Below are 144179 nucleotides of genomic sequence, written 5' to 3'. Positions count from 1 at the left end.
TTCGTGGCCCGGGGGTTGGGAACCGCTGCTCTAAGCGACTGGCTGAGTAACGGGCAGAACAATTACATTCTCTTCCACTAGAGGGCAGTACAACTACCTGCTCTAATTAAAAGGGTTGCCAACTGCGAGTAAAACAGAAGAAGACGAAGAAGGAAATTACATAAAAGTCATGCTGTGAGTAAGACAACAAATATTTGGGGGAAAAAAGTAGTCAACGTGACCTGGGTCCTGGAGAAAGATTCTGAACCAGATGAAGGCCGTAGCATGAGTAGTGATCAGAAGAAAGCAAGAAAGGTATACTAGGGACAAACTGAACCAATTCTGGTGTGTGGGGAAAAACTATCAATATGCTTTTTGTGACATTTTTGTTTGGTGGTGTGCTGTATGATTTTTCTAATGTGAAATGTGGTTGGGATACACTGTCTTAGAGAACACTATGTCACTGTTTCCCAAGTTAAGCCGCAGAATGGATACAACTGTGAATGTTTTTGTGCTCTACAAGGGTACTTATTAAGAACATGTTTGAAAGGGAATGCAACGCAAAGAGGAGCTGAGCTGTGACAAACTGATGGGTACCCTGGCCTGGGGACGAAGGGCAATTGTGTTTGGACTGAGGAAACTTTACTGAGTTTTAGTTTCATGGAGGCACAAGTGATCATATTGGGATGAGGGTAAACTGTTAAGTTATTAGCCAAGGATAGCAGCTGAGTGTAGCAAGCTGCATTCTGGTGATCTACAGGTAGCAGGTAGCTGCACCACCTGTATCTTCATCAACCTTCAGTCAAAGCTTACATACTTCTAACTTTTGGCCTAAATAACATTTAAATTGGTGTGTTATCAGAAAAATATTATATAAATATATTTTAAAAAAAATACCCCATACAGTTGTCATGAGGGGAAATCGGCTATAGATACCAAACCATGTGTAAGTAATTGTAGGCATACTTATTTCTACCGTAAAGTTGTGCAATTTACTTTGAGCTCTGTGAGGGCCAGAGACAGTCTTATATGTTGGCCATTCAAAGAATTGTAGCTTTTATAATTTCTACATTGGCTTCACTTTTCAGACACTTGGCTATAGCGACAGTATTAGCTGGGAGGTATTAAAAAGCTCTTCAGAGCTGAGGGGAACTGGAAATTCAGTGTTCCTCATAATGACCTCATCCACAGCACAGGAGTAAATGTATTTACTTTCCATCACTGATAAAGATGTGTGCTAATCCTGGGGATCAAATAAGCAATCATATCACCAAAGTTTATTGGGTTTTCAGTGGCTCAAATAAGCCACACAAAGCACAACAGGAAATTTGAAAGTGTCCCCATAATCCCTTTATTTTCCGTTGGCCTGAATAGCAAACATAATGTGGCTAACTCCAGTAATATAAATTTAATTGCTGCTATTAGTGTCACAATGAGGCTGTTGAAGGTTTGTGTATAAAATTGTCAGGGTTGGAGGTTTTTTTTTCTCTTGATTGGTTGGGCTTTGTTGGATGTCTCTGTTTGACAAAAAACTCGTCATCACATCTACTCTTTCTGAAATCAGACACTTTCCAAGTGCAAGATGAGACCAGAACTCTGCATCCGTCATTCACATCCAAATATAGTTTATACAAGTACTCCGTAATAAGAAAGAGTACCCTACCAGTGTTGCCTCTGGCATTTCAACGCAGATCAAAGAGCTGCATGGCAGAAATGTCAGTGTTTACTAAATATTTCATCTTTTCAACGTGACCACTGAATAGTGGGGTAAAATCTCGCAGGACTAAAATATATGACCAAATTAGCTGTTCAATTACCATATCAAAAGTGTCTGCAGTTTCACAGCTCACTTGGGTGGGGTTGGAAAACCATACAAAAAACAAATATCTGTGTTGTTTCTTTGTGAATTATCTACGGTATTATTATGCAGTGATGATATGAACTGAAACCCAGTTGTCAACACTTCAACTGCAACAAATAACACTATAAAAATTGTGAATGAAATATTTATTTTCTTGCATTTTGACTTTATTAGAAAGAGGCATTTGAATCAGCGAGAGACTGGAAAGGTTTTATAGTACTTTAAACTTTAAGGTGAGGAGATTTGGGGGCACATTAGTGCCGTTGTTAACACTCTCACTTCACAGCAAGAAGGCTCTGAGTTCAAACATGCTTTTTGGGTGAAGCCTTTCTTACTGTGGATTCCTCCAAGTACTCCAGCTTCCTTCCACAGTCCAAAAACATGGATGTTAGGTTAATTGTCTGTCGCTGAGAAACTAGTTACCTGGGTTTAGTGAATATGTGAATATGGCACAAATTGTTTTAAGACCTCTCTCTTTCCCTATCTTTCCCTTATTCTGATTGGCTGCCTATAACAAACAGAATGTTTGAACACCAGAAGGTTGGTATGTCTGAGAGGACCATGATAAGGAAATGAGCGCTTTCATTGATGTAATAAAGAGCCAAGAGTGGCCTGATAACTAAGCTTTTTTAATTTTAGCCATGTTTAATATAAAGATAATCTAATCTTTCTTAGACCTACCTCTTGTTTGGGGTACATTTTTAATTTCTTGGGATTAGTTTTACCTAATTACATCATTTTTACATACATAAAAAAACTCACATGGCAACAACAGGTTCATGTTATAGCATAACACAGTAAAGCTGCGTATTATGAAAGTTACAACATATGAAAATAGCATGAATTATAATTAGCGGCAGCAAAGCCACAATGTGATGTGCTTCTCTTGCACTATATGAGGACGCGTGGTCTCAGGAGGAAAAGAAAATTCATATTTATTTCACACATTCTTAAGAGTTCGTTAGGATGACAATGTTTCTGTTTGATCCAGCTTGAACTTCTTGAACTTCACAAACTCACTGTTCTGATTGTTGAGTCACTAAAACATAATAAATGGAAAATACTTGATGGTCAGTTCAACACAGAACTTGATAGATCTTTTACTGAAAATGAATCTGTTCAGTGATGTGTGGCCATATAGTGAAAGCTTACTAAATACTTAGTATGTGGGGTCAATTACTTATTTACAATATTTATTAAGTTCCGGAAACATTTAAGCCACAGAATTAATTTCTAAAAGTCATGCTGGCTGAGTGGTGCTCAAAACGGCAACTGTCTTATACAACGCTTCTCGCAAATCTCATCAGAAGGATATTGATTTAATAAATCCACATATTGTCATTGAGAATCTCATGGGTACATAATGGCACAATTTTAGGTCTACTGAAGCAATTATCTGTGCAAAGCTCTTATTGGATATGGCAGCAATGACTTCAGAGTTAAACTTCAAAGTCACAGCTGGAGCTACCACATATTGAACAAGTCCTCCAACTAAACGATCATATCAGTTATTGACTCCTACTGTCGGACACGACTTAAGTCAGGATTCAGATGAACTTATGCAGTCGTGCTACATCTAATTAACATCTAAGTAAGTTTATGTAAATATAACATGGTCAGCTCAACAGCCTATCTCTCAAAATTCTACCAGCGTGCATGTTGCAGCTGGTTTACTTAAAGGAAAAGGTTAGTGAGAACATGCACAGGACCTCCAGACCAGTTCCGAACCATGACAGGTTACGTTGATAGTGAATGGGTACCTTTAGGCCATGAAAGAGCTTGCACAAATGACCTGTGGGGGTTGTTTTCTTGTGAAGGACAGTCATCTTATCAAATATTTGCTTAATTATACATTTGGTAGACACAGAGCACTATTACTTTTCATTTGGTACTTTTTTCTACCAGTATTCAAACCATTAGTTTCCACCTACTCCCTAGTGAAAGGTCTGGCTATGTAGGAGTTAACTCAATAAGATCACTTTGATCATTTGACTAAAAAAGGTTTGAGAGCAATAAAACTGAAAAATAAGCTGTAACAGACTGAACTGAAAGCAACTGTATTGTTGGGAGATATGTAATTACTCATGGGTTGGTCACAGTCCATGAGTCCACAGACATTGTTAAACTGAAGACTTTTCATATACTGTAAATAGCTCTATCTATGAGATGATTTTAAGACATGCACAGTGTCTTCCCCATTCAAGATCTGGCATGTTTTTCTTCAATCAAAAACACTTGGATATTGCATTTGACTTTCCAGGTAAACACACCTTACCATATGTGTGTACAGAGTTTCAAACCTGTCGTTGATTGCTGACATGTTGTGGAGGCAGAGGGCTCGCTAAAGCTTTGTGGTCTAGGCACAGGCTGTCAGAGCGCAGAGCTGACCTTACATCAGGGAAACCTGCAGAGAACGTCAAGCAGCCTCAGCAGCGCTCTTTTCAAGAACTAGGTACTAGCCGGGAGGCTGGGGGAGTCTATTTTTGTTTATCTTTCATGTCAGGAACCACCCAGGGATACGACTGAGCCTAGTTGTTGTTAATTGCACACACCACCTCAGTTAAGCTTTAATTACTTTACTGTGAGGCTCATTGTGCTGGATTGTCACGTCATCTTTCAGGGAAGTGTTGGATCCAAAGACATGCTAATGATCTCATATGGTTAAAAAAAAAAAGGGGACCGTGGTACTCTACACAGCCTCATGAATAAATGCTAATCGGTCTGGTTGTGACTCAAACGGAGGGCAATTCAGGTGCAAGAAACTGTAACCATGGGAGCAACTTTAGTAAACAATGTCCACTCTTATACGTTATTTCTTAAAACTAAGCAAAGCAAACCTTTAGGTACCGGACTCAAAAAATTGAGGAAATACTGATCATAACAAACAAAGGAGTGGGTGACCCAGGAGGAAACAAAGTCCTGATATTTTATTTGTTTCTGTTATGGCTGGTACCACATGTAAAACATCAGGATACAACCACAAGTTATTTAACACCAAATGCGCCACACACACCGAACACGCTACAAGAACAAATGCCGGTAATAATGTTAGCCACTTACATAGGTTACGTCACAGCAAGTCTAAATCAGGCGTAAGGACATTAGTGTCACTGTAGCCTGACTCCTATACCATCCATTAACAGAGTGCCATTTATGGCAGTCTTTGCATGTCTGTGAGTATCCCTCTTAAATACCCTCTGTTCTCCAAAGACCAGACCATCTCAGACTCCATAATCCTGTTTATTGCATGTATGAGCATGTCCCCGCCAGGCACCAGAGCGAGTCCGATCTCTTTGATTGTCCATACAAGTCTTTCAGTGAAAAAGCAATTTCGTTTTTTGATGTGCAGGAATATAAAAAATGAGAAATATTAAGTTTTGATTAAAAGAGAATGAATTATGATTCAGGGCATGAGTGGCAGTGAGCAGAACAGGATTATGAGAAATTTGATTTTATGTGTATTTAATGTTGCTTACTTCATTTTTTAGGTGTCCAAACATTAATGTTAATAAGTATGGGCAGTGCAGGTCTACCTTAAGTTATATTACACATAACTTAATTTATGGACATCTATGGTTTGATTTCTTTGCATATGTGGACTGGATGGGTTCTTACCAACACCAGGTGAGAATTTCATGTCAACAGAACCTTTAGAAATAAATCTACTTAGAAAATTTGTGATGCGTTCAATATTTATTTTACCCGAAATAAACACTGTCTAAATGGCATACAACAACAGTGACGCAAGAAAGTCCAGTCATACCCTGTACTCACGACTTGGCCCATTTTTAACCCTTAGAGACATGGAGCCCTCAGCATGAGAGAAAAAAACCCAGTACAATGACGTAGTTTTGTGCTGCTCCACACACCTTTTAAAGCACCTTTCACCTGCCAATTTATCCTCTGGTTTTCTGCTCTTGGGCTGTTAACACACACAGCTCAGTGATGCACTTGGGGAAACAGAGAGGAGAGGGGATTAATAAGATCTGGAGCCTGGTGTTGACCTCAAGCTAGGGATTCAGAACATGTGAAATGAGAAAGGAAGCCCCCCGCTCGTGGGTGGAAGCAGCGCTGCAAGAGCAGGAAACAGGAAAATATTCAGACTCAAAACAAAATTCTTTTTTTAAGATTTGTAATATTACATTGCCCCCAGACTATGTCAACAGTTAACCAACAAAAATCTGAAACGTCTTTTTCCTTTTACCACTGAGCCTTCTGTTTACACTAAAGATGAATACTCAAAACAACACAAACCTTTAGACTGTGTGTCCTCAGGGGCACCCATAGTGTTGCACTTTCTTGCACTAAACGTGATGGAAGCATCAGAATAAAAAGTAATGTTCAAATGCAACTTATGTTTTCTCCTCTGAATGCATGGCGTTAAACTATGCTGCTCCTTTTCGTCCTGGTCAACTGAGAACCTGTTTGAATCTTGTCCAACTTAGTGATCCATGAGAGAGCTGAGAAGAGGAAAAGGTATGGAGGTAAGGATAGTGGATAGGTGTGTAATTCTACAGTCCACTTGTTCCACTTTTCCCAGTTATTGTCTGTGTAACTGAAGCTTTAGTGTAGCTAGGAGGATTTGTATTCATCTGTCCTGGGTGTTATGGTCACTAGTAATTCATTTCTGTCTGCCTTCTATGAGCCAATCATTTCTGTTCCATGTGCTCTTCATCATTCATGTCATTTTGCATATCAGACTCTTCATTCATGCCTGGCTCTCCCTGACCAGTTAAAGATCTTCGTTCAAGTCTCCACCTGCTTCATCTGTGCCAACACCAGACTCCAGAGTGTCTTGTCCTACTTCCTGCAACTCTGCTATGGAGCTTCATCAGAGTTGCAAAAATAACAAATAGTTTATTACTTAAACTCTTACTTCAGTAAATTGTGATCAGTTCTTTCAAATCATCTCTCTTTACTGAAATATTGTCAATAATTCTTGCACCGGATTGGCATGAAGTCTAGAAGTTCAAAATTCAGTCACAGGGGGCTAGAGCTTATCCAGCTGCCATAGGATGAGAGGCAGGTTACACCCTGGACAGGTCGTCAGGTTGTCAATTAGCTAACACAGAGAGAAAGACAACAATTTGTACTCATATTCATACCTATGAGCAGTTTAGCATCAGCAGTTAACCTAAGGCCACTAACTACATGTCTTTGGATTGTGGGAGGAAGGTGGAATACTTAGAAGGAAGTCCCACAGACACGGGGAGAACGTGCAAATTCCACACATGCTCCAGCTAGATAGTGGATTTGAACACGGGGCCTAAAAAAATCAGGAGGATCTAGCTCAACTAATTTAGAAACAACTTTGCAGCTAGCTGCTGTCGTTAACTGTGCTGGCTTCATTTCTTATTTCCAACATTTTGCAAAAAACCCATGTAAGGGGTTTGTCCAATCAGGTGTTTGCACAGTGTGGGGAGCGGGCTTGTCAATCATCCATCCTGCACTCTCAGTGCTGGGAAGTGGGACATTCCCTCATGTGGTAACACCCCGTGAACACACTTCAAACTGAGTTACTGAGTTTCAGGGGAGATCCTTTTGAATCATGTTCAAGATCTCTTTGCTTGACTCCAAAACATTTTAAGCTCAATAGAATTGCAGGCAGTGATATTTCATGGCTCAATATATTGCTGGGCTTAGTTGTCATCTTGGTAATAGTTATGAGAGGAACAAAACAAAAAGGATATGGAAATATAGCTTTAGACAACCTGGAACTGAAGGACTGATAGCAGTTATGCAGAATGCCAACAAGAAGTCATCCACTGACATTTTGTTGAATAAACAGCATTGAAATAGAACAGACAGCGTCCTAGTGTGCAGGAGATTAAGGACTGTGCGTGTGTTCACTCTCGTTGTAGATATAAATCTTTACACAAGAACAAAAAATCATTAGTGTGTTCCTCTTGAGATGTAGACTTAGTCACCCTGTTTCACACTCTGTCACAACTTTTTGGCAGACTCACTGGGATTGTCTCTTTGCTGTTGGAAAAATAACGTGGACATCTTGATGTAACTCATCTTACTTCACACATTTGTTTAACCTCGGCTAAACCTCCTGCTCCCTTCCCACATCTTTAGCTCTCTTTGTAGTGGCTCAGCCACCCTGCTGCCTCTCTCCTCTCGCTGGCATGATGGCTGTTTTTCTCCGTGCCCCCTCCTCAACCTCCAGATGCCACAACAAGAAAGAGACAGCTGCTCGCGTGTGTACAAAAGATGGAAACTATCCTAACGCACCATAAATCAACTCTTCAGGCCATTTTGTGGAACACGCAGTGTTTTGGGGACACTTTATCAAGCACGCTTTCTTTTTTGTTCACGTCTTCATTGAGTTTGCAGTTCATTCACATCATTTGAGCATTCATAATGTTGCTGACAACTGCATTGTGTGAGCCGAAGCTAAATTTAGAGTGTTAATTAACCAAGCGCTCACTCCTGCTCTGGTTGTTCTTGCAGTTTGATTTGTTTGTGTCACCCAGAGCAGACGCCTGCCTCATACTCTGCCAGTGATCTCGTGGTATTAAATATCTGGAAGTCTGTAATGTAAATGTATCCAATAATGTGCATAGATTATTCTTGTCATATGCAGACTAAGTATCGCTGATTAAATTTACGACAAATTTTCACAGTCTTCCCACTTTTATGAACTAAAGATGTTTATTTTTGTTCTTTTAATGTGGCATGCTGATTAATTGTTGCCTAGCAACTCTGTTTCCTAGCTATCCTTTGTCCCATCACAGTTTGTCAGCTAGCCCTAACCCAACCAAAATACCAGTGCCACAGTTTGATATTTGTTGAACTTGTGTAAATATTTGTGTTGATGGAAAAAAAGTGTGGCATGAATTCATCCAAGGCAGCCGGACCACAGTCCCAGTCTCAGCCTCACACACAGTGGTGGACGGATCGGCACCTTTGCCTCACAGTGAGATTGCTCTGGGTTCAAAACCTCCTGATTTGCTGAGACCTTTCTGCGTGGTTTGCATGTGATTTCTCTCAAGTTTCCTCCCCAATCCAAAGACATACACATTAACTTAAATTGCTGATTGTAATTTGGTCCTAGGTTTGAATGACAGAGCTCTGTGATGGACTGGTAACCTGTCATCATCACAGCTTGGATAGATTCCAGCACCCAGCTACCCTGAAAAGTGGAAGAAAATGGATGGATGGATCTTTAAGAATTATTTTTATATTCTAATCCACTCAGAAACCGTATCATGTTAATATTACTGTTATTAATTTGTATGAACTGAACTTGAACTTTTCATTTGACTGATGGGTTGTCAAGGTAAATATTATTTTTTGGGTTAATGTTTAGGGAGTTTCACCGGAAGTTGAAATAATCACTTCTTTTTAGATCGATTAACTTACTGTTGATATTCTCATGCCGCAGTACAGTAACCCTGCACAGCTAATTCAAACCAGCATGCAGCTGGCTTTATGTTGCTGCGGGTCAGACAATGGAGAGAATCAGTCCATATGCACTATATGATGGGCAGTGCTTCTACTCTGTGGTTATTAAATTAATTATGAGATGCCATTTCCTTTTGCTCTTTAATTATTTTTCAGTAATACTCTCACTGTTTCTCCATTTCTGCTCTCAGGACTACAATAAGCTACAACATGATCTCTGTTTCTCGCAGGAGATACCAAACAGACAGAGCAAAGTCTGTCTCCATCTCTGTGTGCATGTTTGCAGCATCTGTTCCATCACTGCTGGTTTACTGGTTGATGAATAAACAAACAGTTACCAGATTTGTCTTGGCTATGTAATATAGACAACAAATCCAGTAAGCCCTGAGACATTTGAATCGTCTGTCAACACTGTATTGTTGTGGAGTTCGTTTATTAAACATCTTGTCTATAGACTGTACCACAATGCACCGATTACACCATCATTTAACAGCTCTCATGAAAGGAATCATCACTCTTCAGCCTTTTTCATCTCTGATAAAATATTCTGACAGCATAGGAGGTGATTTGTGGCTTCTCGCCGGAGCTAAACTTAGAGCTGTCATGACGCCATTGATGTCTCTGATTGTGCCCAATATCCTACTACGGTGTTTGGTTACTGTATATTTTTAAACCGGGCACTCAACCTGCAACATTTGAAATCTTTTGTAAAGAACTTTCTTTTTTTCCATGACAGGTTTAAAGAAGCAGATCAGCAGCTTGCGCTTGTGATGGAAAATTCCTCAGTGGAAAACAGTTGTGGAGCTGTGACGTAGAAAGCAACTTCACCCGCGAGGAGGAGCACTGCGCCTCATACAGACTGAGACGCATTAAATCATGCATTTCTCAACTTGTGATGAGTCACATGTACATCGCACTATGGGAAGTTTAAACTTAAATTCAGAGGATCCAGACTTCATTAGGATTTTGGTTGATCTGATCATAAGTGGACATCCTAAATAAATTACCACCAGGGTGCATCTAAGAACTTAAACCAATCATGGAGATGTGAATTCATTTCATTTCAGTTTTATCCATATAGCTCCAGTTCACAACAACAGCTGTCATGTAATGTGATGAAAACCCCAATAATCAGGAAATCACCTTTTACTCTAGCAACATTTGATAAAAGTAGGAAGGAAGAACTCCCTTTCAACAGGAAGAGACCTCTCAGAACCACGCTCAGAGAGGGGCAGCCATGTGCCATGACACGCGTCATAACCTAACAGGAAACACATCATGAAATATAATACATGGCTTTTGTTTTCTCTCAGAACTGATACAAATTAGATGAACTGGGAATGTCTGGCAACAGACTGGCATAACCCTCTAACTTTTCAGTGAAGATGGGATAATTTTAAACTGGAAGCCTACTGTATGTATATTATTTATGTGCACAGTTGATGTTTTATTTATGGACTACACTGGTGTGAGATTTGCTGCCCTCAGGAGATTTAGGGGTTTCACTGTTCTGGCAGTTTTGTCCTGTTAATAGATGTTCATTAAAATCCAGTTGCTCTGTCTTGAAGTGTTTTTGCTTTTTGCACTCAACAAGCACAATTAAAATGTATTCAGTCATTCGATGCTATTGTTTCTGTGGACCTTTAAAGCATTTTGGCCAAAAATACTAATTAGTGTCAGGTTCCCACTGTAGATTAATTTACATTTCTCCCCACACACAGATAAGCTGTGGTCTCTCTAATGAGGCTTGTCTAGTTCTGGAGGAGGAGAAAGAAAAGGAAGTACAGGTGGCAGCTCTCTAATTATGTCCCAAGTGGATGACTACATTACCCAGGTACCCCAGGCCTGTGACAGGTGTGGGTGGATGGGAGATGCACAATCAGTGGGTTGAATGACAATCTTAATGATTCATTTTCTCAGTTATTTCATTAGGGAAGGGCGTGGGCCATTGCTTCTCCTCTGTTAATTGCAACAGAAATTTTTATCACTTTGTGCTTTTGTCTTCTCTGCAGAGCTGAAACAAAAATCATTGGGAAGCAGTCTTTTTTTATATAATTTATACTGGTATTGAGTTATCCAGTATCTGCGTGGGTAGGCTGTGAAATGGCTCTAATATCACTTCAGGTCCATCCGACAGCTGACTGGCATTGTTAGCTGTTGTTTAGTCTCACCTGTGAAGAAAGTGCTCACTGCAATGCTTTGTGTGAACTATTTGTGATTTGAATCAACATCTGGACCCACAACAGAGATGGAAACGCTAACTAGAACATACACCTTTGAAGGCTGTGGGAGGGAAACAACATAGTGTAAAGTAGGTGTTAAAAAAAATCCACTAACAAAAAGTAACAGAGTCAGTGCTGAAGTTTCCTTGCTTGTGGAATAAAAACTTAAGAGCACAGTTTGTCCTCTCATATGCTTAATGATGCACAGACACAGATGGTTACTCGTTGTGTGCTTGTGTCCAGCATAATATTATTCCCTAAAGGCTACTAAGCCACCAATTTACTGGAATCTTATTTTAAAAAATCAAATTTTGTTTATTTTATATATGCTGGATAGTAATAATGTAGCATACTGTAGGAGTAGATTTTTATTTAATTAATTAATAACTTCTCAAATGTATCTATATCGGTTGTGCATTGGTCCAATGTGGAGCCTGCAGACCATCGTCTACATTTGGAGGCCACTTACCTCACCATCATCAACAATTGTCCCTTGTTGGGCTTACAATCTAAATAGATACATTTTACAATAAAACATACATTTTCATAAAACCAAATTACATCATAAATACAATCACAGTTACTCGACAATAATTTTAAATAAAATTAAAATCATTAGTTAAAATGACTACATCTTTGATTTCCCTTTAACAACACTTCAATGTAAAAGATCTAATGTCTGTAATCATTTTGATATCGGTTGGAAGTGTGTTCCACAGATGGCAAGCCTTTATAGAAAAAGCTGACTGACCGAATGTAGATCTGCGATATAATATCTTGCAGTTGCCGTTCACCTTACTCCTAGTAATACGAATACTAACTTGTCTCTGGATGTATCTATTGAGACACTCTGGGGCCATCCTATATATACATTTAAAAACTAATTTAAGAAAACACAGATGATTAAAACTCTTAAAACTAAGTTTATATTTCTTTAAAACGTGACAGTGATGCCACCGAACAGATTTTTTATCCATTATTTTTAAAGATTGATTATATAAGGATACCACAGGCTGAATTGTAGATGGTGCTGCTTGGGTCCAAACTGTCATACAATATGAAAAATGAGAAAATATCAGAATGCATAAATAACTGAGCTACTGAAGTGGGTATATAGTGCCGAATTAACTTAAAACAATTCAGATTAGCCTTGACCGTCTTAGAGATCTTCTTTACATGCTTGTCAAATTTAAGATGTGAATCTAAGATTATTCCTAAAAACTTAAAATCTTTGACCTCCTTTATTTCTTCGTTCCCTAGGTTGATTTTAAAATTATCAGATGAACTTTGTTTCCTAATCGAAAAACACATAGAAACAGGGTTTTTTTTTAGTTCAATACAAGATGATGTTGTTCCAGCCATTTTTGGACATCATTTAGATGTATCGTTAAGGTGTCTGCTGCTTCACCAGGTGACTTAGCTGGTACGTGTATAACTGCATCATCTGCATAAAGTTGGCAGTTAGCTTTTGGACAACTGGCAGGCAAGTCATTTATAAACAAACTAAATAGCAATGGGCCAAGAACAGATCCTTGGGGAATACCAATTCTGTTTTCCAACATAGACGACTTGTCTTTATCAACCCTCACACACTGTTCTCTTTTGTGAAGATAGGACTCAAACCAATCAACTGCTTGCTTTGAAAAGTCAAATTTTATCAACTTGGAAAGAAGTATGTCATGGCTGACAGTGTCAAAAGCCTTTTTTAGGTCAAGGAACACTGCACCCACAACATTACCATTATCCAAATTACACTTAATATTTTCAACAAAATAGCAATTTGCCAATTCTGTGGAAAATTTTGGTCTGAAACCAAACTGCATTGGATGAAGCAGTTGATTAGTCTCTAAATAATCAATTAACTGTGCTGCCACAACCTTCTCAAGCACCTTCGAAAGAACAGGGAGAATGAAAATTGGACGATAATTACATATCAAATCACGCTCGCCTCCTTTAAAGACTGGAGTAACTACAGCCCTTTTCCAGTCATTTGGGAACGTCCTATTTCTTATCGATAAATTTATAAGATGTGTTAATGGTTTTGTCAATAAAACTCTCTATTTTTTAATAAAACAAGTATCCAAGCCATAAATATCCTTTGCCCTAGAATCTGATAATTTCTTAACCCCTGGAGGGTCTTGGGTCGATTTGTGGCTATTTTCAAATTTTGATTACCTGCCATTTGCACAGTGTTGAATGGACTATAGCCAAATTCTCCAAAAAAAAGTTTGATATGATTTTATTTCAAAATTCAAGTCTGACTTCCTTCAATTAGCTTCAGTGGCTAAGCTACAGACAAACTTACACTATTGTGCTTAGTGGTCGATTTGTGCCCCATTGAAACCCATTATAAACGCTATTTTTCACTGCAGGATTTATACCGTTAACATCTGGGTGATGGCTTAGGTTTCGTTTTTGTTTTGGAGAAGAGGCCTTAGAATTGTAATTTTTTTATTTGTCCACCGGGTGGCGCCCTTGCTCCACATTTGACCCCGGGCTGGAAAACAGCGGGCTGCTTAAACAGACCTGCGGGAAATGAAGCCTCATTTCCGGCGTGCAGCAGCGGCTTCGCCCGCTGATCGGGCGGGACCATTTTTTGGTCCCTAGGACCGTTAGAGGGTGCTTTTTTTTTTTTAGTCAACAGGAAATAACGTATTTGTTGTCACGTGGTATCGGGCGTGTGTGCTGGAAAAACGGGTCCCCGGTGATCGTGCCCCGGTAATCGTAGCGAGCTACCCCGGCAAAATGCACTTATTTCGGCCTAGAGGAGGAGCATTTGCCGCCTGGAGACCATTTTCTGGTCCTGAAAAAAAAAAAAAAAGGCGATCGAAATGAATGTTGGTGCCAATCTTTAGTCCATCTAAAGGCCTAATTATAATAACAATTGAATATTACCTCAAATGTTTTTTTTGGAAAATATTCAAGTTTTTTGTTTTTTGGGGCAAAAAAAGCAGTGCGCTCATGTGACGAAACCGGGATATAAAGGGTTAAAATCCGCGAAATGTAATTAAAACTTGACATGAATATTTCAAGGAGAAGTAGGTCTAAAAGATTGGCTAATTTAAAGTGGAATAAAATATTAATATATAAATTTTTTATAGCACTTTTTTGGGCGTGGTCGATTTGTGGCTCTAAGCCCGATAGTGTATGCATTTTTCTAGGACCCTAACCTCTGTGATCTCTGCTTCATTAACCTCTTGAATAAAAAATGAGCTATTTTTAATAGTTACAACTGGAGAGCTGAAATTTTGCATTAGTTCTTCTACAGATTGTATAAAATATTTGTTAAATTCGTATGCCATGGAACCCTTGTCGATAATAATTGTGCCATTTATATTGACTTGCTCAATTTCCTTCCTGCTAGATGATCTGTTAATTAAATCGTTTAAATGCTTCCAGAGGGAGACATTATGACCTTTAGCATTTTCTATAATGTGAGTGTAATATAAAGCCTTAGCTTTACACAATTCCATACTTTATTTCTTAAGCCTCTATAGATCATATAATCCATATTACCTTTAGTAGTTAAGGCTCTTTTTAAAGCCAAATCTCATTTTTTCATAAGTTTATGTATTTCACTATTTAACCATGGTAGATTTAGATATTACTTCAGTCAAAGAGCTAGTCATGGAATTGCAACACAACTCCAAATCATCTATTTTTATAAGATGATCCCAGTTGCAATTTGCAAGCTCCTGTTCAAACTTTACAATTTCAGACTTCAGGGAATAAATGTCTTTACGTGGTCAGGGCTATTTGTACTATAAGACTGCAATCGTTTTTTAGTCAATTTCCTAACAGTTGAAATCATATTATGATCAGACAGACCAGTTAATAAATTATATGTTTTTGTTATCTGATCTATTATGTTAGTGAATACCATATCAATTAGAGTTCTACTATTTTTGGTGACTCTTGTGGGTCCTTTAATTATTTGCTTAAATTGAAATTTTGGCATAATAATTTTTAATTTTTGGTTATTAGTTTTATCCAGCCAGTTGATGTTAAAGTCACCATAAAATATTGTTTCTCTACAACAATTCAATTATTTTACTGCATCTTGTAACTGATCATAAAATGAGATACTATGTGATGGTGGGTTATATAGGACAACAATATTAAAACACATTTGTGGGGAAAGAATCACCTGTAAAGCTAAACATTCAAGAGGAGTATTCATTTGTATTTGTATTTCACCTCTAACTTTATGTGAACACTCCTGTCACTCCTTTTCCTCTTGAGTCCCACATTTCAACCAATCACTGTTCAACTTACACACATTGTCATCAACATCGCGTTACGTGCTGTTGGTGTTTTTAGAGGACTGCACACAAGCATGTCTAAATAGGTTGTGCAGCAAAACTCCTTTGCTTTGAGTAGCCAAATACTGGACACAAATGCAGTGCGATGAATCCTCCAATAAGCTTTCAAATCCATCAGGATTACATCCTGTCCACTTTTCAGGCACATGCCTGCATGTAGCAGGTATCATTGCTACAGAGAAACAGAAACTGCAGCTACCTGTAAGAATCTGATAAAGGTGAAGCTTTTGATTTTGCTTGTTTTTACTGTGGCTGAAGGGCTCTTATTGTATTTTAACCTTTAAAGGTAATGCAGTAATGAGTATAATGAGTTGTCATTTCTAGAAAATGTTATCTCCCATGTTTTGTGACCTCGCCATCCCTGATGTGAAGCTGCATCTTTTGCTGTGTCAAACAGAAGAGAGGTGCAGCTTGACCATAAATCATAACCACAACAGCTCCATAATTATCACCAATTCTGTCAATGTTCTTGTTCAAAAAGACAAAAAACTGCTTGGGTGAATCTTGTAATACTCTGCATTAGAGCCCAACTGATATGGGATGTTTAAGACCAATACCGACATTTGGTGATTTTTAAAAAGCCGATATGAGCCAATATTTTTTCTTTCCGCCAAACAAAGCAAACATTAGTTATGTGTAGTTATTTATAAGTCCTTACTCAGATAACAAAAACAAACTTCTATTGTTGTTACAAAAAGTTGCAGATCACTTGTTTCCAGTTTGCTTGACTGTGCTCTCATCAGCTGGATGTTGTGTTTGTGGCATTCCAACTACATGTTGCCAGCAGGGAGGTTACACAGTGCCCTCTGGTGGACAAACTATGAAACATCATACAACACCTATAATCTTCACTTTTTTCATTTAAATGAAATGTTTTTGCCAATACCGATATATCGATAAATAGCTAATATTGGCTGATATATCAGTCGAACTGTACTTCGCACTAACATGTGTGGTCCTGTCTACATTTTACAGTGTCCAAACATCTATTTGATGAACCTTACATCGTTTTTATTGCCTCGTTTTTGGGTTTCCTCTCTCTTAATAGGCTCACATTCTTCCTTTAGTGTAAAATGTTGAGACTACAAGGTGAAAAGGCTGGCTGGAAAAAAAAAATTAGGGACTCGGGGTTCACCTCAGCCTGTTTGTATCACAGTGTATGATACAGAATTTGAGGCTGTTTTTAGTAGAAAGACTATTAGTGCCCCAACTGGGACAGTGGCTGGCAAATCAAATTGCCCAATATACGTTTCCTATTGCTTTATTACTGTTGTACTAATTACACTGAACCATGATATTGTTCAAGGTTCATATCCTGGGCAATGCAACTCCTTGTCTCTACAAATTTCTGCCTTGAGCAAGACAATGAATCATTAGTAACCAAGGGCTAGAAAAGCCTACTTTAATGATGCTTAATTAATGACACATATAATTTGACACTAACTTCACAGCAAGATGTATTTGTGGACACATTTATATGTTTATTTTTTCCTCACAATAGTGCACCGCAGAAGATGACAGTGCATCTTAACAGCTCTCAAATGCCAGCCATGATCACTAAAAATCTACCAACAAGCTCCTATTTCCTTAACATGACATTTTACTCCCTTTCACAAACAGTGCAAAAACAAATTTCAGTTCAAGCCTAAATGCCAAACTGGGTAATACTCCTTGGATAATGCCAACTTTGAGTTTATTTTTCCTGTATTGGACTGTAATCTCTCTATTTTTCCCTCATTCCCTCAACCCTGGACTCTCCCCTTGTTTGAGTAAACAGTTGTCGTCATTTTGAAACGGTCACTGGAGCAGGCCGAAGCTTTCTTGGCAGTGATTTGTGTGGAGGGAGTCAGGTCCCATCTGTTCCCTGTCCACGGGGGATGTTGGGCCAGCCAACCAGTCTCCACCACCACAACCCTCCTCCCTCCCATCTCCACTCCTCCTTAACACCCAGAGAGAGGATAATGAGAACAGGGAGAGGGCACACCACACATCACAGGGCAGCGATTGTGTCTGAGCTCCCACTTCGTCACGTCTCGTCCACTCACCCGTCAGATAAAGTCAGGGCCTCAGCTGGTCGCATGCGATTGGAGCTTAACGGGCATTCTTCAAATGCAGATGAGCTGCTTGACGCATGTCCCGGTGACTGGTGCTGTTGATGGCTTTGACTGTTGATTCGTGCTCTTTAGTAACATACGGTGTTTTCAAAAACATTCACTGCAGCCTTGAACCACCTTTCATGCCTGGCTGTGGTGTAAGTGAGAACACAAATCTAATAACAGAACAAATTTAACATTAAGGTTTTTATGTAGATTTCTGTACTAAGGAGCTGAAAGGATCCATTGAGCATGTGTAAGATAATTTAATCTGCCTACTCAATCCTGCTAACCATGTTAGCACTTCCTCCTGGCACACGTGCTAGACGCCTGGTCCTGTTTCCCCACACATTGTCCTGAGTATGGGGAAGAAATTACTGACTGTATAAGAGAGTGGTGGTTCCTATCCTTTTCCTGTTTTCTCCTACGCCGTGTGTCCATTCTGTAGATATCAATAAAGTTGAGGTGATTGTTCATTTTTAAAAATCTTTTTTTATTGTTCTTCAACATCCAGCCACTTCTACCAAAGAGGAGTGATGATAAACAGAGTAAGACCTCAGTCACACAGAACTGGACACAGTCAGTGATTCCTTGGCAACCTCTGGTCATTATTTAAAAATTTGGACTCCCTGACTGGTCAGCAGGTGGTTGCTGAATGTCACTAGCTAAAGCTGGTCCCAAAAAGGGCTGCACCAAAAAGCTTGTGGTTTATGCTTTGGTCACTAACATATTTCCACAGTTCCCATAGTTTGCAGGGACAAAACCAACTTGTAAGCAAACACTTGCAAACTACTAGCTAGTAAAACTTGAAAAAAGCGCAACACGAATCCAAAGACAGAGAATGTTTGCCATTGTCTTCTGTGCAAACTATGGGCAACCTCTCTGTGACGACCAAAGCCATCACAAAGAGGTTTTCATCTCTTTGTGACCAACTTCCCCAAGCAACTGTGAGTAACCTCCAGCAACCAGGAATTACAGAAGGATCACATACACATTGATTAGTAAACCTGATATTCTTATAGTACATAGTTACCTTTATAGCGTCTGTGGTACCTCCCTGTATAAACTGCTTCTCATCTCTGTCATATCTTCCTTCCGGCATAATAAAGTGAAATCTTTAGCATGTCAGTGTTCAAGCTTCTTTGTGTTATGTAGCCAAAATTTCGACAAATATAAAGCATGAGTTGAATAAAAACAAGGATATCTCTGGTTCAGCTGCACTAATTTGTTGTTGTTGTTTTTAACTCAATTTTAGCTGTAAAAATAAAACAAAAATTACCTGTGCCATTAGATTCAATGGAGAGTGGGTAAGAGAGTATGCCTTTTCCAGGAATTTGGATGAACTTTAGTGAGGCAGCTCTGTGTCTCTTTGTCCCCAGACTGTTTTTATGCTGTATCTTTATCCCTTTCCAAAACACGGCTTGAGACATTTAGTTGGATTATTAAATGAGGACAGGAATCTGGCAAAAGATAATGCACTCTCAATTTTAATCTTTTTGTTATCTTCATCCACTTTTTCAGAGACATTTAATCAGAGCCACACTACCAAACTCTCTTCTCTATAAATGTTCATTTTTTTGTTCTCTGTAATAGAGAATCAGTCGTTTCTCACCTGGGAGTAGCTTGGCCGAGCCTTTCTGTAAACACTGTGTGAACTGTGACTAAGAGGGCAGCGTGATTTGTGTTAAGCCCCTCCCAAATGACGTCTTCCTTTACCTCCCCGCACCTCCAAGCACCGTGCAGCTCAGACAAATGTTAATTCTTTATTCAGAGTTGGACAGAGCATTAAGTCATTTATTTCAGCTCTCATTGTCTGGCACAGACGGAGCCCGTGGTGATCCAAGCAGAGACCGGCGGCTTAAAATTTCACGACTTGACAGTGTGACCAGATGTTCCTGTGACTGTCTCACATTTGTGGTGTAACAGATGAGCTCTGGCACGACACTCTGCTGGCCAGAAGATGCTGAGTCTCACTCGGGGACACACCCACATACTCGCATGCAGAGGAAAACTCCTGATGGGCTCTGAATGTCTGAAAATGAAATTCTCTTCACCTCACCCTTCACACTTAATGAACCAGGATTTGCATGTGTGAATAAAAATGCCTTCCTCTCATATTCTCACTAATATTTTATTCTCATTGCTTTCACTCTCGACATGATTAGTGTCGTATACAAAAAAGGCAGATTGTTTGCCGTCCGGTAATCAAAAGAAACAAAGGGAACAATAGAGAGAAAACATGCTGCTTGAGGGCAGACTGGAATTATGGTGCATGCAAAATGAACATTGGGAACTTTCATTAGGATGTTGATTCAAATAGAAAATGGACTTAGGTCAGCCTAGCAACATGACTCACCAAAATATGGAAGAAAACTGAAAGCAGGATTTGAGTTTTAAATTCCACTTCAGAAACAGTGTAGCTCAAATATTCAGACTTCACACGATAAGTAAGATAATCTCTTTTAACACCTCCTGTGATATCAATTCATCCATTTGTCCTGACAAAGTCAACACCAACTGTCTAACTAACACTTCCTGGAACGCTTTGTTTAATTCTCATCTAAGACTCTTTTTTTTTTGAGAGGGAGAGAGAAGCTGTCAAGGAAAAGGTGGACAATCTGTCACGGATTCAGCTTCATCTCAGTTGGGTTTCTGCTAATTAATTGTGCCTGCCAGTGGTATTACAGTATCTCCTTTCATTCTAGGAGTAGTCCTCCCACTTTCCTGATGTTACACCAAAGTCGAAGTGGACACAGAAATATTGCCGCTCTGCAGCCATCTTGGCAAATGCTGTTAACCATTTATCTCTGGTTAACAAGCTAAAACCTCTTTGGGTCCTCCTTTTGACTTCACACATTTACTGCTATAGAACTCTTAGTTTAAATGACGTTTGATTTGTTTGGGTTCATTTTTTAAAAAAAAGAAAGAAAAGTCCTGCTACTGCCTGTACACTGATGACCACTTTATTAGGTACACATGTTCAACTTGTTTTAATCAGCCAATCATATAGAGGCAACTCAGTGCACTTAGTTTTGCAGACATGATCAAGGTGAGCTGCTGAAGTTTAAACTGAGCATCAGATCGGGGAAAAAAGTGATTTTAAGCGACTCTGATTGTGGCATGTTTGTCTGAGTATTTTAGAAACTGATCTACTGATTCACTGGGTTTCTACCTCACTACTATCTCTGGGGTTTACAGAGAATGATCAGAAAAAGGCGAAAAAGCCTTGTTGATGTTAGAGGTCAGATAAAGGTCAGACGGCTTCAAGCTGATAGGAGGGAAAGGGTAATTAAACAACTTGTTAAAACCAAGGTGTGCTGAACAGCATCTCTGAATGAACATGTCGATCGTTGAAGCAGCCGGCCTTCTGGGTGACACTTTTGTGAGCCAAGAACAGGAAACTGAAGCTATAATTCACACAGTCTCACCAAAACTGACTAACAGCACAGTGGCTAAAGGTTCCCTGGTCTCATGAGTTTAGAATATTTACTATGATATTTAGACGGTAATGTCAGAATTTAGTATAAACAACATGAAGCATGAATCATTCTGTTTTGTATCAACAGTTCAGGCTCGTGGTGATGTAATAGTGTGCTGGGTATTTTCTTGGCACACTGTGTGCCCCTTAGTACCACCCGAGCGTTGTTTAAAAACAACAGCCTACCTGAGTGTTGTTGCTGACCACGCCTTTCCCTTTATGACCACAGTGTATCCATCTTCTGATGGCTGCTTCCACCAGGATAACCCATCATGTCACAAAGGTCAGATCATCTCAAATTGGTTTCTTGAACATGACAGTGTAAATGGTTTTCACAGTTACCGCATTTCAATTCAACGGAGCATCTTTGGGATGTAGTGTACGTGAAGCACGGTTCAGCACTGTGAATGTGTTTCACAAAACAGCATCACTTTTATCTGGAGTAACGAGTTACTCCATGTAAATTACAGCTTTAATAGAAATGTCTGTCTCTTATGAGAGAAGTTCATGTATCCAGGTTAGTGTGAAAAGGGTGTAAAAATATTTTTCTGCTGGTGCAAGTGCTCGCGCTCAGGGTTAATTAATTCACACTCATTCATTTTTCACCCCTACCTCCCACGAGTTTTCACACACACACACCTGCATATGCTTACACGCCTACTCCCCTACACACATACAGCAAAGGATATAAACAAGCTGCGAGGTGATAGGGATAGCACACACACACACACAGGAAAAACGGAGGAGCGAAGCTTTGAGTCACTCTCCACCTCCACTCTCTCTGTGTCCTGCTGTTCCTTCTTACCTGATGGGGACGCCCGACTGTTTGATGTGTGCGACAGTGGTATCGGGAACACCACACCCTGCGGTTCTGATCTGGTCTAATCATGGAGCCACCGCCGCGCTCTCCCGCCAATCCACATCCTGTCACCTGCAGGGGTAAAAGGTCAGTGCAGGTAACATCACAGCCCTCAAGGCAGGTAACTCACGATTATTTGTACCTTCACAAACAAACAAACATGGCTGCAAGGACACTCCGCCCACATGTTTCAAATCCACACCTTCACACAGGGTTAGAAATCATGTGCCTTTAGGGGCCTTTAAAGACACAGAAAAGGTGCTTCTTAAGTTTTGGAAGCACATTTACAGATGGAAACTGAAGTTAAGGGTGAAGACTGATGCAGAAAGTAATAGTTAGAGATGTAATACATGGGAAAACAAGATCCATCGTAAGGAATTGTTTAAAAGGTTAACCAGTCAGGTACTTCTCACCATAATACCCCTACATCAAGTATTTTATTCAAAAGCAGAAATTAGATAGTCTTTTTCCTAGTCTTTCTTTTTCCTAAAAACACACTTACCCTGCTTTTGTCTCCTGTCTTTCTGTGATATGCAGTGCAATCACTTGTTATTTTACTCCATTGTCCTTTGGTGTCACTATAAATATCTCCATAATCAGAGTTAATAGCACAATTGTTGGACTGCATAAAGAGGGGCAATTTTTTTTAAATTCACTTTTTTGCTGTTGTTACTTAATAAATGAAATAAAGTGTCTTTTTCTAGCCTCCACCCTCCATAACAAAAGAAATCTCTCTGACACCCATAGTAGAGTGATGCAGAGAATAATAGGAGAGTGTTACGCTGCTACAATAACACCTCTTCTTTCTTATATGTTCAAGTGAAAAGAGATATTAAAAAAAAGGTTTGAAAGTTTGTTCGGTCGAAGTGAATGAATTAAAGACAGCAATGCACTAGTGCCATTCAATCCTTCTTTTAAGAGGATGAGCACATTCAGAGTGAGGATTGTAAAATGTTCTGGAGACAGCTGGGTGACAGGACAGACAAGATAACCCAGTGTGTCTGAAGGTATTGATGCGGCTGAAGCTGTATCCAAGGAAATGGCGTGAGAGCCTTAATTCACAGCACCTATTCACAGGATACGAGTTATAAGAGCTGGAGAAAATGAGATATTTCAATTTGTCTGCAATCACAGCAACCATTCACATATCTATAGTGCTGTGAAAAAGTATTTACTCTGCTTCTGATTTTTTAGATTTTTAATTTTAGACAAAAAAAAAAATACAAAATGTACTTTTTTTTAAAATGGCCTGGATTTATATAGCGCTTTTCTAGTCTCTAAGGACCCCAAAGTGCTTTACACAAACAGTCATCCACCCATTCACACACTGGTGATGGCAAGCTACATTGGAGCTACAGCCACCCTGGGGCATGCTGACAGAGGCAAGGCCGCCAGACACAGGCGCCACCGGGCCCTCTGACCACCACCAGTAGGCAAGAGACTGTCCAAGCCGGGGCTCGAACCGGCAACCTTCCGATTACAAGGCGAACTCCCAACTCTTGAGCCACGATCGCCCCTAAAGGCTGTTGATGAACTTGTGAAGTAATTTTGATTGGCCTGTCACTCCTGAGAAGGTTCATAACAGATCCAAGTTGCAGTTAACTGAAATAAAAAAATATATTTTGGGAGAAAAAAGTAATAACTGACTGACAATCACCCCTAAAACGGCTTAAAATAAAATAAGATATATTTTGTCCTAATAGTTTTTATTGGGACTTTGGATGTCTATATGAAACAGAGAGAATTTCACTATTCTGAAGGTTTTCAATTTCCACCCAATTTCTAATAACAAAAAAACAATAAAAAGTAAACCAAAATTAAACATTAAATAAACACTAAACGCTAAACTGAAATGAGCACAACCACCGTAGAAAGTAACTGAAGTTGCTGTGATAACCCTCATCAGTTTTTCTTGGTACAGTAGGTCACATGATTCAGAGGAGAGAAGAGGACAGACTGGGAGATACCAGCTGGCTAGACCTCCTCAGCTACATCCTTGGGTCATGTGAGAAACTACCTGGATAAACTAAAGAGGGTCATCACACTGAGCTAAAACTAAAAATTAATTTAGAATACCTATTATGCACAGCAACACTTCTAAGTAAAACTATAAGTAAAAAACAGCCCTTGGAGTGAGCATAATATGCAGTATCTCCTTTGACTCATAAACCTCATCTTATTATTGGAATTTATAACATAATAAATGCAAAATGTGCGAAAACATACGTGTGTAATGTGTTTTATAGCCATCAAACAGCCGAGCTTATCGATGTCTTTTTGATCTTTTCCACCGCCCTCCTCTTACCATGAACTGTCTGTCAAAAATCAATTAATTTGTCAGAGGTTATTGGCCTGTCAGTGCATGGCATTTTAATAAAGCTGAAGGGCTTTGATAAGACGCTGCTTTAATTGTCAGCAAGCAAGTGATAAGGCTGCCTTTATTTATTTCCTCCTTTTATATCGTCTCCTACAATGGAAGATTCTCCAGTGCAGATTTAACAGTGTATTAAATACAACTATAGGCCTCGTGAAATTGTATGAAGAGTTTTCAGGGAGTGCTTTCATTTTAAACTCTCCTCTGGCTTTTAGAAAAAGACAGCGGCATCCCAACGCTGGGTCTTCCCCTCATACGTGTCATCTCTGTCATGCTGGTATTCTGAGCTGACACGTCTCCTTCCCATCAAAACGACACGTCTGGCCCTCCTGGAGCTGTAGTCAAATGTCACCTAGACCCCCTCACCGAGTGATGCCAGCTCTGTGTCAGGTTACACCTCCAGACATTGAAGCATTTGAGTGTCATTCTTTTGTCGCTGCCCACTGCGATGACTGTGGGTAACTCTTATCCCTTTTGGAAAAATGTACAAGAAAAAATGGTTATCAAAGTGCAAACAGCTTCTGGTGATGTATTTGTGTGAATAAGTATCAGAACATTTATGTGGTGTTTTGGGCAACTTTTAAAAATCTTTGTTGATCATCACATTCTGCCGTGGTAATCACGATGGTAATCAGAAGATAACACGTGATTGGATTTGTTTTGGGATGTTGTTATATAGTCCTGCCATATCCAGAGTTAATATAGTATACATAGTACCATATAAACCTCCATTTCTCCTCCTCCATGTACTCTAACCAACATGAAAAGCTTCAAGGGGAACAGAGAACGCACACAAATCTGTGTAGGCACAATACCTACCTGAACAGGTGTGCCACAAAAACCCACAAGCCTTTAATTACTTTAAAGGTACAGTCAGTCCTTATACACAGAATAGTGTGACCAGGCACATAGAAGAGAAGTCTTAGATGTGTGATTTAAAATCATGACTTCAGACTCAAAATATGAAGGATGGTACCCATGTTTTATAGTTAGAGAACAGGTCCTATTCACCAGAGAAAGGAAATATGAAGGAAAGAGACAACATGACCCTCCAGACAGCTGACAAGAGCCGAAAAAACAACAACAGCTGGTTATAAGCTAACATTATGCCAGCAGCCGACAGCAGCAAAAACAGCAGTGTTTACCGGCAGTAAAATGTAGCATATCCTCAACAACTCACCACAGTATGTCTGTCATCAGTCGGAATCGAGTTACTCTGACTCACTAGCTCATGTCTGACTACTTTCACAAAGTTTTATAGCCTTTACCAGAGTAAATAAGGGTGGACGCTTCTCTTCCAGCATTAATAGGTAAGCAGTAGCCTGACAGACTTTTCACAGATAGGGAAAAACTCAGGGGAGGATCCAGATCTGGCCCAAACAGTAGTAGGAGCAGATCTGACTGTGATACAGAGGACTGCGCTGCATTGTCATTGGTAGGGGACTCACATCACATCACAAGGCACTCCCACTGCAAAGCATACCCTGTTTTAATTTACTTTTGACTCTAATAGGTTCCATAATTTAGGTTTATATGGTTTATATGATGTGATATTCAGTAAGAGACGAAGCTAGACCACTATTGCAAATGTCAAGAAGTTAAGAACCTTCTGCACTGGCTTCACTTTTATTACCCAACAAAAAGAAGTTTTCCAGTATCTATCCACCCATCCACACATTCATCCATTTATCTATCTATCAGTTTCTTCCTCTTAACCATGTCAGGGTTGTGGGGTCTGGAGACTTACATAGCGAGTTGGTACAGTGGTCGCCTCACAGGAAGAAGGCCCGAGGGCCTTTCCTTTGCTGCTTGCTTTCTCCCTTATATCCAAAGATATGCATGTCAAGTTACTGTAACTAGGTATTCTAAAATGGCCATAGTTATGAACGTGAGTGCGAGCAAGAGTGTAAAACAATAACCCTGAGAATTTCAAAATGTATTATTCAGCACGTGTCACAATGGTTAGGACTATTACCTCATAGCAAAAGGGTTCATGGTTTCTGATCAGCTGGGACGTTTCATTGGAGAGTTTGTAGGTTCTCCCAGTGCCTGCATGGGTTCCTTCTGGGTACTCTTACTTCAAACTCTAAGTACATGCTTATTTGCCGGTTTTTGTGTGCTGTCCCTGTAGATCCATAACTTTGCATCCAGTCCAGAGCCCTGTGTCAGCTGGGATAGGCTCCAGCATCCCATGAGCCTGAACTGGATGGATGGATGGATATTTAAATATAATAAAAAGGATAAAAAGAACATCTGTCTCTTGTGAGTCATCAACTCTATGGAAATACATTTCTCCATCTCCACTTTGACTGAGTTTAGCAAGAGAAAATAACTTTAGAGTTCTTCTCTAAAACTGTGTAAAATCTATTGCATTCCCTATTGAATTAATGTGTCCTGTTGATGCCTTTTAACCTCTGTAATGGCCATAATCCATATTTCCATCATAAATACAGTATGAAAGAGGTGCTTGCACCTGTAGAGTATTGTTAACTAATTTCTGGTTCTTTGTGTCCTAATAGTTTCAGATCATTATTCAGTTTAAATGTCTTAACAGCTTTCATAGCATCAGTTTCAGTGGCAACAAACATCAGCTTGATTTTAATAGAAGGAGCAATAAGAAACGAGCACTGTTCCAAAAAACAAGTAAAGAGTTACAGGTTTCAGGCTGATGTTGCTGTTTTACTGTGATTGTCGTTATCAAAGGGATACCCTCGAAACGTTATGAAATACTTTCCAGAAATAACCACTTAGCAGCCAGGATCAAACATCACCCACACGCTTTCCCATGGGTGCAGCTATTCTGAGAGCACTTTCTTCTTTTCTTTCCAACTTCGCATCAGCCCCAGCACAGTTCAGAAGAGGATTTGTCATTTCCTGCTGCCGTCCACGTTAGTCCTTTCTCTAAAGCGTTAGTGAAATAGTCCACATGAAAACCTCTTGCATTCTAATTGATGACTCGAGCAAAAATGGTAAATACCTCTTGGTAAAAATATATACAAATGCCTCAGTGTTTCATTCCCCTCTGCACTGTGTTGCTTTTTACACCTACAGAGACTTGATTGAGTAGTTCTCAGACTGGCCTTGACAGGTTAAGTAGGGCACGAGACGCTGCTCTCTGCAGGTCCCCGACTGCTGCTAACTCACATTATCAGATAAATCTGTTTGAGGGCTTTCTTTTAAAGGCCGATAAGTCATGTTATCATGCACACCCTTCTCTCGCTAAAGTCTGATCTTGATCAATATGAAACATCGTGGAGATCTTCAGATTTTGCTGTAGGCTCTGCACAGATTTCATCCAAACTATTTTTTTCTCCACATTTAAATTGACTCTGGCATGTTTGCTTTTTGTACACCACATTTTGTAGTTCATGATAATTCAACACATTATGAAATCCCACGCAGCGCTGTCGGCTGTGGTGTTTCCTCTGGGCTAACTAATCATTTTCTCATTTGATGCGGGAGCCTCTTGTCTTGTTCAGACATCTTTTGGATAAAAACAAACAAACTAGAGTAATGGGCTGAGCTTCCCTTTTTAAAGCACCAAAGAAGATACAAAATTGACAATTAAAATCCTCTACATGGAATTTAGATACTTTCCAGACTTTCTGCCACTGGAAGAAAAAGCTTCTATTGGTCCTGTTTATTGTGGGTATTAAAAAGGCTCTATTCAAAAGTATTCAGCAACCATTTAACCCCTGAACCATGACATAATTGCCTTTTTAAAAATGAAGTGTTTATTGAACCTGACGAAAATAATATACTGCTCATTAAGGACACTGCACATAATTCAATCTCAGTATCACAAGTAGACTATAATGTAAAGGAAAACCACTACACCGTGACATGGCATACTGATTTTTTGTCTACCTTATATGAAAATTAAAAGTGTAATTAGGTAAATGTAATAATTTTATTTGATTTTATTTATTTACTTATTTGTTTTGTTATTTGAAAATTTTCTTGACTTATGGGTGAATCTCTTCAGGCAGCCACCTAGGGGCTTGTTAAATTAGATTTCTATTTGAGTAGAGTGAACTCTATGTCATGTTGAAAAAAACAAGTTTGAGATTATTTGAGCTTTGACACATGGTACGTTATCCAGTTGGAAGTAGCCATCAGAAGATCAGTACACTGGGGTCATAAAGGGATGGACATGGTCAGCAATCACACTCAGGTAGGCTTGAAGGTTGGTCAGTTGGTACCCAAAGGGGCCCAGAACTTGCAAGGAAAACATCATCTTTACCTTGATACTGAATGGCAGAATGGATTCATGCTTTCAAGCTGTTTACTCCAAATTCTGACCCAACATCTGAATGTTGCCAGAAATAAATATTTCAATCTTTTCAATCTTATCTTGTCCAGTTTTGGTGAGCCCCCTCTTCTGCATACCTTGGTTGTAACCAGTGATTATTTTAGTTGCTGTTGCCTTCTTATCAACTTGAGGCAGTCTTTCCAATCTTCTGTTGTTCAGTGTTGGTGGGCCAATGGGAATCATAGCCTCAGTTTCATGTTCTTATTTGGGAGGAGTGGTGTTGTATGATGTTGTAGCCCATCTGCTTCAAGGGTAACCATGTCTGTTCAGACATGCTCTTCTGCATAACTTGTTTGTAGCAAGTGGTTATTTGAGTTATGGTTGCCTTCCTATGAGCTTGAAGCAATCTGGCCATTCTTCTTTGACCTCTGACATCAACATCCACAAAACATTTGTATGCTCGGTTTTACCTTTGGCAGGTCATCTTCGCCATGTCTGCATGCTGATATACACTGAGCTGCTGCCATGTGATTAGCTGATTAGATGTTTTCATTAACGAGGGGTACAACAGGTGTTCCTAATAAAGTGTCTGGTGAGTATATTTCAAATAAAATGCACCTTGTCTTAAAACACAAACATATTAATGTGAGCCTGACCTTAATATGCTGGTAAATGAGATCTCCGATCCATGGGAAGATTAAAAATTAGTATAAAGGTAATCAGTGAAGTTCCTAACAAACTTTCAGTGGCTGATGGAGGAATTAGTTAAACATTAATGCAGATCCCCATTAATGGGGTGAACAAATTCCCCATCCCATTAGCTTGCACAAACAGGTTTAGACTTTGCTGTCTGGAAAATCAAAGAGAGACAGGTGTTGGAGGTGTGTGTGTGTGTCTGTGTGCACTTTCTAGGCAGTTGTTCCTGTTGGACGAGACTTTATTTAAGGAAAGAGTAAATGCCAATGTGGCCCAAAAGGTGTCTAATTAAGGCCCTGACTGGCTGCAAAGAGAGCATATTGGTCAAACCATTATATCATCACCTTTCACTTGATCCCCCCTTTGGTGTGAGAGCAAGACTGGAATGATTACCAAAAGGTTATGGATGAGTCCTTGAGGAAATACCCCACCATGTTCATCATCAACCATGTATCGACCGAGTTTGTCCAAAGATGGGAGGCTTCAGCATGTCCGTGAAAAACCTGAAATCTCGGATCAAACTAGTTACAATCTGTTAGAATATTATAGTTATGATGCTGAGATGTTTTTCAGTCTTATTTGCTTAAGGAAAATAGTCAAACTTTTATATTTTATGTGCATTCAAACACACACACACACACACACACACACACACACACACACACACATGCTATAAGTATTTTAATAAACTGGTATTTGTATAAAAGTATATAAGGTCCAGCTGGCCTAAGTATTTCTCTGTCTGTTCAGCTAATAAATACACTTCCATACAGAACAAGCAGGTTATTTGCATTTGAAAGTAACCAGAGATGGGCAGTAACGCGTAATCCGATTACTTTTTTCAAGTAACGAGTAAAGTAAGGGATTACTATTGCAAAATCGGTAATTAGATTACCGTTACTTTCCCGTAAGCACGCTGCGTTCCTGCGTTACTAAACCCGTGATTTTTTTTTTGCGAGAATGTCTCATGACAGTGACATAAGCGAGTGCAACATTCGTGGCAACAGCTGTGTGCAGATCAACAATGGATAATATATCGAGTGCGGAGAGAGTATGAGCGTGCAGCGTTTAAAGCGTGGAAGTACTGACCTTATTTTGAGTTTGATTCCATAAAAAGTGACAAAATAATTAGCGTCCGTTGTGCGTGGGAAGAAAACGTCTTTTTACAGCGAAAAAAATCCCTAAACTTCCAAGCAAGCACCGAGTGCGCTACCATGTAATGGGAAATTCACAGAGAAACACAGATTCTTCCACTGACCGCCGCGGCACACCTGCACCAGGGTAAACCTCCGCCTACCGCAGTCCTGCTTTACAGGTGAAAATAGAGCAACAGGACCGCTAGTCTTTGATTTTATTTATTTTCTGCTGTGTTTTACTTGCATCTATTTGAAAGACTGAGTGTAAACACAAAAAATATTTTATTTTATGTGCTGGAATGTGCAGAAAATAGGTTTAAATGTTAAACAAATTTCTTCCAGTCAGAGAATGTTGCATATAATTTAATGTTTGCTTGATGCATAAAGTTAAAAGATGAAAACTAATAAAACAAGTTAAAAAAAGAGACTTTTCCATTTGATTACATTTTGTATAATGGATTATGCAGAAAAAGTAGAATTGATCTATCGCTTTATCACCTCTTCAGGTTGTAAATCGTGTTTTTAAAAAGTAACTAAGTAATTAATTACTTTGGAAAATAAGTAAGCAGTAAAGTAACTGGATTACTTTTGGGGGAAGTAATCAGTAATTAGTTACTGATTACTTTTTTCAAGTAACTTGACCAACACTGAAAGTAACACATTTAAATGACTACATATCATTTACACATTATGAACAGTGTACTGGCCATTGCCAGGAGTGGTCACGGTGCGCTTTGTGGTTTCAGATCTCAGCACAAGAGGAATTTGTAAGCTTATTAGAATGAAAATGAACTCAATTAGGTGATATTTGATATTAAACATGTTTCGTGTAATGAGGAGCAAAGCCACCGAGCAGATTCAGCTCCTGCTTATTCATGATAGCCTGGATTCGAGCCAGCTCCTGTCTGACTCATTTAATTATTTTTGTAAACTATTTAGCACAAATCAAGTCATTCATTAACGTGGCTTTGATTGTCGAGAACTCCCGAGGATCAGTTTGCTGAATGTAAATTATTTACTGAGTCATAACAGCTGCGTGTTACCATCTGGCGTAGAGTCATTATGTTTCCAGTATAAACTGCTGCTGGCATTTGAAAAAAAAAATACCCTGTGTGTTGCTCTTATAGAACAATGAAGCCGATCCAGGTGATTTTTTTTTTTACAGACCCGTCATCTGTGTGTGAGTTGTTGCACGGAGGCATGGTTTTTACAGCTGTGAAGGAAATGTGACTTCTATAAAAATATATCCCAAACAGTAGGAAATTCATTTGTTAGAGTAGTTCAACACAGACTATGTGAAAATACAATACAATGTAACAGTGATAAAGTAAATAGCTAAATGAGGTAAAGAGTCATTTAAAATCAAAACTATAAAGTAAATAAGTATGAATTTAAGTAAAAGTAAAATAAAAAGGCCTGTAAAAGTCTAAGAACATCCTTACTGCATTCATAGGAATTAAGAGTGTAAGTAGCAGCTAGGTGCTGATAATCAGATGAACTTGATAAACTAATTGATCACCAGCGAGCGTGAGCAGCTTTATAAAGGCAAAAACTTTGGCAGTTTGGTGGCCTGGAGCATTCAGGTGTGTATTAACACAAAGACACAATCTTCCCAGAAGTGGATGTTCCTGCAAATTCACCTGAGGCTCAGACTGAGCTCTTAAATCTTAAATTTCATTAAGGGTCGGCAAAAGAAAACCTCTTGTCTCTAAAAGAGGACACGTCAGCATCGTGTAAGTTTTGCAAGACTTCGGAAATACTTCTGAAACAACAGCATATCAGCACAAAAATCTCAACTAACAGCATGAAGGTGCTGCAGTGGCCCAGTCAAAGTCCAGACTTTAACCTGACTAAAATACTGTGGATAATATTAAGAGAGCTGTGCATAAATGAATGTCCACAAACATTAATGAACTCAGGTAAAGAAGACTGGACCACAGCTCCTCCACAATGACATGAGGGACTGATAAAGTCGTACAGAAACCGCTGCTTCATGTTATTGCTTTTAAAGGTGGTACTACACACCATGGATCATGGTGTGAACTTGGCTTTTCCTGTGAAAAATTCCTTTTTCACATGACTGTGATGTCATGACTGAATCATAGAATCACTCTGCAGCCACGACTTTCTAAATTCAAATACACGCTAATACTAACAGCAGCAACACATGTCCGTATCCCCACAGACACAACCACAATGGCAGACATAATCTGTGCACCAAACATATCAATAGCCAATGCTCCACCCAGTACAGGGATTATTGATCTGATCAGATGCATGGCCTATAGTGAAAGTTTTCACAGTTTTAGAAAAAACATGTTTATGTTGTTGTCTGTTCTCAATCATCCAGGTCATTGTAGTCTAAGGAGCTTGGAAAGAAAAGCATCTGGACTTGTTTAAGTTGCTTGAAGATGTTTCACCTCTCATCCGAGGTTTATGTTGTTGGAAATATGATATAATTGGCAAGATTTAACTTCTTGTTATGACAGCTTGACCTTCATTGTGATGCATTTACAATATTAACAGTAGTTTTGGCAACGCTGACTGTCAACAGCAATTTGAAAACAAATAGTAACCCATCTGTTTGTGAACTTTGTAAATTTAGAGTAACATCATACAGTTCCTCCTCTTTTGAGGTGTACAGCACTTTGCTAAAATTTTGATGTTGTAATTTCAGATGCATGACTTTCACTTTTCTAGTATTACCCCATCTTTATTTTATTTTCAGAGCTCCCTTTTTTAACATGTAAATATAACTTTTCCTGTATCCTTTTGCCCTCCCTTGTCCCTCTCATGCTTAACCCTGCTATGGTCGTCAGTTTCTACGCAAGTCCCTCCTCTCAGAGCTCCAGAGCCCTGGAGAGCGAATGCTGAACTGACGGCATGTCATCGCTGTCCCATATCAATGACTCACTGAGGCCCGTGTGCCCCGGCCTGTCACCGGCCTGTCGCTCTCTCTTGTGGACCGGGTGGCAGCGTGATGTCTAACCACCTCACTGTTGTTAACACCAGCTTAAAGGAAAAAAAAAAACACACCTCACCTGAGAAAGTTTGACCTTGAAAATATCTGTGTCTTTCCTGATGTCACTTTGAGCATCCTTTCACCACAAGCCTTCACCAAATACAATGTGTTCATGCCAATATGACCTCCAAGCCCGAGTGACTAATTGCAAAAGTCCAAGAGGTGGATTTCCCTAAACTGCTGGAAGCAATGTTACATCATTAGAGGAAACTAATTATAACAGATCTGCAAGCTGTCAGGAATAAAGGAATAAGGAGGCAAGTGAAAAATGTAAGTAAGCCAAATTAAGAAAAGCTTTATGTGTTTTGGCAGATACTGCAGGGCATCTGGACCCCAAAACAAAATATTTGAAATGGTAATTCATGTTAATAGAACACACAAAAGAGGCTGTGGGAGGCTGTGCAGTGATGGAAATTTTCACAACATAGAGTGAACATTCATAGTACTCCAATGTAATTAAGTAATGGTAAAGAATTAAATGACAGAAAAAAAAACAGTTTTTCACCATCTGCTATAGAAATTTAGATTTTCCACAATTTACAAAGCAGCAACAATTTAATTTAATGTAACCTTTTGCATTAGCTTTAAGATCCTTCACATATTATTGGATGCTGTTATATGTCTGATACTCAAAACGTGAGTAATAGGTGTAACTCACTGTTTGTTGTGTTCAAGTTTACACAAGTACATTTACTTCTTGCCATTATTGCTTTTTCATGGATATCAAAGAGAGTAAAATAACAGTACTGTGCAAAAGTCTTTAGCTACCCATCATTTATTTATGTCTTGCTTCTGAGGAACCAGACTGTCTTTAACTTTCTGAAAGTGGTCTGAAGCAAAGGTTTGTTAGGCCACTTAACAGTGACCTGTGGAAGTATGAAAAAGGCACCAAACTCAAGGGATGGACCAGTGTTGTGCCCATAACAGATAACAGAGGAGAATTAGTATCTTCAGGTATTGTGTTACAAACAGCCAATCACAAAAACATATAATTTTGTTCCATTTCTTTATTTGAATGTATGAAAAACACAAAAGATAACACAGAACAAAACCAGCATTACTAACTGTAATGTTTCTATAGTCAATGTTCTTTCTCAAATGTTCTTTTTAAGTTTTTAAACTCTCACTCCAAAAACTAAAACTACTGATTTATGAACATGTTAACCTTAGACCTCGGAACTGTTAGATTTTAGACGAGAAACACACACTTTAATAAAAACACAGAATGAACCCCTCATTGGTTTGTCCACTGTTGTTCTGAAATCTCAAAACTGCAAGTGCTTTGCAGCTAAAGAGGTGGGACCCAAGGACACTATGCACACCCATGTATAGCTTGTCAGTCATGCTGTATTTAAGGAGACCAGAAACTAGCAATTATGATTAAAAGTGCATTAGGTAAATGTTTACTAAGGTAACAAAAAAAAAGTGAAATGTAAAAGCAATTTCACATAAACCTCTGCTGTGTTAGTGAAGTCGCCCCCTGCTGGTGAATAGTAATGTAGGTTTAAGGCTGATTTGGTTTCACCCAGAAGCTACATCGACTTCTTTGAACTCAGACTATGATTCTGTATAAACCTCTTGTCTTGGATTTAATTAATTTAAAAGGAATGAAGAATTGTGTTAAACTTCAGAGGATCATTCATTCTTCAGTTCTGAAATCGACACACTGTGCCAATGAGCACATTAAGTACACCCTAGGAATCTATTGCAATTCAATACAACAGCTTTGAAATAAATTTTTACTTTACAAATGTCACAGTACGGCTGTGTGCAGGCAAAAGTAGGACCCAAACGCAAACTCACGGAGACGAAACGTAAACTCAAAAACACAGCTTTAATGCTGGCATAAAGTGAAACACAAAAAACAGTACTGAACTTAAACTGGGGAGACTAAAGCACGGGGAGAAATCACACAGCTATGAGGGAGGACGCAACACTGACAAAGAGAAACATGGGGCTTAAATACACTGAGGGATAACGAGGGGGAATGAGCCACAGGAGGAGAGCACAGCTGAGAGTAATTGAGCAGGACGAGGCAAGGGAAGCAAAACTAGAAACATTAACATAGAACAGACTGTGAAAGTAAAACAGGAAACACACTGACGGAACTCAAGACATGTGGACTTAACAGACTGGGGGAGACAGAACATAGGGATCTGAAACATGGAACAGAAAGGCACAGTAGATCAACATGAACATAACGCCACAGGGGAAGAGTAAAACTGAACACGATGAACACAGAAACACCAGACCTCTTCACAATAAAACAGGAAACATAATGAGACGTAGACATGACAACCCAAACTTCACAATGTAAGACACAGACATGAAACACATGAAAAGCAGGGGAGATTTACCATAGTTGGAAACACGAGGGGGAAATAATAAGAACTAGAAACACTTAAGCATGATAACAAATGAACTTAGGAACCTGAAGGGCTTACATAAACTAAAACATCAAAATGAACTAAAACTCAAAACACTGGGTCATAAGACCCAGGATCGTGACAACAAAGCTGTAATATTCCGTTTTTGTTGACGCCGCTGGACGTTTATTACTTGACGTCATAGTTAAAAGGTGTTGTACTAGACACAATTATACTGAGATGTGTTTCTAATTTATTTTCGTCTTTATTTATGCTCATGAAAGGAGCAGATCAGAAAAGCCTGATCATTGTAGTCATCATAAAAGTTATCTTTATGGCGGAGCAGTTGCATTGGATAGCATAAAAGACTATCTCAGCAGTGTTGTTAGCTATTCATTGCTATTCAAGATACACACTACATTGCATCTCACTAAATTCACTGTGGAGTATTCATCATCCCTTGGCATTATAAATGGCAATAGTTACAGTTTTTTTTTTCTTCAAGTCTTTTTAAAGATGAGAGTAGTGTGTCCTCAGCTATTCTCCTGGGTGGAGATGTTTTTATTGGTGATAACTTTAACACAGATTAAAGAGATATTTCTAAACTCCTGAACATTTTGATTGTTGTAAAATGTAGGATTATGATTAATTAACGTACCCGTGGCTTTAATGTAGGAATATGAATAGCTGTCTAACTTACTTTAATAAAACAGGATAGCAATTAATGATTTAAGCACAGGTGTAGAATTCAGAGTAGATGAATGGGGCATGCAATAAAACCATGAAAGAAGCAAAGAGGCATATTTAGAAAAACTGCAATCATTTTACACAGGGAGGAAACAGTGTCTCAAAAGCTATCTTCGTTTTACTCAATGAATCTTTTTTTCCCCTCAAAATATCAAAATATAATTATGAATTCAGATTTCATGATTTCAACTGAAGCCCTGTCTCTCTCACACACACACTTCTGCGCACTTGGGACTTCTGCTTATTGCTTTATGTAAAGACATTTTAAAAAAGACAAAAGTACACTCAATGGTACACCAGTTCAAATTCTTGTTGATGAAAGTAACTAATCAGCCAATTATAAGTCAGGAACTACACGTAGTTAAGCATGTCATCATGATTAAGATGCCCTGCTGAAGTTCAAACTGAACAACAGAATGGGAAAGAAAGGTGATTTAAGTGACTTGAATGTGGCATGGCTGTTGGTTCCAGATGTTCTGGTCTGAGTATTTCAGAAGCAATTATAGGTATACTATAGTTTTCACACATAACCATCTCTATAGTTTACAGAGAATGGACTGTAATTAGCATTTAGAGGTCAGAGGAGGATGGCCAGGCTGTCTCAAGTTGATAGTAAGGCAACAGCAACTTGAATAATTACTGGTTACAACCAAGGTACGTAGAAGAGAGGGTGTCTGCCAAAACAGGACAGCACAAAATTGAAAAAGCATTGGCTGATCTATTCAGTCTCAGTTTCAGCTGTAACATTCAGATGGTTGGGCCAGAATCTGACCTCAACAACATGAAAGCATGGATCCATCCTGCATTATAGCAACAGTTCAGGAAGGTGGTAGAGGTGTACTAGTGTGGGGGATGTTTTCTTGGAAAACTTTGGGCATTGTTTCACAGTGACAGCCTACCCAAGTATTACTGGTGATCATGTCTGTCCCTTTATGACCACAGTGTACCCCATCTTCTGATGGCTGCTTCGAGCAGGATAACACCATGTCACAAAGCTCAAAGCATCTAAAACTGGTTTCTTGAATATGATAATGAGTTCACTGTACTCAAATGGCTTCTACAGTCACCAGATATGGTGAAACTGGATATCCACATCATGAATGTGGGGCTGAAAAATGTGCACCAACTATGTGATGTTGCATGCCATATGGGCCAATGAGTGTATACTTAAAAATAAGGCATGCATCGTAACACAGGAAAAAGCTGTTTTGTTTGCTGTACATTTTTGTCCAGTGTGGTTTTAAGTCTCCTTTGAACAAATAAAAAACTCATTTAGCCCTACTGTACTTCTATTTTATCATTTTCCAAGCAGTCAGTTCAATAACCGAGAGCCCAAGTCAATACTCAACAAAGGTTAGCCATCATAGTCTCTTCCATAGAGCTCCGATCCATACCTCTGTATGACTAGCCTGTTTAAACACTCGGCCTACTGCTGGCTTTGTTTGTGCAACGGTTTATTGAACTGAAGTTATTTTTATGTCCCCAAAAGTTATTCACTCCACCTTTGATGCATAGGCTGACTATAACACATTTATAAATGTTTTGTTATGATTATAATGTGTTTTGATCTCAAACTACATATCACTCTTTTCTTATTTAAATCTCGCCCGTGTTTCTCTGTGCCTATGTATTCCTTGATGGTCAAGGTAAAAAGAAATAGAGGCTGTTGTTTCTGTGTCGTAGAGGTGGGACTTTAGGCAGCTGCAGACACACCAGTTGGACTGTGATTGATGGAAGCTCCTCTAAAGGACTGGGAAGCTGGCTCTCACCGGCAGCAATCTGCCAGCACTGCAGCCTCATCAACACAGACCCACATCCTACACTCACGAATTTACTGTTTCCCAAACTCCCAGTGCCACAGAGATAGTCGTCATTATTTCTCTTGATACCCTGTTAATATTTCATGGGTATTACGACTGAAGCAATTTTTTCTCTCATCTTCTTCTGCTCTATTTATAATCCTCATAAAAAATACTCCAGGTGTGTTCTCTCCTGGGTTTTCCCCAGCCACATGCACGGAAATCTGTTTCCAGCAATGTCAAGGCAGTGGGCAGGGCCAAAGGATACCACTCATCCTTATGTGTTCAAAGCTCTCTGCATGATTCACTTACACTTACTGAAGTGTGCAAGATGGCCTGCATGACTGGTCCTGTTACATGAGGAGGAAAAGAATGATATTTATCCACCTATCCCTCTTGCAGCCACTTTTTCAACTGCTTATCCAACTAGGGTCACAGAGGTGTTGAAGCCTGCATCAGCTGGCTTTGGGCAAGAAGCAGGGTGTGGGGTCTAGTGCTTGAAAGACTGAACAATTCTGCAGAATTATTCTTTGCATTTCTTAATTAGATGAAAAACTGGTAACTTTTTTCCTCAGAGTCTAAATCTACCCCAGTTGGTACTAATGGCACTAAAGTGTGCCAAGAAAACATTCCCCACGTTTCTTCCTCGAGTTACACCAACAACAATATCCCAAACTGTTAACACAAGACAGAATGGATGCATGTTTTCATGTTGTTTACACTAAACTCTGACTCTAAGAGACAAATGGTACAGCAGAAATTAAACTTATTAGAGAAGCCGATATTTTTCTGATCTTCTGTTGTTCAATTAAGTTAGTTAACTGTGATTTATCATATTTTCTTGGAAAGCCAAGTTCAGTTTCACTTGATACAGTCAGGTCTGATTACTGGCAGACCAGTTGAATCACTTAAATAGACCCTATCTGACCGTTCTACACAAATGTAGAAAACTTGGAGCAGTGGTGAACCAGAGCACATCGACAACTCATCCAGGTCTCAAAAGAACCCAGAACAACATTAAAGAACCGCAGGCTTCACATGTCTCAGTTAAGGTCAGAGTTCATGATTCAACAATAAGAAAGAGACTGGGCAAAAATGGAATCCGTGGGAGAGTTCAAGGAGAAAGCCACTGCTGACCAAAAAGAACTGAAAGGCTCGTCTCACATTTGCCAAAAACATCTTGATGATCCCCAAAACTCTGTGGACTGACAAGAAAAAGGTTTAACTTGTTGGAAGGTTTGAGTCTTGTTACTTTTGGCATAAAACTAGCACATCATTTCAGAAAATGGACATCATACCAACAGTAAAATATGGTGGTAGTGTGATGATGTGGGGCTGTTTTTCTGCCTCAGGACCTGAAAGACTCGCTGTGGTGAACGGAACCATGAATTCCACCGTCGACCAAAACATCCTGAAGGAGAATGTCCTTCCTTTTGGTCATGACCTCGAGCTGAAGCACACTTGGGTTCTGCAGCAGGACAATGACCTGTCCACACCAGCAAACCCACCTTTGAAATGCTTAAGAAAAACAGAATGAAAACTTTGGAGTGGCCTAGTCGATGTCCTGACCTGAATCCGATTGAGATGCTGTGGCATGACATTAAAAAGGTCATGCCACAGCTTAACCTCCAATGTGGCTAGATTACAACAATTCTGCAAAGATGACACTTGATTACAGTTGTGCTGCTAAGGGTTGCCCAATCAGTCATTAGGCTTATGGACAATCACTTTGTGAAGGTTTGGACCTTAATTTAGAAACTGCATTTGGTGTTTACTTGTGTTATCTTTATCTAATATTTTAATTTGTTTGATAATCGGAAACATTTAAGTGTGACAATGTTTGTCACACAGTTGGATAGTTTTACTTTTGTAAGGAGCACAGCTTTTTTATTATTTAGCTACGCAGCAAGACTTTGTACAGTCAGCAACAATTCAGTTCAGTCCAGTTATCTGCTGAAATGTTGCATTCATTTATCTGGTTTTCTTCCCTCTGCCTTCTACAAACACAACAAAGGTAGAAGGATCTTAATGCAAAATGTGGCAAGTTGAAGAGACGAATGGTCTGCGTCATGTTACTACCACTGCTGACCTTTGCTCAGTGGAGTTTGCTGATTGGTATTCTGCTGGTGAAACTGATAACATGCCTCCCTTCTTCCAGAAAATACAGAAGATTCACAAACCAACCAGGCATGGAGATCTACATGCACAAATTCTGATTTATGACTCAGTATATAAAGACTGCATATACTATATTTTCAATAACCAGTTCACTTCAATCAATAAAAGGTAATAATAATAATATATAATGGTGAACCACAGTGAGTAATTCAGTTTCACTGTGCAACATTTTATGTGTGACCTATCTGAACTCTCATAAATAAACAATTAAATTTGTTTTGGCTGGACTCGGAATGAATTTCTTTGTGATTTTTGACACTTTATCAGAGTTAATTAGTGGTGTCACAAACAGACAGTATCATTTCCAACTTGCAGACTTAATTGCCATATTGACACACCAAAGTTGCTTTGAAGACAGCAACTGAATCCAAGACTTCTTCCTATCTTCAAAGGAATGATTTCAAAGACAACAAGATTGCAACTTCACTGAACGCTGTTGCAATAACTTTGGTCGCACTACAGTCTCCAACCATTGTTGTTGCCGAATGTGACTGTTCAAGGGTGAAATTTCAAATACTGATACAGGGGTACTGTACACTGTGTGAGACACAACATGAAACATGAAACAAAACACTATCCTGATCCAGATTTAACAGGGAAATACTGCCACACTCAATTAATGGGGTACTGCACTTGTTTAAATCTATACTGTGCATCTTTAAGTTACTCCATTCCTTTCGTTAGTGTTAATTCAGCAGAGAAGTTCCACTTCGCTTTCTAACAAATCATTATTTTAGCACAAAGACTCTCTAGAACATTGAGCTTTACAATCAAACAATGTCTACTTCATCTGTTTTCACCCGCACAATGAGTCTCGACTATCGTCTGTATTAAACAGCTGCCGTTGGCATCGCAATGATTTGAACATCCTCCCACAGAGTTACAAAAGTCCATAATTTTGTTTACTCCTCTCACAGTGCAGTTCCCTGCAGCAGTTTATCCGGTCTGCTGCAACATGACCCATCGCTGACACAGAAATAACATTTCAGAAATCCCAAAAAGTAGATTCTGTTCATCTGAAATCTACTTTTTGGGATTTCCTTACCTGGATGACTGAGCATGCACCACGAAAAAATTTAAGAAAAGCTTCTGAATAAAATATCAAGATATGTAAAGCAATCCTTAGTGAAAGTTGTCTCAAATGAACCTTGCTTCCATGAGCCAGTGCGAGTCTCCTAGTGTAGTGTGTTATGAAGTTTATAAATCGAAAAGAAGGACTAAAACAGCGGGAGGGGGGTAAGAAAAGAGAGCTGTCATGAATCTTTCTGCTCAACAAAGCCAAAAGATTTGTAAATCTGGCAAAGAGTGATTTCCTGCCTGCTGCCATCCACCTGTCAGCCATTTTGACACCTAAATTGTTAATATCCCTCCTTTTTTCTCCTTCAGTGACTGTTTTGGACTCGTTCCTCATGTCCGGATATTCAAACATTCCTTTTTTTTTTCTTCACCTTTCCATTGACTCACTGACACATGCTGCTTGCTGACAGACAGATCTTCACATGTGAGACATGAGGTATCCTGTGAATGAATATGGATGGAGTCGTCCATCCGTCCATCTGCCATTAGCCTTCACTGACACGGAGTGCTGACAGGGCTCGGAGAGCAGCTGAACAGAATCTTAAAATGAACTCGATGTGAATGAGGCTCTAATGTTTTCTCAAAAAAGAAAAACACACAAAAAAACAAAACAAGGACTAATGCAGTCAGAACAGTTGCAGGCACATTTACAGTATACACCAGGAGTGAGTACAACCCGGTGCAACGTCATGATTGAGACCTGGTATAATTCTGAGCTGACAGTGGAATATTTCTTCTGATAAACAATCAAAAACAAACACTTTTAAAAAGATATTTAAAACAGAGGTTCAGAGGAAGAAACTTAATGCAATAAAAGTAAGATCGCCTGTCAATTCCAGTAAGTGTGAATACCTACACATGGCTCAAAAATAGTCTGTAAAGTCCGTGGGCTGTCTTAATACAGGGCCCCTGGGCTGCATGTCTGTGTCGTGGCTTCTGCATTGAAAGTAATTGCCAAAGGAAATAGAAAAATGTGATTTTGAGACTTCATAAAGATGAAAAAGCATTGAGGAAGACTTGTGGCCAACTAAAAATCAGTGGAAACTGTAATCAGGAGGTATAGAACAAGCATAGTGGCACCAATCAGAGCTGCAGTGGCTATTCTCCACCTCGGAGCACTCGCACAATCGAGCTCATAAACAGACGGGGTGAGTGCTTCAAACCAACACGCGGGTTATCACTCTGCTTGCTTTTTGGTACAAAACCCAGAAAGATTAGGCCTGTGAGGTCAACATGACTGATGACCATAACCTTAACGTCGTCATGGGTCGAGGTTTTTATTGACCTAACATGTTAGGTTTTCTTTGGACTTTGTTTTCTGTTTCTTTCTTAGGTTGTTTATGGTATCTTCTGTTGCAGTTACTACTGTATTTATCATATTACTTCTTTCAGTTTGCCCTGCCTTCTGGTTTTTCCCCACGTATGAGTTTAATCTTTCTGCCTCAGACTCTGAATTTGGAGTCCTCCATTTTTACTAACCTTGACAAACGCTTTGCTATCAGAAAATGTCATATTTGTTTTGTAGCGGTGTTAATTTCATTGACTAATGACTTTAGTCATAGTTCAACTGCCTTTTTTTATGAAAACAAGACAACAAAAACTTTTACGAATGAATAAAAATGAGATGCAAATATTCTGGAAAGATGAGATCCAATCAGAACTAATTAACGATGTCTTGAAAGGCGGGACAAGTTTTGAAGTGATCCAATCAGACGTAATCTCCTCATGCAGCAAGGTTAGACACACACATTTGTTCTCCTCCTGAGAAACGGTACACCTGGCTAAATGATGTTTTAGTCAAAAGACTAAATAATCTAACGGTCTTTCTCCAAAGCATAGAGTTAGGGTGGGGTTTCATCACAGGGTTAAACTCACAGTACACAAAAAGAAGCTCCCTTTTTTTTGTTGTTGTTTTGGTCAGATGGAGCAATTAGATGCTGTGTTACGCCGCTCCATTAGAGCAGCTGTGGGTGGGGGATGACATTTACACTTAGCACCATGAATGTCTGCTGATATACCAAAATACAGGCTGAGAAAATGACTCAGAGATTCCAGAAGCTCGGCCGAAGAGGAAAATTCCAGCATGATAATGATCCACAGCACACGGCCAAAATCTCCCAAGAGCTTCTAAAGACGGCAAAAAGAAAACTATGAGGTGGACAAAGATGTTGCCTGACTAAAATTCAGCAGAAACTTTTAGGGTATTTTAAAGTGGAACAACGGAAAGAAGTCCCTCCTCCACTGACATCAAAGCACTGTCAATGAATTGCAGTAACACTTTTGCACTGCGGACAACTCTACAGTAAGCAACTAGCTGTCCAAAGGTTGGAGGGAAATCTGGTACATCAGTGCATTCTAATTTTGAGCTTTGCCGTGTTTACGTTTAAATAAAATTACTTTGCTATTCTTTTATTAATATCAAAAGGACACCAAACATATTTTGACAGCATGGCATTCCCAAAAATAGTTCCCTTAACCAGGCTGTAACCATCCTGGCATTTGTTTTTGCATATTTGCTGCAGACGACCTCCTAACTGCCACCTGCTGAGAAGCAAATAAAGCAACATCCAGGTTGTGTTCCTGGAATTAAAAATAACCTTGTTCTGCCATGCCTGGTTACTATGATAATTCAACATGCTGACCCCACGGGCATGTCACAAACACTCACAAGACACAATTAAAAAAGGCAAAGGTTTTGCAGCAACCTGTAAGAGGAAAGGAGACTTTATACACACACATTGAATTTAAAGGGAAAATCTGTTTGGTTATTTCACCCCTTTTTGTTCCACTTGTGTATTGTGTTAAACAGAAGTTTTGGGTGGTTGTTCAGGATAAAAGTGTGAAATCTTGGAGCAAAAGCATGTTCTTGTAAAATTACAAGCTCCACAGCGTGCCTGGATTTAGCTCTGAAACATGCTCCTCTTTCCTTCTCCTTTCTTCATATGTATATTTAATAGCAGCCGGATATATCCTGTCCCCCTGGGTGGCTTTCAAACACTTCATAAAGTACATGTTACGGTAAATCAGATTAGTCTGCATCCTCATAAATATATTTAAGAAATTCAACGAAACAGTTGTTTTGATTGCTTTCATCTCAAATTTAGAGATAAATGAATCCTTTGAGGAAATGAAATTATCATTTGAATGTGTATCAGAGAGGAAATCAAAGCTCACTACGCCGCCTGCATGAGGAACTGCATGAATAAAAAATCATTTGTGTAGTTTAATATCACCATCTCGCTGATTAGTGCCGAGAAGTCAGAGGATATCAAATAAGTGCCCACAATGAAGTAAGTAACAAAAGGAATATCTGCACAAAGAACATGAGAAAAGAGCCCATTCAGTTGAAAAATATCAAGTAGTCGTATCTCTTTGGACCACAGAGCTTTTCTTCAGAAATGTACCGAGATACTTGTGTTGCTTCCATGAATATCAAGAGTATGTGATAATAAATTTATACCTTGGGAATTGTTTCCGTGTCTCCATACTATTCTTCGTATTTCACATTCTCTCTGATGATGCTGACGAAAGTGCTGCTGCTTGTTGGCATCAAATGTTTAGAAGTATGAGCTTTATGAGTGTGTCTAGCAACGCAAGCACAGAGGACGGGGCTGTGGGACTGAGACAGACGAGGAAAGCAGCACCTCTTAGGAAATAATTATCTCTGTCATCCCCCCGCAGCCTCCTGTGGGACAGCTAGCTGTGATGACTGCCAGTTTGCTGCCCGTCTGTCTCTAAACCAAAGACTTTGTTTTTTCCCTCTGTGCGAGGAGTTGTTGACAAAGCTTCTATTTAGAGCAACATTTTTCCTCAACTCTGTCAAAGCAAGGGCTACATGGGAAACGGGTTGCGGTTGATGGTGTGGGACAGCTTGCACACTGGAGAGACTGCAGAAAATGATTTAATACAGCACTTACATTGAGTAAAGTGTATGTTGAAATCAAAAGGTTTCAGTAATAATGGAGACTAAGAGTATCTAATAGTGTTTTAGAGCTGCACAAGCGCTTTCAGGTAGATGTAGCCTTCATGATATCACCCACTGCTTTTGGGCAATCATTTAAATAAGTCAGAAGTTGGAAATTCCGAGTTCCCAGTTGGAATTTCTTTTCTAGAGCACCCTCTCATCTTGGATTTCCCTATTGGACAGTCAGAGTAGACCAACATGCCCCGAGTCAGCAATCCCAGATGGAAGAACTCAGTTAGTAGTACAAATTGTTGAAGTTGTACTACTAATTGAGTTCTTATGTAAACTCTAATGTAAAGAGTAGTAAAACTGTAAAACTGTTTAATTTGTACTACCGTGCACTGAACAGGCTCTCTCCATGAATGTGTATTTTAAAGTGCTAAAACATAAGTATTTTGCTGTATTGCTGATAATACCTTACAATAGCCTGTTGGTTGTCATTTTTGTGCCCCGTCTTCTCTCCCTTTCCTCAGTTCTCATGTCTCCCATCAGCACAGCCCAGGGGTCACCACCAGTCCTCATTGAAGCTTTGCCCAAACCACAGAAACCTAAATCTATCTCTATTCCATCCATCATTCTCCTTCAAGAAACATTGTCAAGGATATGGTCCCTGCCAGTGAAAGCTTGTCTATAGGATGTGGTAAAAAATAATGGTGGTCAAGCCACAATATCCTCTTATACTGTATTTCTATGCATGTTCACAGCAAAATATAAAGAAATGAGGGGTGGCTTGAGATGTTTACACAGTGTGTAGCTGCTAGTCATTATTAATTAAACCTTAATAGCAATATCCAGGTGGATATTTAAAAAAAAAAGGACCATCCTTAGAGTTGTTATAAAGGAGAAAATGACCCACAGAGGCCAAAATTGTAATTTGCACCAGGCTGTAAATATGTTTTTTAATGGTTCAAAGTTAGGCATTTAAACATGGGGATCTATAGGGACTGTTTTGCTATTTGAAATCAGTCCCCAGTGGTTATTAAAGGAACTGTAGTTTTAGCACCTCTGCCTTGATATGTGTTTTAAGGAGTATTCTAAGGATCGGGATGCATATCGAACACTGATGCCAAATCAGATCAATAATTAGTCTGTGGAAGTCAGGAAGTCGAAAGGAATTTAACTAATGAGTCACCAGTTTATCGACAGTCTTAATATTTTTTTCCTAATTCAACCAGAGTGTAAATTATAGCAAAGAAACACAGTAAAAGATTATTTTGGACCATAACAAATCAAAACCGGTAAATGTCATTTAAAGGTAAAGTTTCATTTTAAAGGTCATCCATACTAATGCAGTATTGTCTCAATAGTGCTTTTAGTAGAAAAAGAAAAAAATCATAATTAACAGAAAACCAAACATTTTAATTCTCCTATTCTGATACAAAGGTACTCGAGCAGTAGCTGTTGTTGTTACTAGCCGAACCAATACATGATTCAATACTACTGTCATTACTATTACTACTACTACTGTGTCTATAAGTACTGTTTAGTACATTATTACACAAATTCCCACAAAGCAACAATGGCGAGCGGCGAGGTCATAGTCAATTTGCTGTAAAGCTCCAGTGTGTTATCCTCAGACTTTTCAAATGGGCTACCAATACAGCAAAACATATCAGCAGACTGGGGTTGTTTTTGAGGATTTGAAACAAAAACTTTCTTTTTTTTCCCTTGGCTTTAATAGAGGAACAGGAGAAGCTGGAGGAAGAAGGGGTGACAAGGTCTTTGTTCTGGTGCTTCATCTTGAGTTTGACAGGACACGCTCATTTCACCGGCGCCTGTAAGAGAGATGATGACTGTGGTGACTTCATTCAGCAGCACATGGCAGGCTTTTAGAGACCGACTGCATCCAGGATGACAGCTTCTATTCAAAAAGCAAGTAATGAGAGAAGGTAAAGGGAGGAAACAACAGATGTCTTAGACAGTGACAGTGTGATACAGTAAAGGTACACTTCAGTCAGCTTCATTTATCATCTGTTCATCTATATTTTCTTTTGCTTTACGTCTTTGCACTTTCCTTCAGTGGTTATAAGTAAAAAGAACACCAAAGACCACTTAAACCCTTTACAAATAAAGTAAAATGTGTGTGAGTCTTGATCAGACTGAAGGATGATGCGTCACACACTCTTTGTGTTTGTGACATGCCTGATTGTGAGAGCTGATGGCAGGTTTCATCTATGTTGGCTGTTTAAAATAAAGAGAAATCCTTGGAGACCTGAATTACACTATTGAGTAGCTCTTCACCTTCAACCTCACAAAACTCATTTATGTTAATGTTTCACTTTACTTTAGTTTAAGGAGTAATCCTTGTATTACATAGATATATTCATAACTTTTATAAAACCTCATTTCTCAAGAAGAGCTGATGTACAAGTGCAACACCTTGTTGAGTTAAAATATGACATTTAAATGCTTTATGCAGGTTATACAATAACCTCTTTCCCATTACCATTTAAAAAAAAACTATCTCAATAAACTTTAATGCAGATATCTAGTGGTCAGTTGTAGCTCATAAAGTTTGGATACTATCGGGAGTACCTTCAGGAGAAAGGCGAAAGTCACCCAGCCTGCAGTACAGACGGACAGATGAATGATGTGGTTCAATGTTCTACTCATTAAAATACTTTTGACCTTTAAAGGCAGCTTGTGTAGGGGAGAGCTGTGTGCCATGATTTATGAATTCTGAACACATTTTAATGACCATTAAATCCCTGTGATTTTTACTTTGCACAATAATCGGCTAACACAACAAAAAACACTTTTCAGCTTGTCTTTTCATTTTGAAACTGGGGGTTTTGGAGCGCTTGAATGTAACTGTACCTATCTCTAAAGTGCTTTGTGTTATAGGCTTGACAAAAATGTGATGTGGTAGTCAACACAAAAAGGCCCAGACATTTTTCATAGTGTGTTTTCTAAAAAAAATGCATTTATTTATCACAGTTCATGGACTACATACTAAACTTTAGGGATAGAAACACAGTATCGATCCTGTTGCACTAACATCGATCTGATACCAATATCAAAGTTGGTATTGAAACGATCGATATTTGGATCGATCCGCCAACCTCTACTGTCAACAGGTCAGCAAACAGTGTTAAGAAAAAAGAAAACAGTATGTCAGCATGTTCTCAATTCAAGTTTTAAAAAATGCTTAGTTTAAGACACACAAAGGTGGTAACAGAAAATTTACATCTTTCAACAGTGGCAGGAGTTATGAGTCATATTAATATGGACCTTCTGGTTACATGTGCACCATGTTTAATGTTAAACAGCTTTACTTATTTTGAGTAACACCTTAAAACAGTCCCTAAAACTGTAGTTCCTCCAATGACCACAAGAGACTGGCTCTAAAACACACAGAGTTTAAAAGATGGCTGCAGCCACGCTTTGATTTGTAAAGTCCCGTCATTGAGCTTTGAGCTGTGGGATTTTCATGTTGCCATCTTAGGGATTTGAAACCAGGTATGACAAGTGAGCGGTTAATCTGACTGTGAAACTGCATGGTCATTGGTAAACAAGTTATTATCTAATGAGCAGATCTGGGATAATCTTCCTTTGTCATGCTTAAAATGACCAAAATGTGCAAAATGTTTAAGTTAATTGGTTAATATTTTTTGACTAAGACCTGAAAGTCATGAGCAAAGAGGGAAACGGGGCTGTTTTTTACATAGATTTCTATAGGACCAGAGCAGGGTGTCGAACTCCAGACCTCGAGGGCCAGTGTCCTGCAGGATTTAGATCTCACTCTGGGTCAACAAACCTGAATCAAATGATTAGTTCATTACCAGGCTTCTGGAGAACTTCGAGACATGTTAAGGAGGTCATTTAGCCATTTAAATCAGCTGTGTTGGAGCAAGGATGCATCTAACCTGTAGGACACTGGCCCTCGAGGCCTGGCGTTCCCCCAGGGTGGATGTGAAAACAATGCAGGGTCAAAGCATTTCGATGCTGACATCACTTTTCAGATCTGAAAGCTAATTCTATGTTTTCTATCTGTTCATGCACCAAAAGTAAGTCAGTTCCCATATAATCCCACGTTGTACAAAACCTTAAATGCCCAACTTTACAAGGTAAATAGGCACTTTAACAACGTAATATAAAAACTGGCTTTGGTCACTATAGTTAATGGCTACCATACTTGGCAATACTCAACATGTACCTGCACCATCGATTCATCCCATCTTCAAAATCAGCACTTCACCCTCTTATTCAAATATGCAAATATCCGAACATGCTCACTTCTATTACTCACTTCAATCTATTAAAATGTTAAGATCCACAAAACAGGACTTCACAAATAAATGGATGATGCCACTGTGACATACAGTGTAAGGAATACACTAATGTGCCCGTGTGTGTTATAGACTCAAAGGTAGAGAACTTGACAAGGTGATGTATACGTAATCCTGCAGAAGACACGGTCTGGCTTCATTAGCTGTGATGTGCACGCTGCTGCAGTGGCCATAACTCATCCTGATCTGTCTCAAAGACAGCGGCGTTCATCCAAATGCAGACACCAACAAACTCATTAGAGAGTCAACAGGAAAAGGCAGGTTAGCTGGTTAGAAGTGTGACATGGGACGAGTTCATCTTTCATTGAAAAATGAGGAAGGATTCAGCGACAAATGATCCAATGATAGAACCGGTTGCCGTTGACAGGGCAAAAGGCAGAGTGAAGGAGACATCAGTGGCTTGTTCGTGTGAAAAACTTTAAAGGATAAGCAACCCAGCATGCATTCACTATGAAAGTGTTTCTTCTTTGAAATTCAGCTCAAAACAGCATAAAATAAGTAAAAATAGAAATACTTTGATCATCCTTAAGACGCACAATGTGCCAAACATTACTAAAAAGGCAAATAAAAAAAACAAAAGTGTTGTTTATCTGATTGCAGCGTGGGAAGCTGGGTTCAAAACAGCTGCACTGAAAAGCACTTTCATCTCTCCAGCTGCCTCATCAGACTTGTGTTTCGCTACCTTAAAAATGCACACAGACCAAAAAAAAGAAATCAAAGGTCCCACATGCATGACGAGCACAGATCAAAAGAAACTGGTAGAGAAACATTTTGGCGCTGAATCACCGTTAAATACAAACTAAATTACTGATCTAACAGGTGTCAGAGGTCAGTCACAGGCTCACAGTGGAGGGACACCGGTCAGGAGGTCAGGTTTTCCCAGGTGAATCGAACCCTTGTGCTTGTTTTTCTTTGGCTGTGCAGTCATCCTCAGCTTCTGCTTTTTCATCTACAGGTGTCAAATTGAAATAGCTAACGTGCTGGAATTTGAGCACTTCATTGCCCCAGCTGGTCCATCCTGGTTGAAGACTTCTTGCAAACAGCTCCAAGCACTTGGCGTCAGCTCCAATGTATGGCTTCAGTACCTCTGTGAAGGGAAAGCAATGAGGGAGAGTTATTATTGCATATTATAAGGCTTTCGGTGTCTGCCCTGTTATTTACAGTCCTCACTGTGCAAACTGGAAAATACTCCTTTCATATTTCACCTGGAGATCTAACAAACCTGAAGTTTCACACCTATGATGTGAAACCTAAACTAAACAATCTCGCCTACCAGCCTACATATCTCTGCTATAGTATGTACAGCATCACAATTACATGTGGCCAAAATTACAAAAGACAACACACAACTTTAATGTCAGCTGAAATACGTCAAAACACACTCACATGGCAACTTCTACCACTTCCAAACAATAGGGTAGTGTTGTATTTGCTGAGAGGCTACAGCCTCCCGAACAGAGCTTTCTCAAAGGTGAACTCTGACCTACGAATGCGTAAAGCCAGTCTGAGATCGTAGTAGGAAATGCATGTTTGAAAGCATCCATTGTATGGGACTGAGGAGAAGTGAGGGGAAAGTGGAGATGTGGCGATACCGCTTTATCCCTCAACATGAAATACTGTGCGTAAGTGTTGAGCCATCCCTCATTTCTTTAGATTTTTCTAGGAAAACGGGAAAAAAGTATATAAAGTAAAACAGTGTACAGTTTGAACCAGTTTAAAAGTCTTGAACACAGCATGACCTCTGTCAGATAAACTTTCTTGTAATTTGTAGCTAGTCTTCAAGAATAATTCTCCAGGTTTCTTTGAAGGACATTCAAATCTCTTCTTTGGATCTTGGCTGCCTTTTGTTCCATTCAAAATCCAACATTACTTGTCTTTGTTCATAGTTCCATCAATTTTGACAAGATCAGCAACACCACTGTTTGAAACGCAGCTCTCTCCTGATCTCCTCCTTACAATGACTTAATCCAAATATTTCAAATGCGGATTCATCGCTGAAACCTGTTGCCACTGAATTTCATCCCAGTTTTTGCGTAATTATCTTTACAGGTTTTCTTATATACCTCTCTTACAACAAGCCAGTATGTCAGCACACACATGCCTGTAGCAAGACACTTAGTACTTAAAATTAAAGCTTCAGTGGCTCTTGAGTTCCCTATATTTAAAATATATTACCTTCAATTTACTATAAAAGGATGTGACAAGCTGTAAACCTTGTGTCTTTGCCTCTCTACATGGTGGCTGTGGTGAAGTGGATTTGAACCTAGCTCCTCCAGTCAAATGTCCTAACACAAGCTACAGAACCCACATGACTTCCTATGGATCCATCAGTGTGCAGATGTGAGCCATTGACAAAAGAGCTCAAATTTTAAAACTTCTACATTCTACATGAGTTCAATGATATATGAATTAGCCAGTATAACCCATTGTTATCAGTGCTATTGATTATGTTAGCTGTTAATGTCTATTATAATCAGGAAATGTTGGATTATGTAAAACGACTTTAGTGGTTGTGTGAGAAGAACATGTAAATCTCATACTGACTAAACTCATTGATTTTAAAATGGTTGCTTTAAAGATGGAAACCAAGTCTGTGGCCACCACCTTTAAAAAATAGCAAGAAAAAGTCAGTCAATTCACATTAATTCACTTCACCTATCACCATGACCCTGCTAACTGCATTTCTTTGGACTGTGGAGGAAACTGGAGTAAGTACCCAGACAGAAACCATGGAAACACAGGGGAAACATGCCAACGCCATGCAGAAAGGCCCCACCCAGATGTTAGACTCAAACCTCCTTGCTGTGAGGCAACAGTGCTAATTACTGCCCAGCATCGTAGATCATAGAAGTTGATGGTTTTGCACCTCAACCTTCACACCGTCAACTATGGTTACGAACTCTGAGTAGGGACCAAAAGAATGAAACAATCGGTACAAGTGGCAGAAATTAGCTTTCTCTGAAGAGTGGCTGGCCTCTCGCTTAAGAGATAGGGTGAGGAGTTCAGTCATTTGGGAGGAGCTCACAGAAGAGCTGCTACTCCTTCACATCAAAAGGAGCCAAATGAGATGATAAGGGCATCTGATTAGACACTTCCTAGGTGAGGTGTTTTCAGCATATTCTACTGGTAGAAGGCTCCGGGGTAGACCCAGGACCCGCTGAAGAATTATGTCTCTGGACTGGTTTGAGAAAGCCTCGGTGGCCACTCGGTGGATAAGCTGGAGGAGGTGGCCAGTAAGAGGGAGGTTTGGGTGTCTCCACTTAGAATGCTGCTGTTTCCATGACGCAACTCAAGATAAACAGTGATGGATGGATGGAGGACAATTTTTTCTAGCCACGTGAATATTTCCATCCATTTTCACTCTGGTGTGCTTTGTAATATATAAATAAAGTTATGAAAATATGTACATAATCATTTTAATATTGACATTTCTTTTATACCCCAAACTGTTTTTTACCTCAACTAAATGAAACAGTGAGTAAAAGTAAGTCCAAACAATGCATCTCAAACAGCTGACTTATACCACCACCACTCTTTCTTATGAAGACTCTCGGTGCTGTTTTAAAGGGTAAATAGTTTAACCACTGAACAATGAGGCGTTCTTCTCAGTGAGCCCACTGGCTGGTATTAGACAGAACCTACTAGAGACATCTATAGGGCCTATAAGAGATGTTCAGCTGGGTAACAACTTCTAAATTGAGTGCATTTAATAGGATATTTCAAAAGAAGTTCATTTTTTCTAATGTTTTGCACTTAATTTACACGTATATGTCACTGTTACATTAATGTAAACTAGTGCTTTTCTGTGTGATTGAAAAATCAAAACTTTGCCTGTTTCCCTGTAATAGGCAGAGGACAGAGCTGGCAGTTTCCCAGCTCCTTCACGCCATAGCACTGATTTTTCTGTGTGGAGACTGCCAGTGACCTTGGCTCTATAAGGAATGATATTCCAGGAGAGGCACACCTGACAGATACGTATCACTTCCTCTGCCCCTTTGTTACTCTGTCTGCTCTTGTGCATTCTCAAACCACCCTGACACTTGCCTCAGCCAACACTCACGGAGTTAATGAGCTCAAAAGCCAGATCCCCAAACCGATCCTGCCGAATGTGCTGTCCCGCATTTTTTTCTTCCTATGCACGTCAGAGAGAGAGACAGTCACGGTGAGGAAAGGCCAAACATGCAGCTCTGCAAGTAATTCAGCTCCTATCGGTGACTCAGCTTTCAAAGTTGAATACAGAATAAAAGGTCTAATTATCCTACCTTTAAAATGGGACAGTGTATCAAACTTCTGCCAAGAATAACCCGAGGCAAAGGAAGGTGTTATTTCACTTCTCTCCTGACACTTTCGCTGTTAGATATTCTTCCTTGCAGACTTCCCAAATCCTCATCAGGATTAACCAAGCAAAACCAAACTGATTCTTCTTCATTAGCTCCCTTACATTGTAACAACTAATGTCCTTGGTCTCCATTATGATTCCTCAATATGCTGTTCAGCCACACTGTGTTTATATTCTACTTATTTATGAATAAAATATCATCAACATAATCATGGAATTGACTACTATTAAGATATTAATTTCAGATATTAATTTGTGGCATCCCACTGGGTTTGGCTTTGGAACCATGTTGCTTTTTATTCATATATTGATACATAATTGCAAGAAAATACATAATAACATAAAAAAAAGTTACTAACAGATATTTTTTCCATTTGTTTTTACTACACCCAATTAAATAACTAGTGTCTTGACACAAAGTGCTATAAGTTAGACTATTTTTATGTCCGTTACCAACAAGAAGCTGTTCCCTATTGTTACATTGTTTCTAAAGAAGATAAGAATTGAATCCAAACCCTTCATTTCAAGCATGTTTTTAACAAGTTTCATTTATGTGTCATCTGTGTTGCAGACGATGTAGCCAAGCATACACTGACCAGACACCTTGCTACTACAATGGAGCCCTTTTTACTTCAGCGCTGGCTGAATTCTTTGTGGCACAGATTCAACAAGAAGCTTTTGATTTTGGTCCATATTGACATGACAACATCACACAGCAGCTGCACAATTTGTTGACCTGATGTGAAACTCCTGTTCCACCTCATCCCAAAGTTGCTCTGTTGGATTGATATCTGAGAATGTGGAGGCCTTTTACTTACAGTGAACTCAGTGTCGTGTTCAATTTGAGATGATTTGAGCTTTGTGATATGGCACAATATCCTGCTGGAAGCAGCAATCAGGGGATGGGTAATCTCTAGTCATAAAGGGACGGACACGGTCAGCAAAAACACAGCAGTAGGCAGCAGTAGGCCCCTTAATACCAATGCACAGTTGCTATTAAGGGGCCTAAAATGTGCCAGGAAAATATTCCCCATACATTTACAGCACCACCATGACCTGTAATGTTCATACAAGGCAGGATGGATCCATGCCATCGTATTGTTTAAGCCAAATTCTGACCCTACCGTGTGAATGTTGCAGCAAAAGTCATAACTCATCAAACCAAGCAACGTTTTTCCAATCTTCTATTTTCTGATTTTGATGAGCCCGTGTGAACTGTAGCCTCAGTTTCCTGTTCTTAGATGACAGCAGTGACACTCCTCTGACCTCTGGTATCAACAAGGCATTTTCACCCAGAGAGCTGCCACTCATTGGATATGTTCTGTTTTTCGTACCATTCTCTTTAAAACCTAGAGATGGTTGTGTGGAAAAATCCCAGTAAATCAGCAGTTTCTGAAATACTCAGACCAACATCAATCCCACGATCAAAGTCACTTTAAATGATTTTTCTTCTCTATTCTGCTGCTCAGTTTGAACTTCAGCAGGTCGTCTTGACCATGTCTACATGCATAAAATACATTGAGTTGTTACTATATGACCTGTTGATTTGATATTTGCATTAACACGTAGTTAGCTGAAAATGGCACATGCGCAGTAAGGTGATTCCACTAGTAATATTAGAGCCCAAAATTTAGTATGATCCATAAAGAGTAATACGTTAAACGCAGTAGCTTTCGTATCTGTCACTCCCTGGTTGTGACAGTTGGTGACAAGCAGGTGAAGAGTCGTTTATTTCCCCTTAAGTAAAAAAGCAAAAGAAGAGCAAATATTTGACTCCAAATTAAAGACCAGCGCTCCCCTGTATCTCCTGGTTGTAATCTCCTGATATTTAAGGTGCGTTTGCAAACATGTTTGCTTTACCAGCTGTATGAAGTTGCCATCTGCCATAACCAAATGAAAAAAAGCACATTTTATTAACATGTAAGCTCATCCATGTAAATATTCTGTACTGAAAAACAGAGACAGCAGCATGTTTACGTGATGTACTTCAGGTTCACAGCCTCGCTGAGCTAAAAAACTATGCAAAATGTCACACAGATTGCTCTCAGTGAGCCACACCCCAATTTAAAGCAATTTGATAACACAACTGGTAGTGTGCCTTTTCTTGAATATTAGGCACAGCTACTAAGGTGCCAATTAAAATCCCAAATTGGGAAGGGATTCTCATAAGTTTTGAAATTGCAGGGGGGCCTAATTAATAAAAAACACATGTCTTGTCTTTCAGAGAAGCTCGAACCATTTTTTTTCTGCAGTGTGACCATCTGGCAAAGACGTTTTGTACCCATAGCGGAGTAATGGTGTCCCTTATCTCTCCATAGCAACCAAGTATGTCAGTGATATGAGCCCCATCTGAGTCGGGGAACAGAAGTGGGTCAGACTTTCTCAACACGCTATCAAGGCTGCTCACATGCTGACATGCTACATGAAAGAAAAAGTACAGCAGAATTACCGGGGTGACATTTTGAACTGAAAAAAAAGAGGAAGCTCAGGTTGGTTAATACCAAAGGTGTTGAGATTTCTAGCAGTTGCATAATCTATTGTAGGTGTGAAGAAAAGGAAAGACTCATCCCTTAAGCCTCTAGGTGTTAACTTATCATCTCAAATGGCTAAATGAAAAGAAATTATCTGCTTTGGTTGGCATCTCCGCAAGAGTTGGCAAAACCTTTCCCAAGATTTCACTACACATTGCACCATCACATCTGAGACACACCCACATCCAACGGCGCTTTCACACCTCGTGTAGAATAACAGAGCGTGCATAGCAGCTAGAGTTGTAACACAGCGTAGATGCTGCTCATTCTGGTCATTTAGTAGTACTACTTTGTATGCAATGCAGTAGAAAAAAATGCAACACATTTTCTATATGCGGTCAACATTTTTTAAAGTATAACTAGATCTATGATTGGTGTTTTTCCAAGTTCATATATTCCAAGTTATAAAAATCCTCCACAGCAGCAAATAACAAACAAACCAATTCTGATTAAACCTGCTGAGAGGCTTTGCCACAAACACAGAATCACACATGTAGACAGAACACAAATTGTATCCTAATCTGCTTAATCTCTATGGCATCACAGATTCGCAAAAGCAATCATTATGATTTAAATCTTTATTTTCACAATACTGAACTAGTGCCATGAGACAGAGGCGTTTCTGTGCTGCTGAGAGGGCGCCAGCAAACACTGGCCATGTTTTGCTCTCCATACTGCACAATAATAAATCGCGTTCCCCTGAGAGGGAGTGAGATGACGTCAAGCCTCTCTTTTTCATAGTCTCTGCATATTCATTGTCAAGGTCTTACATTGATTCTAAGAAGCAGAGTGGGTGCTGGAATCAAGGTTTAACCCAATCAGTGCAAACAGGACAAAACTGAAATGTGAGCAGTAGAAGTGCCCGCTCTGACGAGCCAGTCCTGTCAGAGGTTGATGATTTAATGAATTTAAGTGTAGTTATGAGCTGAAGCAGTATTTTCTCCTCCAATCTGCAGACATTTTGAAAAGACCAAAGTTTTTTCACAGTGGATAACAAATTCATTCATAAAATTGTGTGGCTGTAAAAGTAAAGTGATGAATCTGTAGTTAATTCTCTTCCTTTACAAAAAAAAAACACATTGTGGGTGTTTTAAATTCAAGAGCTGCAATTACTGCTATTAACATCAGGATGTTCTATTTCATACATGAACTGAAGAATATACTGAAGAATATACTGACGAAGCGACGTACACACACACACACACACACACTTGTGATAGCAGAATTCAGAGCTTATCACTCAAGTTGTGTATCAAGGTAACGATCATTGATGTGACACTATTGCCCTCTGGTGGCAAAGACACTACACTGTACTTGAATATTCACCTGACAGCGAAGGCTTCTGAGAGTGCAGAGCTGATGGGACACTGACAATCAAACGCTGATCCTCCACAGGCACCTCTGATGTCTCTGAGGGGCTGAAAGAGGGTACACAAGTCTGTCAGCATAAATATGATTTGGAAAGCTGAAGAAATAAAGGAGGCCATCTATGCAAACAACCGTCACTGAACAGAGGTGGTGGCTTACGACACCAGCTATCATCTCCTCCCAGGCATTTCAACCCCCACTCACACCTTGCCTCAGGTGACCTAGATAGTTCACCTGATCGTGGTGTGGGACAATGTCTTACAGAGGTTTCACACCTTTTAAATTCCAGAGCTGCTGTTGCCTTGAATAATATCAAGATGTTACATTTGATACATGCAAACCTGAAGAAGTGATATACTTAGACATTGCTTTAACACCTGTGATAGCTTACCATATAACTTCAGGGATAAATCCTCCTGCTATCAGCCACCTACAGTGCAGCATGATGGTGGAGAGGAACAATGTCTTACAGAGGTTTCACACCTTAGTCTCGATGGCGGTAATGACCACGCCTTTTTTCACACTTTGGTTCATGCGACACCTTTAGTGTGTCAGCGACCCTCAGAACCACGTCCAAGGGGACAAACTCCACTAAGGGTCAAATACCTTGGACTCTCCATCAGTTTGGAGCTGAAAAAAACTCTTGGATGAGAAGGAAAATGTGTTCAAGGGTCTAAAAAAGTAATTCTGCTCTCCTTCAAACACTCAACACTACCATGACCTGGATGACTGAGAAACTATGATTTATATATCCAGTCCTGCAAAAGTCTTGAGTCAGTCCTCATTTCTCCATATTATGGTCTGATGAAATGAAGAAGAAGTTGCCTGAGGAGCTATTCCTGAGGACTAGAACTGACAAGAAAGCTCATCTAAGAGCTTATCTTTTCAAGCTCGTTAGAATTGTACAAACTCCGGCTCACTCCTTGGCGGCCGCTTATCAGGGCCTGGAGCCTGGGGCTCGCTCGGGCCACTTCGGAGGTGGGGTGCCCCGGCCTCTCGGCCTGGGGCTCCTCGGTCACTCAGGCACGGCTGGCTGCCGGCGGAGCTCACGGGCGCGTCACTGCAACTCCCCCTGGCTTCTGCTCCGCGGCTGCTGAGTGAGCCCTCATCTGGGACTCTCCTCAGCTCTTTCTGGGACAGTGGCGCGGCTGCCCCTCTGTTGGTCTTCCTTGGTCTCTTGTGTTCTGGGCGCCTCTGGATGTCTGGAGTTTTGATCTCCTCCATACCTGCTTCATGCCCTGGAGGACGGGGCTGTGGCCCCCCCACACCCTCTAGCAGATTATTACATGAAGGAACCTTTTAAAAAACAAAAAACAAGCGCGTCCATGCTCACAGGTGTACACACGGGTGATCACACCCACAAACTACACCCTTTTTGGCTCCTACCTCAAAGCACACTGTGTTCTGTTGATCTTATGTGCTGCACAATAATGTTTAATATTTAGTATTTACTGTCATATTCCCATATATCATTGTGATGTTGTTTATTCTATTACTCTTGTTCTCTTCTGCTTGTTTTCTTTTTTCTTTCTCAGCAGGTGACCCAGGTGATTGATGTATGCTTTTTTTTTCTCTGCCCGTTCTGTTGGTTTTTGTTTTTTGCCCTTCTCCCCCGTCCCTCTTCTCAGCTGTTTCTCTTTCCCTCTTTCTTTCTCCCCTTCTTTCCCCCAGTCAAGTCTGTCCCGTATTCAGTAAGTGAAAATAAAATAAACAATAAAAGGTGAATCAAATGGACCATTACGGCAAGGCTGGGATGGTCAATTTGGTAAAGTAAATCCGTTGGGCATCTTTCTTTGCCTTTAGACAACAATTCTGATGGCAAAAGAGCCAAACGGGACAGGCCAAAAAAAAAAAAAAAAAAAAAAAAGAATTGTACAAACTCAGTTTTTGCCTCATACACTCTATTTTGCTTTATGTTTTCACACATTTTTGCACGGTACAATATGGAATTTAAAGATGAAACTCAAACATTTCACACCTCTCTGAGATATCAGCAGAGCAACGATATCGGCCCAGGACAAAGACTTCATATGGTTTCTTGTGTGGTGAGTCTAGCGGAAACACAAATTGCCCAAATGTGGTGACCTGAGGAGAAATAGCATCGTCTTAAAAACACTTGGATTGACATTAGCAGGTAATGCTTCCAGTTCTTAAACAATTAATCGGTTGAAAGTTCTGTATTATCTGTACCTTGACCCAGAACCATTCAGCCACAACTTCTACGCCCCAATGTGGATACAGCTCATCACGGACAAAACGCAGGTGGCTTGGCCGGTTTGTCACCCAGGTCACCACTAAACAGTTTGGAGATGCCAGCAGGGGAATAGGGAGCCGCTTTAGCTGGGATGAGGGCAACGAGCCGTATCTTCAGTGAGAAAATTGATATAGTCAGTGTAAATTTCTCAACTGTGGGATAATAAAGGTTTATTCTATTCTATTCTAAATACAATGCCCATTACTTTTCTTTATTTTCTAGCCATTTTCGCTTCTTCAACCAGTTTTTGTCTGGTGCCACCATCAGGCTGAAATCTGAAGATTCAGAGTGATTAACCTTTACAAGTTTAATGAGTTATGTGAACTTTTCAGGTCATGTTTTTTGCAAATTTAGTGAGAAAGCTTCACATTTGCTGTATGCACAAACAGTTTTGGTTCACAGATGATACATTTTTCTGACTCTAGTGATTGAATGACTTCTTCTTTATAATCACTGTGAGTAATTTTGATAGAAATGTATAAAAAGGATTAGCTGGATTGTCAGGACATTTGTTATGCATTAGGCATCTCATGTTGCCGTGATTATTAATTCTTATAATGCTGATATTTCCTTACGTTATGGCTTTAGGCAGCTTTTTTCTTAGAGGACACTGAATGCTTTGAGCTCTTGAGGCCTCAAAATCCTTTACATAAAACAGACTGGGATGAAAATATCTCTTTGATTAATATCCATGGTAACACCATAATATTTTACAGTACGGGGACATGTGCAAACATAACTATAAACCACTGGACTTTATCAGTTTCTTTTCTTAGAAGCTCTCTTATTTGTTCTTCTTATTCACCCTGCTTTATATGCTCTTGTAACATGTAAATTTCATACCCAGAAATCTATAAAGTTTTATCCTCTTTTGCTTCAGTCCTCCAAAAGTACTTGAATACTGAATTACCTGCGACTTCTTTTCACAGACTTGTTTTCCCATGGTGGATCCATAACGATTAGGTCGAACCTTGTTCCGTCTGTGTGAGAAACAAGCAAAGAATGTCAGGCTGTGAAACAACAAACAAGATCTCTCTTGAGACGATGAGAAATTACACTGAGCCATACCACAGTTATTTACAACACTTAAGTTCAGGGAAGAGTCCCCGTGTTTTTGCCTCACACAAAGATAAACTTTTGCCTTTCAAATAATGGTATCACAAGCACACAGAATTGTAAGGCTTTAAAAAAAACTTTTTAATAACCTTTGTTTCAGTTAACATTTCTTTCTAGTTCACATGCACTGCTCCCAGTGTTTTACTCACAGTGGACTAATGGTTGTATCCTCGTGAAATCAGACAGCAGGAAAGCCGTGTGGGGGGGTATTACATACTCCTCTCCCATCACCGTAACCACGGTAGCCCAGTCCGCCTTGTTCTCTGTCACCTGAGAGAACAAGTCGACGTGAGACGTACAGCCATCCTCGCCAACAAGTAACTGAGCGCCCCGTTCCTGCTCCTCATCCTCCACCAGAGGGAGATCTTTAGCCATTTCACAAAGAGCAGCGAGGTTGCACTCCTGTGAAGGAAGAGGCTCTTTGTCCACGTTTGTCTGTCCATTCAGATAGCCGAGCGGTTGTGCAGAATCCACCAAGTACTTGGTTCCCTCCAGAATAACAGACTTTATCTGCGTCGTGGCACATAACAGAGATTATTTAGTCTGAATACTAAACCAGCTTCTTACCTCTAATATTTTAAACTTGGATGAATGCACAATAACTTGAAACAAAGCTCCACTGATTGAAAGTGTTGGAGATAAAAGTCAATGCAGCAGTTGTAGAGATGTTGTCTTTTAATTATTTTATAATGCCTCAAAAATGGACATCTTACAAAAGTGCATACTTCTTAATCTTTCAATTTAGTTGTTCTCAGTCCCATCACCATAGATGGATCAAATGAAGCACCTTTAGTCTGCCTTTAAAAACATTTGTAAAAGGAGGGGTCGTCCTAAAGAGCTCCCTGAATTTGGGCGTGCTGATGTAATTGGATGTAACTGTTGCAATAGGTCAGCTTGTGAAATGTCTTTCCTCCTAGATATTCCACAATCGATTATAAGTGGAAGCATAAAAGAATGCATAAAAGTTGCCAACACTCTGCGGACTGAATAACTGCTAGTTCCAAACCTCCTCTGGCATTAACATCAGCACGAAATATGTGGACAAAGAGCTTCAACACTTTGTCCATGTAGTGCTCTTCAGCCCATATCTGTGCACTGGCATATTGAAATTCTCTAACAATATGACTTTTAACTAAAATGACTTATTTTAAAATGAAAACTATAATCCAAGTATAAATAACGTTTACTTTATCACAAAGTGACATTGTGATGTCATGTTTTGAGTTATAAATCATAACACATTACAATAAAAAGGTCTGTTTCATTGTTATGTTTGTTATGGATGGTGTATTATTGTGTAGATAAAAAACAAATAACACTAAGCCATATATAAATCAGATATTTAAAAGAAGCATTAATGAATAAATTAACAACAATCATACTGCTAATAATCGACTTATATGAATAAAAGTGTGATCTATTACATTGGCTCAAACAGGACGATTCTGTGGATAACTGTATCAGTCAGTTTGACACGTAAGTTTACACTTTGACCACTTTTTCCATAGACTTCTTGTGACTCTGATTATCCCCAATCATTTTTTCTCTTTGTGATGCTTTAACTTCAGTGGGGCAATACAGTCCCTGCAAGAACAAATCTATTGACAGATGACAGATTATATCTTATTTGTAGTTCAGGCTCAGAATAAGTATCAGCCTACCTTCTCGTGAAAGACCAGTGAATCAATTTCCCCTTGGTTGAGTTCATGGTGTTTTCGTTTCCTTTTCTGTAAGTCAAATTGATGAAGTGATAAAGAGTAAGTACAACAAAGAGCAAAATGATCATGGTATTGTTCTTTACAGCTCCAACCAAGCAAGCAGTAGCACCACTGTAATCCACTGTGTCAAACTCTAAAGTAAATTCTACTGATCTGGCATTAAACTGAGCTGACAGAGTTAAGTTTTACATGTCTGTCATTTTAATATTTAAACAAATATCAGTGGTGCTGAAATAAGCAGAATAAATTTGTGCAAGTCTGTTTGCAGATTTTATGTGAGTTAAAATATATCCAATCAGTCTGGATTCTTCATTATTGTAAGTCACCATAAAAGTAGCAGGTATAAAATGCTACTTTTTAAATGTATTTTTCTGCTTCAGTGTCAGGATCCTTGGTTTACTTGCTTGCTCACTGTTGCATGTTACTGGACTGCTTGATAAGAACAACGTGAAAATGCATTAATGTATTAGCAACTCCTGAGCTTTAAGTTCACTATGGTTAAGAGAGTTCCTTATTAACTTTTACAACACATCAGTATTTTATGTCCCACATAACAGAAAACACGATCACGACAATAGAAACCAACCTTTTGGCACAACCAGGTAGGTTTGTTGGGTGTGAACAGGAATGTCCTCAGAGCCTGACATAATGACCACTGACAAAACTGATGTCAGTACTAGTACATGACATAAAACTAGTACTTATGTCATGTGACACATGCCACACTCAGCCTCCTTCTTAAAGTGAAGAGTGAAAAAGCTTTCAATAGGAGCTGGCTGTTGAATGGAGGATATATAATATAAGATAGAATGAAATAAGAAATGATCAAGAAACCTTATATGTCTCTCACAAAGATGCCAGATGCCACTGAATGTGGGCTGAGTGGGAAATCTACCCTGTTAAAGAGGAAACTGTGGAAGAGAACCAGTGAGATGTTATCTGCAGAGCTATCCTGCAAAAAAAATAGTAATCCCTGCAGCAGATGATCCTGCCAGGTGAATGTCAACATGCTACAGGTGCTGTAGGCGAACTGTTTGACAGCTGAGTATCTTTTTGGTCTTAAAAGTGCTTATTGTCAAGTGCCTTTTGGTATTGCAGGTATGGCTTGTGCTTATGTGTTGAATTACATTGCATCGGGCTTCTTGGAGCCCCTGGTAGAGGTGACTGTCATGCTGTTACAGACTATTTGTACAACCTGTATAACCATAGTAAGAGCTTTGTTTGCATTGCCAGTGGCAATTCAGATATGAGTCAGTAATTCTATTCATAACTTTTATGGACAGAATTTCCATCAGTTTGGTGACCTCAGGAACACCTTTCTACTTTCTTTAGATTTGTTTCCTCCTTCTTCAACACGCAATGATGTTCGTGTAGGCTGAAAAGTCCTCTCTGCAGGCTCTCAATAGGCAAGTAGCTATACAAACAGACACAACTGAGGTAGCATCAAGTGAGCATTAAATGAAAAAAGGGGGAATTCAATTTCTGGGTTAGGGAGGAATTGCTGCCCCAAGTGAAGGAGTTTAAGTATCTTGGGGAGCAGAAGATAGACAAGACATCACGAACTACAGGAGACCATACCTGCAACTGAGACAAAGACCTGGATGACAAGCTTTGTACTGCAGATTTGAGGGATACATTCATACCCCGCACCCTAAAATACCCCCATCACGACTCTACTATGCCCACCTGAAGATGTGAGCCAGGTCTTCAAGAGACAGAAAACCTGGAAAGCACCAGACACAGAAAGTTTGCATGTGGTTGTTCTAGTTTTGGAGATTCTGTAGCTTGCATCAGGCCCTCCTGTGGGCGCACCTCCTTTAGGATCTGATGAAGATTGTAGTGAAAATGTCTTGATGCATTCTCAATCATCCAGGTAAGTAAATCTCCAAAAGTTGATTCTGTTCATCTGGATGTAGCATTTTCAGTGGGAGAAACGTTTCGTCACTCATCCAAGTGACTTCTTCAGTCTCAGCTGACTGCAGGTTTCCCCAATCGTATAAACAGTACATTTGCATAATGACTGAAACCAGCCCACCGAAGGAACAATGGCCTGGAAGGTGAGTTCCTTAATCTTAATTATGAAAATTCTGATGACCATTGATCAACAACCACTGATCAGTCAGCTGAGACTGAAGAAGTCACCTGGATGAGTGATGAAACATTTCTCCCACTGAAAACGCTACGTTCAGATGAACAGAATCAACTTTTGGAAATTGGAGTGAAAATAAGAGCCAGCTGATCACCACAGGTTTAAGGGGGACATAGGGGATTATGTCTCCCCTGCTAATATGCTAATATCACATTACTGTGTTTCATTAGCCTATCAAACCACATTAGAATACATTGTTATATTTTATCTCCATGTGGTCTGTCTTGAGGCTATGTGACAGAGTGCAATTGGACTCCATAAGTATTAAACCAGGCGTGTCCCAATAGATGGCAAAAACAAGACATATCTGAATGTGTCTGAAAAGGTGGTCTTAAAAGCCGTTAGAAAAGCAAAACAAGTAGTGGGCCCTGAAAATGGCAAAAACAAGAATATGTGTCCTGTCTATATGTGTGTGTGCGTTAATTGACTTCTTCAAAACTTCTAAATCGTACAATGGGGCCCATTCATTCCCTTTTCTATGTGCTGTGGTGGAAGTGCAGATATAGTAGTCAGAAGATGACATAATGCAGTCGGGGTTACTCCAGGCGCATGGGTAACTAAACTTTCACATCCATCAGTCTTGGTTGTTGTTGGTTTTGGCACAAAGTGGGACTCTTACTACCGCAAAAACCAGAAGTCCCTGACAATTATAACAAGTAAATATTATTTATTACTTATTTAGTAATATATATAACAGTAAAGTGTAAAGTAAAGTAAAGTGTAAAGTGTCACTAACCTTTTAGTAAAACAACAACCACAACAACAATAAATAAATAAATAACATTAAAATTTAAATATTTATGCTTTCCCTCATGCCTTATGCACTATATCAACAGATATTTCATGTTTCATTAAAAGGTGTATACTCCTCGTCGTTATAAAGGCAATTCTATCTTTTTACGTCATAAAAATGTGCAAAACTGCCTTCTAGGAATATATATGAACGATTTATTCCCCCAAACACATACATATTCTAGAAATTTTGATTTGATTCATGTGGGAATATGAAAAAAACTTGCACTTTCATGCATCACTTGAGAAAATGCAGCAGCATTTACCTTTGAGGGTTTGCATGTTTTTTTCAGGACCTCCGTGTTCCCTGCATCCACATCTGCTCTGTTATTCTCGTTATAGTAGCTCTTAAAAACCTGGAAGCACTGCCTTTTGAAACTACACTTCAGAGCTGACTTCTGATTCTCTCTCCATCGTATGCACGGCGAATATCCCCGATCGATAAGCGAGCATGAATCCAAAACCCAGCCGAGGCTTCCGTGGAGCACCACGGACATAATTAAAGGGGGTGTTGTTTGAAACCAGACGGGATTTAAGCTCGTGCTTGAGAGCAACCGGACACGTAAGCGCAAACGAGCCTATTTCTTTGAAAATAAAACCGAAACTTGCGCGGCAAAACTCAGTCGTTAACCAACGTATATCATCGCGGAAGTGGATGACGCAAGTTTTCTGTCCCATATGACGATCCGTAGAAACACCAGCGCTTTACGGATGAAATCGCTACACGAAGGGCAGAGCAGAGGAGTGAGAGGAACGAGTCCCGCGGAAACTACACATACTTTTAATACCAGACCAGACAACGCGGATGTGAGTCTCTCACTCCAGTCTGGACGAGGACGACCGTTCATTTCAGAGTAACGTGAAAAGGCGAAGCGGCGACGATGCTGACTTCTGCCTCCCAGCGTCGGTCTGCAGCAGCTTCCTTGCAGCAGGGAGAGAAGAAAATCCATGTTTACGACCTCCGCTTAGAAACGGAGGCGAAAACCTGCAAGCTGTTTGAAATTGCTGGTTGGGACTTCAACGACTTTCTCCAAGCTCTGCACAAGGTAATGTTGCTACTTTGATTTGAGGTCAAGCTATAAGGGCGAGGTCAGAAAGTTCTTAAATACATTTTCATGGCACTTAGAGCCCAAATGATTGGTTGGCCTACTGCCAGTGTATCAGCCAGCACCATCTTATCATAGGTGTATGCATATGAAGGAATTAATGTCGGTAAAAAAGATGGATTTGGAAACATTGTCACCGGTTTGTCCATCATAAAGACGAGACCGTTATAATTTAGCTGTAAAAAGATCCTCTCCTGTGGAATTCATTGCTGAAACAAAGCGTGTAAACACATACAACATACCTGTAGAGCGTGTAAACAGCCACAAAATGACCCGATTTATGATGCTTTAGAACTGGAGTGCAAGTGTCCTGCAAGGTAGTTCTGTTATTCTGTCCGCAGAATTAAGACTGCAGGCTAGAATAATAGAAACTCTTCTCTGTGTAATGTTGTGCAGAAGCAGAACTGTTCTTTGTAGATGATATTAGTGTCAGATTTTAGGAGGTAGCCAAAGAACATCTGTTATTGGTGCAGTGGTTCATATTCTGTATGTAGAAAACCGAAATAGAAACTGATTTTGGTACCTGCCACAGGGGGTTTGGCCTTCCTCCAAAGGGACATGAGGACTCTGATTTTCAAAGACTTTTAACTAGATCCCCACTGATATTTCACACTGATACCAATACTGGTGATCTAAAAATCCGATATTCCAGTGTGTCAGTGTGTATTCTGCTGTTTTGTTTTGTTTTCCAAATAAACGAAAGGGAAACTAAAGTGCCCTCTGGTGGAAAGCAAATTACGCAATGTAAACATGTTTGAACATGATTGAAGGGTGCTTCTTTACTTTTTAATTTTCATTATCAGCTGTCAATTTTAAACCAGGAAAAACTATGAAAATTATATACAGTAAGTAAGAGTTATGTTCATAGGAGCCCTTTGTTTCAGTAACAAACACATTTGCAACATGTTTGCAAACTTATTTGGATGTTAGTATTAGGGCTGGGCGATATATCGAGTTTTTTAAAAATATCGATATATTTTCATACGAGATATAAGATGTGACAATATCGTTTATATCGATATAGTCTATGTTACGTTATAATTATACTTGTGGAGCCGCAGGTATACCTCTCTTTCGTCCACTTTTGTCTCTACGCAACGTTACTCGGCCTCACCTCTCCTTCACTGAACACAACTCCCCCTTAGCTTCACCTGCAGGCAATGACAAGATGAAAGCGGAATATCTCCGTTAGCGAGTTACCGTGCGTGGGGCTGGACGGCGTCAACGTGTTAGCGAGCTAACCGCGCTAGCGAGCTAACCGCGCTAACGACATGCAGCCAGGAGGGGCTGCACGGCCTAAAATCCTTTCATTTTCTCAAAAATCGACAGTGCGCCTTATGTATGAATTCTGGTTGTGCTTACTGACCGCGAACCGATTTTATGTGGTACACAGCGCTCAGCAATCTGTCAAAAAATGTTTTAATATGACTTTGCTAAGCTACGGAGCTGCACCACTTGATGGATTGTCGGAGGATTACGGCTACCGAGGAGGAGCCTCGCGGAGTGATACGTACTGTGTGTGTATAAGGACCTGTTCAGAGACGTAGTGCAGCTGTGAAATCTGTCTCTTTGTTATTATGCTCAGCGTCTATTAGTTTACATTTTGACTGCACAATTGTGAGCTTTTTGTTATGCACAAAAACAACATTGTTTTCTTTTATTTATGGACCATGATTATTTAATAAATGCTGATAATTTATTTTTGAGTAATTTCTTCATGTACATCTACGCTGTATGTAAATAAAGTGCCCGTGTGACATCTGGGACACAGTGTGACTAGGAACTCTCTTTTTGTTCTTAACTTATGGCTTTTAAAAAAAAATCGAGATATATATCTTATATCGCCATCCAGCTAAAAAATATCGAGATATGAATTTTGGGTCATATCGCCCAGCCCTAGTTAGTATTACTGGCAGACACTACTGAGAGTGCTGTAAGTAGGGATGGGTATCGTTTAGGTTTTATCCGATACCAGTACCAAACCGGTACTTTTGAAACGGTGCCGGTGCTTAAACGGTGCTCGAACCGGTGCTTAAAGAATGGAGAACACAAAATTGGTCCAAAAACCTCTCATGTTCAGCTGTTTTTTTGTAAAAAGATAACAATGTTAGCCTTTTCTGCAGCTATAGGGGATTTATGGCATCACTCTTGGCTGGAAGCAGTGCTTAATCAATGGAAAACACAAACTTTGTCCAAAAACCTCTCATGTTTAGCTGTTTTCCACTTTTTCTTTGGTCATTTTAGCTTTTTTGGCCAGGGTGAAGGGAGTATCTGCCATCAAACAAGAAGACAGCCTCATGTAACTATGATGCCTGTTTGCTAGTTCCCCTTACATGCATTAATGTAATAACGTGGTTAGCCTACTCAACGTAAATCACACACGGACAACATTAAGCTACTCACACAGAGAAGAACGGCTGCTGCTGCATCATCATCCGTCATCATTTCTGCTACACTGGCAGGCTTCGGGTTTTTGGGGGATGTTGGGATAACTCTGGGTCCGATAACAGGCAACCCACCCGCAGTAGATGTGCTCGGTGTGAGGTCTCGCAGCAAGCTATCAAATACGGCGCATTTCTCGGCTTTTAACAAAATGCTATACGTCGCCAGGTGTTTCATCAGACTCGAGGAGTTACCTCCTTTGCACAGTATCACCTTAAAACACTTGTTGCAGGCTGCTGAGTTTGCATCTTTTGTTGTGAAGTACAGCCAGACTTTGACCGCTTCGCCTTGGGTATTTTTAATCTGTAGCTCTGCTCTAAAAGAACATACGTACCTGGGCCCGCCTACTATGCTTGCAAAGGTAAAATGATTGGCTGGAATCCAAAGTGTGTGACATTTCAGGAAAAAAAGGCACCGAAATGAAGCACCGAAATGTGCGCTGCTTTTCGGTCTGGTTACTACCGTTTATGTCAGAACCGGTGCCATAATGGCACTGGATACCGGTACCCATCCCTAGCTGTAAGCGGTGCAGTCTGTGCCACTGTGCTGGCGAATTTATGCCAAGAATCTTTATCTGAATTGGTTTTCATTTTTAATAATACATTTTTGGATATTACATAGATATGCATCCGTGATAGGTCAGTATTCATTGGTAATGAGTGAGGCATTACATATTTGAGATGCAACAGAGGCTTGTCCAGTGTTTTCTTAGGTATGATTGTAAGTGAGGTGTTGACATCCACATGCAGGAAGAGGGCTACCTATATCACGAAGGACCAAACTCATCCAGCACACTCATTCTTTGCTGCTCTCCTCTCAGGCAGGAGGCTGAGGAGCATTAAATGCAAAACTACCAGACTGAGAAACAGCGTCGTTCCAGAAGCTGTGAAACTTCTCAATGCATAAACAGACAAGAACTGTTATACTACCGATACTTTACTGACACCGTCACTTTATCAATGCTAGTCATCATGGCCTCTTGCTGCTAAAATATTTATACCTATATTTCTATATCTATACTCCATACTGGTACTCAGGTTGTTGCACTCTATTTATATTATATTATTTTATTACTTGTTATTTGTTATTTCTGGGGGGTTTTGTGTTTCTTTGTTATTTTGTTTCTTTTCACTTCTATGGATAACCGGGACCATGTGCACATAATTTCATTCCACCTCATGTAAACATGTGATGCGAATAACAATAAAGCTTCCTTGATCCTTCATCCTTCATCCTTGACATGGTTTACCCAGCATAATGATTAATGATGATGAAGTTACCTGAAAGACAGGATCATGGCCAAACTTGAAACCTGGACCCCCTGTAGCCGGTTACCAAGATTACGTGAAGTACCCTCAGAAGGTCTGCTAGATGATGTTAATGCAGCACTACGGACAATACCTACAACCACGATTACCGACACTAACAAGCTGATCTACAATACGGCAGCAGTGATCAGTGAGATGCTTGGCTACAAGTTGAACAGCCACAAGGGGCAGTATTCTCCATGGAGAAGGAGGCTAGAGGCTAAGATCAAGGTAGCACGGAGGGAGGTTAGCCAACTATCGGAGTTGCAGAAAGGCGCGATGAGGAAGGTGCCTAAGAAGTACAGGAAGCTGTCCATACCTGAGACCTTGGAAACTGCCAAGCAACGACTCACAGCCTTGGCCAGCCGCTTGAGGAGGTACACCAGAGAGATAGAAGGCAAGAGAATAAACCAGCTGTTCTCCACGGAACCAGCCAAGGTGTACTCTCAGTGGCAGGGGAACAATATGAGAACAGCACCACCAAGGCTGGAGGCAGAACAATACAATAACCTGCCTCAGCACCACGTGGAAGCTCCTGTCAGGTATCATAGCGGCTAAGATGAACAGGCACATGGGTCAATACATGAGCGGGCCACAGAAAGGGATGGGCAAGAATACCAGAGGCGCAAAACACCAGCTACTGGCAGACCAAGCAGTCAGCCGAGACTGCAGGACCAGACTGACCAACCTGTGCACTGCCTGGATTGATTGCAAGAAACCCTATGACTCGATGCCCCACACCTGGATCCTGGAATGCCTAGAACTATATAAGATCAACAGGACCCTGAGAGCCTTCATCAGGAACTCAATGGGGATGTGGCGGTCAACACTGGAGGCCAACCTCAAGCCCATAGCACAAGTCACCATCAAGTGCGGGATCTACTAAGGAGATGCTCTGTCCCCACTGCTGTTCTGCATAGGCCTGAACCCCCTCAGTGAGATAATTGACAAGACTGGCTACGGATACCGACTACGGAATGGAGCAGTTGTCAGCCACCTCCTGTACACGGATGACATCAAGCTGTATGCCAAGAGTGAACGAGACATCGATTCACTGATCCACACTACCAGGCTATACAGCAATGACATCGGAATGTCGTTCGGGCTGGAGAAGTGTAGTCGGATGGTAACAAAGAGAGGGAAGGTAGTCAGAACGGAGGGGATCAAACTACCAGAAGGCAACATTGCAGACATAGAGGACAGTTACAAGTACCTGGGGATCCCGCAGGCGAATGGGAACCATGAAGAGGCCGCTAGGAAAGCTGCAACCACCAAGTACCTGCAGAGGGTCAGGCAAATCCTGAGGAGTCAGCTGAATGGTAAGAACAAGATCCGGGCCATCAATACCTACGTAGTATCGATGTAGCGGTTCCGAATGACAGCAACATCAGGAAGAAGGAACACGAGAAGCTCGAGAAATACCAAGGGCTCAGAGAAGAGCTCGAGAAGATGTGGAGGGTGAAGGTGGCGGTGGTCCCAGTGGTAATCGGAGCACTAGGTGCAGTGACTTCCAAGCTAGGCGAGTGGCTCTAGCAGATCCCGAGAACAACAGCGGAGATCTCTTTCCAGAAGAGCGCAGTCCTAGGAATAGCTAAGATACTTGCGCAGGACCCTCAAGCTCCCAGGTCTCTGGTAGAGGACCCAAGCTTGAAGGATTGACCGATTTTTATTTTTATTTTTTTTTTATTTTTTACTGTACATAGTTTTTATTTCAATTTGTATTTTTCCAATATATCTCTACTTCTTTTTTTTTTCCTGTCCCTTGTGTTGCTGTAACAAATGAGTTTCTCCAGCGTTGGATTTAATAAAATCTATGTCTAAAACGACTCACTAACCATTACTACATCTTTACTGTTACAGGTATTTGGAATCCCTTCATTTGAGACATTTGTGGTGGCAACGACTGACAGAATTGTTCTCGATTTTGACAGATTTAGTAAGTAAATCTATCAGATATTGATGAGTGTTTTGAGCTTAAGTGAAATATCAAGATGAACCTGCTTTTCTTCTAATGGAATTCCACTGAATAATTTTTAATTATTCTAGAGGAACTCCAGGATGGTAGCACCCTTTACTTGTTGCAAGACGAGCACCAGGTTCTGCCTACGGCAACGGTGGAAAACATATCGTTTACGCCCCACTATGATACGCTGATAAAGGGTGGCACTTATGAGTACTATGCCAGTGAGAACAAGGAGTCATTAGGTAAGTGCTAAAACGATCATGGTCGTGTACTTGGGATGATCACAGATTAGCCTTTTGCGATCTGTTTGTTTCTCGCTGCTTATCTTTTTTTTTTTTTTTTTTTTTTTTTTTTTTCTCTTCTCCTCCAGCCTATCCACTTGCCGAGCTCATCGACAACTCTCTTTCAGCCACAGCTAAAAACACAGGAACGAGGATAATAGAGATAAGGATGGTTGGTTCTGAAACTGCAAATACATGATTATTGAATACTGGATTAATGTCACATATACAGAGGAGCGCTAACTCAGTATTTGTATCTGTTTAACAGCAGTTTGATGAAAGTCTTGGGAAACCTGCTGTCATTGTCCTGGACAATGGACGTGGCATGACTACAAAGCAGCTCAATAAATGGGCAGTTTACAGACACTCCAAATTTACAAAAGAAACCGGCAGTTTTGCAAGGTTGGTTTGTTTTATTTTAAATTCCAAAATTACAGTAGTGTGGTGCTTTCCAGCTCTTTATTCAAAAGTAGTTCCAAAAGTTGGGACACTGTTTAAAAAAACAAAAAAAAAACCCCAAAACAAATACATAAAAGTAGAATGAAGTTTGCAAATCACATAAATCTCGTGTTTAATTGAAAATAGTAAAAAGAGTATAAATCCAGAAATGCTGCTGGCTTCTTGTGGCATGAGCTCATTTAAGAGTGGAGTAGTGAAGTGGAAAACCGTCCTGCAATCTGATTTATCAAAAATTTAAATGTGGAAATCTTGAACGCTGTGTCCTCTGGACTCCAGCTTCTTATCACCTCAAAATCTGTGAAGGCACCCTTGATGCTGAATGACATTTTGAAGTTTGGGAGCAACATGGGCAAAATCCAGCAGATGGCTTTCTTACCGAAGTTTTGCTTAAAAACAAGCACAAACCACATTCTGCCCATATTACACCAACATGCCTCTGTAGTAGAGTCTGGGTGCTTAAGGGGCCTCTGATGCAGACCACTTTGGTTTGTGGTGAACCTTTGGCTCACCACAAACCAAAAATATTCTTCTTCTGAACATCTATCTTAATTTAAAAAAGGCACAAATTAAGCCATGCATTTATATTTCTCTTTTCTACAGAAGAGAAGAAGACTACGTCCGCCCTGATCCTGTACCTCGAAGTCTTAATAGTGATATATCGTACTTTGGAGTTGGAGGAAAACAAGCTGTTTTCCACTTTGGAAATGTAGTCAGAGTAAGTCTGTGTGGAAACTCAGTGAAACACTTCATAGAATATCTAAAACCCAAATTATAAAATATAATAAATGTAACTTAACTTTGTTTCCTTTATTGCGGACTGAGTTTGAAAATTAGATGTGTGGTTTTTAGATGGGCATTTCTTGGTATTTTGTCAATTAAGTACATATGTTTGTTTTGTTTCATAAATTACTAGATGATTAGCAAGCCAGTGGGGTTACCAGATGTTCATGAGTTGGTTCTATCAGAAGAAGAATTTGAAAGAAAGGAAAAGAACAAAGAGGATATTTATAGCACCACCATCCTAAACAGGAAGGTGAGTCTACTTTAAGATGTTGTTAAAAGATGTGCTAAAGATTTTGATGATTTTTGGATTGTGGTGTGCTCTCTCCCTGCGTCAACACCATCTCTGAGTGATGTTTAATCTTCCCGCTACAGCCTGGCGACTTTTCACACGTGAGTGAAGATGAGCGCTTCCTTCGTACCATCATCGATGAGGAACGTGGGAAGGAAAGCTTCACGGCCGTAGTTATTACAGGACTCAAGGAAAAGCATATCTCCTTCCTGAAACAGAATTTTGATGCATGGACCAGACATCTAGCGTGAGCTCACTCATCCACATCATATCTTAAAGACGGTGCATCCGGAAAGTTTTCGTAACACTTCACTTGTTCCACTTTTTGACAAAGTAAAAAAAAAAAAAAGTGAGAAAAATGTTTTAAATTCTTGGAAATGTACATAAGTATCCACAGCCTTTGCTCAATATTATGCTGAAGCACGTTTGGCAGCAATTACAGCCTCAAGTCTTTTTGAGTGTGATGGTACAACCATGTCACAGATATTTTGGGACAGTCTGTCCCATTCTTCTTTGCAGGTTGGATAGGGAACGTTGCTGCACAGACATTTTCAGATCTTCCCAGACATGTTAATTTGGGTTTAAATCTGATCTCTGACACTGAAAGACATTCACTGAGAATTCACCAACATTTGCAAACCCTGACTAGTCTTCCAGCTCCTGCTGCCAAAAAACATCCCCACAGCATGATGCTGCCACCACCATACTTTTCTGTAGGGATGGCATTGACTGGGCAATAAGTAATGTCTGGTTTCCTCCTGACATGACGCTTGGCATTGAAGGCCAAAGAGTTCAGTCTTTGTTTCATCAGACCAGATCGGTGCCTCAACCTGCCTTGGAGGTCTGCAGACAATTCCTTGTGCTTTGTGGTTTGGTTGGTCCTCTGAGATACACTGTCAAGTATGGGACCTTATATAGACTTGTGTGTGCCTTTCCAAATCATGTCCAGTCAACTGAATTTACCACAGGTGGACTCCACTCAAGCTGCAGAAACATCTGATAGATGATCAGTGGAAACAGGATGCGCCTGAGCTCAATTTTGAGTGTTATGGCAAAGGCTGGGAATACTTATGTACATGTGATATTTTTTATTTTTACACCTCCAATTTTTTGTTGTTTTAATTGCATTCTTTTTCTGTTTTTTAATTTATTTTATTTTATTCCTCCTTTTGTTTCATCCTTTTTATCTTGCAATATTCCCGTTTTAAGAAATTCACCTTTTAACAATTGAAGGCTGCCCTGACACAATCATTTCCAAACTGCTTTTGGATTAAACTCTGTTAACTGCATTTGTCCTACTTTCAGACACATATATCACTATTACATTCATGGAGTCAATGGAAATGACCTGAAACAAGGCTCTAAAAAGACAGCTCAACAACCTACGATTGACATTCAGGTGAGGCTTCAGATAAATGTAGACTTTTACAAAATACTGTATGTTATTTAAATTTTTGTATGTTTTGGCTAACTTTACCATTTTACTCGTTTACAGATCACTTTACGCGAAAAACCAAACAAATGTCCCCGTGTGCTGAACCTGAGGGAAGTTGACGATGACATGCAAACTTTGTACATTAACTCTGCTGCGGACACCTTTGAGTTCAAGGCCTCCTCTGGACCGGGTGGTGGCACAGTGGAGGGAGTGCTGCGTTATCATCCATTCCTCTATGATAGGGAGACTTATCCTAAATATCCTGAAGATCCTGAAGATCCTAAAGATCCTAAAGATCCCAAAGATACATGTTCTGCAAATGGTATTCATACTGTTAACATATTTAATACATTCATGGATTTTATAGTTTGACATATTTTGAAGTTGTGTTTTTTTGTTTGTTTGTTTTTTTCGTTGCTTTTGTTTATGTTGTTTTTTGGGGGGTAATTTTCTTTAGCAGCGTCTTCTGAAAATGACAATTTAGAAAATGAGCCTGGACTCGTGACTCAGGAAGAAAGGAAGATCTTTGAGTGTTTCTGGAATGGACGGCTCATACCTGGCACCAAAGTGGCTGAGTAATTACACTCATTTCATACTTATATTCACAAAAACTAATGTCCCATTTAGTCTAAAATAGTAGGCTTTACCTTTAGTTACTTTTCACTTCAGAGTTTAACATAACGGCTAGGAGTCAGCAGAGAAAATTGATTCCACTGTCATATATAGGTCCCTGTCATGCTGTGATGTTGGATACGGTTTAACTCCACATAGGAACCTATCTGTGGATAGTGTCAGTGGAAAAATGGGGAAACAAAGCCTGTAATCTTTTATCATATCGACCTTTGCAGTCTTCACGAATGCCAAAAGTGATGCAACTTTTTTCTGTGGCTAGTCGTTCACTTCACTTCACGTTCAGTTTTTTCGTAACTTTACACAATTGGTGCAAACGGTGTGGCCGGGTTGAAAACACACATGTATGCTTTTGTTTGTTTTTGCCACTGTTTCAGTGATATGTCAGTGCAGAAGCTCAGATATTCCCAAACTATACAGATTAAAGAGATGCAACAGCTCAAAAAGATGAGACTTTTGGAAGAAAACAAAAGCAACTGATATGGAGGTTTTCTCTGCGTGGCAGTACCTGTCATTCAGTGTTTTAGATGATGACGGCTCTGTGATGTCACTGTTTGCACGCCATACATTCAATGCTTTGAACATAATGGGCCCTTAAGACCCCCGCAGACTTGCCCTGTTTTTGAGGGAAGGATTTGCCTTTATTGATTATTTTTCTTTTGAATTTCCGCGGTTTGAATTGCTGTGTTGGTGATTGTGTATTTAACAGATAGCACATAATCTGCTATTCATGTGTTGTTATAATATTCTCAGACTTGATTGAGTTTTACTGATGGCATATTATGGTTATCACTAACATTGACTGGCTACACCTATGTTGAAAGATGCATTGCTGGTAGATCAGCTGCTAAACCTTCCATGCCTTTTGTCACTCTTTTTGTGACCTCTCACTAAGTGGACCGAGTTAAAAAAAATAATTCATTTAGGTATAGAGCTGAATATGTGTAAAGATGTATAACAGGTCAGAAAATAAAAGATTGTATTTAAAACTGACTTTCAGCTAACAGAGAATATTTTGCTAGCAGCATGCTTCATGTTATTAACCTGATATTACTAAACGGAACTGAATCTTTGAACAAACAGAATAACCCTAGACTTTTCTGAGAGTTCAGACTGACAGCGCTGTCAGCATCGCTTTAAACTGTGCTTCCAAAAAATGAGAGAGAGCTAGGTTAACCTTTTCCCCTTGCCACTCACATTGTATTTGTCATATTCTATAGTGGTAAAAATTACTTTAATATCCTTTCCTTCTTGTGTCTTGCTCCATTTGTTACAGGTTTGACTGGTGTTCTCGTAAACATAACAGCAGAACAGCAGCAGATATACCCCCGGAGTGTTACCGTCGGCTTTCAGGAGTGCTTTTCACTGATGACAATTTCCAGGTCACCACAAACAAGATGACCTTCATGGACCTTGAGCTGAAACTGAAGAACAATCAAACTATCTTCTCACTGGTTCTGAACGGACAGGTGACCGTCTCCATTTCTCACTGGCTCTTTCACAATCAGAACTCCAGCACCACATTCAGTCCCTTGAGCGGATATATATTATGATTGATAAAGGATTGAAATGGATCTGATTTATTATGAGAATTGTTAACAGGAAGAGAAGAGTTCTACGGTTACTTTATCAGTCAGCCTCAACATTAAAACCACCTTGTTCATTTTGTACAGAGCAGTTTACAAAGTAGGACTGAAGCATACAATGTCTTGTCCTCATTTATAGCAGATCACATCCTGAGCTACAGAATGAGTACTTCCAATGTATGGAATTGCCTACGGCACATGCACTCAGGCGGAGACTATGTGGTCTTATTTTTATTACGCTGACCCAGCTGTGACCTGCTTTCAGGTTTAACAACATTTCCCATCACTGTTCTTAATTCTGGCAGGTGTTTATAAAATCCCATATTTTTATCAGTGTTTACTATCTTCAGCATGTTCTCTGACCTGAAGACTGTGTAGGTTCTCAGTTATCTAGGGTCCTGGTAGGGCTTGAAATGAAGACAGGACTTTTTGTGGATTTTTTATGGCTTATCCAAACGGCTTCTCTGGATATAGAACAACTGATGGAGAGTGTCCGGTAGTAAACCAAGGGCTGCTACTTTGATGGTCTATTACCGTATATAAAATATATAAAATCCAGCTGACATCCTCTCCAGTTCAAAAGAACACTTTTTAAACATGACAAAACCTGGGATACAACGGAGCACATCACACACACATAATATTCAGCTTAGGTTGATATCCAAACCTTAATTCTAATATATATATATGTTGTCTAGAATTAAAGATCTTTTAGTGCTAACCTATGTAATATTCCAGTGTTTAATAAAGTGTGTTGTGCACTGAAGCTACCTTTAAGCACTCCAGTGTTAATTGTTGTCTAGTGTTTTGCTTTGGTATAATAGAGATATTAACATAGGTCAAAGGTCAGAGTTGTTGCATTTATAAAATACTCAACATTAGATGATCTTCTCTCACCTAAACAACTTAAAATAAAGTGCTGTGATTAATAAAAATGTGCATGAGCTGCTGTACCCGAACCTTTACCTGACATACTGTATGTCGACACACAAAAGCAAGTGTAACAGATTTATACGACAAATCAAACGATCGGTATGTTTATATATTAACACAATTTGGACCCTTTTTGCTTTTTCATTCATCTCCATAATTTTTCTCAAGCGCTTTCATCTTTTGCTCATACCGAGGCTGCTGGCATATTCTGAGCTGTGGATAGCTTTAGCTTTAGCCACTTCTTTTATGTTAGTTTAAAATGTCCACATTCAGCTGAGTGAGGGAGATTAAAGTGTTAGACTAAGTTTGTTATTACAAATGTTCTCATGGTGGTCCCCCTGTCAATTTGTGTCACTCACAATGAAGCACGTCCATCCTAACAGCACATTAGTGTGTGTGTGTGTGTGTGTGTGTGTGTGTGTGCGTGTGCGTGTGCATGTGTCGGGTGGGGAGCATTGTGCTACATGTAGAGGTGGGAGGAGAGAAAGAGAAAGGCAGGTCAAACAATAGAGGAATGTTGTGTATATGTACATGTTATAATTATATAATACTGTAAAAAGAATGTTGTCTAAATGTATTACAGTAAACTTTAAATTATGTTAATGTGCTGGTAGGAGGGCAAAAGGTGTTTCAAATGCTTTCCAACTTTTTGGTAAGGGAACATGCTGATGTGATATATACCAGCTCTCTCAAACCATTTAAAAATTAACTGAGCTTTTTTTATATCAGGGTCAAGAGGTTTGCAGAGCAGGTGATCAAAGAGGGAAGCAAGGAAGCAGAGATGAGGAGAGAGAGAGAGGAGGCAAAAGAGGAGGTGCAGAGGAGAGTGAAGGTGGTGATAGAGGAGGTGCAGCAAGTGAAAAAGGAGAGACAGGAGAAGGCGACAGAGGAGGTGTAGTACTTGGGCAAGAGAAAGGAGGTGACAGTGGGTCAGATGACCAAAGAGAGGGGGATAAAGCACAGAGAAAGGCTGCACAGGAGGCACAGATTTCCAGGTAACAGGCATAAAAAAACAAAAATAACTGTGCATGCAAGCACACACTTTCAGAGCACTGAACTGATTTGTATCTGGTTCGTGTGGTTTACTCACAGAGAGTCATATGGTGAGGGCAACAGTCGGGCAACTGGGCAGGTGAGAATCCAAGGATATATTAATAGAGTTTTTTAAAATTTAACAATGTCAAAAATGTTGTTAATATGTGCAATACAATCATTTAATATATAGTTATTTCAGAGTGCAGAAGCGAGCTAAATGTGTGTTGTCGTTTCAACAAAAATGCTTCACAACTTTCCCTTGGTTGCATTACAGTGCCACTTTACAAAGGGTGCAGTGTTTTCACTGTTCCAAAGTTTATTCAAATCACTCAAGATTAGCAAACAACTGTGTTATAACCTCAGGATAATGATGCTTGGAAACTAAGAGCCCTAATCAGGACGTTTAATTGACCACTTTCTGAGACGTCAACAGTTAGCCACAACACACACAGGAACTTGTTTTCCACATAACATTCTGACGGGAAAACCCTGAAAAACAAAGTGTGACCCTGCCTTTGTTAGTGTAGGCTTTAGAGATTGGAAAAAGGCTATGTTCAGGGTTCTCAGGACAATGAAAAAGTCAGTTACATATCCAGGCCATGAACACCTATGCTCAAAAAACTTCACAGCCTTCTTCAGCTGTTGGCAGACAACAGGAGGAAGCAAGGCATGGATTATTGAAGACTGTAGGCTCCATCAAATACTTGGCTTGGCAAAGTTTAGCTCTATGAGGTCATGTGTATAGTTGTTGGTGTAGTTTATTGATGTCAATACAGTGATGTAAATGATTGAATGTATATACATAAAAAAGCAGAATCACCATGTGGTATTTTTACCATCTGGCAATACAGCAGTGGAGAGCCGACAAGCAAAAATGCTGGTGGTCCTCTGGCATTTAAAACAAATTCCCCCCCCCCCCTAATGTTCAGCACAAAGTTAAACCCGTGTGTGTGTGCCAGAGAGAGACTGTGTCCCACTATTTGCTTTAACCAGTGTGTGTGTGTGTGTGTGTGTGTGTGTGTGTGTGTGTGTGTGTGTGTGTGTGTGTGTGTGTGTTGCACATGCATGAAATTAAGCAGCTCATGACTGGACATATGGTGTGTCGCCAATATTAGTATTAATGATGAGTGACTGTTGGATACATTCTGTCTACCTGTTAGTAACAGAACACCGCGAGGTAACATATTTAACATGTCCTGTTTTCAGGTCTTTGTTTTTGCCTGCTTTTCTCTGCTAAACATTTTCTTTCCGTTTCAACAGAAATCGTCAAGAGGTAACATCCAGAAGGAGTTCACACAATGGCTTCGAAACTGTAATGTAAAGTTCGACAAGCAAATCAAGTTTGTGGGCTTCAATGAGATTAAAACACGGACAGATGTGTCTAGTAAGAAAATGCAGCATCCGTGGGCAGTCTTCTCCGCCATCGAGTGGGGAGGCAGGACATACAAAACAGGCCAACTTGTGAGCATTTATTGGTTTTTGTCTACTTAAATGTAATTTCTTATTGTTCCCTCTTCTACATTCATTCTGATCTCTTTATGCTTCCTCATACAGGTGAAGACGCACAATACAAATCCCATTCTGTACGGTAAAGTGGTTCAATTTTTGCTGCATGGAAATTTCGATGGAGACGTCTATGCCACGGGAGGACAGGTGGAAGTGTCTCGAGTAAGAAGGCAATTATGAAACTTTGATTTGAGAAACTGATCGAACATCAATTCCAAAACTGGAAAATGTCGCATTAAAAGGTTTTAAGAATAATATCAGTGATAAAAAATTGTGTGATAAAATTTCTTTGTGTCTATGTTATAAAGGGCAAAAAACAACAGCGAAAAAGTAAATAAAATCTATTGACAGTCATCTGAATCACTATTAAAACATCAGTTTTTTGTTGGGGGGGGTTTAATTTTCCATATTATTTCAGTAAATTCACTTATATAAATCCCTTTTTTTTCCTTTGTTCTTTTATTGAGTTTACTGATTTAAGAAAAATCTCTTCCCAGGAGCCCAAAGCACTTTGGGACATGAACAAGATCGTTCCCATTTCCAAGATCGACAAGACAGCCACTGATGAAACCATCAAGAAAACTATCGACAGTGACTCTGAGAAGTGAGTGAGCAGTTAGGGAGACATTTTTTTCTACACAAACTGCTCCTCTCTAATATTCACTTTTTGTTTGTGATGTAGATGCTCTGTTTCCTGGGTTGCTTTATTTTTTGCAAATCTTTCTCCTCATTCTGACTCAAAAATTAGACTTTCAGTTCAGGTGAATGACATGTGTTTGTTTCAGGCTTCCAGATAAGCTGAATGTGGAATGGCCCAATGGTAACCCCTTGCAAAATAATGCCATTCTTTCTGCTGGGACTACTTTAGGTAAGATCTTGCAGTGTTTGCATACCACAGCACTTCATATGTTATGAAAAACAAACAAACAGATAATTTGTTTGCATCAAACAGTGGTGTTCAAAAAAAGTCTTCCCCCATTCCTGTCCCGTATAGCTCAAAGCTCATTCCTCACATTTTGTCTGATGTGTCGTTTCAGGGCCTCTTAAAATTGACATCCTGAACAAGAGGGGAGAGAAATTATCTCGGATGTCCTCAGTGGGCCAGGGAAAAGGGACAAAACTGTGTGTTAAGCTCACGTTACTCCATCATGGTAAGTGTTTGATTACAGATTTGATATCCTATTGATATGTTTTCTTTTCATGATAACTTAATTAATAGGTGGTTAATTAAAAAAATGTGGAAAAAGTCTTTCTGCTGTTTATAACAAAGTTTCCAAGACTACAATTTATTGACATAACCCTGGGGAGTTGGTTTTTAAAAGCCTTAACTTGAGCTATATGGTGATTGCAATTTATCAGCTATTTTATTTATCAGCTAATGCTGGGAAATTCAGTTATCAAAGTGCTGTATGTGTGCAGGTAGGAGCTAATTGGTGATAACAAAGATGCAGATTTTTCGGACTATAAGGCGCACTTCAAATCCTTTAATTTTCTCAAAAATCGACAGTGTGCCTTATGTATGAATTCTGGTTGTGTTTACTGACCTCGAACCGATTTTATGTAGTACGCGCCGCGCAGAAATCTGTCAAAACATGTTTTACTACAACTTTGATACGCTACGAAGCCGCACTGCTTGATGGATTATCGGAGCATTATGGCTACCGTTGTCAGGAGCCTCGCGGAGTAATCTGGGTCCAAAACTCCATCCACTTCAGATCCCAAAGTCAAACAAACACTGCGGCATCACTGAGATTTAAAAACGGTCTAAATTCTTTCATCTTTAATAAAATTATCAGCGTTGCTGCTTTACCAGGTGTAACAATTAAGTTTAACATCCAGGCATCCATGAAAACAGAATTTATTAAATTTACCGGAGTCAAGTTCAAGTTCAAATTTTATTCGCCACATGCAGTGGCAGGTTGCCCTGCAGTGGAATGAACCCGCCCCTGACCTTACACACACAACACAGCCATCACATGGGGATACAAGTCAGACAACGGTTGCATTACAGAAAAAACACTGAAATGTACACTACAATGGGAAAGTACAAGAGGAAAAAAAGAGACCTCTACTCATGCTGGGCTATGGAGGACAGCATGAGAACAGGAAACAAAAAAACTCCTCTGCACAGAAAGTACATAAATGTCCACAGCACAACATTATAGAGCACGTGACCAGCAACAGGGTTGGGTAGGGGATGAGGAGTAATCCCAGGCAACACAGCAGCCATCCTGCCACTGCGCGGGCCCAGACCCGCCTCGTGTTCCCAGGAGGCAACAAGCATCGAAGGCATTGGAAGGGGAGGGGCGATATGTGAGTGCTTATCAGTGTAAGTGTATGTGTGTGCGTGTCCAGAGTTCAGCTGAGACAGTGTCCTTCACCCTATCAGGCTAAGTAAACAGTCTAGCGGCCAACCCAGGTGGCCTTGCATAGAGTGGGAAGAACAGTCAACACACAGTCATTATCAGGGAGTTTTTGTTCGGCTCCAGCCTTGAGCCCACAGCTGGCGCCGAGGGGGTATCTGCATTATGATGTTGATGTTATTGATTTTTCTTTTATGCGAGCAGCTCATGAGAATTTCAAAGCTGTTCTTTAACACTCCAACACTGGTCTCTCAATCTCCCATTGGAGAGCCGCGAGCTTCTCCATGATGTTATTAACCTTCAGTTCCGTGGTGTTGTCATTCTTGTGCTCAGAGAGCCGATTCTGAGAACTCACGACTGCAGTGAGCTGTTCCACGATGTAATCCAACTTTCGCTCAGAGGTCTTATTCTGAGCAGACCTCACCTTTATGTAACCCAATATACGCTCAGAGGTGTTATTCTAAGTATTCACGGCAGCTGTAAGCTCCTCCAAGGTCTTAACCATGCTGCACTCAGTGAGCCCATTCTGAGAAGTCGCGCCTCGTCCCATCGTTTCAATCCCAGCGGGCAGCCTTGGGGGGGGGGGTTTGAACAGCCGGTTCCGCTTTCTTAATTCTCCGATAAACCAGGGCCAAGCCAGCTCCGATCAGCAAGAACCCTGTTATCATGGTTCCGAATAGGTAGATATCTTCAGCGTCCTCGATCGACAGTCCCGCCAGGCACACGACCCTCCATTTCTGCTACCCGTCCATCGTGTATCCGGCAGGGAAAGTCCCTCCAGAGCACTCGGGCTCTCCCGAGCCCAGACTTCTCGTTGAGAAAAGGGTGTCAATAGCATTCAGAGACCAGTTGATCAAATCTAGAATTCTCTTTTAGGTTTAGAGAACAGACTGTGAGAGAGTGTTCCAGGGAAAGTAATACACACGAGACAAGACAAGGACACAAGAGGCTAAGCAGGGAAGATAAGGGGAAGGAGGAGAGGAGAAAAAGTTCGACTGCCTTTTGCCGAGAGCCAAACGAGAAGAAAGTCAGAAGTTAACTGGCGAGCTAACTTCCTGCTTCCACCTAAGCATGATATACCATGTTCTGACTGAGAGACTTATTGTAAGAAGATTTTCTACATAATACAATATAATCAAGTGTGCCTTATATTTTATGTGTTCATATATTTCAACATAACCAAGCTTATTGTTAAAGAGAACATGATGCATTCCTTACTTCAATGTGTGTGATGTCAGATAAGCATGATATACAGTGGGGCAAAAAAGTATTTAGTCAGCCATCGATTGTGCAAGTCTCCCCACCTAAAATGATGACAGAGGTCAGTAATTTTCACCAGAGGTACACTTCAACTGTGAGAGACAGAATGTGAAAAAAAAATCCATGAATCCACATGGTAGGATTTGTAAAGAATTTATCCGTAAATTAGGGTGGAAAATAAGTATTTGGTCAATAACAAAAATACAACTGAATACTTTGTAACATAACCTTTGTTGGCAATAACAGAGGTCAAACGTTTACTATAGGTCTTTACCAGGTTTGCACACACAGTAGCTGGTATTTTGGCCCATTCCTCCATGCAGATCTTCTCGAGAGCAGTGATGTTTTGGGGCTGTCGCCGAGCAACACGGACTTTCAACTCCCGCCACAGATTTTCTATGGGGTTGAGGTCTGGAGACTGGCTAGGCCACTCCAGGACTTTCAAATGCTTCTTACGGATCCACTCCTTTGTTGCCCGGGCGGTGTGTTTTGGATCATTGTCATGTTGGAAGACCCAGCCTCGTTTCATCTTCAAAGTTCTCACTGATGGAAGGAGGTTTTGGCTCAAAATCTCACGATACATGGCCCCATTCATTCTGTCCTTAACACGGATCAGTCGTCCTGTCCCCTTGGCAGAAAAACAGCCCCATAGCATGATGTTTCCACCCCCATGCTTCACAGTAGGTATGGTGTTCTTGGGATGCAACTCAGTATTCTTCTTCCTCCAAACACGACGAGTCGAGTTTATACCAAAAAGTTCTACTTTGGTTTCATCTGACCACATGACATTCTCCCAATCCTCTGCTGTATCATCCATGTGCTCTCTGGCAAACTTCAGACGGGCCTGGACATGCACTGGCTTCAGCAGCGGAACACGTCTGGCACTGCAGGATTTGATTCCCTGCCGTTGTAGTGTGTTACTGATGGTGACCTTTGTTACTTTGGTCCCAGCTCTCTGCAGGTCATTCACCAGGTCCCCCCGTGTGGTTCTGGGATCTTTGCTCACCGTTCTCATGATCATTTTGACCCCACGGGATGAGATCTTGCGTGGAGCCCCAGATCGAGGGAGATTATCAGTGGTCTTGTATGTCTTCCATTTTCTGATGATTGCTCCCACAGTTGATTTTTTCACACCAAGCTGCTTGCCTATTGTAGATTCACTCTTCCCAGTCTGGTGCAGGTCTACAATACTTTTCCTGGTGTCCTTCGAAAGCTCTTTGGTCTTGGCCATGGCGGAGTTTGGAGTCTGACTGTTTGAGGCTGTGGACAGGTGTCTTTTATACAGATGATGAGTTCAAACAGGTGCCATTCATACAGGTAACGAGTGGGGGACAGAAAAGCTTCTTACAGAAGACGTTACAGGTCTGTGAGAGCCAGAGATTTTCCTTGTTTGAGGTGACCAAATACTTATTTTCCACCCTGATTTACGAATAAATTCTTTACAAATCCTACCATGTGGATTCATGGATTTTTTTTTCACATTCTGTCTCTCACAGTTGAAGTGTACCTCTGGTGCAAATTACTGACCTCTAAATACTTTTTTGCCCCACTGTACTTCTGTATTGTTATATTTCAGTATGTGTGTGGGTGTGAGGTCAGATAAGCACTGAGTTAACGTCTAACCTCTCCCCGACTGCTTACAGAAGAGGAAGTACTATGTAACTTACTTTCTCCTATAAATAAAGCAAGCAAGCCTGCACTCGATGTGTGTGTCTTCCCAGAGACATTCACCCGTGCGCACGTTTTTAAAACTCTCTGAGTCGGTCTGCAGTGTCTTATTTCTCTTACTTGTGATAGAACAAATGTCTACCCCTGACACTTATAAATGGTACGGAAGTGGAGGAAGCAAGAAGAATGAACTGAGTAAAGTTTGACATATCTGACTGTTTTGTTTTGCTCAATGCGCCTTATAATCTGGTGCGCCTTATGGTCCGAAAAATACGGTACTAGTTGCCTCACAGATGGTCATGTTTTTGGTAGCGTTTGCATGGGTGTCATTTTGTCTGTAAACGAGATAGTCCAAAAAGTTTTGAATGAAATCAGATTCAACTTTGTAGGGATGTAGAGAGTGGTCATGTTAACAATTTATTTACATTAGGTCTTAAACTTAATGATTTATTTGTCAAAAATTGACCAAAAAAAGCCTCATAACTTAGAAACTATGATTCTAACAAGTGTGGTGTGTATTGTCAAAATACTAAAGATTTTAAAGATGTGTCAGAGGTCAGAGGTCAAATGCATGTCACAGCTGACTTCTAAAAGTCAAAGTGGTAATAAAACTATATTGAGCTATTTAAAACTATGTTCTTTACTGGTACAAAGTTGATTCTGTTAATCTGGACGTATTTTCAGTGGAAGAAACATTTCCTCATACATTCAAGTGACTTCTCCAACCTCATTAACACCAATACATTTGCAGTTACAGATTTAGATCTCACCATCTTACAATACTGTACAATTTATTGTACAATAAACTAAATAATGACAGTAAAGTGTCTTCAATCTTTAATTTTCAGCCCCACATGTTGCCAAAACTACCAAAAAATCTTCAAATTAAATGTGTCATAAAGTGTAAAAAGTCATAATTCTAACTTTTCAGGTTCTCGCCCTTGTTTGCTCCACCTGTTATAGAATTAAATTATTCTTATTATTTTACCTTTTTCATTTGTAGGTCAAAAGTCAGACAAAGAGCTTGCTGCTTATGTTGCCTCACATTTAGGAAATAATGGTTTCTGGTTCAAAAAAATGGGTGAGTTTCTTTTAATTTTCTTATCCTTCATCTTGGTTGCCCTGACGTTTGTCTGCTGAAAGATCATATTTGAGCCGTTGTTGACAGAGAACCTGACTGAGCTGGGAAAGTACACACTGAATTTGAACACAGTGGTCCATGAAACAAACGCTGTCAGCTTTGGCGGTAGAGCGCTTCCAACGTTCACACTGAAGTTTACCATTAAAGGTGAGGAGAAAGAATGCTGTGTGTTTAGCTAGTGATCATTATTCCCACCATTCTGACCAAACAGACACACTCCTTTGTTCTATTGTCAGAGGGCGATGCAGCAAGCTTTGATATCAGTGCAATGAGCCCCACGCTGCGAGTGGGCGTGCCGTTTGACATTCCTCTGCAGATAAAAGATGGTTATGGCCACTCAACGACCCTCACTTCTAAACTCACACCTGAGCTCAAATGCTGGTGAGTCTCATTAATGCTACTGAATTTTTAAATGCTTGAGAAAAAAAATATGTATGAAAGCCTTTGTGCCTTTATTATGTCACATTTAACAGTGTTGTAACACGGCCATTGTTATTTATTTATTTATTTTTATTTATTTATTTTTTAGTGGTCTGGATCTGAGTTATGGGACATTCTCCAGCAGTGGAACCACATTCACCATCAAAAATGTCAAAGCGAGAGGAAAAGTCCTGAATTACCAGCAATCCAAGGTTAGAACTAATGATTTCTACGCTACGAAAACATAAATTTTCCCGTCACATGGAAGACTGCTTAAAATAAATAAATAAACTACTAATAGTACAGTCATAGTTTTATCAAGAGGTGTAACAACTACTTGAAAGTCAATAGTCAAAAAATTATTAGCTGATTTGGTGATTTATTTTTATGTGCTTTGTCTGCATTTTCAGAGCTATGACCTGGAAGTGACCCTGCCTGGCCTGAAACAACACACTAAGTCCATCAAGATCAGTCTTCTTCCTGGTAACCCCTCATTTATTTATGATTTTTGAACAGTTTGTGTACTGGTTTCTCATGTGCATTATGTCCTTTCAGAAATCTTGATTGTTAAATGCTTAAATCACACTATAATAATCGTAGAATATAGAAGATTTATGTTTCCTATCTGCTCCTGGACGACTGGACCAATCTTGATGAGACTGTGCAAACAACAACGACGTAGGGATTCGAAGATCAGTTTTGGTTGAGCATCATCTTCTTTTGAGACACTTTATGAAACAACTGGATTCATCCTTGGCACTTAAACGTTGATAATTATATTTAAATAATTTATTTTCATGTCTAGTTCACTTATCCATTGCTAAGGTTTTGGCAAAAAATCAATCTTGTTGACAGCATTTGAAGTATGCTTCAAGTGTATACTCTCTTGATCAGAAGTGATTGCTTGGATGAGGAAAAAAGATATATAAATACAGTTTAAAAGTGTAAGTAACACATTTAACTAAAGTCAAGCATCTGATGCTTCCAACAGTCGTACTCATCCCTGCTGCCAATTTAGAATAACCACTGAAAGCAAGCACAAAGCCAGAGTACCTGGAGATGGTTGGATTCTTGCTCTGAGGCAGTAGTGCTAACCACCACATCACAGTGCAGCCCTAGTTGTCTTAATGCCTCACAGGCATTCACACTATTGAGTTCCTCTTTCTCTTTATTCTTTATACTTTATTCTAGTTGCTCCATGCTTCTTCACCGTGGAACTACTTTCACAGTTTTTGTGCGATTTTAACCGTTCAAATTTTAAACTATTCTGCTATTTCTGCTAATGCTGACTATGACTTTTGGTGCTCATAACTTCTATACTTTTTGAGATATTAAATGTTTTATGCAATTTTTTTGGTCCCATTGAAAGAATGGACCACATTATCAGTGTGGTCACTGATTTTGCTTGCTGAGGTGAGCTGTGTTTTAGCTCAGTGAGATGAGCAGCTGTTTTCAGAGCGGGAGGCCCGGGTTCAAATCCTGCTTATGGCAACATTTTTTTTCAGTTAACAGTTAAACTTTTTTTTTAAAACTCTTTTTAACACAAATTACAGCTTCTTCTAGCCGCCTTGAGACCAGGAGGCCCGGGTTCAAACCCCGCTCATGGCACCATTTGTTCTCAGAAGACAGTCAAACTTTTTCACCTCTCTTCAGTACAAATTTCAGCTTCATGCATTCTCAATCATCCAGGAAAGTAAATCTCTAAAAAGTTGATTCTGTTCATCTGGACGCAGCGTTTTGTGGGAGAAACGTTTCGTCACTCATCCAAGTGACTTCTGAGACTGAAGAAGTCACTTGGATGAGTGACGAAACGTTTCTCCCACAAAACGCTGCGTCCAGATGAACAGAATCAACTTTTTGGAGAAATTTCAGCTTCTTTACCCCTTTTCAGCAGAATTTGCAGTTTTTCACTTCTTTTCAGTAAAAATTTCTGCTTCTTCACCTGTTTTTTGGCAGAATTTTCAGTTTCTTCACCTCCTTTCAGCACATAGTTTTACTTCTTCTGTTGTTTTCAGCAGATTCCAGGCATTCACACTGCATTTTCGCAGGCAATGCAACTTTTTCTAGTTTCAGTTTCAGTTTGTCATATGCAAGTTAGCACAGGGTCAACATGTCAATAAAATGTGTTTGAGGAGCAGAAGACAAGTCACTCAGCAGTATAGTACAGTAAAAAATATTACAAATATTAACAGACTAAATATATTATATATATATACAGTGGTACCTCGCTATAACGTGGTCTCGCTGTTTCGCAGATTTTTTTGTGTGCAATTTTGCATGGTTTGTTTGTTTGTTTGTTTGTTTGTTTGTTTGTTTGTTTGTTTGTTTGTTTGTTTTTTACAGCGAATTATTTTCTGCATTCTGGTTGGCTGTAGACCATTGTCAATCAATCTTGTGCAGTGTCTCCTGTAGAGTACAGAATGCATTCAGCTTGTCAAATTTATCTAAATCTTCCATCGCTAGCAGTGTGACTCTTTTCTGCCTGTCGCAGGAAGGTGTATAAAGTGTGTAGTGAGGGGTTTTACAGCCATAAAACATCTATAATAAATAATAATTGTAAAAAATAGGTGAAATCTGCGAAGTAGCTAACTATCGTGGGCTATTTTTAGAATGTAACTACCGCAATAAACAAGGGACCGCTGTAAATATATATACACACTTATATAAATAAAGAAATCTTAAATAGAAATGTGACCGTTGACATGTATTGAGGGGTGGGGGCAAATGGGATATTGCACATGGGATAAATTGATAGGAGTGAGCAGCAGTACAAGATTTTAGAGTGGCAGTTAGTGCAGTATTGCACGGAGTAAGGGTTTTTATTTTTATTTAAATACTAATAAAAATGGAGTGACCAGTGTAGAGTGTAGTATGTACTTGTGAAACTGTAGGACAGCTTCTGTGTGCATCCTGTGAAGTGTGGTGTGTTAAAACTGTTTTTGAGTCTTGTGCTCCCAGCAGACAGACTCCTGTAACGTCTGGCAGATGGTAACAAGGAGAACAGCTGATGTGCTGGGTGGCTGTGGTCCTTGATGATGCTGTGTGCTTTTTGGTTGCACCGCTGAAGATAAATGTCCTGAATGGCAGGAAGCCTCATGCCAATGATGTGCTCTGCTGCTTTCACCACCCTCTGTAGTGATTTGCCGCTGCTGGCAGAGCAGCTTCCATACCAAACTGTAATGTAGCTCGTCAGCAAGCTCTCGATCGCACTTCTGTAGAAATTTCAGGTGATGTTTGATAGGTTTGTAGCATAAACCTATTCGCTGGAACGTTAAGGACAATCTGCTACGCAGCAAAAAGCAAGACACAAGGCACCAAAGTTCTCTGGTTTACTCATGCATGAGGGAGACCTGGCTGGGGCCGAGTGTCGTTCCACCACTTGACCACCGTCAGACTCTCAGCCAGGTCCCCCATAGCACTCCTTTTATTGTGGTTACATGAATATGCATAGGGTCATTAACATATAACATCTTACATAGGTATACATGTGAACAAAGAATACTGTGTGTGTGTGTGTGTGTGTGTGTGTGTGTGTGTGTGTGTGTGTGTGTGTGGTCAAGGTGTGACCCTGTGAAGACTCCCCAAAGCTGGTGCCAGGACTTCTGAACAAAAGGCTCTTATACTTAAAGAAATATACGTGTGTTTGCTAAACCATATATCAGCAAGAGAAGATACGACCTCTCCTAGGAGGTGTGATCTACGCCGGAACACTCTGTAGAGGGAGTGAACGCACTCCCCCTTCATGCTACACAGAGCTGTTACAGACCTCCTAGGATGAGACATTCTTTCAATCTACAAATGATTATACACCTCTAAGCATATATGGTTAAATATTTCTAAATACAAATGACAGTAACAAAATCTAAACCCATCAATGTTGGCATTCATGCCAAACTTCCTCAGCTTCCTCAGAAAGTAGAGTCGCTGGCGAGCTTTCCTGATTGCAGTGTCTGTGTGAAGGGTCCAGGAGAGATCCTCGGTGATGTTAGCCTCAGCCTCACTGTCCCATTTGTAGATGTCCCTGGAAACTGTTTTTTCCTATTGTAAGTCTTTGTCTGTATGCAGGCAGCAGCAGTATGGAACAATGGCCTGTCTTGCCAAAAGCTGGGTGGGGAGGGGTTTGTAGCAGTCCTTGAATGGAGTGTAGCAATGATCCAGTATTTGATCACCTCTTGTAGGGAAGGAGATGTTGGCAGTATTTACGGAGAACTTTCTTCATGTTGGCTCTGTTGAAGCGCAATAAAGACAGCTTCAGGATTTTTTTTCTCAAGTCCAATAATGACGTCATACAGTTGGTCCATAGTCATAGGCCAACTGTATGACGTAAACAGCTGAAAGGTGAACTGAAGTTCCTTGGGAGGTAAAAAGATCTAACTTTGATGGTGTGCAGCTCGTGGCTCTGAGAGCAGTACATTAGCAGTAGATACACTGATTGAGTTTTAAACCTCTGATCAGACGTCTGCCATCAAAACCATTTAGGATTAAAAAAAAGTGTCCCCAGGAGACTTTGTAGCTTCACTGTAAAGGTAACAGATGTCATTTAGCTGTGGTTCAAATGATAATCTGTTGGCTGCTAACATTAAGACAAGGTAAATTAGATTTTTGTCTTATTTTTCTTAAAGATTCCCTGATTTTGTGTTGTTTTTCAGGTATCCCAAATTCCCTCCACGTCAAACCGGAGGAAACGTCAATCGATGTGGAGAACGGAGACCAGGTCACGTTTCATGTCGAAGTTCACGACGAGGCTGGAAATATCACCGCTAACCCCAAACAGATCGTCCGCTGCGAGGTACAAACATGGATTTGTTCGGAAGTCACAGGTGCCTCTGTGAAAACATAGAAAACTGTATTTATTGAAAGACCATAATGAGCTGTTTATATATGTTGGTCTATTTGTTTTCAGTGGTGTCTTGTTTCTGTCTGTAAGGCAAAAAACTACGCAGGCTGAATCTTTTTGTTTTTGTTCAAACATTTCCAGGTTAAAGGTTTCCCCCCGGTGGTCACTGATTGCAGCAGCACCGGTGCTGGCCAGCTTGTGACAAAGCCCATTAACCTGAAAATAATGAAAGGAGAGCAACAAGAGCTCAAAGCTCAATTTGTGATGCCTGTGAGTTAGAAAAAAAAGAATTCTTCTGCTCAGAAGAAAATTTCCAAGTATATAGCTTGTTTGCAGTGTCTCTCTCCTCTTTTCATTCTAGAGTTACAAAAACATACCGCTGGTCATGAAGGAGCTGAGGGTGCTGCCCAGCACAAGGGTCTCTGTGATGGAGCTGTACAGTCAGGACAATGAGAATCTGGTGCTGAGGAACAGTGAAAAGATCGAATGGATAGCCGGCGGACTGCTAGACAACTTACTCTACAAGCTGTATGATGAAGCTGGCAGGGAGGTACTGCTCACTGCTGAAATAGCCTCCATGATCAAGGTGTGTAATGTGCAAACATTGCTGTTTACTCTTGTAATAGATTTTTAAGTAGGTGTTAGATTTTGTAAATGAAAAAACAATTATATATATTTTATTTTTATTTTTTACCCTTGCGAAAGAATTCTAGGATTTTAAAAAAAAAAGACTTGTATGAGCCATTCTGTTTTAACACTTCTTAGCTTGATGTTAACTTTTCACTGTGAAGGTTAACTGGACAGGAGATGTCTTTCTGGAAGATCTGGTCCAGGGGAAGCTGCCGCATTTACAGGTACCTAAACGGGTGGGAGAGCAGCGCTTCTACCAGGTCTCCTATCAGGACCAGAGTGTGTCCGTCTCCTTCACTATCGTGTAAGCCATGAATCTATAATCAAAGCTTTGATTCAGTGTTTTCATTTGATACGGTCTGCACACTGATGTGTGAAGATATAAAGTCCCCTCTTTTGTTTGTAGACCTCGTCCAGATGAACCAGAGCGTCTAAAAGTAGCTTTACCCCAAACCACAGTGAAGCTTGGTGAGATCCTCTCCGGAAACATTAGTGAGTATAAATCTGATCATTTACAATTAATCACATTTTTAAAATTCACGGTTGCATCCTATATTACTCAGAATAACTTTCTTTGCACAGGCTTGGAGCTTGTGGACCAGTATGACAATTTAACCAAGACGCTTACCCCCACCTGTTTGAACCACATAAAAGTGGAAGCTGAGGGGCTGGACAAATCAGCCATCACATTTAAATGGCAGGTGGGACCAGAGCCATGTGCATTTAAGACAAAAGTTGACTCAAATATTAGTTAAATCAAATCAAATTTGCACTAATGCAATCTTAATATTATCTGAGCAAACAAAGCTCCCTTTATTATGTGTTTTTGGTGAGCTAAGGGTATACATGTGTGCATTTGCCCTTTCACCTGCCCTATGACCACTATAAATCTACTGAATCCTCCTCCCTACCAATAAAAAAAAGCCTGCTTTTGTTAAAATAGCAAGGTCATATTATTGGAATTCCACAGATAATGAACCCTCCCTTACCAAGGAGACAAAACATTTTTCTACACTCCGTAGATGACACGAAAAGCTTTTGTCTTTGTGGTCAAAGTTCACTAAAATGGTAACAAAGTCGATGTTATTTTATATGACCGAGATGGTTTTGACCTTCATAAATTCAGAGATGGTGCCACAAAGCTGCTGATTCAGATTACAGCTGAAGGAGAGCAGGACATGTAAAGATAATGTTGCTTTTAGAAGAGGTTAATGAACTCTTGAAGGAACCAAGCTGTGTGCTATAAAATCTGTACTTAAAGTGCTCACAATTTATCCTGCATTTTACCACTATAGTTACTATTTTACTATAGTGGTAAAATAGTAACTGGCACCCGTGTAAATACTGTATGTGGTTCATGTGTGAACTGTATTTGTATTTGTCTAACACAGTACTGTAAGAAGATGATGAAGAGAAAATTCAGTAACTTCTTTATTGAATAATGAGCAGGCCAGATGTGGTGATTGTGATGATCTAAGCTGATAAATCTCACGGCTCTGTATTGTACCAGGACAGCAGCTGTGCTGCCATGGTGACGGGAATTCGTTTCCAATCAGGGTCTCTCGGCCCCCGAGAACTGTCTTTCAGCTACTCTGACTTTGTGGAGCATGTCAGTATTAAAGTGACCGCAGGACTCCCTGCTCAGCTTAAGCTCATCAGCGAACCGGAGCAGGTAAAAAAATAAAAGATTCTTAATTTAATTTCTTTTTGGAGACAAACTAAAGGTATAGCTCATCCTTTTCTGTTTTTTTTTTTTTTTTTTTTTTTTTTCAGCCTTTGCAGGTGTTAAATGATCACGGCATCTCCAAACCATTTGTCGTCCAGCTGTGTGATGAGTGGGGAAACCCTTCTCCAGACCAGAGGGTTGTAGTGGACATAAAGACTTCACCTCCAGGACTGACGGTTAGCTTGAAAATCAACACAATCAAAGAAAGCACCATGTAGTCCTGTGAAAAATGAAGTACAGTAGCTGTAGAGTAACAGCTTAGCTTAGACCAGCTTTTATAGGGGTGGTCACACTTGCTGCTGATCACTTAGTCAGGTTTATTGGTTTGGCAACATCTGGCTGCTGTAGCAGCTGTATGGAATCTATACAATGATCTAATAGGAAAGGTCTTGTTATTGTTTCAGGTGAAAACCAATGTTATTTCACAACCTGTGAACGCAGAAGGAAAAGCCTTTTTCATTGTTAATGGTTTGAGCGGGCCGAAGTAAGTAAAATTATATTTGTCGTAATACAGCATCAGTCTTGATGTTTCCACTACTGTAAAGTCACTAGTGGAAGTGTTGATAGCCTGTTCTTCCTCTAGGGGGTACTATCAGCTGCAGTTTAAAGGCTCCTTCAACAAAAAACCCATCCCTGGTCCATCAGTGAGCCTCACTGTCCTCCCTGATCCCAAAAAACCAGTCAGCCTATCAGTGGAGTATGACACCAGTGTCAAGTTTTTTGCTGGAAGCAAATTCCCAGGTTTGCATTTGTTTTTCTCTCTCCTTCCTTTAAAAAATGTTTCATTAATTCATTTATTTGTATTTTGATCAGTTTAATCTCTGTTCAGCCAAACTAAGGGAAGGTCTTTGTTTCTCTTCAGTTTTCTCAGTGACTGTGGTGTCTGATGAGGGAAGTCCAATTACTACTTTTAACCCAGCTGCTGTGTCCATGTTCATATGGGATGGGGTATCTTCAGGGAAAAAGCCTCCAGAAAGAGTGAGTGACTAAAACTCAAGAGTCTCCTTGATATACAGTGGTTCCTTGTTTATTGCAGGAGTTTTGTTCTAAAAATAACCCGACAGGTAAAATCTGTGAAGTAGCCAACTTTATTTTTTACTATTATTATAGGTGTTTTAAATAAGGCTGTAAAACCCCTCACTACACACTTTATACACTTTTCTCAGACGGTGACTTTGACAATGCAAATCATTTCGTTGACATTGTTGTGTTTGTTGGGGAAAAACTGTTCCAGTTTAAATATACAGCATACATCTTTAATGACTTGTGCACCCAATTCTTGGGTTTTTAAGTTTGAAGTGTGGATTGTCTGGAATCCACAGAGGGTCAAAATTTCACATATATACATATACTCACTTAAATCTATTAATAAGTGATACTGAAGATTGCACAGTGTCTTTAAATTGGAAAAAGCCAAGTGTATTAACATTAGTGATAATGATTGACTGTAGTTGTTAGTTTCTCTGTTAATATAAAAAAGATTTGTTCAACACAACTCATTAGATTGACCAATACCAGGAAAACTAAAAAGGAGAATTGTAGATTTATGCAAGTAGAGGAGTTCTTTTTTTTCCTATCGTAAACCTTTCTCTTAAAATAATATTTATTTATTTTTCAATATTTCTTGTGTAGGCCATTGAGCTGAAGTGTAATAAACCCACGAAAAATGAAAAGAATGACTGTTTTCACTTCAGGTAAGATAATTTTCACTTCTGTTTCTATTTTGTTTGGCTTGGTGACAGATGTTTTAAAGCATAGCTTTTATATTAATATTATTAAGTTACTTCAAGCAGCTAGTTAGCTTAGCTTAGCTTCCACAAAGCCTTAAAACGGAGGAAACGGCTAGAGTGACCTAGTACCAATATAGGCAACAAATTCATGTTAACTAGTGAGTTTTAGAGCTGCTGGTACTGTAAAAATGTTTTATATGTAAAGTCAAACTAATGGTTTCTCATGGTTTCCAGTCTTTGTGCTATGCTAACCAATGCTAAGCTAATCACTTGCATAAGGTAGTTTCAAATTTATAGTATGCAAGGGGTCCTGTCATTTTAGCTGACTCAATAAAACAGCATGTAAGATGATTTTCCAGAGTGTAGGTTTGTGTTAGAATAATGGTGATGATAATAGCTGAAAAAAATAATGGACCGCGCGTTTCTTTGCAGAGACAAAGACATCCCAGAGGAAGCTAGAAGGCACACCATACAGTTTTTTCTTCGTATTGACAAAAAAGACGTTCTCTACAGCAATCAGGTTGGTTTTAATACATAATAAAAAACACAAAACATTTTTAACACGTTCATATTTTGTTTTCAAACCCTCATAAAGCGTATTAAGCCACCCTCCAGATACTCATTATTTGTACCTACAGTGGTATGCAAAAGTTTGGGCACCCCTGATAATTTTCATGATTTTTCTTTATAAGTCATTGGTTGTTTGGATCAATTTTGAATCAGTTTCATTTCAATATATCATATAGCAGACAAACACAATGATATTTGAGAAGTGAAATGAAGTTTATAGGATTTACAGAAAGTGTGAAATAGTTACCTAAACAAAATTAGGCAGGTGTCTGGGCACCCCAATAGAAAAATTACATCAATATTTAGTAGATCCTACTTTTGCAGAAATAACAGCCGCTAAACGCTTCCTATAGCTTCCCATGAAAGTCTGGATTCTGGTTGAAGGTGGAGACAAAACATCTCCAGTTCAGTCAGGTTTGATGGTTTCCGAGCATGGACAGCCCGCTTTAAGTCACACCATAATATATCAGTATTAATCAGGTCTGGGGACTGAGATGGTCATTCCAGAATGTTGTACTTGTTCCTCTGCATGAATGCCTTAGTGGGTTTTGAACAGTGTTTTGGGTCGTTGTCTTGTTGAAATATCCAGCCCTGGTGCAACTTCAACTTTGTCACTGATTCTTGAACATTGTTCTCAAGAATCTGCTAATATTGACTTGGATACCATGCGACCCTCAACTGTAACAAGTTTCCCAGTACCTGCACTGGCCACACAGCCCCACAGCATGATGGAACCACCACCATACTTTACTGTAGGTAGCAGGTGTTTTTCTTGGAATGCTGTGTTCTTTTTCCTCCATCCATAACACCCCTTGTTATGCCCAAATAACTCAATTATAGTTTGATCAGTCCACAGCATCTTATTCCAAAATGAAGCTGGCTTGTCCAAATGTGTTTTAGCATACCTCAAGCAACTCTGTTTGTGCCATGTGCACAGAAATGGCTTCTTCTGCATTACTCTCCCATACAACATCTCCTTGTGCAAAGTGCGCTGAATAGTTGAACATTGCACAGTGACACCATCTGCAGCAAGATGATGTTGCAGGTCTTTGGAGCTGGTCTGTGGGTTGACTGTGACTGTTCCCATCCTTCGCCTCTGCTTATCTAAGATTTTTCTTGACCTGCCACTTCGGGCCTTAACTAGAACTGAACCTGTGGTCTTCCATTTCCTCAATATGTTCCTCACAGTGGAAACTGACAGCTGAAATCTCTGAGATAGCTTTTTGTATCCTTCAATCTAAACCATGATGTTGAACAATCTTTGTTTTCAGGTCATTTGAGAGTTGTTTTGAGGCTCCCATGTTGCCCCTCTTCAGAGAGGATGCAAAGAGGGGAAAAACTTGCAATTGGTCACCTTAAATAATACCTTTTCATGATTAGATTCACCTGTGTATGTAGGGTCAGGGGTCAGTAAGCTTACCAAACAAATTTTATGTTCCAATAATTAGTCCTAAAGGTATTCAAATCAATTAAAAGACAATGGTGCCCAAATTTACGCACCTACCCAATTTTGTTTAAGTAACTATTGCACACTTTTTGTAAATCCTATAAACTTCATTTCACTTCTCAAATATCATTGTGTTCGTCTGCTATATGATATATTTAAATGAAATTGCTGATCCAAACAACCAATGATTTGTGAAGAAAAAATCATGACAATTATCAGGGTGCACAATCTTTTGCATACCACTGTATTTTACTGGAGAGTAGTTGGTCATTGAGCTGTTGCAGGGCTGTAGAGCTGTTGCGTTACTCACTGACAGAATTGACTGACCTCAGTGCTGCTTCCCATCTTTTAGATTCGTATAGATGTGGTGGCCAATCAGCCTGTTAAACTGGGACCTGTCTCTCAGACTACAACCCCAGTTGTTTCCTACAGCGAGGACATTGCCAGCCGAACCTTGGTTGAGAATATGACACTGAGGATAATGGTAAGCTATTTATTTATTTATTGTAAAATAGCAGAGGCAGGCTTCACTTTTCACTGACATAAATAAACTTTGCAGTCATAGTGAGTGAATTTCCATGGTTGATTCCAGGATTTGTATGGCAACCCAGCGGGGCAGGACCTGGGAGGGAAGGTGATCATCACTATAAAGTCCTCAGATGGAGAGAGAAACAAAAGCTTCCCTCTTTTTGAAAGAGGAGCCAGCAGCCTTGCAATTAACTTAGTTGAGGGCAAGGCCCACATCCCTGTGAGTAACCATTCTTCACAGGACCAGCTTTTGTTTTGGAATTTAAGGGCCCCTCAGGGCTTATGATAATTGTTCACTTGCTCTCCTCAGAGGCTGGCTATCAGGGAGAATAGCCCCGGTGACAATAGCAGCACCTACATCCTTGTTTTCAAACCTGAAGTGTCTGTCCATCTCATAACCCTGACTGCTTTTGAGCTCCCCTTCCTTTTTTACAATGGTATGGAAAAACTGAGTGGTAAATGCTATTACGTGCAGCTTAAGATTTCTGAAAAATTAAAGCATTACTTTAATTTTTTTGTTTTTATACATTTTGTTTTGTTTTTGTTTTTACAAAATTCACTAATACATGTCTTTTAAACTTTTTTCTTTCCTTTTTTTACTACACGTGAACATATAATGAAGGACTGTGGGGTGACTTTAGATTCGGACTTGTTGAAGAAGTATCTGCATGCTTTTAGCTGGAAGCTCTAACAAAAGAAATCTCTGTATTACAATATATTAAACTATTTATCAGATCTAATCATTCCAGCCCACTTTGATCACTAACTGTGAGCCAAAAAACTGAAATGCTATTTAAAGCTATTATACTTAAGAGTAGTATTAATAATAGTATTACTACTGTTACACTACTATAGTACTATTGCTTAGATTTGCCTTCTGACAATTCACTGTTAATTGATAAACAATTAATTCTTCTTTTTTTTCTCCATTTTAGACTCACAAAACCAGCAAAAAATGTCTGAACTGACCAGGAAAAAAGATGAGCTCAGCAGTGCTATTGAGAAATATAACGAAACATTGCGTACATACAAGGAGCTCCTTGACTTGCTGACGGGTAAGATGTACTGTGTGCTGTTTGTATGTTGAACCAGGTCTCATCTGAAATATCCTTGTTCTAGTTTTTTTTCCTAGACTTCATTGTTTGTTGATCTCTGCCTTGACATGCAACAGTGATTAGTGTTTAAAGACTGTAGGTTGTGTTAGTAGGTCGTGTGGATAAGCTGCAAACAAACGGCTCATTTTGGGATTAATGAAGTTACCTGAATCTGAATAATCTCATGTCAGTGCAAATGGATATAGCTACAGAAATAATACTTTTAAACCACTGACTTTGATATAGTCTTAAATCTGTAATTTATCTCGGTTTTCCTCCCATACGTGATTAAAATTGTCTGCTAATGAAAATATTTTTCCCCTTAGAATCTTGCCTGATTGCCAGTAAGAAAGAGACTGATTTTAAAAACGAGCTGCGCCAGAGGAAAGTGACAATCCCTCATCCCATATCTGTAAGTTATTATGTCCATCCACACTCAGCTTTTTTTCCTTTTTCTTTTTTAAACTGAACTGGAAATCACATTTCTTATGTATCTGTAGGCACAACATATTGATACACTAATAAAAAAGAAGACTACTGAAGCAGAAGCAATTCAGAAAGTGTCCCGACGAGTTTTCTCCGTCCGTGACAACTTTAGGGGACAGGCAGATGTTTTGGGAATGGTAACTTTCTTTTTTTCTTTTAAAGATTCAGTACTTGTTTTGAGATGAATTTTCTGGAGATGTGTTTATCCTCTAATTTTTGAATGCAGGTTGGCCACCTGGCTCTCGTGCAGGATGATGCCGCTGCGTGGGTCATCTCCTGGCACATCAGAGGTGATATGGACTGTGTTATCACCAAAACAACAGAAGCAGCACAGCAGATCTATCGTGACACGCAGGGCAGGCAGCAGGTCATGGCCCTCGACAGCGTGCTTGTGCCACCAGGAAAAAGGTACGTGGAAGATGTATTTTATTAGTGTTGGCGTCTAACTGACGTGTGATGAAGATGTATGTGTCCTTTTATTAAAGTCTTTCCTTTTAAGCCCTTTCCTTCCCAAAGTCTCTCAAAAACAGTAATTTAGAGCTCTTGTGGCAGCTCCATTTTGAACAGGCTGCCTGAAAGTCAGCTAGAATAATGTCGAACTATATCAATGTATGCTTTGAACCTTGGGAGTCTGGAAATACGTTTTCCTCCAAAATAGCCACATTTAGTGTACAGTGTAACACTCTGTAAACACAGGTGGTCTCTCACTTTAGTTTGCTGTAAAAATAATGGTGACTGTAATTATTAGCACATATAAGACTCCATCCTGCTGCTCTTTGTTGGGGCTGTTTGGACACTAATGAGATTTACTTAACGACCAGCTGCTGCAGGTTATTGTCAGTTTTTGCAAAGCTAGTGATTTAAGGGCACATCCCTCTTTTATAAGACTTTTAGTTTTTGTATTTTTTCTAACTTTAAATGCGTTTATTTTGTATTCTGATTTGATTTTTATTGTAAAAAAATTTTAAAATCTGATGTCTGTTTCTGTTTGAGCTGCAGGTAAAAGTTTCTTTCACTGTTAAAATCATTTTAATATAATGAAAATCTTTGTCTCTTAATGTGAGGATGAAAGCCTTTGTTTGCTTTTGGAGACACGGGGGAGGAAAAAAGTAAAGCATCAGAGATGAGAAGCTGAATCTGGGGCGTGTTTGACATAAAGCACTTTGCAAAAAACTTGAGACATCCTTCATTTCTGTTTGTTTTTTGTTTTGTTTTTAAATAATTTTCAGTCCAGTCCTTATACCAACCTTATACCAAACCCTTTTCACTGGTTTGGTATAAGGTATTTGGTATTTGGTATTTTTTTGTTTGTTAAGCCACTAAACACAGTCTATAACTCATTCAGGAATCCTAAGTCAAGGAATGAGGCTGTGTTGTGATGACATATAACAGACAACTTAGCAAAGAACTGATTTAAATTGTATCTTTAGCAACTTTGTTACTAACAGCCTGTCACATAAAACCACATCATTTTTTTTCCATTTCTTTAGCTGAATATATGACAAATGCCAAAGATAACACAGTTTGACAGACAAAATTGTGTTTTTGCACCAACAACTTGATTCCCAAAGCGCTATTAGTCAAAAACTTGGCAGATCTCGCTGGTGTGCAGTGACTCTTTGTGGAGAACAAAAAAGAAGGCATGTCTGTAAAGACAGGACAGCAGGGTAACAGTATCTGAACATCATGCACTTAAGAAATAGGAAAAAAAATCCAGAAAAGATCTGAGACAGGACTTGAGAGATGCATCTGGTCCTCGGTTGATCCTCTGCGATTCACTAAAGCCTCATCAAAAATGGTCTAAGTAGACGGATGGCTTTCAAGAAGCTATTTTTAAAGAAGGAAAACTGGGAGAAATGGCTGAGGTACGCCAAAGTTACTTCCAATCATTGTCAATATGTACAAGGAGTTCAAGAGAGGGATACAACAGCGAGTGTCTACGGACATCTGTAAAACATGGCCGAGGCTCTGTCGTAATTTGGGGTCGCATTATGTTGGAGATCTTATCAATTGATGGAATTACTGATTGACACACTGTCAATGCAGCAAAAGAACTTCCCCAGAGCCTGGGCATCAATATTATTGAAGAAGTCTGGGATCATCTTGATGGAGCACAGAACGAAAGGCAGCCAACATCCAAGGAGTAGCTTTGAATGTCCTTCAAGAAGCCTGGAGAACTGTTCATGAAGACATGCCAAAAATTGACTGTCAAGCTCGTTAGTGTTGTACAGAATGAGCTGTTTGTCTTGTGTGCTATATTTCCTTGTATGTTTCCACATGTTTCAGTTAATCATGGCACCCATTTCCCATTGTCCAAGCAAAGGATGGAGAAATTAGGAGTTCCTCAAGGCTTCTTCACAGTGTTGTATTCAGGCACTGTATTCTTTTTCTCGTTGCTTTGTTTGGCATATTTACAGAAAAGGAGACCTCACATGTAAGAATCACTAGTTTCTGTGTTTTCATTGCTGCTACAGTTCACCCCCTTAAGAGAAACAGTTTTCTTGATTTTTAGTTGGAAACTGTTTCTCTGCTCATACTGAGTATTAGTGCTTTAGTTGCTTCTGAGAGAAAGAATATTGAATACACAGTATATTATGGGTTATTGATCTAATTTACTATTTTAACAGTTATTTTTTTATAAAGTCAGCAGTGCTAAAAACCCTGCAGTGCTCCCTGCAGTACTATTACTTCTAAGTGTAGTCCCCCCACGTGAATAACATAAATCTATATTAGTCATTGTTTCAGCACTAATTTAGAATGCAACAGTAAAGCTGTTTACACTTAATTATCAGTCAATTAATTATGTAATTATAAGTAATCAATTATGTAATGTGCAAGTTTTTTAACACATTTTTGTCTTTCTTTTATCAAAGTGAAGCGACTGCTGAATTTAAGATGAAGTCAACATCACACTAGAAACTGTCATGTCTGTTCTGCAAAATACTGAAAAAAAGACACAAATCCAAACAGCTGATTGACTAATCTATCATCGGATGTCTTAATGGTTACTAAAGTTAATCTAAAACACCTTCTGAAGGTCTGCAGACATTTTTTCCAGATCATAAAGAAATGATGTTGATCAGCTGGAAGGACACACAAAAACAAATTCTGACATGAAATGGAAACGATCCACATAAACTGAATGTGTGCTACACATGAACTGTAGCAACGCAGTGTTCATTTATGCAAAGAGAAATGATCGTGCGTGGTTTGATGTTGCCTTTACGTTTGGAGCAAAGTGTCATGGTGTTGTGATTTGAATTGCTTACAGACCGCTGCCACACATAAGAAATGGCTACCCGCTCTTTGAACCCCATGGGAACCCGGTGTACGCCAGAGAGCTGCTGATATACCCCTGTGATCCAGAGAGCTGTGACATCGGTGAGCTGCCTTAAATGGATTTCCCCTGCTCAGCGTAACGCTGCCTGTTTGTTTGGTTATTGCAGATTTGAAGTAAGACTCTGGCGTTTCTGTGGGTTTTTAGAGGCTTGCCATCTCAGGCTGTGTTTGCTGTTGTTTCGGGGGCATTTCCCTTATGCCCCCACCACTCCTGTAAAGATTGGGGTAAATGTTTCCACCTGGGATCCAGCCTCACAGGGTGGAAGGGGGCTTTCTCTCCAGGGGCACTGTCGCTGGAGCAGAAATTGGGCCTCTTTCCCGAAATTAAAATGACTGTTTATGTAGTGATTTTCTTTGTCGTGGGTAAAAGCTGGCTCTGTCGGTTTGGATTTAGAGCATTTACCGTTTAAATTTACACTGATTGCCTCTGATTTACATTGAAATATGAACACTTGGCTTCTTGCCACTTGATTATGAAAGTTTTCAGTAGCAGTTAAAAAAAAGTTAGTTTTAAATTTGTTCCAGCAGGTCTGAAAGTTTCTTGCTCGTGCTATTTTTTTCTTTCTAGTGTTTAAGAACATCCTGGGAGATACTATTCTGATTGATGACCTGGACTCTGCAAATAACTACAGAAGGGCGGTGAGTGACTTTGCTGAAGCAGATGTGCAATTTTGTTTTTTAAACTAACACTGTGCCAGAGCTGGTGCCTAATGTAGAACTGATTAGACTTTTATTAGTTCCAGTGGAGGAAAAAAAAAAAAGAGGGACTGCTGCCAAAGAGTGAAACTCAAGGGGCCAGCAAAATGATTCATCGATGACCTTTGCAGATTGTGTCCACTAGGCTCTCAAACCTGTCATATTGTGTGCTGGCTCCTCAATGGAACCAGGACAGAACTGGCTTTGCAGCAGCAGTGTTGCTGTATCGGTGGAAACTCTGGTTAATTTCCTCTAACAAAAAAAAGCTGTTGTTTACAGGTGGTGCAGAACAGGATCCAATGTCCCACCATACTGACCAGGCAGGGGGATAGGGTCAGTAGCAGGGGAAAGTTTGGAGGTGCACAGAACAGGGCCCCACCGATGACCACGTTACACATGTTTGGAGCCCCCCTCCCACAGCAGTACCACAGTCTAAAGGAACAAATAGGTGACTTAAATCATGGACATTTTACATTTTTAAAGCTTGATTTTGTAGCCTTAATGATTCAGATTATGCTGTAATTTCTGTTTTCTGGGGTGTGCTTGACAGACCTGCTCAGCCAGTACTGCTCAGCTGTATCGAAGAGAGAGGAAACAGAAAGGGCGCGAGATGATCACGTTAAAAAAATTACGTCTCCTGATGTGCGGCAAATGGAAAAAGATTTGGACGACAAAAAGAGGCAGCTAACAGAGATTGAAAAGGAACTCGGTATGTTGTTTGAGACAGTTGTTGATGATTTTATTTTGATTTTGTTGAATTTTAATTGATCTTTGTTCTTCTTCTAGCATCAGCATCAGCAAAAGGAATGAAACGACGCGCTGTGGATGGTGGTCAGCCCTCCAGCAGCATTTCAAAAAGAGCAAGACAGAGTTCCACATAAGAGATTCTGATTGGACCAATGGATTGTTTTACTATAAGTCTTTTTTGTAGTTTTATTTCTTTGTTAACTTTGAGTTGATACAATGTATTTTATTTTTTAGATGCCTTTTGTACATTTTAACACTTTTGTAATGGTAAAAAGTGCTTATGATCTTTGCAGAGCATGCTGAATCTGCTGAATGTATGCATTAAAAAATTCTTAAGATCGCACTTTGTGTATTTGTTCGTTTCTTTTCTGAAAAACGCAAAACTGAAAACTTTACTTGTTAAGTTTACGCATACCGACAGTGTTAAGCGCACATTTTACGCACGGAGATAATCACTGTGCCTTTGAAATAAAATCAACCATTGTCCACATTTAGACGTCCGGATATTATTTACGGCGATTACAATGTTTTATATGCGAAATGTGCACTTACATGTGTATATGCGAGAACTGGCAAGTTGGAGAAAACGCATCTGTCAGCGTTGGAGGGGTTCCCGAAACGTCACATCCAAGGACGCTGGAAGGAGCTGGTTTGATGTGTGCGCTACAGAGACGGAGCAATCCGCAGTGCCTTCACTGATCTCCAAACCAAAGATCATCACTACTGATTACAACCTGAAGGGATACTGCAGGATTTAAAATATCTCAGCCATGAAGCGCGGACTCCTACTTATCCATTTGTTAATGGTTTTCCCTCTCATCACTGGCTCACCTTTTCAGTACAGCATGTTTCAGGGAAACGCATATTCTGGCGCCGAAACGAGACAAAGAAACAAGTAAGTAAACTGGACATCAGTTATTGAACTCATGACTGCAAGTCAGTGAAGTACTCTTTCTTTTCTGTGCGTAACTTTGCATTTAATTGTTCGTGCATACGCACGCGGGCATTTGCTGCACACCAGGAGTGATTAACAAGTGATTTTGTGCAGAAACTGGTGCGCCTACGTTGTGCACAAGAACGTGAGCTGCGCTGTAGCGGGAGGCACTGAGAGCTTCGTACAGCCGGAGGTTTTACCGTGTCCACCGGAGCTGCCAAACTGTGCGCAACAAGTGATGTAAGTTCCCAGAAGTGCTGGATATTAGGTGGAGGGCGGCAAATTCTTTGCTTTTGTCAGTTTTTTCTTCTTTTTTTTTTTTTGTCTATTTATTTTGTTATATGAAGCAATACTTTTGTTACTGTCTTACAATAGGCAATCAGGGGATACTATGAATGGGTTTATTTGTTTCTTTGGGTGTTTTTAACTGTTGATAAAAAATAAAAATCAATAAGAAAGCAAAACGTAAGCAAAATATCAGAATTAGCAAGAAAAAATTTCCCATCCAGCCTTCACTGGTCATAGAAAGGCAGACATGGGCTGGCATTTCTCTGACTTCCCCTTTGTTTTGCTTTACTGTTTATTGAGCAACCAATACACCAGTGACATGTAGTTAATCATGGGTGACAGTTCCCACCAGTTCCACTCACGAAAACTGCTGTTTCTGAGTCCTGCCAACTGCATGATTAATGAAACGAGCAGACCGGGGTTTGTCTAGTCTTAATTAGCTACAAGTTTACTTTGTATTGCTGAGAAGAAGAATAGCAAGAAATCTTATTTGTCTGAATATGTTTCTAGTAGATTTTTGCAATATTACTTTATACTAAAGTCTTATGTTCCCAGATATCAAACACACTTTAGACCGACGTACAAGATTGCCTACAAGACTGTCACAGAGCTGGCGTGGAGGTGCTGCCCGAGGTACCAGGGCCATGACTGCATGGAGTTGAAGGACACCAAGCCAGTCCAAACAGAGCGTTTGCCTCAAGCTCCTGCTGCCTCTGGACATTTTCCAGCCCCATATGGTGAAAGACTTGTCTGTAACATAAGAAAGTCTTGCATTAAAATATACAAAATAAAATGAAACAGTTTAAAATGCTTTGCTAACCATCTCTCTTCAATTTTATTGCTCCAATTCCAAAACCATGAACAGATGGCCAGAGTAACCATCCGCGGGGAGGGCAGGGGCAATTTGGAGGTCAAACAGGTCACAGAACACAACATGGTCAAAGAGAATCTCAAAGCTCCCAACACCTGGAGGAGGAAGTGCAGCGACTATCACAGATGGTTCTGGACATGCAAGCAAGAATGACAGACCTGTCCTCGAACCTGAGAGTGGATTTCCAGGAGGATGCCAGTAAAATGCTGGCTACACTGCTGAATAACGTCAGACAGCCTGCCAGTGCACAGGGTGCAGGGACCGAAACCATTCAGGTACAAGGCTTCTCTTTTGACCACAGCGCAACACCAATGGAGGATGTCATGTACAAGATTAACCAGGTCACAGATGATCTTGAGTCCAAGCGCAATACCTTGGATGAGCTGCTGGGTCGCGTCAACCATCATGATGGACAAATTCGTCTATTAATGGATGCCCAGACCCCTCTGTCCACGGCTTCTTCTGCTCCTTCTATAGATGATGCAGACCTGCGGGCCTACCTGGACGATAAAATCAGCGCCTTGAGAGATGAGCTGATGGAGGGAATGGATATTAAAATGGCAGATTTGAAGAACTCTTGTGATTATAAAATTCTGTCAGTTCAGGAACATTGTGAAGGACAGGAAGCCAACTACCTCAGTCTGGCTGAGCTCATGGATTCAAAGGAAACTGACCTCCGCAATGAGATCCAAGACCTTAAAACCAAGCTGTCTGTTCCGGGGAATGAAAAGCAAGTATCTGACTCTGTTCTGGCTCAGCTGGAACACTTTGAAATTCGTTTGAACACCACAGAGAAGTCTTTAATTGCACTGAGCCACTTTGTAGAGGAGAAGTTGAGAAAAGAAAGGGAAGAAGTTGTCAAAGACCTGAGGGAAACTATGGACAATGAACTGTCCTCCATGGAGGACAGACTCTCAGCTCTGTTGATTAAAACAACCTCCAACTCCCCATCTGGTGGTGAGCCAGAAAGTCCTGACGTTCAGCAGAGAGACATGAACACTCTAAAGGACTCCGTTCAGATTCTGGAGAATAGACTTGATCTTTTGAACCAAAAGTGCTCAAAAGAGTGCACAGATCATTTAACTGTTGTTGAAAACCTCAAGCAAGACTTCCACAGTTTCACAAACTCTGTAGATGCTATGGAGACTAATCTGATAGTCCAGAAAAGTGCCATCACAGCTTTGGAGGGGAAACTCCTCAACTACAGCAATATCATTGAGAATGTAAAGGGTGAATTAAGCTACCTTAAAGGCGGTGAGAACCAGCAGTCTCAGACTCTCAAACGCTTTAACTCTAGCTGGGATCAGGTTAAAATGGAAACTGAACAGGAGGCCAGGGATCTTTTGGTGCTCCACAGAGCCCAGCACCAGAAACTAAGAGAGCGACTAGATGAGCTGGGCAGGGAGGTGGAAGCCGAGGCCGATCAATGCAGGGAAAAGGCACAAGATGTAGAGAAGGAGATTGCCAACATGGGCAGTCGTATTGTTAATGTGGAGAATTTATGCAGCAAGCTGGATCCTATCTCCAGGAATCTCCAGAGCATCAAAGAGGGGCTGAACATGCACGTCACTGGTTTGTGGAATTGTGTGAATCAGCTGAACGGCACAGTAAGAGCTCATGCACAAGACATTGGAGGACTGAGGGGAATCTGTGAGACTCTCGAAAAACACATTATAAATATGGAGAGAGACCTCCAGCCTGGTAATGAAGGTAAGATGCCTGTGCTGTAATCCAAACACACTTTTCATTGCCTTAAAGTATGACTGATTCAATTCTTCTTATTTTAAATATTTGATTCCTCCAGCAAAAAAACACACCCTGCACCAGTCAGTGGATTCCACATTATCGCTAGTTTTACATGCTTGCATTAGTCAGTCTTTTGGACATTACTGGATCCAGTTTGGCCTAAAGTAGAAATACTGAACAAGCAAGCAGCTTTGAAATGTGGAAATTAGGCTCAATTTGTAACAGTTTGCCATTGCTATTATGCTGACCTTTAAATAATGTGCAAGTTGTTATTTATTAGTGAAAGAAAATTGTGGAAGGTGGGGGCAAATTTCTTTTTTTAATCATTATTCTGAAATGGTGCATGCCACAAAAAGACTGAGCCACAGCTTTAAATGGAAAACCATCCAGATTCTCTGGGTTAACCCATGTGTTGTCCTGGGGTCATTTTTGACCCCAGGATGTATGGACATTACAAGGGTTGATTTTATTAATTATGCACGGACACTTCAGTGGTCGAAGCCTGAGATGGCAATGAAACAGCTACACTTAATTTCAGCCTTTTAGCTTGATTACTAACCTGGAACTCATTTGTTTATCCCGGACTGACTGTATACCAGAGAATCTGTACCACTGGAGTGTGTTTCAGTCTGCGAGTGAGGGGAAGTTGGATTTTCATTTGACCGTGTTCTCAGTTAAAGCAGGCGGGCCTGATTGAAGACACATGGTTCATTTAATAGACCCCACTTGTGTTGAGCAATGCTTTGGCATAAAGAAATATTACTCACCAGGCTTATTTGTGCATCCAAGTGTGCATTTATTTGTATCTGTGTTTGCCCATAAACTCTGTACCTGTGTGCATTTAAATCTTTGAGTGTGTTATGGTTTTATTGCATTAAGTTAGCACATCAGGGTGATCTTGTTCACTTAATATTTGGTGCTGCGTGGTTTGTTTGGCTTTGTTGCTGTGAACATGTTTGAGAGTATAGATTTTCATATTGGTGCATATGTTGCATACTTTTTGCCTGAGTCTGCTCATTAATGGCACCTATGAGACTGAGCTGGACTTGACTGACTCTGACAGTTTCAATTATGAACTAGAAGCACGCCCATGACGTTTACGAGCTGGGACTTCTCCTCTGTGACCAGAAGTTACCGGTTTACAAGGAGGTGATGCAGCAAAAATATTCTTGGCCAGAATATAAATGTAGTTCATCTGGAATAAAGCAGCACTAGTTCTTGTTCTGGGTCCACTCCAAGTCAAACCAGAGGTTTTGTATCTGATTTATAGTCAACTCTCGCGTGCCAATTTTCAATTTTTTTCACCAAATAGTCTCTAACGACTGAAAATGTTGTCACTCCACCTCGTGGTTTGTGTTGTAATATGTCATTGGGAAGTTGGAATGTTGTTCATGATTTCCACTCAAAGAGACATTAGAGGCCACTTTGTGCTTGGCTCTCAGTTTGTGTTTGCTCTGTGAGCTACCTTGTACTGCCTCGCACTGCTTATCTGAAGAGCATGGAAAATGCTCTGTCATAGAGACACACAGATTACCAAGGCCCTCTCGGGTACTGCTCTTTCGTTCGCAGCCAAGAGCATCAGCGTGTGCAGATTAAGTGCTGCTCGCAGTCTTTGCAGTGCTGTTACTTTCTTTTTGCTTCTTACTCGTCAATCCCATTTATGGAGTTCTCACATTTTTAACTACATGGTTGAGCTCATTTCCTGTTGAAATAAACACACAACGCTGTGAGCTCCTCTGAGGTCCCACAGGCCATCTGTCAAGATGTTTACCATGATGTCATACAAGTTGTGAACCTTAAAAAGAAAGAGCTGTAATGTGTCATTTCTTCACTGCATACTAACCATGACATGGATGTTGTCCATTCAACAGTGAGCTCCATATTTCTCAAGGGAGTCCATTGCACTTTTTCTTATCTCTTCAAAGCTGAGTAGCCACTAAGGATCAAAGCAAGTGTTTGCTCTAGTTATAAGTTTATATGACAGTGATTACAAATAAAAACTTTGCATTCCCCTTTTGGAAATTTTCCCCTTATTTTTATTACAGTTGACTCTTGGGTTTAGTTTTTAACTAAAATAATTTTGACTTGATTGTTGCTAAATTCAGCTTACAAAAGCCCTGAAGACTGCAAGCTAGTAATCACGCATATAAACACTGCATGATTGTAATTATTTAACGAACCTGGCTTTACAAATGTTGTCTCAAGCGATGCAGCTTCATTGGATGTTAGGAAAAATGAATGTAAATATAAGTTTTTGTTTAGGAGAGATTTAACTCACAGTTATGAGCTGTTGTTTGCTCCTTTTAGAGCTCTGCATTTTATCTGTGCGTCACGTGCCCATCCTCTCCGTTCTCTCATTAACCGAATATATTTAGTAGATACGTGTCAGCATTCACAGTGCTGTGCAAATGTCTTGGGCTCCGCTTCATTTCTTCTTATTTTGACTCCAATCAACCAGACCTGATTGTAATTTTTAAAGAGTTGTTAAGGAATAGTTCTCAAGGCTTTCTGGAGTTTTTTTGATGGCCATTGGGTGCTTTTTCAATCATTTTCAATCCAGTCCTCAACATTTTCAGAAAAACATAGGTTTGTTTGGGTTTTTTAGCCGTCCAATTCAAGTTGATCCAATACTGTTCCTTCAAGCCTCATCAGAAATGGTCTCAGTGGAAGGATGGCTGTCAAGAAGCCACTGACAGCCATCCTTCCATTCTTAAGGAAGTGAACTCGGGAGCTGAGGTATGCCAAAGAACTGGACTGAAAATCAGTCGCAACAGGTTTTATGGAATGATGATTCCAAGTGGTTGTTAGCTTGTACAGATGCGGTCAGAAAAGAAGAAGACACTGTAAAACGTGGTGGATGCGCTGTCATGGTTTGGCGCTGCATTTCAGCCTTTGGTGTTGGGGATCTGCTCCAAATTAATGGAATAATGAACACAGAAAAACACAGTTTGAACCGCCATGCAATATCAAATAGACTAAAGGTGGTAATAACAAACATAGCCTTTAAAGCTCAATGTTAAAGTTGGAATTGTACAAACACTGTTTTTGCCTTATATACTGTATTGCCATGTATGTCTGCATATTTAAACATACCCATTTCCCCATAATCCCTTGCGTTAAAACACATCCTTTTCATGTCTTTGACAAGGAGAGCTGAGATTCTTAAAGTACAGCTCTATTATGGAAACCTCTTGAGATTAGAAAGCATGCTTTCCTGATTGTGACAAGGCTTGTGGTTGGTGCTTGTAGTTTAATGACCTGTTAGAGATAAGGCACACACACTCTGGTCAGCGGTCAAATATGATAACCCCATGAACCAAAAACAAGATGGGACCTGTAGAAAAGCCCCCAAGAAAAACACAGTCCACACTGTTTGTGTGCTGCTGTCTGTGGCTACTCATGTATGCTTCATTGTTCTGGTGGAGGAGGTGTGACATTATTTCCGACAGAAATGTTGTGCAACAACCCTTTTTTTGGGGTACTTTCAGCATGAAATTCTTAGGCTGGATTTATTGATTTCTAAATCATATCCTTAAGAGCTTAATGTGTTTTTGGTGAGTCATAAAGTCAATATGCACCAGATTGCAGTTATTACAATGCGGTATGTAATGTGGAAAGTGGCAGTTCTTGAGACACAAGGGGCTGTTGAAGCCTGGATCAGGCGGTTAAGGGAATAACAGCAGAGGGAGGATTTCCCATGCTGCTTTGGTGGAGGAATGAAAATCTGTGGTGGATGGTAGATCAAGCTGCATTTGTTTACAGCTAATCTCTTTCATCAGGACAAGCATTTTCGTGTGCAGGCATACATCCTTTGTTCGCGTCTTTTATCCTTGTAACACTGCGTCTGAAAACGCTTTACAGTCCCTCAGATCAAACATGACTCTCCAGAGAATCTACCTCGCCCTGTACGAGGAGCGACAAGACCAAGAAACACAGACCAGTGAAACAGTGCACATTCACAGACACACACCCCCTGTGCTGTTTTACTGCCACGGGCTGGTCTCTCTGCACATGTTGCGTTTAACAAGCAGATTTCTCTGGCTTCTGCAGTGAACGATCCTTTTCCCCGGGGTGAGGGGATAAGCTGTGTGGCGATTGAACATGTGGCCGTATCTTGGTATGCTGCTGGTATGTCTTTTATGTGCTGGTTTTCCTTTTTGGTAGAGCAACTTAGATGTTGTAGACCAAAGAGTAACAATAATGAGTAATGTGCCTGAAGCTGGAAAGATCACTAGATGATAAACACCAACGGTTCACCTCACCTGTAGGTTAGTGAATGCACCAAGATGTGTGGTTTTGGTAAATGATGGATAATGGGGTATTAGTCTTTTTTTTTTCTTTTTTTCTCTGCTAATTTCTTTAATAACAAGCTCAGATAATCACTCGCTGCTAGCCTGTTAATGAGGGTTCAGCAGTAGCCGTACTTTAATCATGAAAACAACTGCAGGTTTCTTGGAAGTCAAAAAACTGAATAAACAATGTTTAACATTTCTATGGACTGTCAGGCGTTACTGCTGGAAACACACTTTAGTGTTGCTTAATGTGAAACCCATATGGTGGAAGCACAACCAGGAGCATCTTACCGTGTACTTTCAATATGCTTTATAAAGTTTACTGCCATCCAAACTCCTGATCTCTGCACTCAACCATTGGCAACTATCGAAAAAAGGGTTGGCGTACTCACCCTTTGGTTTGTGAACTCTATTTACAATATACATGCTTCCCATAGGCAAAAAGAGATATATTAGAGAGAGATATTAGAGAGCACAGCATAAATTGTATTGCTATGCTTTATCAGCTTCATCTGAAGCCAGATGACACACACCAATTAGTTAAACAGCAGGCATGTCTTCTTGCTTCAGATAAAACTGGCACATTCATCAGACTGCAACGCTTTCGCCTGTTCGACCTTTGTCAAGAATACAGGTGGGCAGGATCATGTTTAATTGTTTTTGTAAAGTTTGCTTTCTTCTGAATCACCTACTGTTCTTTCAGGTGTGCAGACATTTCTCATTAGGCACTCAAACACTTAAGCATTCTTCCAGTAAGCACCAGCACCAGAAATATAGTTGAGAGGTTCAGTTCAATAACTCAGATTTGTTGGTACAACATGTAGCTGACAGCTGGCAGCACTGGCCTGCCACTCAGAGCACCCACGCCCTTAATCGTGCAACTTTTACCCTCATAGTTAAGCAGTTGCGTTTTACAAAAATACGCCCTGCCTTCAGTTGTCACGAGCAAGAAAATTAGCAATAACAAAGCCATTCTCTCTTTTGTATCAGATTATAAATATATTTCCTTCTGTGGTAAAGTTGGACATTTTAACATGGGAATCTAAAAGCACTGCTTCCAAAACAAACTGACACCAGCACAGCACCACAGCATTGCTTGGCCCAAAGTTGAAACTGCTGTTCTCAGTGGCTTTGGGAGGGGGTACTACAAAAATTACGCTGATGATTTGCAGTTGCAGCCTACAGATTCCACCCATCATGACTTTCTTCCCTCGTAAAGTATCCCAACTTTTGCTACATAAGGCTAAGTAACGATTGGTTCTCTAAACCTACCAAAAACTTGGCAATTGACTTGCTTATGGAGTCAGCCTCAAGTGTAGATACTGCAGTTTTGGCACTTTGTGTTGGATTAGTTTTTAGGCCCAGAAGTTGCCACTTCATCAGTGTGCAGGATTGCTTATTATGCATCAGTCACATTTCTGTATTTTATGTGCATGTACATATAGCAGTAGATGTAGCTTTTATATTAGATGGTATAAAAATTATACCATCTGAAAATTATAACCGGTTTTATATCAGGAGGTGTTAATCATCTTATTATAGCAGATTTCTGTTCACAGACATGCTATACTCACTGGACACTTTATTAGGAACACCTGTTTATCTGATCAATCCAACTATCTAATCACACTGGACCAACTCATTGTTTTTAGGCATGCAGGCATGATGAAGATTGCCTGCTGAAGTTCAAACCCAGCATCAGAATGTGTCTCTGAATGGGATGGTTGTAGGTGCCAGACAGGCTCGTCTGAATATTTCAGAAACTGCTGATCTGCTCTCTAAGACTTAAAGAAAATGGTCAGAAAAAGAAAAAACTTAGCAGCAGTTCTCTGGGTGAAAGTGTCTTGTTGATGTCAGAGGAGAGTAGCCAGAGTGCTTCAAGCTGACAGGAAGGAAATAATAACTCAAATAACCAGTCATTACAACGAAGGTATGCAGAAGAGCATCTCTGAATATACAAGACATTGATTCTTGAAGCAGATGTGCTACAGAAGCAGAAGACCACTCTGGCTGCTACTTCTGTCAGATAAGAACAGGAAGCTGAAGCTACAGTCGACACAGGCTCAACAAAACTGGAACAGTGTTTTCCGATCTGATGAATCTCCATTTCTGCTGCAGCATTCAGATGTTAGGGTCATAACCTTGCATAAACAGCATGAACCATCCTGCCTTATAGCTACAGTGCAGGTTGGTGATGGTGGTGTAATGGTGAACCTCTCCATCCCTTTATGAATACACGGTTTCCATCTTCTGATGTCTGCTTTCAGGAGGATAAAACAACATCAAATCCCAAAGCGATTTCTTGAACATGACAAGGAGTTCTAGGCACACAAATGCCCTCTACAGTCACCAGATGTCAACCCAGCAGAGCACATTTGGGATGTCCTGAAACAGGAAATTCACATCATGGATGTGCAGCTGGCAAATCTGCAGCAACTGCTCAGTGCTGTCATGTTTAACAAGGACCAAAATCTGAGGAAAGATACCAGCACCTTGCTTAAAATGTGCCATGAAGAATTAAGGTGTTTCTTAACTCATTCACTGCCAGCCATTGGCAGTGAATGAGTTAAACCCATTGACTCATTCACTGCAATTGACGGCTATAGACGTCAATGGCAGTGAATGAGTTAAGATAAAGTAGCATCAAATGTAATATTAGAAAGATGACTGCAAGAATGTGCCACTGAGTTATAGGCATGATGTTTAACAAATCAGCTGGTTGTGTATCGTCTCTTAAAGCATCTGCCCTCCAGACATGTGTTTTTCACCGACCTTTAGCCTTTTCCCAACCCTCACTCCATATCTATTCTATTCAGGTGCTCCGGTTAGAGTGTTTGACACAAGACAGCCCCAGGGGTCAAGTAAAGGGCCCAAGGTATTTGCTGGCCCCATGAATACCTCACTCTCGGAGCTGCCTGTGATGGAAACCGGAGAGGCGGGACCCCCCGGAGAGATGACTTCATCCAAGTTGCCCAAAGGAACAGATGGGATCATGATGGCTGTTCAGGGTTTTGCTGGAGCTCCAGGTGGAGACACAACCACAACCGTACATGCAGTACACAACATTGTTTCGCGCAACTTATGTTTTTGTTTTATTTCGTAGCATCCCCACAAAAACCCACCGACATCCTCCAGACCAGAACTCATGTGAGCTCAGGTAAGTGTTCCTTTTTAAATGTCCTGCATTACAGCCGAGCGCAGGAAGAGTGAATGAAGCTGTTTTTATTTGATCAACAGATGTGAGCATGCCTCTCAGACCCCCTCCTCTGAAACGTGTCATGGCTTCAGGTCAGACTTTGATTATTCAAATTCCTGCCTCTGCTATCGTCATGTTTGGCAGCCTGTGATGTTTCCTTTCCTGTATTCAGGGGAGAAAGTGTCATTCTCAGCTGGTCTGACTCTTCCACCGTTTCAAGGAGTTGTCGGTATCATCCGATTCAACGAGGTGCTGGTCAATGATGGTGGACATTACGACCCTCAGACAGGTATCTGTTATTTTAGTCTTACCCCACATTTTCCTCTGCATTTATAAATCAGTTGTTGTTTTTTTTGTTTGTTGATTTCAATTTTTCATTGATAAATTGTTTAAGCTCAAACTATAAATGACCCAATTGCACCGGAGACACTTTAAATAATTAGACTAGATTAAAATTCCCAGTTTAATTCTCAATTAGCTATTGTTGCAGCACATACAGTGGTCGTGATGCACAGCAACTGCTTGTGGCAAAGCAGTGTTGAGCCAAGTGTGTTGGCTCTTTGATAACTTTTTAAGTAATGTAGTTCTAGTGTTAAACACACTTTGAGGTAAGAAGCAAGTCAAAAAAGTTATTATTATGAAATGAAACTGGGCTTTTTGGCCCTTTTCCTGAAGTTTAGTGCAAGTGCTACCTTTTTGAATTTGGATAAAAGATGGTACATTTTATTTTGCAGGAATCTCTTCATTGATCGGCGTAACTTTGTGCTGAACATTGGGGGGGTCAAGAATAAATCTGGGTAAATTCCCAGATGATTAAACATGCAACTATTTTGCTGGTAATAACTGAAACGAGTAAAGAAAATCAACAGCCTATTTATGCAAGACAATTCATAATTTTATTGGCGGGGTTATACTGGTTAGGTCTGATTATTGGGGGGGGTCATAACCCCCCTGAAAGTTACGCCTCTGTGTTATTAATGAAAGACTTTAACTTATGAAGTTGCTGAAAATAATCTTGCTACAGGAAAAGCCAAGATTATTAGTCTGAATCCTCTGGAGCTCAGTAACTTTACAAAATGTAAACCAAATCGATTAAATAGTTGCATAAATATTGCAGTTTGTGCCACTGTGTTTGGTAAGAATCTCAACTAACTGCATCATTATGTGTTCTCAGGCATCTTCACAGCTCCGATGGATGGCCGTTATCTGGTGACCGCTGTGCTGACACCCGAGCAAGGAGAGAAGGTTGACGCAGTCCTATTTGTGTCTAGTCGCAGCATCCAGAGGCTGAACTCTGCTGGTTTCATGTCTGGTGTCACAGCTCTGCATTCACACGAACTCTGTAACTGCACCAGTTCAACATCAGCGAGCCTGATTCTTTCACTGAGGCGAGGAGACCAAGTACGACTCGTCTTAAAAGCTGGAAAGCTCGCTGTCTCGGCCTCATCTGAGGTCGTGTCATCTTTCAGCGCTGCGCTTCTCTACCCCAGCACATCAAAGCGGTAGTTCCTCTGCTTTCAGAGACAACCGACACCTTAGAGTGAAGTGTGGTGCACATTACTGATGACATACTCGAGCTCATTGTGATGTTATAGCTATAATATAATTTGATCTCCAAATAACTGAGATGATTTCACTTCATGAGTATTAATATATAGTTTACACTGCATTTTTATTGTAAAATTTTAACATAGTTCTCAAATATTTGCTTGAGCATGCTAGTGTGTAGTAGTGGAAGTTTCCTCACATTCACAGAGTAATCAAGTAAACCACTAAGTTACTTTTTTTTTTTCCCCCTACTCTTAGCATCCCCCACGACTTTGAGGTAACAGAGACACACATGCTAAATGTATAAAATAAGTCTCGATCATCCTTTAAATAAAGTCTTTTATTAATGCATCATCCAACATGTTTTAACTGTTTCAGTCCTATACATACTTTAAATATACTACTATGCATTAGTTATGTACAGCAAATCTGCATTTTGACACCTTAAAAAATTACATTTCTGCTTTTGTATCATGTATTCATCAGAAATTTGGTCATTCTTTGTGCTCGCGCTGTTACATCAACACAAATCCACGCAAAGTAATCACAGCGATCTACAGAAAAGAACTCAAAGCAGCAGAAACTTTCCTTACTCTAAATGGAAAATTACCTTAAAACTAAAAAAAAAAAAAAAAAAAAAAAAATACTGTGTTCTCTTCACACAAAGTGTATTACTTTCATAGAAAGAGTGCAACAAATTTTACTGACAGTAACGTCTGCCAAAACATCAGTAAAAAATTAAAAATGAAGTGAAAATAATAAAATGATTTTCTAGTAGCAGCATTTTTTAAAATCACAGTAATACAGTTAAACCCCAAGCAAATCATTTCACAATTTTCTTCTTAGCATATTAATGCAAAATCCTTCAGCTTTTTAAAACTACACATTAAATAAGATTGTTATAAACAAAATAAGGCGGCAAAAGGATGCTTACGCAGCCGTTCTGCATACACCACTAAAATTTGCAAATATAACTCCATGACTCACCCGTACAAAATATTCAAATCATACCCAGTTTACATTTGTGATTTCCCTTCATATGTAGTCTTCTTGGGTTTGCTAAACTACTTCCAGCATTGCTGATGGTTTCACAACACTGTCCTTTTCATTTGTACTTGTGTGCCTTCAATGTGCCCTAAATGTGCTCCAGTTTGTCAAAAATACTAAATCTTTAACGTAAAATTTTCATTCTCAGGAAAAACTTGCAATATGGTCAGAATCAGTTGTGTTGGTTTAGCTAAAATCTGCTGCGTGCCAGCACACAACCGTGCTTCAGTCCACAGTGACAGTCTGATCCCGAGGAAAGAAAATCAAGGTACAAAATACAATAACAACGTGGGGGAAAAAAAAAAAAAAAAGTCTCGTACCCAGACACCGAGCTCTTACACCACTGACGACCATCAACACCGAAGTTTTGGTTAAACTTGTAAAACACAAAAGTGTAAATAGTCAAAAAAAGTGTGAAATAAAACTGCAGCAGTGCTGGAAGTAGACCAGAGGTGCACAAGGAGACGACCTTGAATGGGAAATTGTCCAAATTTAGATAAGGTGCAGTTTTTTTAAAACTGCATGAAGTCACAGGACTTTGTGATCACGCTTCATATGTCGCACAACCTGATCACACCAACTGTTATAGCTCCACTGTCTATACAAGTCCTTAAGAAACTTCTGCTCCTGTAAGGAAAACTTTGCAAAAGCCTTCAGATAAAGTTTTTTTTCTGTGAAGTTTAAATAACGAGGCGCATGAAGGAAATATATTTGCAATATGGAGTGAATCAATACTCCAAACTGTCTTAGTGGTCTACAAAGCTCTCGGACATGTGAACGTAACTGGCATTAAGCCTTTGCAGAGTCAACAAAATAACCAGAGTTAAAGTGTTCGGGGGTCTGGTAGTCCAAGTTAAAGCAGCTCCTCGAGGCACACCTCAGCGATGGGCTCTCTCCAGTAAGAGAAGGAGCTGAACTCTGGGCAGCTGAAGGTTGCGTTGTGTTGTGTACTCCGCAGAGGGAAAACATGTTCCACCAGCTCACTCAACCGGCTGTATCTGCCAAAAAACAAGACAGCAGCAGTGAAAACAATGACCGTCTGTCTGAGAGAAACAGCTGGCAGACACAAACTGACTCCAGGGATGGGTCGCCTACTTACGATGTTTTATTGCCTTTGGCTTGTTCGAGGATCAGCTCCCCCTTGGGATTCACTGTGAATATTCGGCACGCAGGAACGCCCACTTTCTTATAGGCAAACACATCCTTGTATACAAAAGCAAAATGAGAAAAAGTATAATTTCATTCATTTATCATAAGAATTCAGTCAGATCTCAAAGAGAAAAACCTCAAAAGTACTAACAGCACAGGGACAAAATTGAGAAACTCACGCTTTCTCTGTTTCCAAAGGCAGCATAGAAGGGGTGTGTGTTTGGGAAGAACAAGTTCTTGATGTCTGTGAGGCATTCGATTTTGAACTTCTCAGGCTTCTTTTCAATGATTTCTCTAACAAGAAAAGAAAGAATTAAAGAATCAACCTCAGTCCTTCTGCTGCTGGAGTGTCCTTCTTTTAACTGAGCTCATTTTTCATGACTTTCAAACTCACTGAATGACTGAATCATCTAATGAGCAGCCACAATGCACGACACCGACAGGAGTTAAACTTTTCATTTTAATGATGCAGGCTAAAGATAATATTTGCAGGTTTTGTTTTTTCAAGTTTCTGGTCATCAGCTGCTCCACAGTGTGAGAACGTGTGACTGGAGCTAAAATAACATTTCATTAAAGGAAAAGCAAAATGATTGTAATTTGCATTGTGATAAAAGGCTTCCTCTATAACTCTGTTTTATAGTCACTGTTATTCTCTTGGGAAGCACAAACATTTATTTGTGCATCTTAAATCATGTATTCATTCTCAGCTATTCAAATAGCGCTGTTGACTGGAACAAGCAGTACATAAGACAAGGAAGGTTATTATTTTCTTACCTGTGGAAGGCTGAGAAGAGGCTGCTTGGGGAGAGGAGGAGGGGTCCCTGAGGCAGCAGAGTCCCTCTGTCGTTCACCCAGTGCAAATACCCTCGAGTCATGTCAGCCATGCCGATGGCTCGAGCCGAGCAGTACAGGAACTTGTAGCCATTCCTGCAGTGGAAAGATGTTCATGTTACTTGTTGACGTCTTTGTGGCCTAACAGAGTGTAGTCATGGAAACTGTTACTGTTTCTTACTCATGCACTGAGTGGTAAAGCTTAGCAATTCCCTGGTGGGTCCAGTCTTTACCAAGCTGAGGTAGAATCTGACCAAACACATCTGATCTGTGGGGAAAGTAGATGTAAAATACTATAACAGAGCTGAGCATAAAAATGATGAGTGGAATAGATACTGCAGATCCATATTTGATGACTGGATGCTGCGTATTATCAAACAAAACAAATTAGAGAAGTTTACCATCATAACACTCCAACCTGTACACTCAAGTATAAAAAATTTAAATGCCAATACAAGTAAAACATCTGTGATTAATTAAAATGAGACATTAAAGCTCAGAGAGCATATTCACCTTTAAAATTGGTTAAAATAGTGCTTATTACTTCAGACTGTATTTAAAAGACCACAAGTCACAAAAGTGTAGTGAGCCTGATGACACTGCACCCTGAGAGAGTAGCGATTGATCAACAGCAAATTAAATAGGTAAAGAAAACAATTTTATCATCTATTTTACACTAACTGGCACTAAATGAACTTCTTTATTTAGATATTAAACTAGAGATTGAGACAAGCATGTTAGGAAAGTGTTTAAATACTACAATGATACACAAAATCTGTTTGTTTGTCCACAAACTCCTCCAAACTTGGCACACAGGTACATCTTTGGCCCCTGGAGGTTCTCATCTATATCATATATAATGGTGTCATCCTGATGCATAGCAACCACCTCATAATGGGCTAAAATGGCCTGTTTTTAGCATTTATGCATCTATAGCACCAAATAAACAGAACTCTTGCCTCCATGTCTTTTACTGGTCCAAGTGACAAGGTTTGTGCTTAGCAATATGAACTCCACAGGCTTGTCTATTGACCTCTAAAGTCTGAGCAGAGAAACTGCAGTTCTGACTGTGCAGAAAGGCAAATTAGTACCCTCTTAGCATGCCGTTGCTGATAAATATTTTGCCCTGTGCACTCTACTATATGCCGTAAAGCATATAAGACTCAAAACACTCTGAAATCTCATGAAATAAAGACAATACAAAGTATTTATTTCAGTATACTTATTCCCCATACTTGGTGATGGTCCCATCGATGTCAGAAATGATGACCTTGTCGTCCCAGTTCCACAGGTAGATGGTCCCTGCACAGCGACACGTTCCCTGGTACTGAGTGGTTATGCTAAAGGTCATATCATTTGGCCCCTCTCTTAACTTCAGGCTGGCCTGTAAGAGACACAATGATTAAAGTTTTCTTTTAAACACAAATACTACACCAAAAAGTGTGAAAGTGAAGTATTACTTGCAATATAAGATACCTTCCACTACATGAGTAACTGAGCTTGATAAGAATGCTGGATATAATACATTTGTTCATTTAACATCCTGCTATTGTGGCCACTAAATCTTAGCATTTCATTTACCTAATAGAGACCATAAACTTAAATGTAATTTAAGGCTCCCCCCCTTATTGTTCACATTCTCACTTATCAGCATGTTTATATATGTGTGTGCTATCTCTGTCACTTTCTGCATGAATGCCTGTGCTTGTGTTCTAACATTTTACAAATCATCTTGATAAGATTTTACTACAGTTTGCATAAACATAGAAAACTCTGTTCTGTAGCTCAAAGCTGCATTGAGTCAATGATGGGATGTTTTGTAAACAAAATAAATAAAATATCTAATCTAGGGCTTTTCTCTGCACTTCACAGAAACAGAAATTAAACGACTCAAATGAGTCTGCTTGTAGTTTTTCCCAGTTAATCACTCAGCGGTGCGAGGTCTTACTATCTGATCGGACGAAAGGCGGAGGGATTTCTTGTAAGAGTGACACGGTTGTGGTGCTTGATTTTCCGTCTGCGCACGCTCAGTAGGTGTTAAAGCAGGAGCCGCAGCATTCAGCTCTTTAGTCTCATCATCGCTGGACCACTCTGAAGCTTTCTGCCTGTAGAGGAGAGTACAGCCTGAAGAAGACCAGCAAATGGTGTCAAGAGTAAAGAAAATGGGCCTTGGCCCAGAAAAGAGTTAAGTCATTGTGAAGCAACGTCAAAATAGGCACAATAGCAGGACAATTCAGTGACATATTTATGCTATATCAAATATCTTTCAGGGAACGAAACTCCACCTTGCAGCATCATTTATAGTCAAAAGAGGGCAGCAGACCTGCTAATTCATTTACTTAAAGTATTCATTTGCCCTTGACACAGTTTACACTGAAACTGAAAGCACTTTCAATGATTTCTACAATAGTTAAAGATAGAATCTGCTAGTTCAAACTAATGTTTAAACTGTTTTTTGTTTGGTTCCTGGACTTGTACTGATTTAGAGTTATGTAATGACAGCACTGCATGCTGACTAACATGCTAATCCACCCTCTGTGGGACATGTTTACCCAACACTGCTCATCCTGATGTGTGACTGTAGTGTTGTGAGGAAGCCAGAGCTTTGTTGCTGACTCACTGTGTTTCTGGGGCCTGGTGGAGGGAAGGGCTCTCTGTGGTCAGAGACTCCTGTCTCTCTAACTTGGTCTCTGATGATAACTAAAAAAAAAAAAAAAAAAAAAAAAAAAAAAAAGAGGAAGAAATGTTGTTAAATTTATCTTATTGTAGGTATAGAAATAAAAAAAAAAAACAATGTGCAGTAAAAGTTTGTTTCATAAGGTAGTGAAGAGTCTTTACATAATGATGCAAAGCAGTGAGTGATGTAATGGTTACTGATGCATTTAGGTAACCTGTTTCTCATCTAACTCACGTCATTTACAATTCAAAGCTACTGATTACTGCCCGCTACACTCGAAAATAGGAGTGTTACATAAAAAGTAAGAAGTTATTAATTTCATAGAAACACACCTGCTTCACGCTGCTCTTTCTCCAGAACCACCAGCGTCCCGACTTTTTTGGCATTTTCTCCTTCACCCAGGCCTCCTCTGTAGCCTGTCAGTCAAACAACAGAAGCATATGTATAAGTGTGCAGATGTAAGCAGATAAATCTTAAGACTTTACACTAAAGGATACCTTTGGCAGGTTCTTCTGGAAAGCTTGCATACTGAGTATCAATGGTGCTGCCAGTGTCCAGTTATAATACCTGAAATATAAGGAGGTATAACACCTGGATGTTCCAAAGATTATAAAAAACATTGATGAAACAGTGCACCTGTTGGTTAGCAGGAGGACTCACCTGTTTGCAATTCTGACCACCAAATTAGGATTATCAATAATTGCTGGATTCTCTGCAAAGTCATTGTAGGTTATGATGTGCTCCATGAATTTTTCTGGAAGAAAAGAGAGCATCGTGAGCCACACTAAAAATAAAGATGCCAACCCATACTGCAAACTAATATTGCAGAGGAGCTGTAAGTGAAAAACATATATACCCTGCTTTTCTTTTCAAAATAATTCAAAGCTTTATTTGTTTCGCACAAGTTTAATAACTGATATGGAAAATTAAAGTTTGACCTCTTGCACATCTGCATTTTCCTCAAATATAAACTTCTGTGTTAAACATGTGTCCTTGGCTATAAACCTTCAATTTTTAGCTCAAGAGGCTAAAGGCAGGTCAACAGGTAACAAGTGCAACCAGGAGCATGCTCGCTGTTTTTCGACATTCACGGCTGCGTACAATGACTTTGTCCTTCAGGGTGAGACGGTTATTCCTGCTAAAGGAGTTCTACTGTAACATCTTGACAACATTTAGAGTGACAGTGCATGTCATTGGGTGCTGGCCTGCCCTACACACCAGATTTGCCTGCCTTCAACCTCCCCAAAGTGAAAATGACACACTGGCAGAGATCCAGCACGTAATCCAGAGGGCACAAGCACAAGGTGTCAGAGTCAGACTTCCAGGGAGGGAAAGCTACAGCTACCTTTAGAGATCTCCGAGTTCTCACCGACGCCTCCACACAGTGACAGTGTGACATCAGGCAGGTCTCCAGCAGAGTCAGACAGACACTCAGTGCCACTGTCTGCTGCTGCACTCCCCACTGACTGGGGTGACTGGGATCCAGAGCGTTGTCCTGTCTCCACCCAGTGTTTATTGACCTGTTCTGACTCACTGAAACAAGAGTGCAGGTTTAGACACTAAAATCAGAAAGTAGTTTTCATATTTGTGTTTCAAAAGTATACAGTGTTTATTTCACCATGTCTAAGGGTGCAGGACAGAACAGGGTAGCTGAAAGGGTTTCCAGGTATGTACCTTTTTGGGAAGTACCGGGCAGCAACGTCAGGCTCGAGTGCGGTGAGGTCTTCCAGGTAAATATCTTCTGGTCCCTGATGTTGGCTCCTCTTCCTCACAACTTTGTGAAATGAAAACAAAGGGTTGACTTCTTTGAAATTGCTGACTTTTTTTTTTTCACTTCACTTTCGCGTACAAAATGCAGCCCCAGACAGAGTATGAACTCAGGCCGGAACAGAAACCACATCCTTCCTGTCAGCATTCACATACTCTGAATGGGTTCAAGTCAGAAAGAGTGTCTCTGAAAAATTCTCAACTTTTTCTCATCTTGGACTTATTTTTATGGATTGTTTCTTATGATATTTGCTTTACATTTTCAGGGACCGATTTAACAGTTTATTAGTAGCTCTTCTCTCAAAAACAGGGAACTGCTGAGTCTCTTTTTGTAGTCTTTTCTTATCCTTGTGATTAATATTATACTGTGCCAGGGGGGACCAAGTAAGGGAGGACCTCTCTTTGTAATAAAATGAAATGAAAGATTCAAAGCCTCCCTCCTCCTCATCTAAACAATTCTCCCACACTTCTAAGAAGACATGCTTCTGCATCAGAAATTGCAGGAAAGCTTTCTCCTGCTAATGATTTGTTTAAACTTTTCTATATTAAATCTGTAGGTTTAAACAAATTCCTTTAGTATATATGACATTTTCAGATTAAGGTAAAAGTGTTACCCCTTCTCTTGATGGGTGAGTCGGTGGCTTTTGAATTGGCACTTGGGTCAGGACAAACAGCTGCAGAGTCTCCGGTCTGGTTACTACCTGCGCTGGCAGTCGAGCTGCTGTCCTGGCGGCTGGGGGGTGAAGATGTCCACCTGGCCTTGCTTGCATTTTTTGCACTGAGGTCAGCATTGCTTGGGCAGGGCTCTGGTGTAAAGCTGCTCGATATCAAACTTGAAAGGTCTGGCTTGGGTTCTGTATTGTTTGCACCATGTGATGAAGCAGCAGGGGGCTGCGCTTTGCAGCTACATTCATCAGGTTTGATGGTTCGGGGCTCAGGTTTTACGATACTGCAAACGGGATCTGTTGTTCCCCGTCCTCCTCTGGACTCTTCCTCCATGGCTTCAGAGCTCAAAATAACCCTGAAGTGTGTGTTCTCTGAGGGAGTGATGGTCAAAGTCTTTGGCTCCCATTTTTCCTTTTTGTTGACCTGAACACAATAAATAGCTTTTATTTCTAGAATTTTTCAGCAACTCTCTAGATAGATATAGAGATATAGAGATATATATAGAGATATATATAGAGATATATATATATATATCTGAATGATATGAACTAGCACTAGTCCAAGTTTTAGACTCTTACCCTGGTAGATTCTGGAAATTCCCCCCAGGTCCACTGCATGTGCGACTCGGCCCTGAGCATGCTCTCTGACGGCTTCACCATCAGCTCAGAGTCACTCTTCGGTGACATGGGCTCAGGCACCTCCCTGATATAAGAAAAATAAAAGCTCTAATGATGCTGTAGGAGTAATTTGTTTTATTCAGCCCAGTCTGATTTAATGTGTAAGTGTTTGATCTTTCTGCTTGTAGGAACTCTGTAAACATCTGAATGGACGAAACAGAAAAGGCCATACATAGTGCAGGGCGACCAGTCGCCATCAGAGAATGGGTAGCTGTCCCATTCAAGGGCGGTGAGTGGGGAATGCTGTCTGTGGTCCATATTTTCCTTCATTGCAGACAGTGAAGATGCTCTGAGGACAGGAAACAACAAATGAATAATTCAGTTACATTGAAGAACAGGTCAAATTTCAATTTTCAGAGTAAACATGTCTCCTCACCGTCCATTGTGTGCATTTTGCTCTTCATCTGAACTGAGATCACACAGCTCCAGCTCCCCGGCTGCAGACGACGTCGTTTGCTCCTCCTTACGTGGCTCAGCTTTGTGCTTTCTCCTGCGTCTCTTCTTCTTTTTACCAGCTGAATTGGAGCAGGGGTGGAGGTTTACAGAGACTGGCTCTTCCAGACTGAGGGGCTGGCTGGTCTCTGCTGTTGTTCCCCCACATCTGGATTCTCTGCTCCTGAACAGAGGCTCTTCTGTAGGGATAGGTGAGGTCACCAAATGGGCTGGAACAATCTCCTGTTTCAGAGAAAAAAATAAATACATGTACAAAGAGCAACGATAGATAATTCAGCTCAATTTTATTCATATTATGTGGGTAAAATTCACATTGTTCTGCTCCGTCTCCTGGACAAAGAAGGCCTCTCCATTGTCTCCAAGCTTCATGTGTAGCTCCACAGGTTCTCCATTGATCTCTATATCAATCTGCAGTCAAACAACATTTCAAAAGATGCTTAAACTCTGTTCTCCTCAGATGGCCTCAGATTTTTTTACCAAACCCTAATGAGAAAAGCACAATATGTATGTCGTCACAGAAGCTTTAGAGTTAAGCCACAGAGAAAACTACTCGCCATGACTTCTGCCCATTATTTAAAACAAACAAGCCATAAAGGCTCTCAGCATTAAATCCCCCAAATTATTGGTATTAACACCCAAGTGTGTTCAGTGAAGTACAGTAAGTGCTGTTTCACGCATTCACCAAAAGTTGGTCAGACTAAAGAAAAAACAACTGTGTTTCTCCTGCTAATGTTAGCTGTGTTTTCCTGGTATCCAGTCATCTGCTGATTTTAGTGATTATTGGCCTCCATTTTTAAGCCATCTTCAAGTATTGGTGCTCAGTGCAGGGAATCAGCAGAGGCACTGATGATCTCATAAACAAATGCATGGAATTCCAGAAGGAACCCAGGGACTCAAATAAAGGTTTTCATTTTTTAATTTTCCATTGATCTGCTCCAATACTGGAAATAACCTGTTCTTTAAACCATGAAAAAAATGTTTTTCATAATTCTCTTCTACTTTAAACTCAGCTGTGCTGATTAAGTGACTCCCAGCACCTTTAAATTGTCACACGGTGCAGGGCATTTAACACCTGTGTTCTATTTTTTCCTGCTTGGTTTGTAGTAAGAAATGTTTTAAACCTCTCTGTGATTTACAGAGTAAGTGAAAACATCTTCAGTCAACCACAGACTACTTCCTGTTCCTGTCAGTCCTTCCTGCAAGTCTACAACAGACGGGCTTATTCTATATGTAAGACAAGGTTTTTGAAGAGGATGAAGCTCGATCAGCTGGGAATAAGAGGCTGAATTGAGCTTTAGTCTATGTATTCTGTCTCCATCCTCAGTTACCCACTATACAGAGGCTATAAATAGAGAGAGTGCAGTGTGCTCTTGTTAGAAGCAGAGAGTGGATTGGATGATAATGTGGTTGAGATGGAAAGAGAGAGGCAAAGAGCAGTCAGATGACCAGAAAATCTATTGTGCAGCTTCTTGATAACACACAGGTTCATTGTGCAACCTTGGACACCCCACATAATATAAAATTAGCCATTATGATCTATGATCTATCTAAAAACATTTCTATGGTCGTTTTTGTTAACATTTAAACAGACATGTTTTACATTTATTTTAAAATCTGCTCCAGGATACCGAAATGTTTAGGTTCAAATATTTCCTTCAGAGCAGAGCAAGCACGCTTTCATTTAAATTCACCGCACACATTTGCAGATTTTTACACCTGTGCACTTCTACTTGAAGCAGACACTCACTACTTTCTCCCTGGAGCGCAGCACCCCCAGTTTTCCAAAGCGGACGTGGAAAGGAGAGCACTGGAACGTCCCATCGGGCTGTCGGACCACAATCACGTCAATGCAGCCTGAGAGAGTGGCCTGATTGATCCCTTTATAGAGCTCCTTTACTGTCACCAGCACCTGGCCTGCCAGCTGCCCCACATAGTTCATGGTGTTCACCTGTCAGCAAAAATAGCTTTCGTTAATTTACACTTTACCTTCCAACCCCTTATATTGTCTGGATTACTAGCAGAACAAAATCATGAGGTCATTTTTGTGTCTTTCTAGGACATGGTTCCTGTCGTGAGGCCCCTGTTGTTCAGAATAGCCTGCAAAGGAAATGCATGCCAGTCCCTAAACACAGTGGCTCTGTCCCATTTTCTTAAAGAGTCCTAGGCGATCGAGACTTAATCAGTGCCTCAGATACAGCACCGAGGCAGCTGATGTAGAATTGACCAGAGAGCACGTTTTTGAAAGTGTTTCTGTGTCCACAAGGAGCAGAAGTTACAATCAATGGGACCCAACTTGGGTCACATCTAGTTAATCTCTCTGTAACCAGTTTGAGTGTTAACAACATAACAATCCTAAGCAGTTAGAAAAGACCTTTGTACAGTTTGTACAGCTAGCAATAAATCTGTGATAGTTTTATGTACAGTTTTACATAAACAAGCGAAACCTGTCTGACATGTCAGCCTGACTTTGTTAGAGGAAAAAGGAGTGATAAAACCTCAAATTTAGGTTAATTAAGAATTCAAAAAAATGCTACAATGAAAATAAAATGCATTGTTACACACTGGTAGCACAATTGTATTTTTATTGATATTCATAACTTTTTTATTTTTACTAACATTTCTGTACTTTTTATGCACATCATACTCACTAATCATCACCAGCACTGAAGCCTTAAATACATATAATTATATTATTCTCTCATCTTTAAATCCTCATGTCTGCTTCATCACCTTTTATTGTTGAAGGGGACATGAGGAATGCATTTTATATTAGTCACAGATCACTTTAGAAAAACATTTCTGGTATTTTGACTCAGTGGTTAAGCAGTCATTTTTATTTCTACCAGAGTTTATCAATGCTATAATGACATGTCATTAACAGCCATATTATTAATCTTCTCTGAATGTTTCAGGTCATTCATGTCTGCTGACTCAAAGCTAAGCAAAGTAAAATCATTCTTTTTTTGTTCTTTGTTTTCATTTTGTGCTATGAATCTCAAAGAATAGTCGAAAGGACACTACAACGCGTCCCTTATTACAATAAGGACCTCTGAAAGAGAATAACAATAATAATAAGATGTGAAAAGGTGGTACTCATGAGCTGGTAAAGTTTGGGGAATCTAATTTGAAACACAACCCAAAGATCATTGACATAGTCCATCCGGCTGACGATTCAATATCATTTGCTGTGGCTGGAGAGACGGCCAGATGAGGCAAAACCTTTTTGCATTAGATGAATTTGATTTGTGACCTGATGGTTTTCTATCTACTGGTGCTGAAAGATAACCCAATACAGAGGCAGTGCAGCACGAGTCCAAACTGTGTCAACTGTAAACTGTTAACACAGCGGGATCCCTTTTCTACTGGTATTCATACAACAACATTATCCCTGAATCCAAATGTAATAAGATATTTCTCAGTCGAGGTCTTCCATGAACACAACCCCTGTATTAGCTTGCATAATAAAGCACAAGTCAGTCAGTGTAATAGGACTCTGTACTGTGGACAGTCGGATATATTACAACTAAGTAAGAACTGCAACTTACCACCACTGCAGTACACAATTCTTGTACTGTGATGGTTTAAAAGTTTAAAATAAAAGCATAAAATTTACAATTTATGGACTCATCGTAGCTCAAACATGATGTGTATATGGACAAAGAGAGTTCACACCCAAGTGGATTAGGTTAAAAGGTTTGAAGGTGAACTCTGGCCTATGCTGTTTATAATCACAAAAGTCACTTCAGAAAAACCCACCAAATGCATTTTAAGGATATTTCTAACTTAAATAATATGCAGTGATTTCAACACTAATTTTATTTTATTGCATTTACTGTAAAATAGGGTTAATGCCTTTGATTTAAACATTTTAAGCGGTGTGTAAGTTTTAAATCTAGATTGAGTAAACAATGAATAAAAGAAACTTCTTACACAACAACACACAACACTACGACAATGTAAAAATACAATGTCATTGACTCAGATCACTGACAAAAAATCAGTTGTGGTTACATTTATCAGAACTGTCTCATGCGTCCCTCGTACACAAGCTATCACATTACACTTCCAGGTTACATTACGTCATTACTCCGGCTAATGCAGTTTTGGGGTTTCCTGCTTTTCTCATGTACGTTCGTAACACCACAGCAAACAAAGGCCATGTTTTCAGAGCTCAAATTTGTATTTACTGAACCTTATTTCATCCCTTCAGGACGTAAGTCGAAGTCGTACAATTGTCATTATATGTTCTCATGTTGCTCAGCACCTACAATTACTGCAGTTTAATGTGAGTTCAGATGCTTTAATGTATGGGTTTGCAACAGGAAACATGACATGCAGATAAGGAGTTCTCATATTTGTGTGGCCTAAATGGTAAAAAAAAAAAAAAAAAAAAAAAAAAAAAAATGTGTTATTGTGTTGTGTTTGGGACAACAATTAAGAGACTAGATGCGAGATGCTTACCAGCTGCTTGGACTTTGAAACCATTCAGCCTCTAAGACCGGCAGCCAGTGTTCCAATTAAACTCTAATGCGATTAGACATTAGACCAAAAACATACTCAGCGAACTACAATCTGCTGATAATAGCTGAAAATGATAAAAACGCAAAATGTGGTCCTTTGGAGATCCAGTCATATCTACAGCCATTAATTCTGCGCATCAGGACCTTTTCATCAGTATCATGAACCTAACCTAAAGATAGCGTAAAGATGTTTAGTGATTGCAGCAGAAAGTAAAATGAAGTTAGGATTAAAGGACTGGAGCAGGTTTACAAGAGTAGATATATTCACATTAGATAAGATACCTACTGGGAAGCTGATCACACAGTGAACTGGCTGGAAAAAGCAAGGAAGGAAAACTTAATCCCTTTTCTTAATCAACTAATTTTTCTATAGAATCTAATTTCACCTTCTAATATTCCTCGTTATCAATGAAAATTCAATACATTTCTGTTGTCTTACACAAATTTTCCTCACTCTCCCTTTCCACTGACTCAACAGTCAAGTGAAATAATGATATACAGACTGACCAATAAATAAACACAGTATCATTCACAGATCCATCAGTTTCTCTCCTGCATTTCTTAAATAAATGACCACAAAAACACAAACACCAACCTTTACTCTTATTATAAAATGAGTAAAGGTGAAAAAGTCCACCTTTGCTCATACTATTCAGTAAGACAGAAGTCAAAGCAGCACCCCAACTCACTAGAGTCCAGAGGGACTTCAGGTGCAGACGCTGGTCCCGCTGCTCTACAGGTGTCCTTCCTGAGGACTCCATGTGCTCCCTCCTCCTTTACCCCCCTTGTCCTCCTCAAGCAGCCTGCTCCTGGTTTGTGCCATGCAGCACAGCTCCTCTGACCTTTCTACATGCACTGAGGGAAAAATCACCCCAGGCCTTAGCTAAAACGCTTACATAATCCAGCACCAGGCCCCCAGTCACGGACAACCTGTGCTTGAAATGTGTCTACAAGCAGTGCAAAACACCCTCAGGGAACACTTTGATCCAATGGATTTTGGTTTGAATAATAATTTGCTCTACAAAATGTGAAAAACTATGCAGAACAACAGGTGCCAGAGCACATCACCATCCAAATATTTCATATTTAAGAATGCAAATGTAGGTCATGGACTAAACTAAATCTGATCTGTTGGCACAAGACATAGATAGCCGTTACTCATTCTATGGAAACCATGAATGTATATAGAATACCAGCAATGTATCTCAAACTTGGGTGTTCAGTGCTGAGAAGACCACAAAGGTTACTGAATGTTGCGTGGTGTTTAATGATACGATAACAGCATTACACTGTGTGCACAGAGTTCCTGTAATATCCTGTGACTTCCTGTCCTACTGTCAACCAAAGCAAGCTGTACCCTGAAAACTGCAATGCTCGTGTTGTGTTCAAAACAGAAGTGTCTAGATGAGAACACAAAAACAACAATCAGAGCTCCCTGTTGAGTGCTGTTGACCACCGTCTGCTTTATCTGCAATGCACATGACCAAATTTAGAATGAGTTCAACTCCCACAGCACTTCCGTCACACACATCATAAGCTCTATAAACAGATGTGCATGTGAATTTGCAGAATGTAGATATGGGGCAAGACATTTGATTATTCTGGTATGTATTAAAAGTACAAAAGCCTAGTGACATTTAAACAGGCTCTGGTTGCATGTAGGTAAACTGTCAATTTACTTTACTGGCCACCATACTCTAGCTCTTTATTAGTTTTTCTCTAAGCTTTCTCCCTGCAGACAGAAAGTTAAGTCTTGGCCCAGATATCCCCAGGCTGCACTGAAAGTCTGAAAATACTGGCTGATATCCCCAGAGAATTTGGCCGCAGACTAGCTCATAGGTTCCCACATTAAAGATAGAATGGTATGATGTTCTGTACAGCTGGGGGGCCAAAGTGTGCAGACTTGAAATTAACTGAATTCATCCAGAACATAAGAATATACAAATCAAAAACAATATGGAGCCTTATTTTCCACTAGGAGGTGATTAAAAAACTACCCAAACTCATGATTTGCTTCATACCTACCAACAGCATAAAAGATGGACATCCTCTATTGTTCTACAAAGTGCCTTTATGAATACACATATGTTCTAAAACTAGATGTGGCAAGCAAGAGGTGAACGAGGATGTGAAACTGTACACTCATTTCAGCTTGTAACTGATAAGTTGTTGCCCAACAACTTGTCAGATACAACCAAAAAAACAAAACTAAAACATAATTTTCAATATGGACTTAACATTTTATTCACTATGATGTGAAACTAGAGATTGAGTCCATAAAGTCATCAGGAGAGTGTTTACAGACATGAAAGAGCGAGAGGGCAGAGGGCATGTGCTGCGCTGACCGCTAGCTAGAGCGAAGGACAGTTTGTGTTGCGCTGGCCGCTGCGCTCTGCTTGTATGTCATTTTTTGCGGCTGCTCTACGTGTACTAGATACACCTGGTCCTTGTCATTTCAAAACATGTCTCTCTTTGACTTTGTATCCTCTACAAGAGTTTGTGTTGTATTAAATCAATCTATCTATCTATCTATCTATCTATCTATCTATCCATCCATCCACGTAAATGTGTGTCAAAAAGTTCACCAAACTCGGATACGCACATGCTTTCTTCATAGTCTTCTAGACTTGTTTTTAATTGGTCAGGCAAAGGTACAGTCGAACTAGGTCAAACTTTGACCACACATCCCTGAGTACGCCACGCTGGCACTGCGCAGCAAGAAACCATTATTGTGCAGCGCAAGCAATAGAAATGAATGGATTTCAGAGAGCAGCACTGCACGTGCCAAATCATATGTAAATGAACACACAGGCCTAGACTGGTCTGCAATCATCTTGCAACCACTGGTCATGATGGAAAAATTGTATTCGCTAACCATGGTTCCCAGAGGTTGATGGCAGCCACTTGGAAAATGCTAACATTCCAGTCACGCAAGCCCTGGTTAGTTAGACTGGTTAGTGACTCCCTTGCAACCACCTGTCGATAGGGAAAAATCTGTATTTCCCAACAAGTTGGCCAAAAAGCTCCTTGTGATTGGTTTGGTCGCTAGCGTACTGCTGCGGTCATAGTTTAATGTAAGTGACGAACTTGTCTACTAGGGGAACTTTCTCCATTTCTCATCTGTGTCGTACTTTTTCCAAATTTTGCTACCACTGGGCTAGTTGTTTGAGAGTATTTGCAGACAAAGAAACAAACATAACCATAACAATTTGCTAGCAACCAAAGCAACAGCCAGACGCCTCCAGTAACCACTGCCAACCAGTTGAGGAATACGCATTTCCTTAGCAACCAGTGATCGTATCTCATCCAATATGGCAGACAGCTCTTGAGCAGACAGCACGTGTGCGCATGTCACGTAAGAAAACCTCAACTTAGCAGGAAGTCTTTGCACAAACAGAGTAGCATCATTCTGATATTTTTATTAACACAATTTCAGTCACAGTTTCACAATCTTTACACCTCTGCTATTCTGCCAGTGGGAGACATTTAAAAACAACAGAAAGACTATTCAGGACAACTAATCACGTATACACATTTAATTTAAAAAAAAAAAAAGGTCTTAACATGCGAAAATGCTAAGAATAATGTCAAGTACAAAAATCTACACCTCCAGGTGGGCTGGAACTAAATTATTTTCATATTTATTCATCTCTTTATCATTTTTTAAATATACCTTTAATTTAATTTAATATACCATTAATCAAGTGCAGAGGTTTACAAATTAACCAACCAAGCAAAAGGTCTCTGGTTCCATTCTGGGATGAGACATAAATCGCTTGTGTCAGGATGTGTAACAAACAAATCCCCCAAATCAAACATATGGAAACTACCCAGTGTGGAATCCCTTGTGAATAAGGGATTACCCATTTTGATTAATAAAATGTCCACGTTGCCACACATGTTTGTCCACCAAAAGAGTCAAAAACACACAGCTAACACTATAAAATACTTAGGATTGGTAACATAAATGCTAAATGATGAGTCACTTATCAGAAATGTCAATTAAAATATAATATAATGATTAACTTTTTCAGCAAAAATCCAAAAATAATTAAATAAAAACTAACTGGTAACGATGGTAAACAGCTCATCAGCAAATTAGTCAGCAGACCAACAGGCTTTTGCCTCAAATGTCAGCATTTGTGTGGGCGTCTTCCTCATTCAAAGGAATCAATTTGTATTAATATGATGTAACTTATGGCACAATACAAATATAACACAATAATATAATAAAAAGCTTTACTTTTTTGGTTGATTACAAAAATGGCTGGATACACATCCAGGACTCATCCTGGCCCGTCTCTCTGTATGGGGTGACAGGACTTAAAGAGGTGTTAATCCTGTTTACAAGATTAGGACAAATCTAGCTTTCCCTGTCTTGGCACGTTCCTACTGCTCACTACATCCAACTGTCCAACGTAATTGTGAGTCAGCCAGGTGTTGTTTTGACCAAGGTCGTGTTAAAGATCTGTTTTCATTAAAACCTTTCACCTATTCATAAAAGAAACATAGCAACACTGTATGGGTGTTTTTCACTTGACTTTCTGAAGCTGAAAATTCAAATAGGGCTTTATTTCAATTAAATAATGATTTTAACTGTTTGTTTGTTTTTAATTTAGTAATTTCCCACGTTTAAGTAGCTGTAAATAATTATGTTTGACATTTAGTCACTCCAAGCAGTAGGCTCCGTGCACCTGTAGATTACATTCAAATTCTGGTCTCTAAATACCCAGCTTTAGTTTAGTATTTCTGTAGTGAAACCTATGAGGCGTTTAAGGACACAGCTGACGGTTAACCTGACAAAACCGGCGCTTATTATAATTTAACAAAACGCGTTAGCGTCACAAACCTTCATTATCCTGCACAGGCTGACTTCTACTCGATATATCAACTGTCCACAAGCGACACTCAGAATCAAACAGGACTCATTAGTTACATACAAGCAAGCTAAATGTCTCCTTCAACCACTCCGCAGCAGCGGGGCAATATTTAAACTCGGGAAGTCAGGTTGTGCCTCTTTAAATTCTCCCCCAGCTCTTAAATGAGCGCAGTGAGGACAGCGAGCGGTTAAATCATCCTACCTACTGGAGTACCGGCTCACCGCAGGGAGACACACCGTCACTCAGCCTCTCCGCCGGCAGTTTGCCGAGTCTCTCCGCCTCTACAGCCGCTAAGTGGAGAAGGAGCACACCACGTGACCATGAGGCCGCACGTGATTTCAGCGCAGGTGGTCAGGTGATTAGGTTAGCGAAGTCCGTTTAGAGGAAGAAGGTTTAGAGGTAAAATGGAGAGTTTGCGTAAAATGTGGTGTGCACAGCCTCAACTTTTTTTTTAGAGAAATATCAAAAGGATTCAAAATGAAGTCACATACTTTTTAATTAAGGTTTGGTATCAGAATAGGCCTATGCTGCCCAACCTAAAAAGAAATGCAACCATATTTTGTCAAAATAGCCAGAATATGACTTTTAGGTCAGGGGTGTGTCCAGAGAGTGGCATGTGGTGGCACAGGTCACCCCTGAAATGTGACTGGCAATCTCCAATGCCCTACAATATTGGGCGAAGTCATGGATAGGACCAGCAGTTATGTAGCTAGTATTTTACAAAGGTACAGGTTTAATGCACTTGTACTTTATTTATGAGTTTCTATGTTTGCATTATTGTAATAACTGTATTATTATAAATCTATCCATTAAAGTGATCAACAGCTGCAACATTAAAGTGACATACACGTCAATAAATTAAGAATGATAATCCAATGTAATGTTTATGACTGAAAAGTGCCATTCTATATAATGAGCATGTTTACTTTAGGACATTTGTATATGAACCTTTAATTAAGTAAAAAAGTCCAAACTTCCAACTCTGCAAAACAATTAACCCACACCGAATTCTGTTTAAACTGTTTGGTTATACTTCTTTTTATGCAATAAATCTGCAATAAGACACTGGGTTACAAATAAACCTGAAAATTGTGCTCAGCAATTTCTACATGAATGTTCCCACCTTGTTCTCAGTTCCCACCTATTTTACCCCATTAAAAAATCCTGGAAACACCATATTTTAGATTTCTTGTTATAGAAAATGTGCAGACTATAGTTTTGGCTGGGGACACAGGGAGCCTCTCTGCTTTTAAAATCAGGCTTAAATCTTTCTTTTTTGGTGAAGTTAATGGACCGTTTTATTTTGATCCATCCCTTAGCTGCTATAGGATTAGACAGTAATACAATAACTCAAGAGCACAGCATTGAAGTATAATGTCCTCAGTTTGCTGTGTACCCCCAGAGAGGTAACATAAATTAACTTAAATTTTATGTTAAGCAGCTTAATTAAGAATATTCAAGTTTTAATCTGTCTTCTGAACGTAAGCTTCTGAAGGTATTTTAAAGAAAAAAACATATTTTAATGAGAAAGCTATGGATAAAGATGCATAAAAATCAAATCTCCACTTTATGAGGTTTCTACGGTATTTCTGGAGACACTGCACTCAATAGAACAACAGTCAATCCATATGAAACTGTTTCAAAATGTACAAGGCATGATCAGTGTAGATGATCTGCACAGTCATACGGGTTATATTTTAATTTCTAAAGGTTAATACTTCTTCTTCAGTGGATACTTCAAAGATCAAATGTTAGGAAAATCAATTCTCCATAATTTATGTTCTGGGGTCAGAGGTCACAACAGAGCAAAGATTTGCTCCAGGACACATCAGCAGGATACATATTAAGCAACACAAGTTGGACTGAATGTGAAGACTCATTTCAATGGCCCTGTGCCATCAGACTGTTCTATAAATGAATTTTAAGGAGGAACAAATTTAGTCTAGCATCCACTGGCTCGAGAAAAGGAAGTGGCAAGTTTCACTTCCCCATAAAACACCAGGCAGTTTGCTTCACTTTTTACACAAGGATTTCCAGAACTGATGTGTCTGTTATGTAAAAGAGCTGCTTTACATTTCCTGAAGGAAATTTGAATAAATAAGCCAAGTTAATTCCAGCCTCAGTAAAAGTCCAGTTTTTAGAAGATACATTTATAGTAGTGTCGTTCTGTTTGTGTTGTCATCATCAATCCCAGTCCCCCAAACCCCTGACAGGCCATCACCCTCCTCCCCCTCCCTTTCTCCCTCCTCCCCACACCTGAAATTCACTGAGGAGATGATGGAGTGGGTCAATGCTGGGCTCAGATCTACCCCCCGTCCCAATCCCCCATAAACCCCCCACCAGAGCGGCCAAAGGTTCGCCATCGAGCCCCACCCTCAACAGAGCAATCGAAGTCACATTGCCCAGCCTCGCCCCCCTTAGTTCCTCCTTACCACCTTCATGCCCTGTCTCCGCAGTCTGATGCGTGATGTGTGAAGGGTCCGGGCTGCGAGGATTATGGCAGTGGTGACTTTTCCCAGGAGAAGCTGGGACCCTGTTTACTAGAAGGTTTTAAAATTTCTGTACTTTTAGGTGACAGGAGACATGTGGCCTGGTCAAAACACAGAGAGCTGCACTCTAAAAGATCTTTAGACATAGTAAACATACCTTGTGTGCCACAGACTGCTCCCAAACACGAGGGACCTCTAAAACACTTAAGTTGGCTTTATTAAACATTAGATCTCTAGCTGGGAAAACATTTTTAATTAATGATTTAATCACTGAGCACAGCCTTGATTTTATGTTTTTAACTGAAACTTGGTTGGACCAAAGTAACAGTGGAGCTGTTCTCATCGAGACGACCCCTCCTAACTACAGTTTTATCAGTGAGGCCAGGGTGAGCAGGAGAGGAGGGGGGGTCGCTGTCTTTAATGAATCATTTCAATGTAAGCAGCTATCTCCTGGAAGTTTTCAGTCTTTTGAATATGTGGCTTTACAGCTGAAGGCCCCATCCAAAGTTGTGTTTCTTAATGTTTACAGGCCTCCCAAATACTGCACAGACTTTTTTAATGACCTCAGTGAACTGCTGTCTGTGATCTGTGTTGATTTTGACTGTGTAATTATTGTTGGGGATTTTAACATCCATGTGGACAACCCTCAGGACAAAGGGACTAAAGACCTGAGTAACACTCTGGGCAACTTTGGGCTGACTCAGCATGTAACAGAGGCCACACATAATAGAGGACACACTCTTGACCTACTGATCTCCAAAGGCCTGAGCATTTCAAAGGTTACTGTGTCTGATGTGGGCCTGTCTGATCATTACTGTGTTTTCTTTGAAAGTAAAATCTCAGCCCACATAAATATATCAACAACAGTGATCACAAAACGGTGTATAACTGAACACAGTAGTGCAATTTTTAACCAGGTCTTCCCATTAACAGCTGACCTGTCCAGAGGGTCAGTCAATGAGCTCGTCAATAGCTTCAATGCTAACATGTTAAATGTAATGGACACTATTGCTCCCATTAAGGTGAAGGTTATCTCTGGAAGGAAAAAGTCTCCATGGAGAAACTCCACACTAGTGAAAAATGAAAAAAGAGAGTGTAGGAAAGCTGAGCACAGATGGAGAAAAACAAACCTCCAGGTTCATTATGACATCTATAAAGAGAAACTTCACAATTATAATTTACAACTGAGGAGTGCAAGGAGGTCCTACTTCTCTGACATCATCACTAAAAACAGTCATAATGCTCGGGTCTTATTTTCTACAGTTGAATTCAATTCAATTCAATTTTATTTATATAGCGCCAAATCACAACATAAGTCGCCTCAAGGCGATACAGAGAAAAACCCAACAATCATATGACCCCCTATGAGCAAGCACTTTGGCAACAGTGGGAAGGAAAAACTCCCTTTTAACAGGAAGAAACCTCCGGCAGAACCAGGCTCAGGGAGGGGCGACCATCTGCTGCGACCGGTTGGGGTGAGAGAAGGAAGACAGGATAAAAGACATGCTGTGGAAGAGAGACAGAGGTTAATAACAGATATGATTCAATGCAGAGAGGTCTGTTAATACATAGTGAGTGAGAAAGGTGACTGGAAAGGAAAAACTCAATGCATCATGGGAATCCCCCAGCAGCCTATGTCTATTGCAGCATAACTAAGGGAGGATTCAGGGTCACCTGGTCCAGCCCTAACTATATGCTTTAGCAAAAAGGAAAGCTTTAAGCCTAATCTTAAAAGTAGAGATAGTGTCTGTCTCCCGAATCCAAACTGGAAGCTGGTTCCACAGAAGAGGGGCCTGAAAACTGAAAACTGAAGGCTCTCCCTCCCATTCTACTTTTAAATACTCTAGGAACAACAAGTAGGCCTGCAGAGCGAGAGCGAAGTGCTCTAATAGGGTGATATGGTACTACAAGGTCATTAAGATACGATGGGGCCTGATTATTTAGGACCTTGTATGTGAGGAGCAGGATTTTGAATTCAATTCTGGATTTAACAGGAAGCCAATGAAGGGAAGCCAAAACAGGCTAACAAACCCTCCTGTGCCAGTGGCAGCTGAACTTCATTCAACCATGGCCTGCAATGACTTCGCCAAATTCTTCACAGAAAAAATCCAGAAAATTAGACAAGCAATTGGTACATCAACAGCAGATCCGGGATATGTACTGTGTCCACCAAAAAACTGTTTAAACACCATGAAACAGTTTCACCCGATTAACAGCAAAGACCTGGAGGACATCTTAGGTCAACTGAACTCCTCCTCCTGCTGTTTAGATGTCCTGCCAACAAGTTTTTTCAAAAAGGTCTCAAAGACTTTAGAGTCAGACCTGTTACAGATCGTCAACTTTTCTTTATTATCAGGTGTGTTTCCAGAATCACTAAAAACTGCTGTAATCAAACCTATACTGAAAAAGGACAATCTTGACAAGACACAAATGAACAACTACAGGCCGATCTCAAATCTCCCATTTTTAAGTAACATCATTGAAAAAGCAGTTTCTCAACAGCTTAGTTACTTCTTAAAACAGAATAACTGCTACGATGCCTTCCAGTCAGGTTTTAGACAGAACCACAGCACTGAAACCGCTCTGACCAAAGTGTTTAATGACATATGTCTGAATACAGACAGTGGAAAAATGTCAGTCTTAGTTTTACTGGATCTCAGTGCAGCATTTGATACAGTTGACCACAACATATTACTCAAACGACTGGAGAACTGGGCAGGTCTTTCAGGAACTGTACTAAACTGGTTCAAAACATACTTAGAAAACAGGAAATACTTTGTATCAATAGGTAACTTCACATCTGAGCAGACAAGCATCACATGTGGAGTTCCCCAAGGTTCCATCTTGGGACCCCTTCTGTTTAACATTTACATGCTCCCACTGGCACAGATTATAAAGAACAACAAAATAAACTATCATAGCTTTGCAGATGACACACAAATATATATCACAATGTCACCAGGAGACCAAGGCCCTGTACAGGCTCTTGGTAAATGCATTGAGGAAATTAACGACTGGTTATGAAGTAATAGTCTTTGGTGCCAAAGAAAAACGATTACAGGTCACCAGAGACAGTCTATACACCTAAAAACCACAAACCAGGCGAGAAATTTGGGTGTAGTGATGGATGCAGACCTAAACTTAGAAAAACACATTAAGACAATAACAAAGTCAGCTTACTATCACCTCAAGAATATATCAAGGATAAAAGATCTGATGTCTCAACAGGACCTGGAAAAACTAGTCCATGCATTCATCTTTAGTAGGCTTGATTACTGTAACAGCATCTTTACAGGTCTACCTAAAAAATCAGTCAGACA

The 144179-nt window shown here is 40.0% G+C and overlaps 4 protein-coding genes across 4 annotated transcripts; 2 read left to right on the top strand and 2 right to left on the bottom strand.

The window, feature by feature from the left end:
• Positions 1-50993: 50993 nt before the first annotated feature.
• On the bottom strand, positions 50994-66984 carry mettl4 (methyltransferase 4, N6-adenosine). Its single transcript, XM_085362862.1, has 8 exons — positions 66658-66984; positions 63394-63459; positions 61882-62242; positions 61527-61596; positions 60553-60727; positions 60341-60447; positions 58321-58412; positions 50994-51211 (listed from the first exon to the last, which is right to left on the bottom strand). The coding sequence occupies exons 1-8, from the start codon at positions 66886-66888 to the stop codon at positions 50994-50996; spliced, it is 1320 nt and encodes a 439-aa protein (XP_085218988.1). The 5' UTR covers positions 66889-66984.
• A 102-nt stretch (positions 66985-67086) lies between these two features.
• On the top strand, positions 67087-107164 carry smchd1 (structural maintenance of chromosomes flexible hinge domain containing 1). The gene is made up of 47 exons (XM_085362861.1): positions 67087-67437; positions 73107-73182; positions 73293-73451; positions 73580-73662; positions 73759-73892; positions 74550-74664; positions 74863-74982; positions 75105-75268; positions 76327-76420; positions 76517-76778; positions 76914-77031; positions 78363-78555; positions 81901-82101; positions 82195-82308; positions 82644-82750; positions 82932-83014; positions 83184-83297; positions 88441-88518; positions 88606-88725; positions 88815-88959; positions 89108-89210; positions 89409-89481; positions 93648-93787; positions 93977-94105; positions 94197-94421; positions 94627-94769; positions 94872-94957; positions 95048-95166; positions 95976-96137; positions 96239-96367; positions 96596-96675; positions 96775-96932; positions 97054-97169; positions 97824-97885; positions 98354-98441; positions 100291-100422; positions 100531-100686; positions 100777-100903; positions 101402-101521; positions 101887-101972; positions 102061-102183; positions 102273-102454; positions 105318-105427; positions 105954-106024; positions 106361-106529; positions 106632-106790; positions 106868-107164. Exons 1-47 carry the CDS (start codon positions 67273-67275, stop codon positions 106960-106962), a joined length of 5988 nt encoding a protein of 1995 aa, XP_085218987.1. The 5' UTR covers positions 67087-67272; the 3' UTR covers positions 106963-107164.
• Positions 107165-107598: 434 nt separating this feature from the next.
• On the top strand, positions 107599-119661 carry emilin2b (elastin microfibril interfacer 2b). Its single transcript, XM_085362259.1, has 9 exons — positions 107599-107723; positions 107877-108002; positions 108606-108787; positions 108916-110631; positions 117776-117985; positions 118063-118116; positions 118197-118247; positions 118328-118444; positions 119330-119661. Exons 1-9 carry the CDS (start codon positions 107599-107601, stop codon positions 119659-119661), a joined length of 2913 nt encoding a protein of 970 aa, XP_085218385.1.
• A 1942-nt stretch (positions 119662-121603) lies between these two features.
• Positions 121604-134251, bottom strand: LOC146625523 (phosphatidate phosphatase LPIN2-like). Its single transcript, XM_085362258.1, has 20 exons — positions 134180-134251; positions 130718-130918; positions 129283-129378; positions 128894-129192; positions 128690-128806; positions 128419-128542; positions 127789-128263; positions 127082-127181; positions 126753-126940; positions 126068-126161; positions 125905-125974; positions 125740-125823; positions 125351-125430; positions 124679-124835; positions 123966-124114; positions 122912-122998; positions 122674-122826; positions 122079-122193; positions 121850-121953; positions 121604-121748 (listed from the first exon to the last, which is right to left on the bottom strand). Exons 1-20 carry the CDS (start codon positions 134249-134251, stop codon positions 121604-121606), a joined length of 2910 nt encoding a protein of 969 aa, XP_085218384.1.
• Positions 134252-144179: the final 9928 nt, after the last annotated feature.

This window comes from Diplotaxodon limnothrissa, linkage group LG9, assembly GCF_057381915.1.
Source record: "Diplotaxodon limnothrissa isolate DT_005_m linkage group LG9, D_limnothrissa_male_GT1.1, whole genome shotgun sequence".
Classification (NCBI taxonomy): domain Eukaryota; kingdom Metazoa; phylum Chordata; class Actinopteri; order Cichliformes; family Cichlidae; genus Diplotaxodon; species Diplotaxodon limnothrissa.
This window is presented reverse-complemented; position numbering and strand designations above follow the sequence as displayed.

Bases quoted from the DNA above. Each gene is read 5' to 3' on its own strand.
- mettl4 (XM_085362862.1), bottom strand. From the start codon at position 66,888: ATGTCCGTGGTGCTCCACGGAAGCCTCGGCTGGGTTTTGGATTCATGC. The intron at 60,728-61,526 runs GTAATTCAGTAT...TTCTCACTGAAG, and splicing joins TCTGTGAAAAGAAGTCGCAG to ATACGGCTCGTTGCCCTCAT. The intron at 51,212-58,320 runs GTGAATATTCAA...TTCCCTTCACAG, and splicing joins TCAGAAGCCTTCGCTGTCAG to AGGTACTGAAGCCATACATT.
- smchd1 (XM_085362861.1), top strand. From the start codon at position 67,273: ATGCTGACTTCTGCCTCCCAGCGTCGGTCTGCAGCAGCTTCCTTGCAG. The intron at 82,751-82,931 runs GTGAGTGAGCAG...TGTTTGTTTCAG, and splicing joins ATCGACAGTGACTCTGAGAA to GCTTCCAGATAAGCTGAATG. The intron at 94,422-94,626 runs GTGTGTAATGTG...TTCACTGTGAAG, and splicing joins AAATAGCCTCCATGATCAAG to GTTAACTGGACAGGAGATGT.
- emilin2b (XM_085362259.1), top strand. From the start codon at position 107,599: ATGAAGCGCGGACTCCTACTTATCCATTTGTTAATGGTTTTCCCTCTC. The intron at 108,003-108,605 runs GTAAGTTCCCAG...TTATGTTCCCAG, and splicing joins AACTGTGCGCAACAAGTGAT to ATATCAAACACACTTTAGAC. The intron at 118,445-119,329 runs GTATCTGTTATT...ATGTGTTCTCAG, and splicing joins ACATTACGACCCTCAGACAG to GCATCTTCACAGCTCCGATG.
- LOC146625523 (XM_085362258.1), bottom strand. From the start codon at position 134,251: ATGGAGTCCTCAGGAAGGACACCTGTAGAGCAGCGGGACCAGCGTCTG. The intron at 126,162-126,752 runs GTAGCTGTAGCT...CTTTTCTTCCAG, and splicing joins GAACTCGGAGATCTCTAAAG to AAAAATTCATGGAGCACATC. The intron at 124,836-125,350 runs GTGAGTCAGCAA...TCTCCTCTACAG, and splicing joins CACCAGGCCCCAGAAACACA to GCAGAAAGCTTCAGAGTGGT.